Source organism: Lissotriton helveticus, chromosome 6 (assembly GCF_964261635.1).
Source record: "Lissotriton helveticus chromosome 6, aLisHel1.1, whole genome shotgun sequence".
NCBI lineage: Eukaryota > Metazoa > Chordata > Amphibia > Caudata > Salamandridae > Lissotriton > Lissotriton helveticus.
In genome coordinates, this window is record NC_136067.1 from 230,913,754 (window position 1) to 231,057,932 (window position 144,179).

At 44.9% G+C, this 144,179-nt stretch overlaps 1 protein-coding gene across 1 annotated transcript; it reads left to right on the forward strand.

Moving 5' to 3' along the window:
• The first annotated feature begins 10,785 nt into the window (after positions 1-10,785).
• LOC144762464 (meprin A subunit alpha-like) lies at positions 10,786-119,488 on the forward strand. Its single transcript, XM_078647675.1, has 14 exons — positions 10,786-10,940; positions 11,026-11,050; positions 11,139-11,192; positions 14,339-14,379; positions 14,463-14,538; positions 17,528-17,645; positions 28,347-28,522; positions 39,092-39,313; positions 42,243-42,392; positions 52,180-52,395; positions 69,456-69,929; positions 95,741-95,914; positions 104,733-104,937; positions 119,251-119,488. Exons 1-14 carry the CDS (start codon positions 10,872-10,874, stop codon positions 119,396-119,398), a joined length of 2,148 nt encoding a protein of 715 aa, XP_078503801.1. The 5' UTR covers positions 10,786-10,871; the 3' UTR covers positions 119,399-119,488.
• Positions 119,489-144,179: the final 24,691 nt, after the last annotated feature.

Sequence of the window (144,179 nt, forward strand, 5' to 3'; positions counted from 1 at the left end):
TACCCAAGCATTTTCACCACTATTTCAGGCCTTAACAGCTATTTATAAATCCCAAAATACTATAAGAAAGTGAAATTAAAAGTCCTACTAGCAGCCTGCAGGGGATGGTATCAAATAAGAGTTTCACCACATATCCCCTATTATAGTTCTTTGCCCCCAATTTGGAACTCACCGGGAACCCCAATTTGTTTACAAGATTCCCTAGCCAGAGCAATTCAATACAATGGAATAGAAAGGTGGGGGGAGCTTTTGGAGGACGATGAATTAATATCATGGCCAAGTCTTCTAGTTGCAACGAGGGGGGACATCTCCAAATTTAAGTATCTTCAATTACTAAGCTGGGCTAAATCACTTAAAAAAACTGGAATTGGAAACGGGTGTCTTGAACGGAAGGCAGCGACTTTTCCAGTGGGACGGAAGGAAGGTGCCATATGGTACTGGAATATGATCCAATCCCATGAAGAATTGCAGCAGTGGCCTGGATCTATTTGGAGGAAAGAGCTGCCGAGCTACGATCGGGATACCCTATGGCAAGTATCTCTATCTCTTCTATGGCAAAGTGTTAAAGCTGCTCCATTAAGGAAAAAACATTTATTTACAGTTCACAAGGCTTATTGGACCCCGAGAAGACTATCCAAGTTTGGTTCCGGGAGAGTGAAATGTCAAAAGTGCGGGTAAATAGAGGCTGATGAAGTACATATGTTTTGGAGATGCCCTGCAATTCAATCATTTTGGGAGAAGGTTGGTGAGACGATTTTCAGCATCATGGGGGTTGAAGGTTAGGTGAGTCTCCCACAGGTAATTTTTGGGGTATTCCCAGGGGAGGATACTTTAACTAGTTTGTCGAAGAAGAGTAAAAGCTTAATGTTTGTGCTTATTTTACTGGCACGAAGGGAACTATGCATTAAATGGGTTTTACCTGTTCCTCCGTCAGAGAGTGAATGGATCAACTCAGTCCAAAGGGTTGCCAAAATAAATAGGGCAATACGCAAAACAACAAAAAATCGTTTTTGGGGTATTTGGGACAACTATTGTAAAACCAGATAGTAGTAGTTGAAGGGCCACATTAGGTATAGTGCAGTAAACATCTTTTCAATGACCTATTTTTTCCCCTCCCCACCAATACCTTGGTAGACACAGTTTTTCTCTTTCTTTTTTCGTTTTTTAGTAAGAGTTAGGGGACTTCAGTCCGATGATTATGTTTAGCCGTACAGGTTAGGGATAGTCCATTGGATATGGACTGAAAATCCCAGAGCAGAACCCTCTGTGGGACCTGTTATACTCGAGAGCGAACCTGGGGGACAGAGTGATGGAATATGAGGATAATGGTTGTGGCCAGGTGTGAACCCGAAGTGTTGTGAACACGCCTTCAGTGAATGAAGTGATCGGGAGTCCCTAAAATCTGGTGATCTAAGGCCATTAGATTTCGGGCCTCTTCCTCAGTGGGTTTTGTCTCTGTCTCTACATTTGACCTCTGAAATATATATCGGCTATGTACAAATGAGGACAAAAAAAAAATAAGAAATACCCATGGGGTAGGCCAGTGCCAAACACAAATTAATTGCAACTAGGCCTTTTGGTGGGAGGACGTGCGTCGAGCACCCTCCCCTTATTTTCTACTGCCCCCAGGGGCCGATATCTCACCGGGGGCCCGTGCACCAGAAATGACAGTGATGTGGGTCCCGGAACCTCATCCCTAGGAACCCGAACTGAAACAAGGAGTGAGGAGGTCCAGCCACACATTGCTGGTCCCGCTGCAAGCAGGAGTAGGAGACAAGTTGATCCTGCTGCAGGAGCAGCCAAAGGACTGCCTGCTCCTGCGCGCCGCACTCGAGGTGAGTTTCTGAGTGGGGAGCCAGCAGGGCAGCCGTGAGTGGGCTGCCTGTGCTGCCCCACCACCTTACCTGCAACAGTGGCCACGGGCACCCAGGGCTTTAAAAAGAAAAGCCAAAAGAACCTACACAACAGTGAAAGAAACTTCTGTTTTAATATTCACTGCTGAAGGGGTTGGGAGAGTCCCTTAATGCCCTGCAAGGGCTTGTTTTCTGTATTTCTCTCTCCTGTAGTGCCCCAAGGAAGAGTAAGTGCACCACCAACGTATGTTACGGTTTTGGGAGTGGCATTGAGTGCAGCAGCCCCTTTGGGAAGCAGTCTAAAAACTGCCGATTAGTCTCTCGGGTCACTGAATTCATGACCCCAGGAGAGTTTTCCATTGTTTTTAAAGCACTCCAGAGCTGGAGGTTTTGCTTTACAGCTTGGCAGTGCAGGGAATTTTAAGTAATTTAATGTGGCCTGAATGATGTAGCTGCTCAACTTTAATTCCTTATTACAGTTGGGTATTACTGTGTCTTTGACTTGTATCAAACTGATACTAATAACTTTTGCAACAAATATCTAAAAGCTCTTTTTAATTGTTTAATTTCTATTTAGATTCTATTTTTCGTCTTTATGTTTGCAAACATGCTTTCCCTTTCATGTGAAAGAGCTACACCACCAGGATATATGACGGTACAACGCGTACCGTCACAACGCATACCTTTACAACGCGGCCGTGACAACGCAAGTCGTTACCACGACTTGCGTTGGGGGGGCGCGGATTTCGAATAGTTTAATTTACTATTCTAACACCAGTCCCCGTGGACCCTAGGGAAGGTGTTAGGATAGTAAATTAACTATTTTTAGACCTTGAGCGCCCTCCAGCGCAAGTCGTGGTAACGACTTGCGTTGTCACAGCCGCGGTGTAAAGGTACCGCGTTGTGAAAACATCGTTGTAAACGATGTTTACCACACCACCAAGTATTTAAGTGGTTTGTCTGAAAGGTCATGATGAGACCATGTATTATAATTATAAAGTATCCTTTGCCGTGTACGATAAGGTTATTACAAGCTGCCTATAAGTTCTATAACCTTATAAAGGAACTCGGTGATAGGCCTTGTTCTTCCATATGGTCAGTGACTCGCATTATACTTATAATGTAACCCAGGGGGTACCTTAGCCCAAATATAATGTGGCGACTTTTTAACAAAGCCAATAGCCTTGCCTTATATTATAATGTGGTGGCCCAAGGCAAATCCAATAGGCTTGTCTCATGTTATAATGTGGTGACCCCTTTGACCAAGTCATAGGCTCGACCTATATATTGATGTTGTAACCCCATGACAAAGCCAATAGTCCTGTTTTATTTAAATGTATACCCCCCTATATGAGGATGTTCCATCCGGTATATATTAGGGGTACTGTGATTTTGGAGGTCATGTAATAAATGGACATTTCCTTTTTAAAATAAAATTCACTGAGTGGACAATCATTTATTGAGTGTTAATATTGTGTACCAGTGAATCGAAATTTCTCACCAACACCACTTCCCATGAGTAGGCCTTGAACTGCTCTGTTTCGCTCTCCTGAAAGTCGTGGTGCCCCATGACAAAGCCAATAGGCCTGATTTATTTAAAATGATAACCTCCTATATTGTGATGGTCTATCTAGTATACATTGGAGGGGTACTGGGATTTTGGGGGTCATGTAATAAATGTACATTTCATTTTTAAAATAAAATTCACTGAGTGGAAAATCATTTATTGAGTGTTAATATATGTCTCAGGCCAGCCAGTCCAGAGCCTGTGTTTGCAGCTTACGCCATCGGAACTAACACACTCGGAACCGACGCTTCACTCAACGGAGCCTACACATCGCCATCACTGCGTGAAGAAAATCGACGCATCACCTCGACTGCAGGCTCGACATCGACGCATCGCTCGTCTGCACCCTACCTCTTGCTTTTTCGGCCAGGATCAAGGTACTCTGCTCATCGTGCCTGCGTGGCTCCTGTCTCCGACCTGCGCTCCATCATGGTCGGCTTGAAATGCAGACTGCCCCAGTTCAGCATGACCAGATAACCCACATAGGCGCTTATTTCTTTTAAGCGCTAGAACACTTTTTATTCTTTAAAAATTCATATCTTTGCTTCTACCCATTAGATTTTTGTTGTTTTAGGCTTGATTTATCTATAAAAGTATTGCCTATTTTGCTAAACCAGTGTGCAGTCATTTAGTGGTGTTTTCATTGTGTTACTGTGTGTGTGTGTGTTGCACAAATATGTCACACAATGCCTCTTAGGATAAGCATGACTGCTCAGTGCCAAGCTACCAGAGGGTGAGTACGGGTTATCTTTCAGTATGTATCTGGCCTACCCTGACGAGAGTGGTGGTCCCTGCTTGGACAGGATACATACATCTGCCAACTAGAAACCCCTCTTGTTACGATATCCCACTAGGTAAAAACACACATCTACTCCATTTACCTCTATGAAATGCCATGTCAAATGGACGCATGGCAAAATACTGATGCTTCAGCATTCTATGTTGCTTTCCTCACCACAACCAATAACTCATACTTTAAATTTTCTTTTACAAAAAATAGTGCTGCCTGCATCTCTTTCTCGTGGATGAGGTGCCATTCCTGTGGGGTCATAATACATCTGAGAGGTTTATGGGCTGTGAAGTACATGAGCATATACCTAGGTTAAAGGTGTATACACTTTACCAATATAACCACTGCACACAGGTCTGAGGTTTTCTCCATGGTAGCTAAGTAGACTACGTTGGTCATTGAGAGCAAGCGCTGTACTACATCTGCATGCTTCCAACATGTTTATGTGAACAAGACCATGGGATCTGATGGCCTACATGTAACACCTTCAGAGGTAAATCTAATGTAAACAGTGTATGGGTGTGTACCAGCTGGGCTGTGAGTAGGACAGGGATGGAGAACTGGAGGAGTGACCAAGTGAATAGAATGGATCTGGGGTCATCACAGTGCGAGACAGTTAAAAGAGTGAAGAATGGGAATTACAATCAACAGGGCAGTCAGTTTGTGTGTGGCTTGGGGATTCATGTAGCATGATATTGAACAGAGCAGGCCCAATGATAGGGTTTATCAAACATACCAGGTGGTTCTCCTAGTATCACAATAAGTAGGGAAGATCTTGGAAGATGGGATGAGTGTGGAAATAATTGTAGCAGAGCTGGGGGATTTGGGTAACTCAAAAGTGAAAAAAGTTGGGCTTTGGATTTGGGAGCTAGATAGTAAGCACAGTGAGACCATACCTAGTGAGGCATAATGAGGACAAATATCTTTATTTCTTCTGGTTATTCCCTCTTACACTTGTGCTGTATTCTGCATCACACATTCAAAGAGGGAAATACATCTATGGATAAGATTTGTGCAGGAAGGTATCCCTTCCTGCACAAAAACAATCCTGCCTGTTACACTGGCGCCCTTCCACGGTGCCTGCCTTTATAGGCAGCAAAGAGTGTGTCATGCTCGTTCCCTTTCACACAACGCAATGCAGCAACTTTGCTTGCTGCTCTTCTGTGCATGAAAGATTGGTAAATATGCCCCTCAGTAGTTCAGACACTCACTGTCAAACCTTAAGAACTGGCATCGCCAGCTGGAATTTAAGAAATCAAGGAAGTCTTCTCCAGCACCAAACTGAGAATCTGGGAATGCAGCCCCATTAACTACACCAGTTCCTATCTACTTGTAATTCAAAAAGTAATTGAAAACCAGCTCTTCAAAGAGCACTACCATACATGCTGTATCAGCGCGGGGATACACAGTGTTGTGCAGCCAGGCGCTCTATAAATGTTTTATTATTATTATTATTATTTAGTGGCGATGAAACCTACCTATTCTATTAACGAGGTAAAAAGCATCTTTGGATTGTTTTTGTGCAGAAAGTTGCCCCTTCCTGCACAAAAACAATCCTGGTACCATCACAGGCACCCTTGCACCATGGTGCCCGTGTGCCTCTGTTGGTGCTGGTTGCCAAAACGATGCCAGCCCAAGAGGAAAGGACAGGAATGCACCGTTTTGGATAAATAAGGTGCATTCCTGCCCTGCGCCACCAATCTCATAAATATGCCCATAAATATATATGGAGATTAACCTTCATTTAAGTTTAAAACCTTCTTCCACTTTCTCTGAGAGCACTCCAAGATCTGTTCCATGTAAGGAAAGCATTAAAATCCTAGCTTCTCCCTGAATAATGGTTTACATGTCTTACATGTTTTCTGCATGTCGAACAGGTTTTCTAGGAGGCAAGCATCAGGATACCTTTGAGGTCACAGTAGTGCTCTAAAGTATGTGTTCATTCATTCATTCATTCACTCTTTTAAGTTTAACACATTAGGTCAATGGGGAGGAGGAGCTAAAAATATTGTGCATTTTAAAGGGCCAGCACATTTCTGTTTTTAGGATATTGACTCAACCATGCGAAGTAGGACTTTGAGGAACAGAAAGGAAGTGACACTAATGTGTCGTCCTTCATTTCCAATTTTGCATCAATAAATATATAAAGTTAACCACCTCAACCATGAAAGGCATCTACTCAGGGGCCCCCACGACACCTGCCCTCCACACATCTACCACAGAGCCGCCACCGCCATCGCACCCGAACTACAACGCACCATCAACAGCAGCTGACCACCAGGCACCTTCCCAGATGACTGGAAGCTCGCAGAGGTCTGGCCCCTGCTCAAGAAGCCCTGGAAGGGTATACTCAGATGTGAGTCCCTTGCTCATTGCACCATCAGGATTCAAGCAAGCCGGGCCGACGACGCCTGAAATGGCAGAAACTGGTCCCCGGAAGCTAGTTTCCTTCCCAGTACAAGAATTGGCTTGGTAGTTTGGTTTGCCCTGTTCCCATCATGCACTGGGACTGGAACAGACAAATTTGCATATAGCCAAGTTCTGAGCTGGGATGGTGCAGTGAGCTAAAAAACGGTGATGGATCAAGCCCTGATCTTTGGACTGGGTAAGAGTGGTCTGCTTAATTCAGGCACTCTGTTCATCACCACCCCCTTTTCTGAATCATTTTGTCCACCATAAGCGTGGAAGGGTATACTCAGATGTGAGTCCCTTGCTCATTGCACCATCAGGATTCAAGCAAGCCGGGCCGACGATGCCTGAAATGGCAGAAACCGGTCCCCGGAAGCTAGTTTCCTTCCCAGTACAAGAATTGGCTTGGTAGTTTGGTTTGCCCTGTTCCCATCATGCACTGGGACAGGAACAGACTAATTTGCATATAGCCAAGTTCTGAGCTGGGATGGTGCAGTGAGCTAAAAAACGGTGATGGATCAAGCCCTGATCCTTGGACTGGGTAAGAGTGGTCTGCTTAATTCAGGCACTCTGTTCATCACCACCCCCTTTTCTGAATCATTTTGTCCACCATAAGCGTGGAAGGGTATACTCAGATGTGAGTCCCTTGCTCATTGCACCATCAGGATTCAAGCAAGCCGGGCCGACGACGCCTGAAATGGCAGAAACCGGTCCCCGGAAGCTTGTTTCCTTCCCAGTACAAGAATTGGCTTGGTAGTTTGGTTTGCCCTGTTCCCATCATGCACTGGGACAGGAACAGACTAATTTGCATATGGCCAAGTTCTGAGCTGGGATGGTGCAGTGAGCTAAAAAATGGTGATGGATCGAGCCCTGATCTTTGGACTGGGTAAGAGTGGTCTGCTTAATTCAGGCACTCTTTTCATCACCACCCCCTTTTCTGAATCATTTTGTCCACCATAAGCGTGGAAGGGTATACTCAGATGTGAGTCCCTTGCTCATTGCACCATCAGGATTCAAGCAAGCCGGGCCGACGACGCCTGAAATGGCAGAAACCGGTCCCCGGAAGCTTGTTTCCTTCCCAGTACAAGAATTGGCTTGGTAGTTTGGTTTGCCCTGTTCCCATCATGCACTGGGACAGGAACAGACTAATTTGCATATAGCCAAGTTCTGAGCTGGGATGGTGCAGTGAGCTAAAAAACGGTGATGGATCGAGCCCTGATCTTTGGACTGGGTAAGAGTGGTCTGCTTAATTCAGGCACTCTGTTCATCACCACCCCCTTTTCTGAATCATTTTGTCCACCATAAGCGTGGAAGGGTATACTCAGATGTGAGTCCCTTGCTCATTGCACCATCAGGATTCAAGCAAGCCGGGCCGACGACGCCTGAAATGGCAGAAACCGGTCCCCGGAAGCTTGTTTCCTTCCCAGTACCAGAATTGGCTTGGTAGTTTGGTTTGCCCTGTTCCCATCATGCACTGGGACAGGAACAGACTAATTTGCATATAGCCAAGTTCTGAGCTGGGATGGTGCAGTGAGCTAAAAAACGGTGATGGATCAAGCCCTGATCTTTGGACTGGGTAAGAGTGGTCTGCTTAATTCAGGCACTCTGTTCATCACCACCCCCTTTTCTGAATCATTTTGTCCACCATAAGCGTGGAAGGGTATACTCAGATGTGAGTCCCTTGCTCATTGCACCATCAGGATTCAAGCAAGCCGGGCCGACGACGCCTGAAATGGCAGAAACCGGTCCCCGGAAGCTTGTTTCCTTCCCAGTACAAGAATTGGCTTGGTAGTTTGGTTTGCCCTGTTCCCAACATGCACTGGGACAGGAACAGACTAATTTGCATATAGCCAAGTTCTGAGCTGGGATGGTGCAGTGAGCTAAAAAACGGTGATGGATCAAGCCCTGATCTTTGGACTGGGTAAGAGTGGTCTGCTTAATTCAGGCACTCTGTTCATCACCACCCCCTTTTCTGAATCATTTTGTCCACCATAAGCGTGGAAGGGTATACTCAGATGTGAGCCCCTTGCTCATTGCACCATCAGGATTCAAGCAAGCCGGGCCGACGCCGCCTGAAATGGCAGAAACCGGTCCCCGGAAGCTTGTTTCCTTCCCAGTACAAGAATTGGCTTGGTAGTTTGGTTTGCCCTGTTCCCATCATGCACTGGGACAGGAACAGACTAATTTGCATATAGCCAAGTTCTGAGCTGGGATGGTGCAGTGAGCTAAAAAACGGTGATGGATCAAGCCCTGATCTTTGGACTGGGTAAGAGTGGTCTGCTTAATTCAGGCACTCTGTTCATCACCACCCCCTTTTCTGAATCAAGAAGCCCTCAGCTGACCTCACAGACCTCAAGAACTATGGGCCATCTCGCTCCTTCCCTTCGCGGCCAAAGTTGCGGAAATAACAGTCAATGGGGAACTGACAAGATTCATTGAAGACAACACCATCCTCGACCTGTCCCAATACGGGTTCGGAAGCAACCACAGTACAGAGAATGCCCTACTCTCCGCCACAGACAACAGCCGCACCCTCCTGGACCAAGGCCACTCCACAGCCCTGATACTACTCGACCTATCAGCAGCCTTCGACACCGTCTCCCACAGCACACTCGTCGCCAGACTACATGACGCCAGCATACAAGGAACCGCCCTAGACTGGATCTGATCATTCCTCACTGGAAGTTGCCAAATGATTTGACTACCACCCTTCCCCTCCGATCCCACGGAAATCACCTGCGTAGTCCCACAGGGGTCATCACTAAGCCAGACCCTCTTCAACATCTACATGGCCCCCCTCGCCGCCATTGTCCTACAACAAGGCTGTAACATTGTCTCTTATGCTGATGACTCCCAGCTCATCCTCTCCCTCACCAAACACCCCACCTCCGCGAGACTCAAATTTCAGAAAGGAAGACAGGATGTCGCAGTTTGGATGACCAACAGCTGCCTAAATCTCAACCCTGAGAAGAAAGAAGTCCTCATCCTCTGAACCTCCCCTTCAGCATGGGACAACACTTGGTGGCCCAACACCTTCCTCGGACCACGTCAGAAACCTCGGCATCATACTCGACTCATCCCTCACCATGAACCGACAGGTCAACACCGTCGCCACCAGCTGTTTCAACACCCGCCGTGTCCTCCAAAAGACATTCAAATGGATCCCCCCAGAGTCAAGGAAGACAGTCACCCACTCACTCATCGCCAGCAGACTGGAGTATGGAAACGGACTCTAGGCCGGCATAAACAAGTCCCTACTCCGCAAACTCCAGATGATACAGAACACCGCCGCCAGACTCGTCCTCGGCATCCCTCGGCACAAGCACATCAGCCAACACCTTTGAAAGTTCCACTGGCTCCCCAAGGAGAAAAGAGTCACTTTCAAAATCCTCACCCACATCTACAAATACCTACACGACACCGGACCCAAATTCCTCAACGTCAGAATCACCTTCCGCGTACCCAAAAAAACCTCCGATCAGCCAACCTTGCACTGGCCGAAACACCGTGCATCCAGAGAGCCAGAGCAGGCGGATGGTCATTCTCTTACATCGCAGGCAAAACCTGGAACGAGCTCCTGGCAGACATCAGGCGCTCCCCCTCCCTGACTAAAAACCTTCAGGAAGATTCTCAAGACCTGGCTCTTCAGCTTAGCAGATCTACTGCCCCGCCCCCCGCCCCCTCCCCCAGCACCTTGAGACCCTCACTGGTGAGTAGCGCGTTTACAATTCCCTGATTGATTGATTGAATTTCTAAACAGCAGCCCTTTAACAAATATAAAGGTGTAAGGTCCAAAGAATGTGTTTAGTGTACATGTAGTGCTGAACGATCTGTCATAATTCGGAAAACTTTCTATTATCTAGAGCCGTCAGGGTTTCAGGAAAATTTTACACAGGGACGTAGCTACCATTGGTGCAGCAGGTACAGTGGCACCTGGGCCCAGCGGCCGGAGGGACCCAGTTAACTCTGAATATTGCTCTATTTTACGATTAAAGCAGCAGCTTGGGGTCACTTTCCTTGCACTAGGGCCTATGGCTCACTGGCTACAGATAGTGATTTCATAAGCAATGGACTTGGGTTACCGATAAGGTAGTGCCTCTGCAGTTTAACACACCTTTTCCTTGTCAAAAATTGCAGATAATAACTTGTCTCAGTTTATTGGCCTCATTCTGGAAAACAGTTCAAAGTTTAAAGTATACATATAAAAAGGCATGTAACAACAGAGCCCTGCGGTTCTGTCCCAGCAGCAGCCATGGTCTCGTCTGGGGTTTTAACATACATTTTTCTAATTGTAATATTTGTAAAATCTGAAGCATTTTCGGTAAGCATTTCCTCAGTGATGTTTTGGCGTGAGTAATTTTGTCTTAATAATTCAAACTATTAAAACATATATTGATTTGTTTCAGGTTAAACGAGACACCACATTAAACGGTAAGCAGCGAATGATCGACTCCCCCTCTTACCCGTCATTTATGTCTATTTAACGCGATATTAAACTTTCTTTTTCTATTTTATTAAGAACATGAAGTAGATGCGGGTGAATTACGAGAAGATATCCCTGAAATAAATAGCGGTAAGTTTCATTAGGGGCCGATAACATAGTTTTCACTGTGGGATAGACAAATATAAGTGCTAGTTATGAAAATGATTAGACACATATACTCACTGATCTACTATTGATTATATATGATGTACATTCAATGGACGTTATTTTCCTTGGCTGCCCTAAACACCGAACAGCATCTTATGCTGTTCGTTATTCGCTCGGTCAATATGTGAAGTTCCCCTGATTGGCTGCTGAGTCTGGGGGCTTTGCTGTATCTTTTATTTGTGCAGTTTTACATAGCGCGAACTCAACCCGAAGGTATTGGAGGGCTTTACGTGAGCACCAGTTACTTTGCACAAGGACACATTCATTTGTGGTAGCACAGAGTGAGTTGCCAAGAATCACAGGATGTTGAGCCGATGGCGAGATTCGAACCTTGTTCCCCAGCCCCAAGGTCGGCAGCTCTGACCTTTACGCCACATCCTCTACCTCCCATCAGGAGAAAATGCGAACAAAAGGAATTTTCGACACGAGTCATGTACAGCATTAGGGGTGGGGGCGGGGGATAGCGTGCATCCCCATACCTTCATGCCTGCTGGTGCCCTTGCATGGCAGAGCACATACACACTGAAAGTGCAAGGCACTTAAAACTGCACGGGCACTCAGGTGAGACGTTTCACTGCCACTAAGCGCAGGGCATGGTCCGGGCATGGAAACAGCTGCCAGAACCGGCGGTTCCGGCTCTATGGCACCACAATAAATAACACATGTACGCATGTCTTGCTATCTCTGGGAATTAGTGGGCATTAGTTACATTCAGTCTTTTCCATTATATAATATTTGATTATGCATTTCACACTTCGGCGTTATCTTTCAGTATATGAAATTACCAATTGGCGTTAAATACTCAATTAAAGAGGCAACCGCCTCTATTATGTTCGAGTAGTTGCTAATTACAACCTAACCCAGTGGCACTTTTTATCAACTGCAGAAGCAGAAAAGTTAAACCTGAAAAGATGTAAATGTATGCCTTGCAGGTTATTTGTAGATGTTTGAAACAGGTGCATGATTTACCAAGCTATTTCGTCAGGATTGCCACTGTGACAGCGACCTTTGATTGCCACAGTTGTACAGCGACCTTTGCAACAAGCGCATTATTACACTGAGCTGTCCGACTGGGATGGAATGTTAGGAACTTCCGCCTATGCTCAGTACGCCACGCAGGCGCCATATTTACTCTATAAACAGTGTTATGATGAGTCAAAGTTGCGACCAGCAGATTGAACAAAGATCTCTACAGCAAGCGCATTAACCACTTCGGCTGTCTCACTAGTGCAATACTCTGGTTTTGGGTAGATACGGTTGCAGCAAGTGTCTTAACTACCTAAGCCTTACTATCCTCTTTGGCACGAGAGTTTATAAAATAATGGATATTTACGGACATAGCATAGGTTATCGTGGACCCCACCCCTCATACTCTGCCCTATTCTCCACTTCCTTTCCTTTCGCTGTCTCCATTTTGGGATTGTAATAGCTAGTCAAAAGTACAGAGTTCCTCTGATTGAGTGAGATCAAGGGGGTACTGAACACGGTCTGGTAGTGACACCCAGGAAGGATCACCAATGTGTGTGTGAAGGAGGAGTTCTCCTTGTTGGAACTAGGGCTCTCACACACCTAGAAAGCTAGGTGTCATGCTTCATCATATGAGCCTGCCCCTCATCAGGTCGGCGCTGCAATACCCGACGGGCACCCGAAATCCGGGCTCCTTATCTGGGATCTTTTGTTCCTGCTGGTGAGTGCAGTGGGGGTGAGAGGTCAAGAGAGTGTAGTAGGGGTAATGGAATTCAAATAGGTCAGTTAGTCCTAAACAAACTTTATTATGGAGGTAAACTGTTCAGTACCCCCTTGATCTCACTCAATCAGAGGAACGCTGTACTTTTGTCTAGCTATTCCAGTCTTCCTGGCCTGTACACTGCACCTCTTTAAACTAGCCCTCAGTCCCCCTCTTTGGTCTCGCATTTTGGGATTTCCAGAGTAAATGTTTTCCATCTCCAGCACTATCTGATTTCTAGTGAAATGCATGATTTGATAAATGTATTTGGGGCAAAAGACTCCATGTGGAAATGTGCCCCGAAAGGCAAGGTGTACCTTCTTTCTCGTTGACAAAAAAAATCCATAAGCTTCTTGCACAAGGCGTACATTCAGCAGGATTCAAACAAAAGTGTTCGTTAATTAACAAAAATGCGCATTTGATGCATTCAGGCCTCAGAAACGTTTTACACATGGACAACCTGTGGAAAATGAGCTACTCTGATCAGAACCGCTGGCTTGGCAGACCGATAATGCTGTACTGGGGATTGTTTGACCTTTTACAATAAAATAATTGTGCAAAACTATTATAAATGTGTCAGTTTCCGACAGTCGCTTTGAATGGCTCGTATATGTCCTCCGTATTGTCATGGATTCAGTTTTCAAGATGTAAAAAGAGATATAAAGTAATAAGAGGCAGGTACAGCTAGTATTTCCAAATGTTCGACAACCCAACTATGGATGTCACAACTGGGCTGTAAAAAGGGAATTTGAGGTGCATTCTACACACTGCAATGCATTGCAATTATTAATTTAATGACAAAGTCTGAAGGCAGTGCCATTTCTCTCTTCCTTTTCAAAAGAACCGGAGTACCAGTACAGTAACCTGTTATAAGCATTCAGTGCAAGGGTTACACCAAAAATAACAACTGTTTCCATTGTCAAAAAATTATTTGCTTCAGGCTAGACTGCCACAGACCAGTACTTAATTTGTAAAAAAAAAAGTAAGTGCCAGGGCCCTCGTCAGGAGGCCAATTGCAGCTAAGCTCAAATTAAGCACTGCCACAGAGGTCCTTCCTCCAATAAGAGGAGAAATTGGGATTCGTTGAAAGAAAGACTAGACTGTCAGTCACTTCTCTAAGTTTCGCTGACTCTGCCAAACATAACAGTGAAACAGACTTTAACTGTGAAGCTTAGGTGTTTAGGGATAAAACAGTGTTAAGAGCAGGATGTACCACAAAGACAGACCTCATGGCCGATATCAGAAACATCAGGGCATGTGATCTTGCAAGAGCCAGAGTTTCATTGTTTTTAATACATAATGCAGGATTTTTTACAGCCATATTTCTATTTTTGTGTTACAGCCTTCGGACAGCGTCTGTTTCAAGGGGATATCGTAATGCCAGTAAGTAAAGGCTTCTCTAAGAGTGACTTGAGTGTTTTATTACATTGGCCGTAGTGTGGTAACACCTCCCTTCTCTTGAACAGCCCGAGCGCAACGGTCTGAGGAACGAGAGCTACAGATGGACTTTCCCCATCCCGTACATCCTGACCGACAGTCTGGGTAAGGCGAACATTCTTTAGGCTTCCTGGAAATTGATGTTCCTAAAAAGAATGTTCAACAATAGTCAGTGCTTAAACTTTGGAGGTAAAATGAAAAGTGGGCACAATCCCCAAAACGGTGTTCTTTTATTGCCTCAATAATTGTCATTTTAATTAAGTGATTGCACTACCATTCGTGAGAAACCTTTTGAAAATTGATAACTTTAGAAATGTAAAATTTAAAGCCCTATTGAATAGAATCTGGCTCTGCTTGAAAGTTAAAATACTGCCTTCTTGTACCACTCTCCAGTGTGAGCTGTCTTGAGAAATTGTCTGCATTAAGAGAAGAGTGCCTCCGAGGACTGTGCCCCAGGTGGCACTAACTTGTGATATGTTCCAGATAAAAAAAGTGAAGCCTGTAGAGGCGTTTGGACCATTGTAGCCAGAATCAGTAGCTAAGTTGATCTCAGAGGTTCACTGGTAACATGTCTGATGTAAGTCCAAAATAGGGCCAGGAGGGCGGGATCTATGCCCTATCTCTAACATACCCAAATAAACTATATTTGTGTATATTTCATCTGAATGAAGGCCCTTGGCAAAGCCGTTGTCCTTGGCAATGTGGCCTGGATCCAGCTCCCCTGGACCTTTGATGGACACCCCTGCCATATGTCAATGTTTCATTCTATCCTACTTTGTTTGCTGCAAAATAGTGCCCGTGGCCATTTGAGCTAAATGTTTTCTACATTGAGCAGCTTATTATTTACTTAGATGTCATCTGGTAAGAACCACCAAGGTGCGGTTATACAACGAGCGAGTGGTGCAGAAGCATGAGGTGGTCATTGACATCCATACTTTGCTCACAGTCAGAGAAGAAGGATAACATGAAAATTATTTCTTGGCTAAAACCTCCAAAACCCATATCCCAATGGGATTTTGATGACTGTTCATAAATTGGAAGCTGGGGCACCTAACCTGCCCCACAGGGCAATGTAAGAGCCACTGTGGATTTTGGCAAGGGAGCAATTTAGTTCCCATTTATAGAAAGAGGCTAAGGGCCGATCCTAATAAATGCTGTCTACTAGCATTATTGGGCTGTGAGGGGAGACTCTTTGTAACACCCCTTAATGAACTTAGAGGATTGGGTGGCCACAACAGGCTGATACTGCTTGAGCAACCAGGGGTTCCAGCGACCTCAAGCACAATCAATGCTATTATGGTTTTATGTACTAGGTTTTACTGCTGCTGCGTTGGCTGTTCCATAACGTTTCACAAAAGTTTATCGTGTGGATGATAACCTGAAGTTAGTTATGCATGAATACATTTTTGTAATCATTGATTAGGACATTGCACTCAAATGCTTGGGTGAGAATAAACAGTCTTAGTCTGTTCTTGGTCTGAAACTAGTCTGCGCTCTCTCTCTGGTGCTAACTGCCCTCTGTTTGCAACATTTAGCTTTGGAGTTTAATGGTGTGCACTGCCAACTCTCTAATCTTGGCGTCAAACCACATGTCTGTTAATTTCATTTTTAAGAATCGTATTATTTTGATCTTACAGTGAGCAAATACATTAACATACTGAAATCACAATCGCCTGTTAATTTACGTAGATCACATTCTCGGTGATTGATTAGATCCCAGTTGGTGTGCCTCATTTAAGTGTACCCGTACAGCGGTAAAACTAAACTTTCATTGATAGAGGTTCCATGTGTGACCTGTCATCCATGGTGTGGTCTTCTCTCCCAATCTGTTTGCCTTAACCCCTCTAGCTTTCGGAATTTCGTGTTTATTGGCATTAGGACTCTGTGCACTTTACCACTGCTAACCGGTGCTAAAGTGCTTGGGCTTTCTCCAAACCTGATACAGTAAGATTAAGGCACAGACTTTACAGGGTAGTAACACACTGTGCTAGGAAGAATGGGGGGAGCATTAGCAGTGGATCCAAATTGTAGAGATCATGGAGCTGCAAATGTTGATGCCGTTGTCAATTCTTCCATAGTACAGTGAAGGCTTGCTTGCAGAAAGAAGATGGATGACGTGTTGTCAGGCCACAGTGCTGACACACATCAAAAAAGGAAGGGTGTAGGCAGGGACGGATTACTTTTATTCACTTCCATGTGCCTTTCAAATACTATCGAGTAGGGGCTAGAAATATACTACAAATGCGGATGAATGAAACAACGCGGTCCTTCATTTGTGATGCACCGCAAGCACATGTGATCAACCCATCTCTACCAATCTGCACAAACATACACAAGAGCACTGTTAAGGCATGATAAAACAGATCTAGCCTCAAATACACTGGTTAATGTATGTAGCAGGCAACCTATCAATACCACCCCCAGAGCTTGTTTTCTGTTGAAGGTGTGCCCCTAAATAGCATGCAGTTATATTTTTGGTGAACAACTGTGAGCCAGCAGATGCTACACATCCACACCCTTGTAGCTGTAAGAGGTGTAAGTATTCCATAGGGAACACGGTTCCACAGGTTTACGCTCTTGCATGAATTTTTGTTCATTCAAAATAATTTTGTTCATGTAAAAGGCTAAGATACACAGCTTAGATAAGTGTTATGAAACGTTTATATATATTTAATGAAGAGGATGTACATTTGTAGGTCCGGCTGACAGCAGCTGGCCATAAGACATATTGTTACCAATGAGTTAAGATATATATAGAATGGGTTTTGGCCCCACCCAGACACATATTATACTCACACCTCATGCTGTAGAATCATTCCACCTCAGATGGAGTACCTGCATTGCAATACATGGTGGGCTATTTGACATTCTGAAGGACACGGAATCATACGACATTAAGATATGTATCTCATAAGTGCATTGTATATAGAAATACATGACTTAGGTTTGACAGGAATGTAATAAATAATTAATTTAACCATATGATGTTTTATGAGGGACATTCTATTTTGTAAGAAAGTTCCCCTTTGTCTTATTTTCAAAGCAGTGCACAGGTTATTTGGGATACTTAAAACAGATATGTTGTGTTTTACAGATCTTAATGCTAAAGGGGTCATCCTTAAAGCCTTCGAAATGTACCGCCTGAAGTCATGTGTAGATTTTAAACCCTACGAAGGAGAGCCAACATACATCACTTTTCAGAAGCAGAGTGGGTAAGTTTTAAAATGACATTAGACAAGCTTTTTCTACTAATGTCTATATCATTTGCTATGGTATGCTATGCTTTGTTCCAGGCTCTCTAGACACAGAGGGCCTGAGTCACAAAAGTAAACTTACACTTTTGTGTAGGTTTAAGATATTTTGCAATTCACAAAGAAAACAGCGGATGGGCGCACAGGAAAAGTGGCTTTTGGGCAGGGTTGGGGGGTCAAGGCACTAATGCCACACACAACAGAGCCTCAATTGGGGGGGGGGGCAGCGAGGGCACCAGCCAACCCACACTCCTTTCCCCTGCATAAACTCTCTGGGACCACAGTTGGTTTTTGGTCCATTGTTTGTGTTCACTGCTGTTCACTGCTGCTGTGAGCCGTTGGTCAGGCGTCGCCGCTGATCGGTCGTGCAAGCGAGCCGGGAGCCGGGAGGATTGTTGCCGAGACGCTGTTGTTGAGACACCGCGGGCATTACTGCCGAAAATCCCGCTTGCTGCTGCTCATTATTTCTCTGGTGCGGTGCGGGAACGTGCTGCCCGGGAGCTGTTTGGAAGCCGGGACCAGGGCCGGACTGGGAACCAAAACCGGCCCTGGCAAAGTGCTCGGCCGGCCCCCCGCCCCCCGGGCGGGAGGGGGGCGAGCGCTTTGCCAGGGCCGCTTTTCAGCCGATTTTGTTACAGGGCCGATTTTGCAGCTATGCTGCAAAAACGGCTCTGCAACAAAAACGGCCCCCAGAGCCCGAAACCGGCCCCCACCCTTGCGGCCGACCGGGGGATTGCCCGGTGCCCACAACGGCCAGTCCGGGCCTGGCCGGGACTACCGGGGAGGAATCGGAGTGGGCTGCGGACTGCGACTACGGGACCCCGCCCCGACCTCTGCTCCACATCGCATTAGAGCTGTATCAGCCGCACCGGAGCCGCATGGAAGAGAGACTGAGCGGCTGAGCGGCTTGAGCAGTTTGAGCAGCTAGTGAGTGACTGAGAGAGGAGGGAGACCTGCTCGCTGCCTATATTTGCCGAGCTTGCATCGCACTACCGATCTGCCGGTCAGTTGGCCGCTCGGACAGCAATTCGCTAACCGGAGCTGAGCCCTTAGCATCGTAGTACATAGTACACAGTACACAGTACAATTGATTTGGCGCAGCTACTATTGTGACTTTTTGGATTCTCTGTTCCTATAGAAACTGCTAGCTAATTGACCTCCACTCAGTCCATTGCCCATTGTTCGTTGCCCATCGCCCGTCCGCTTGTCATCACACCTGATTGCAGAGTTGTTCGCCTCACAGATTGTCCCAAATCTAGCGCCACTCTCTGCAGTCTCTGCAGCGGCGGCGGGTGGCTGCTAGTTAAGTAGGGCAAGGTACGGCAGGGCGGGGAGGGCAGTCTGGGTTGCTCGGGAGCTGGAGTACAGTAATTTTCTGCAGCGAGCATTTGGTCTCAAGTGGAGCTTGGACTTTACTGGCTTCACTGGCTATTCAACTGGCTATTCAACAACTTCAGCCCCAGTTCACTGCCGGGGTGCCTTCTGGGGGCCTGTTTGCGCTTGATTGAGCTGACAGTCACACGGGGGTTATAGCTGGAACAGTCTGGAAAATACCAGCGAAAACAGTACCAACAGGGCACATAAGGAGATCTGCCCATCTGGCCTCGCTTGACACCCTTCAACTACCCTTCAACTACCAACTACCAACCAACTCGTAATCAAGGGACCGAGTCTACAAAAGGAGATCAGGAAGGGTTCGAGGAGGCCCAACGAGTAAAGGAGGAGCAAAAAAGCGTAAACAATAAATTAAGACACCCGAGGAAATCAAAGGGTCTCCGCCAGCTAAACTTAAGCCGACGTCACAGAGCTCCTTAATAGATATAACATCGGACAAGCCTGCTTCTAAAAACTCAAAAAGTGACACCATGGTCAATGCAGAAAGGAGAAAAAAAATCAATCAATCTTCGTTCCAGCCCAAAATTTACACAAAATTCTGCTTTTTAAAAAACGCAGGGGACACCCTATTCTCAAAGATCAACGAAGAATCAGGATTACAATCGCCCCTGGAACCAATTCAGCTACCTCTACCTTTTCAGTTTAGTGGAACACAGCCCCTACAGGACAAGGACAAGGATAAGAGCATAGGAAAAGACAGTACAATGCCTATATCCTCACCTCAAATAACATCAACACCCCAGCCTACTAATTGTGAGTCAAAGCGAAAGACCGGTTCTGTGGGAGCCATAATAGGGAGGAAACTGACCATAGATACCAACCTAATCCAAATACATTGGTCAAATAAAGCAAAGGATAGGTCACCAAGAACACTAGATAATAGCGGACTCAGCATCAGCGACAATGCCGAGGGCAACGGTAGGAGGAACACAAAAAGCCCAGAGGTCACAAGCCGCCTCGAGGAACTTATAAATAAGGAGGAAACTGGAATTAATCGTGAGGAAGAGAAGGACTTATCTTTGATAGTCCTGGACACTTCTTACAAAAAACAAGAGGCTGGTGACAAGAAGATGGAAAGGACTCACAGTGAAGAAGAAAGTCAAGTGAGCCTAGCGTCAGAGGTGATAGAAATATCCTCTTACTTGGGGAAGGAAGAGTGGGAAGAACTTACAGCTGCATATCCTCAAGACCAGAATAGCAGCAGAACAGCCTCAGACACACGGCCCATGAGAACTGAAGGCAAGCAGGAAAATCAGGCGGAATCAGGCACGCCAGAAGGAGCAGTAAACTTTAAGGGGCCACCTGGAAGCCAAGAAAATTTCTTAAAACATTCTGGGCAGGAAAGCGCCTGGCCCAGCCTCCTAAATACAGTACAACTCTTGGTGGATGCACTACACTACCAATCGGAGAAAATGGATGCCCAACTAACGTTACTAGACACTTTAGCTGTGTTTGTGGTCGCCATAGATGGGAAGCTGGGCACATTAAATATGCTTCTTCAGAGCAAATTGGGCCACCTACAAGACACAAATAGAAGCACCAGTAGTGGATGCAGATGCGACCCAATTATTGATAAGCTATCCATCCTGCCAACACTATTGACAGACCTGTGCACAAAGCTCAAAAGACCTGCCCAGCAAAACATTACGCTGGAAAATGAGATACAGGGTCACACAACAACAAAAGCCACTAAAATTGCTCTTCCCACACAAACAGAATTGGTTGAAAAAGGAAAAACTGGTGAAGATTCAGAAGCTGTAAGAAAGATAGAACTGATAAGCACAGGCACACAAGCACAAGCTAAAAAGAATGATCCAAATAAAAGCATAGCGGGCAAAGACATGGGATCAATGAGCCCTCTACCAACGGACAACATAGACGAAGATGACATCGATATAAAACCTAACGCGAAACAGAGGCGAGCTAAAAAGCGCAAAGGCAGGAAACATAAGCTCTTCTCAAAACGCGAAGGATTTACACAACTCTTTGGCCGACCTACCATCACAGAGCAAAACAAATCACAATCTGGGGAAGAAAAAATCTTAAGTCAAAACCCCAATGAAATGTGCCAAACACCTGATAACCTGTCGAAAGCAAACACCAGAACAGATGAACAAAATGCCCATTCTCAATACGGCCAATTAGTATCCGCACAACCAACTAGGAATAGCCCAACACTTGTTGACTCTGCCCTGCCAAACGTACTAAAAAACAACATAAAGACCAGCCCCAACCTCACGCAAAATACAAAACAAGGTCTTACTCTGGACATAATCGACAAAAGAGTAGAAAGCCAAGGCATAGGTATAGGTTTGACGGATAGCCAATTATACGCCATCAATCAAGCAACTGCGACAATACACACACGGGGAGACCGCACAACAACAGAACCGGCACCTGTACATCTGACAGGCAATGTGCATTGGCTGCGCGGAAGGGGGAGACACAATGATCCCGAAACCCTTGCACCTCACCAATGCGCCAATGATCAAGCGTCAGGAGGAGCGACCAAAACCGACACCTATCTGGTAAAAGCAAGACCAACAGAATACGCAGTCCCGAAAACACCTATAAACATCTACAATGGAGGGCGGAGTATAAACGATCAAGGGAATACCCCTGACGCTATATGGTTTAACCCAGATTACATCTCCAAAGGAAGACATGACATCCTCAATAGAAGCAATATATTACGGCTATTATCACACATCCCTTCACTGGCAAACGTATCGAGCACAGATTTGCTGTCTATTGAATTTATAGACTTAGAAGGCACAGGAAGGGAAGCGACAAAGGCGATTTGGGCCTCGGGTGAAATAGCGCAGAAAATTCTATCAGAAGCCGAGGTATTAAAAAAGTGGGGTATCACGATAAAACCACATATAAAGTCAAGATACCCGGACATATTATACCCAGAAGTAAAGCTGGACCCTAGAGAAAATGCTGCCAGCTCCAGAACCTCGGTTCTTAGAGGCGCGGCTGGGCCATGTGGAACAAGTAGCAATGAGCACATTGAAATTACCTGCTGGAAAGGAGCAGACCGTGTCGCTAAAACTGAGTTGAAAGATCAAAGATGGATTGTGAGATCCACAAAAAATAACAACTGACAAATCGACCAAAATCCACGGGAGCATAAGCCAAACAAACTGCGCATATGCTCCTGGAATATCAACGGTTTAGCCACTAAAATGCTGGATTCAGAATTCGTAGCTTATATAAGATCTTTCGACATAGTGGCTCTACAGGAAACATGGCTCGCCGAACCCCCACATCTCCAGGGATATCTACGTTATTTCACAGGCACTAATAGGTCAGCTAAGTATGGGCATCTCAAAGGTGGTCTAGCGACTTATGTAGCAGCCACTAGCTTTGTCAGGACAGAAGAAATTGGTCCTTCTTCAGCAGCTAATCTTGCAATTAAGCTGGCTTTAGCACCCCAAGGTTTTGGTAAAGCCAATACTGACTGCATTCTTATCAATGCTTATATCCACCCTAAAGAAAAAAAAAGCAGCAAAGGAACTATACAACTTCTTGGAGGAATGCATCATGGGAAGATCAACAACTAACATTGTGCTCACAGGGGATTTCAACCTCAACCTTATGGGTACGCCACAAGAAGAGGCAATTTTAGCTCAAAATACATCTTGGGACCTTCCACTGCAAGAAAAACTTCAAACAACTAAACAAACAAAATTGGGTATACAGACACTCGAAGAACTGGAACATTTCAATATCAGAGCTCTAAATGGCAGATTTGTGGGAGATAATCCGCCAGCCCCAATTTATTACTCTACAAGGGCAAACAGCATATTAGATTACACCTTTATCTCATTACCTCTTTTTCACTATACAACCTCGTTCCGGATAGGGAAAAAAGCTGATAGTGACCACTGCCCTCAGGAAATAGTCTTGGATATTGCGAGACCTACATTCGAGCGATCAAGTGCCCCAAAAGAGACCATCCATACTGTTAACTTCAAAAAAATTAAGTACTCGGCAGCGATGGGTGAATTCTTATCAGGAAGGGCACAACAACATTTTATGGAGTGCACTGGTCCAAATGAAGTTACAAAATGGGAACAATTTGCAACCACCATGTCGAACTATGCAACGCAGCCCAAAGCATATGCAAAGTACAGCACTATGGACAATCTATCTCGAGAGCATAGAGTAAAAATTAAGGAAGTAAAAAACATGATTTATCGTTCAATGAGGGAAATACAGCTGGACCCCAATGAAAAAACAAAGCAAAATCTTCTCCGGACACTGAAACTCAAACTAAAAAAACTGAAATGGGAGGCAACTAAAACAACGGAGGAAAACTTGTGGGCGAAACTTCACTCAGATATTAAACAGAATGATGGGGCAAGGTTTTGGAAAACCATTAACTCGCTAACATGTCCGGCAAACCTGGGGGTCTCATCTAACATTACAGAGGAAACATGGGCACTCTATCTTGGCAAGCACTTTAATCAAGATTCACCAAAAAACCAGGACTCATACAATTTTAATATCAGTAAAGACCACAATGTTGACAATGCACAACAAACACAATTGAGCACAAACACTAAAGACAAACATGAATTAATCAATCTTTCAAATCTACAAAATAACATCACACGCCAAATCAAAAAAGGCAGAAGGGAAGGAGCTCCGGGACCAAATGGGATCCCGCCAGTCCTCTTCAAGCAAGACGTGGGTTACTGGGCAGCAGCTCTTGAACCCCTTTTTTTTTGGAAATCAGGTGCTCGAACATCTTGCCAGACTCTTGGAAGGGCTCCATTATTACTCCAATACATAAAGCAGGGGATAGGGCTCTCCCTCAAAACTACCGACTAGTGGCCCTAATCGATAATGAGGCAAAGTATTTTGCAGGTCTACTGCTGGAGGAACTAAGGGTATGGGCTACAAAGAAATCCCTGATACCGGTTTATCAGACAGGCTTTGTTAAAACAGTGGGCACGACGACCAATATTCTAACTATGGGCCTACTAATAGACAAGGCAGATACGAAAAAACTGCCCCTACATCTCTGCTACATAGACTATAAAGCGGCTTTTGATAACATTAACCGGAATCTTCTGTGGTCAAAATTAAAGGGCTGGGGTATCTCAAAACCGCTGTTGGACCTGTTAATAAACCTGCATATGGAGACCTGGATACAGATAAAGGTGGGGGACGGCTCACTGCTGTCTAGGCGCATACCGACAAACAATGGCCTCAAGCAGGGCTGTGTCTTGGCCCCAACATTGTTTAATCTGTTTTTGGGCGAACTGGCGCCAACTCTGACCAATTGCAACTCACATGCCCCTAAATTAGGAGGGCTTAACCTACCATTGCCTCTTATATGCGGACAACATTGTTTTAATAAGCCACACCAAAGTAGGGCTTCAAAATTATTATTATTATTATTATTATTAATCGGGTTTTGTAAAGCGCAAACAACCCGGAGGCCTCGTAGCGCTGTGTATAGTCATACTAATGTAAGGGGAAGAAGATACGTTTTCAGATCCTTCCGGAATTTTAGAAGGCTGGGTTCACTACGAAGGAGAGTGGGCAGAGAGTTCCATGCCTTCGCGGCATTCCAAGAGAAGGAACGCCCACCCCATCTGGAGCGTCTGATCTTATTGACAGTAGCCAGGAAAGCAGTACTAGATCGCAACGATCTGTGAGGAAGGTAGGGGTTTGCAAGGGAGCAAATCATGGTAGGGGCAGTCTTCCACATGGATTTGTGCATGATACACAACGATTTGAACAACACTCTGGCCTTAATGGGAAGCCAGTGCAGTTTCCTCATGGCCATTGTGCCTGATTCCCGTTTGTTGAGGCCTAGTAAAAGGCGAGCTGCAGCATTTTGTGTCACCTGCAACTTCCTTATTGTGGAGGTGGGAGCCCCTAAATATAGGGAGTTCCCATAGTCCAAACGGGACAAAATAATGGCTTGCACCATTATTCTACGGGCTTCGAAGGGGAGAAGTGGTAGCACCTTTCTCAGCATACGCATGAGCCCAAAGCATGTGGCGGACAGAGTAGTAGCTTGTTGCAAAAAGCTGAGGTTAGTGTCCAGCCAGATGCCTAGACTTTTTATATGGGACTTTGGTTGGGGTGGAGGACCCATACACAGGGGCCAGTCCGACATAGGACTGGGGATGGTTGAGTTGCCTAGCATCATGAGCTCCGTTTTCTCGCCGTTTAGTTTTAAATGCGAGGTAGCCATCCACTGAGCGACCGCTACCAAACAATTACTTAGATTCGAGGGGGAAGAGTCAAGCTGGTTCATAGATACAACTAATTGTGTATCATCGGCGTAAGTAACTATGTCAAGGCCGAACGAGTGCACTATATCAGCAAGAGGCTGCATATAAATATTAAAAAGGGTAGGGCTCAGAGCAGAGCCCTGGGGCACACCTTGGTCCAGGGGCCAAATTTTTGAATGGGTAGTGCCCTCAACAACCTCAAAGGAGCGGTTCTCCAAAAAAGACTGGAGCCAGTGCATGGCCTTCACAGAAATTCCCATTTGATAGAGGCGGTGGAGGAGAATGCTGGTGTTGACAGTGTCGAAGGCGGCACTAAGGCCGAGCAGCATAATTGCTGTAGTGCCGCCTTGATCCATTTGTTTCCTAGCCAGCTCAGTTACCGCCAAAAGAGCCGCCTCAGTTCCCAATTTGGGACGGAAGCCAGCTTGGGAATCATGAAGTAGATGATGATTTTCTAAGAATTGGGTAATGGACGTGTTGATGTGTTTTTCCAAAACCTCCTGAACAGCACACAGAGTTATTCTGAGGCAAATGATCTAAAAGTAAATCTCGAGAAAACTCAAACTATGACTATCAGTAAAAGAAAAAGGAAAATCTTCTTGTGGTTTTGGAACAAATCTCGCATTAAAGACACGCCAACATATAAATATTTAGGCGTGAAGATTGACAACGGCGGTCGATTTAGTGTACAAAGGTCTAGCAATAAAGCTAAGGGGCTTGCTCTGGCAATCGCTTTAAAAACACTGAATAATAAGTTATCTGGTCCATCACTAACACCTTTGGCAGAAGTTATCCGAGCGAAATTACTCCCCACAATAACTTATGGAAGTGAGGCGCTACGAGGCAGGGATTCAACAATACTTGACAGCACAATCATAGAATTATCTTTAGCCTTCCCAAGCAGACTTCCCCACCACAGATTAGGCTGGAGTTTGGCATTCAACAACAGCTCCTGGCACGTCAGGGGGCTTACATCTGTGTTTGGGACAAAGTGAGGAAATCTGCACAAGGAACACTGAATGAATATCTGTGGAGGGAGCTAGAGCAGACTCCGACTTCGCCTGCAGCTAAATATTTAGCAAAAAGCCTTGTAAATACCGGGCTGGAACAGCTTTGGGCTTCCTCCTTAGATCACAAAACCTTCAACAAATTGGTAAAGAAATCTATCAAGCATCAGTCGTGGGTACAAGATAAAACAGACTTCTCAAAAAGAACGCACGCTTGGATGATTTTGAACTCATATGTGGCAAAAGCTCCTCAGAACTATTTTGGATTGGGCTTTGCTGAACAGACCAAAATGTGCTTTTTAAGATACAGGCTAGGGTTGCTGCCCTGCATTCAACATCTCCCACACTGGCTAAAAAAGAAAGCAGGTTTGCTATGCCGGCTATGTGGGAATATACAAGAAGATATGCTCCACCTGCTATGCTCTTGTGAGAAAATGCATGAGGAGAGGAAACTTTTTTTGAAACCCCATTTTATTCGATTTGGAACACGAACACGAAGGAGTGCAGTACTTACCTGTTTTTCATCTCAGGATCCTCAACTGAGTTGCAGCCTTGTAAAATTTTTAAAGGCTGTGGAGGAAAAAATGCCAGGACTAGAATATTGAAGCGACCTGATCTTAACCTGTTTTATAATATAAACTTTGCCTACTGTTTAAATATTGGGTGACAAATGAAAGGCCAATATGATTTTATAATTATGACGAACAGAACATTAATGTTCACACTATGATGGTTTTAAAACATATGTGATTTTATATTGTGTTTAATTTTAACGCATATTTTGTATAGTATTGCATTGGTTTTAATTAACTGTGCAAATAAAATTATCTTATCTTAAAATTATCTTATCACTCCTTTGCTCTACTCACCTCTGGTCACACCGTCCAGGATGCTCCAGAACTCATGCGCAGGGTGACCCCAACTTCCATGTCCTTATCGCATTACCAGCAGGAAAGAGAGAGGGAGATTATGCCGAGGGGCATGTATATAGCACATATACCTGGACCCTACCCCTCCTTTATGCAGAACATGATTCGGCTTTAGTGTGCCGCATGGGTGGACCCCGTGTCTCCCCCACTCCACTTAACTCAAGGTGAGTGCATGGCCTCAAGGGAAGAAAGAGGGCTGGAGCGGTGCCCCTCAATGCAACATCAAAGGGTCAGCCCCTGATGTTATCGCGCTTCGCGTGCAGCTGGCAACCACATTCTTCATAGGAGACAACTGCGTTGTGCAGCCAGCAGGACTCTGTGCCTCAATCAAGCTGACATAGGGAGGGCACAAGTTACAAGAACCATCACTACTTGGGTCTGGGACACTTTGACACATTGGGGTAGATTTACTAATATTTTATGCAATGGAGTAGAGCAACAAATGCTGTGTGAGAGAGGGTGCAGAACAGCTCCAGTTCTATGCTGTTTCTTTCTCCCCCTGCACCAGCGGGGTTTGAATCAACCTTGCTTCACGCACACACCATTACTCCTAGTGTAAGAGTGTGTGTGTAATGTCTAGCATAGCATTTCATACTGGAAGGATACTCTTCCAGTGCAAAGCACTATGCTTAGACATGTTTAAAACCTTTCCCACTTTGAATATGTGCTATCCAGAACAGTACACATGCTGGAAGGGTTAGGAGAAATAAAAACATGCTTTAAAGAGGCATTATTGTTTAGCACAAAGACCTGTCTACAATTTTTAGTAGACCAGGCTTTCCATCAAAACCTATGGGGGGTTGCATCGGAACACTCAACCCAAGAATAACCAGTTTCAGGGGGTGCAACACTCCATACAACCCCTTTTGAAAATACTCCCTTCAACCAGATAAGAAAAGGCAATTTCTGATTTTGGGTTTCTGTTCAAAATCCTGATTGTCAATAGTATGTTGTGTCTAAGGTATTCCACTTTTTGCAGTTACTACGATGAATGGCTGGATTAAAATATCAATGTCAACTTTTAAATTGCCTTTGAGACCCTTGGTTAAAACGTACTGCCCTTCTCTTTTAAAGATGCTGGTCCTATGTTGGAGATTTTGGGACAGGGCAAGTCCTTTCCATTGGTGAAAGATGTGACACTAAGTCAGTTGTGGAGCATGAGCTCTTGCACGCTTTGGGATTTTATCATGAACAATCACGGACTGACCGCGATGACTATGTGCAGATCTGGTGGAATGAAATTGAGCCAGGTTAGTTAACATTTGCTCTGATTCTAAATTCTTCACAATGAAGTCATTATGGCACAGGCTATTTCTTTCAATATATCCTGGATTAGCTATTATACATTTGCAAATCACAACTAAACAAATACTTTACATGTGGTCTTTTTTGTTATTATAACATATTTTTTTCGTGTCATTTAAGGGTAAAACAGTAGCAAGAGACATTAAGAAAATAACTTTATAACTAGTTCTGGTGTGACAATAAAATTAAATTATCCTGTTGCTTATTGTAATAAAACATGAATTGTGTCTGTTTATTATGCTCCTATCTATTCACATTTCGAAAAATGCACATTTATTTTATATAGCAAATACTTGACGTGTGCATGTTTTGATGTGCTGTAATTCACATAAAATACAGAAGACAACATACAAGTAATAAGAGTTAACATTGGCAACATATTGTATATGTTTTCATAATAACTGAGGCGAGAACAGCATAAGAAATAAGCTATGTAAGAAAGTGCAACTTTTTCCTTGACTTCTACCTTTTTTCTAAATAGATGTACTGTCATATTTGACTCTGAGCTCGTGAGGCTGCTAAACACCACCCAGTGCACATGCGCTCTTTCCGTGAAACATGGTAAAAATAAAAAAAAGAATTGCCATATCTGACTCTTAAGTTAAACCAAAGAAAATACTGTGCAGAAAGCGCACCAGTAGCCTAAAAACGAAATGGTCACTTCTGGCTGAACTGTAGTCTTACGACAGTTACATGAGTGAGTCCACAAGCATGGCATAAGGGTTGCCCCTGCCGCCTTGAGCTGTTGTGAGCTGAATCTGTAGTCAACACGTCACAGTAAACCTAGAAATGATGAAACACCTAATTTTAACATGAGCTAAGTCATGCCTAAGCAGTGCCTTGGGACCCACAAGGCCTGGGTGCATGTAATGTAATAGAGAGACATACCGAGTAAGGAATTGGCCTGTCTCTGGAGTAGCTGATTTTAAAAGTAGCATTTTCTAAATGTGTGTGAAGTGGCCTTTCCATTTTGTCGAGGCGTACTTTGAGTACTAAAGTAATATTTACCAAATATGGCTTGGGAAAACCTAGAAAAATAATCATTATAAAACTGTGAAATGTATCAGCAATTACATTCACCTAGATGATTCCTATAAATCTGGGAGCCTGCCACCCCCTCGAGTGATCATATAATTACCCAGAAAAAGTAAAAGACACCCATCAAGGGAAGAAAGGTATTTTAGGGCAGTTGCCTGATGGATGATTCCTGGTAGCAATGCTGGCGTTCTCATAGACAGGCTGGATCCTTTTACCGCAGGAGGTGATCTGGGCTGAGAGGCAGTCTGGATACATTTCTCTGCTTTTGGACAGAGGGAGTGTCTTATTTTGATAGACCCCACCCTGGGCGGGATGATGGGTCACCAACAAGAAAAGTGGGGACCAGCCATCTTGAAAACTCCCCGGAAAAGAGGCTTTTGGGAGTGCTGTAGCTGAACTTAGAAAGCTCCAGAAAAAGTAGGGAAGGGTTCACTGTGGGAACTGAGCAAGTGTAGGTTTAGAGATGATAAGGTAAAGGCGGCTAGACTTCTTCACTCGCTGGCCAGAGCCAGTGCCAAACCAGCAGAGAGTGCTTTTTAATTTAAGCTGTTTTTAGACCTACACTTTGCTGCTAGCATTTTTTGCACAGCGCGAGTGCGCTTTTTAAATCTTTTTTAAAATTGTTTATTGTGTCACATTTATTGTCACTCCAGTGTTCTGGTACCTGGAAAAACTCATTTTGGGGCGGAATTACTCGCAAGTGACTCCCCGGTCCACCTCAGTTCTTCGAGCTGATTGATGTGGAGGGAGGTTCACTCTTTAATCTCTCGACTTCCGGGTTGCCAGCAATAACGGCCATCTTGAAGTCGGCGGTCTAGTTGATGACCGCATTAGGGGGCAGACAGTATATAAGATGGGCATGACGCGCACGCTCAGATGATAAGGTAAAGGCGGCTAGACTTCATCACTCGCTGGCCAGAGCCAGTGCCAAACCAGCAGAGAGTGCTTTTTAAGGTGTTTTTAGACCTACATTTTGCTGCTAGCGTTTTTTGCACAGCGCGAGTGCGCTTTTTAAATCTTTTTTTAAATTGTTTATTGTGTCACATTTATTGTCACTCCAGTGTTCTGGTACCTGGAAAAACTCATTTTGGGGCGGAATTACTCGCAAGTGACTCCCCGGTCCACCGCAGTTCTTAGAGCTGATTGATGTGGAGGGAGGTTCACTCTTTAATCTCTCTACTTCCGGGTTGCCAGCAATAACGGCCATCTTGAAGTCGGCGGTCTAGTTGATGATCGCATTAGGGGGCAGACAGTATATAAGATGGCCATGACGAGGACGCGTGCCAAAGGCAGGCCCGTCTGCGCCCGTCCGCGCCCTTCCGGGACCAGGGACCGGGACCCCTGCCCAGTCCACTTCATACCCAGGTAATCTGCATACTTATACTAGGGAGGACCTCCTATCTCTAAATATAGCGGCTCAATCACCATGTAAACACATACTGAACCCCGACCGACCACTACACTGCACAGCTTGCAGGTATATGGGAATAATAAGTTCACATTACAATCAGAATCTAAACCCACAATCGCCTCATAGTGAAGTCGTGAAAATGGGGCTGATTTACTGCCGGTCTCTACCCAAGCACATGGTTGAAAATAAACTGCTTATAGAAAATGAAGATCTAAGTGTTTTGTTTCTTACTGAGAGCTGGCATAAAGAAAGTTCGGCACCTGAAATAGTAGCGGCCCTACCCCCGGGATATGAAATTTCCCGCTTGGACAGAGTAGGAGCAGTGGGGCGAGGGTTAGCCATCATCTACAAGGCATCATTCGATTGTATAATATGCCCAGAGAATATTGCAAAAGCGGAGGCCTTCAGCTTCCGAATCTCCATCTCGGCGTCAAACTCCTTTGCAGGAGGACTAATCTACAGACCCCCAGGGCCTTGTGGCCAGTTCCTGGAGGCAGTCCCGGACCTAATAGCAAGTATGCTTCTCGAGAAAATTGCAATTACAATGCTAGGCGACCTTAACATACATCTGGATGACGCCAATGACCCAAATGCTAGGAGATGCCTAGCAGACATGGAGACTCTACAATTAGAACAAAGGGTAAGCTCTGGCACACATGAGAAAGGCCATCTTTTGGACCCTATTTTTTCAAATGATTCTAGACTAAGGGTATTAGACCCTGTAAGAATGCCTTGGACTGATCATGCCCTCATCCCAATGCACCTCTGAATAAATGGGGGAGAAGAACAAAAGAAAGACCCCTCAATAGTAGGAAGAAAATGGCCTAGAACTGTGTCAGAAACCTGGGTTAGCGATTTGGAGTTCTCGGTGCCCCCAGACACTCAGGATCCAGAAGTTGCATATAGGAATTGGCTGGAATGGTTAAACACCTCTATAGAAAAAAAATTCAGGAAACCAGGACCCTTATCAAATAAAAACCGGAATAGATCATCTTGGTTCTCACCCGCGCTAGTCACCCAAAAAAAACAAAAGCTGCAAAAAAATGGAAAGAGATTGGAGGAAGTCATAAGACCCAGAATTAAAAAGAGCCTATAAAGTGGCAATACAGCTCTACCATAAGAGCATTAGGTTAGCTCAGGCGGCTTTTTTTGAAGAAAAAATTACCAAAGCCTCCAATTCCTCTAAGGAACTTTTTAAAATTGTGAAGGGACTGACAACGGTAAAAGAGGGAATTGTCAGACCACAATATTCTAAGGAAAGGTGTGATGAACTGGCTATGTTCTTTAAAACTAAAGTAGGAAACATGTACAACTTCCTACTCCCCAATTCAATGCCAGCATCCAGAGGAATGAACCAAAGAAATGCACAAGGTGAACAAAGGGACTTAGAGATAAGGACCCACCCTGTTCTCAGTTCCATTTCCCCGGTCAATATAGATCTCATCTCTGGTCTACTCCAAGAAATAAAGTGAGGCTCACCAAGGGACCCAGCCCCCTGCATATTCTCGCACAAGGAGGAAGCTCAATGCTTATCCAACTATGGAATGTTATAAACCTCTCCCTTGAAAAGGGTGTTGTTCCAAGAGATTGGAAATATGCATCAGTGAAGCCTTTGTTGAAAAAAACAGATTTGGACCCTGCTAACCTATCCAACTATCGCCCAATATCACTACTACCGATAGTGAGAAAAATTGCAGAAAGGCAGGTTAACACCGTAATCTCATCATTCCTGGAAAACAACAATGTCATCCACCAGTCCCAGGTGGGGTTCAGGCCCAAACATAGCACTGAATCAGCACTGTTGGTGGTCACCGAAAAACTGAAGTAGATTTTGACCAAGGTAAAACAGCAGCGGTGGTACTTCTGGATTTAAGTGCCGCTTTTGATACGGTAGACCACACAGTGCTGATTCAGAGGCTGGAAGAGCTGGGAATAGTAGGAATGGCAAAGAAATGGGTCTCATCATTTCTGAGCAATAGGCATTTCCAATGTGTGGAGGCAGGTTTCCAGTCTGACCCCCTGGAATCCCCTTGGGGAGTGCCACAGGGCTCTTCTCTGAGCCCGACGTTATTTAACGTATACCTCAGCCCATTGGCTCAGTTAATACAGGAATTTGGTATTGTCATCGTGTCATATGCCGATGGCACGCAATTGGTGTTTGCAATCTCGGATTCACTTAACTCGGATCACCACCATCTTGTCCCTTGTCTCAAAAAATTGGAATTTGGAAGGCAGATTGTAAGCTCAAGTTAAATGGAGATAAAACGGAGTTAATGATTCTGGGCAAAAAAGCTAACCCAAAATTGGAAATCCCCTGGCCGTCAAGCTGGGGTCCCTCACCCTCCCCCAAGGCTGCAATCAAAAATCTAGGCGTATGGCTGGACCAGGACCTAACAATGGAGACCCAGACCAATAAACTGGCCGGGACATGTTACGGAATCATGCGTATGATCAGGAAAATCATGTCCTTGCTCCCTGAGGGAGCGAGAAGAACCATAGTCCAGGCGCTAGTTACATCGCGACTGGACTATGGGAATTCCCTCTTTCTGGGATCACCCAAATATGTTGTAAGGCGACTGCAAGTGGTGCAGAATGCCGCAGCTCAAATGCTGCTGAGCATTCCAAGACGTCAATCAGCCAGGGAAGGACTACGCACATTGCACTGGCTTCCGATACACGCTAGAATTAAATTCAAGTCGCTGAGTATTGCCCATAGGGCCATGCAGGGGAGAGGCCCAGTGCTTATTCAAAAATTAATTACGCATTACGTACCGGATCGGCACCTCAGATCTAGCTCAACATTTCTGATGAAAACAGCTCCAGCCAGAAAGGCTAGATGGGGGGGGAAGATCCTCTGCCCATCTGGTTCCAAGGCTTTGGAACAGTTTAGACCCAGAGATTCGTATCATTGAAAATGAACTCTCCTTTAAAAAAAGACTTAAGACCTGGCTTTTCCCGATGGATTAAGTGTTGGCGGTCTTTCTCCTTATCTGGTAGCGCTGAGATGCCCAAGGGTGGTCACGGGCTTTATAAATCCCACAAACATAAATATAAACATAGAACACTACACCAGTCACTGCTGAGGTGGTACTTTAACCTGGTGTGCCCCTGTTAATTTGCTACTTTTACATGGTACTCCCACCACCAGAGACTTAGAACACATCTAACCTTGGAAGAAAACAGAAGAGGAAGCCATCTGTTGTCTCTGGCTGCTTAGAAAAGGACTGTGGTCTAGATCCTGCTTTTTGTACCTCAATTTTTGAAGTGCTTCTTAAGTATCATATCTGCTGGATCACATTAATCCCAAGGAGGTAAACCGGCTGACCAGTTGGAACTTGACTTTGACAGTGTCTTAGCCAAAGAGAGTGATTGTAGGTAGTTTAAGTATTACTAGTAGGAAAAAATTCAGCATCTTGACAAAGTGGGACTTCAAACTATTTTTACTTGAAAGGGACTAGGATAAATTGCTGAGATTATGCATAAAAGATGTGACCTCAGTGGGCGAGATGTCCTGGTTCTCCCCACTCCTGGCTTTTTGCTGTGAAGTTCACAGCTCCGGCAAAATCATGGAAACCAGGTTATCCAACCTTGTGGAACCCTACCTTGCTGTGCCTCAGATTTGTCCCACTTGAGATTTTGAGAATCAAAAAAGTGACAAATTCAGAATGTACAGTGTCAGCAGAAAAAAGCAGCATGCGAAATCAGTAGCAAAGCGACCTCAGAGCTATTGGCACCCAAACTGAATTGATAGTGGGAGCCTGGATTAAGTGTACCCGACTTCGTGGAGCTTTTGTCAGTTTGAGTGCCCTACTTTGCCCGGCTGGAGGATTTTGACTTCCATCTAAGAAACTAAAAGCCTGATTTCGAGTTGTGGATAGGTTACTCCATGACAAATGTGACAGATGTGTTGTTCGCCTCTCAATTTATAGCTATAGGATATAATGCAGTTGTAATAAGGCAGATGGGATATCTGGCACTTTGGTGACAGACTAACCTGCCTTCCAGATGCTAAATCAAGCCTTACGTTTTGAAGTAAAACTGTTTGCCGGGTGAACAGCCATAATCTGTGCTCCCTCGTTGTTGGCCTGAAAAGGTATCATTCACACCTCCTAGACTTACAGTGACAATAACCTTCCCATAGTGTCCTATGGTCGGGTTTTGACATTATTTTAAAAATACATTCCTGATCCCGTCATGCAATTTTTGTCATTTTGATCTTGTGTCATTCATTACATTAGTCTTCTTTTTAATTAATTGGTTTGAGACATTTACTTTTTGATTTATTGACTTTAACATTGTTTTCGTGCTCATTTAGTATTTTGCTCACATTTCTCTGAGGAAAGCCTGTCGCGTTTGGTCTATAGCTACAAAGAGGTATAACGGATGTATGATGGTACGACGCGGGCTATTACCATGCGTACCGTTACAACGCGTGTTTTACAACGCAAGTCGTTACCACGACTTGCGCTGTAGGGTGCGGACTTAGGAATAGTTTAATTTACTATTCCAACACCAGTCCCCGTGGATAGTAGGGAAGGTGTTGGAATAGTAAATTAACTATTCCTTGTCCTTGAGCATCCTCCAGCGCAAGTCGTGGTTACGACTTGCGTTGTAAGAGAAGCATCGTAATGGTAGCGCGGGGTAACATCCGCGTCGTAAAGGATGTTCCCCAGGTATAACATCTAGGAACAGGATTTATTAATGTAGCCCTATTTATCAATTTACTAACTTTGCGGAAGTGCATACTTTACTCTCCCTACAGTAAATAATCTAGGATCTCAAAATCTTGATTAAGAAAGACTTTGTGAAAACATAACGTACAATTGGAATATGTGTTGAAATATGTAGAAGTATCAAAACACTTCAGTGTGCAATACAAAATGCGTCTTCCGTTTAGATATCAGCTAGTCAGATTCCCTCATTCACACATTCCAAAAGGATCTGCCCTAACTTTTGTTACATTCCAGGTGTATTTTGAGTTTGCATACGCCCATTAACAAGGCTGGGTAACCAGTGGGCTGTACCTGAATCAGACTGTAGAGAAGTAGATGGTGTAGTCCTAAGGAAGTGAGAAGCAAGATAGTCATCAGCACTATTTAGTATCAGGGACATCACTCCCAACAGAGGAACCTACTTCTCTCTCTGGATGTGATTAGCATGAAGAGATTTAATGATGACGAGGATGAATGGCAGCCCATGATTATCAGTATAAATAATGAGCATAATACAATAAGTAATGATGGATCGAGTGAATCTATAATACCTGTGTTCTGCGTACTGGGTCATTTGTGCCGAGCCTTGATTCGGACACTGTCCATATCCTAGAATGTGAGTTTATTTCTTGCGATGGCAGGTAATGTGAGGAAACCACAGTGCTAACAGACCTGGAATAAATATCAGTTATGTTACCTATGTAATAAGCACAAGACCTGCTATGTTTTCGGCCAGCTGTGTCATGGCCTCGTAGCAGGTGACACATTTATTGCCATCAATACCACAGGTAACTAGGAAGAGATAAATGAGTGGACTTAGGGATCTCCCCATGAGGATGCTTTGACCACCAGAGCAGATGGGACATCCCTGGGGTATAAACTGGACTATTACAAAGCGAGCATGGCAATGTCTAGTATAACAGCTAGTGCCACTGTTAATGTGATCTGTTCATCCTGTCATATCTAGTGAGGATGCCAGGATGGACTTGCTGTACTTTGTAGTTAAAAATGATTCTTCTTGCATTGTCACACCCCATTTTTTGCTAATTGGTATTGATGGTTTTTGAAACCTGCATTCGGGGGTACAGCTGTCTAGTACCCATGTGGTCTGACTAAAACATGGTACAATTGGCTAGTCCCCAATTAGCATATGAACTTTTCCAGTAAGGCCATTCTACGTAGTAGAGTACATGTGCCATCAACTAGGTTGATAAGGAAAAACATGGCTTGGCCTGGCTGCAGCAGCTTTTTAACCTGCAGGTGAACCTGTCAAAATAACCCTTTTGTTACTCAAAGTAACCCTAAGTTTAAATATTAAGTAAGTCACCCCCAAGTAGAATATGTATTCCACAAGGGAGGGTGCCTAGTATTTAAAAGTGGAAAATGTAAACATTTAATGTTGCCAGATTCCTCCAGTGACTAGCCGCTAAAAGTAAATGTCACTGTGTAGGGCTGTGGACGTTCCTATGAGAAAATCTGAAGTGCAATAAAAAAACATTGTTTGCTAATGTTGCTTTGGAACAAGCGACAAAATTCATCAACCACTTTTTAAAATAGTTATAACCAATCAAATTCAATTGTGAAGCTGCATTGTTGATAAATATACAGGAAAAGTAACTTTTCAAACATTAGCTCTAGTAGGCATATTTTGCATTAGCTTGCCAGCAGCTGCCCCCTGGCAGTGATGTGCGAAAACTATTCTGAGAATAGACATAATGACTTGGGCCTTTTGGCCAGAAGACCTGATAGGGCATTTGGGGTTCAAGAACTTAATTATTTTAAAAGGGACCAGGGTGAAGCTAACCCATTGTAGTTAAGTGTAAATTTGAGCATAAAGTGAGAACTAGCAAGGAGGGGGGTTTTGATCCCATGGCACGCTGTAGCCTCCCTGGTAGCAACCAAGTGGGATAAGGAGATGGTCCCAGAACTAGTTTAGAGTGGTTGAGGAGGAGGGGCTGCTCATTTCACCAGACACATCCTTCCCTAAGAATCAATGCAGTAAGGTAAACAGAATGTGGTGCACAAGTCAAATATTTTTGACTCAGAGTCTATCTTCTTGGTTACCTTCACAGTGGTTCTCTAGCAAAACGTGCCCAGAGCTCTAGGATATCTTTTTGTCAATGATAGTCTTAATATTCTTGGCCAGTGCTGCCTCCCATTTAGTTTTGTTTAGCTTATGCTAAATGTTGTATTGTAGCTCCATTGATCAAGTTGTAGCTTTATCAACTGCAGAGTTTTAAATATTTGGCAACTGGAGCAGGTTAGTGGAATGCTTTGTATCAAGTATACAGGTCATTAGGGGACAGTTTTTCAACATATGGGGCTATCTGTGCAGGAAAGTGTCATTTCATAGTTGTTTGATACTCTATGTACATAGAGATGATAATTTCAATTCAGATGCTCCAGGTCAAGTTTCCGCCTTTAATACATCCTTCCTGGCTCAGCAAATGTCTCACAAGTGACCTAAATAAGTGATCCATAAATGCCCTGTATACTTATCCAGAGAATAGGGAGCTGAAAGATGACTAAAAGAGAAAGATCCATTCACATGCGTGCACTGGCCTCTACATTTTACAGAAGTAACTGTATCCTAGTGGAAGTTTCATGCAGCCTGTAATGGCAGCCAGCATACTATCCACTCAATTAAATAAAGCTAGACCTGATCAATACAGTTACAATAAAAGAATGAAAAGAATGAAACAATCTATAATGTTGCTAGTGGGAATTGCTTGTATGGCTGACACAAAGAGCTAGTAGGTTTACCTATGGTTGCAGTAGAGTCACAACCTGTTAGTGAATTACAGTTTTTGTAGATTCACAAACATCCCCTGGAACACTTCTGCAATTCTGTAGCAGCTGTAGATTTACATGGAGTACTCCTTTCTGCAAAATATCCTCAAACTGGTTTTCCACAGGGTACAACATTGGAATGATAACGTCAGATTGGAATGTAAAGGTGCACATGTTTCTACAATTTGAACATGTTTTTATCTGATAAAAAATATCTTTGCCTGCACTACCCCCAAGGATGAATGGTGTTCTGTACGCATTATTTCACTATAAATGCATTTTCTTTAACTTAATTTTGGAATAACTGTGTAAGTGTTTACAGGACTGGAAATGGCCATGCAAATTGTTTGGTAATAGCCACAAACCTATGGGTCTGTGAGTGTTCCATACATGTAGCAGAGCTATGCCCTTGCCACGTCCTATTTCCTGCTGTAAAAAAATTTACAGCGATGGAAAATCTAATATATTATGGGGTTGCTTGCCATACGTTGTCATAAGAGAATATTGTTGGCACATTTTAAACAATTTAAAAAAATTCCTATTACAAATTTGAATTTCCACAGGAAAGGAACACAATTTCAACACGTACAACGATGATTTCATCACTGACTTGAACACTCCCTATGATTACGAATCGGTCATGCACTATGGGCCTTTCTCCTTCAACAAGAATGCCAGTGCCCCCACCATCACTGCCAAAATAAAAGAGTTTGATGACATCATTGGGCAGCGCTTGGATTTCAGTGCTCTAGACATAGAGCGCCTTAACCGCATGTATAAATGCCGTAAGTACTTTATATACACCTAAATTTAAATCACAAAGACATGAATTTGTTAGTTGAATGAATGGGAATGATGTGATTGGACAGTCATTCAAAGAGTGAGTAGCTATACTGCTGACGTCTTTTCAAAGGGTAGACATTTGATGAATGGAAACGTCTCAACATTCGGCCCTGTAAGAAGCATATATGTGGACTTATAAGATATTGTTCTTTGTAAATTATTTTAAATCTAATCTCATGCATAATTGTTTTATGTGAACATACTACAAAAGACTCCTCTTTTATTTGAATGTCACCATATAACATGTGATAATACTGACATACAATAATATTGCATCTAATATTTTGCTCACCAATATATCACAAGGTGAGTATATATTTACTCTTCATAACCCCACCTATACTGACCTCAAGAGGTTTATGTACCTTGCAATGAAGCGGGAAATTCTATATGGAATAGCATTGTCATGCGAAATATGGCATTTGACATAGTGCTCTCACCCAAAATGTGCTATAAATAGAAATCTAAAGTAATGCAGTGGCTATATAGTTATCTGTATTGCTCTACAATATTTCATAACAGCCAGTTTTACATGGTATCTTATGGTAGAAGTCTGAATCTCTAAGTTGATATTAGAAAATACTAATTTTAGTGACATAAGAGTAATATTGCCCCACCCCACTGTCTTAACCGGCAGACTCGAGGGCAGGAACTTGCACTAAGGGAATCATTGATTTCCATGTACCCAATTCCTAGGGTACATGGGCCCTTACTAAAAATTCAACAGTAGAGATTATTAACTGGTCTGATAGAAATGTCTTATGTTGAGGCAAAGACCCTCATAATTGGTTGGTGGGACCTCTTTGCTATGCAATTGTGGGGCATATTACCAACCAATAGAGATAATTTTTGTCTCTAACTTGTTTAGAGACAAAAATTATCGACGCAAATCGGCGATTTTTATCGCAGATAAACCTTGCTATTATCGAGGTTTATCGCAAATGCGATAAAAAACGGCCGCAATGCATGAATATCGCTGAAAAGTCAGCGATATTCATGCATTATCGAGCAAATGCTCTTAGCCATGTTATCCACCTCCCATTGGATAACATGCCTAAGAACTGCTCAGGGCAGGTGTTAGCTTTTGGAGATATTCGTGCTTAGCGCGAATATCTCCAAAAGTTGGTAATAGGAGATAGCGATGTTAGCGACTGTTTCCAGTCGCTAACATCTTGGCACGCCCACTTTGCATGTCATTAGTGATAAATATCACTGACATGCAAAGCGGGGCCCAAGATGGTCGCTATCTCCTATTAGCTGTCGCTAACTGGTGTTAGCGACAGCTTGGTAATAGGGAGATAATTTTATCTCCGCTTTCTTGGCTTTTAAAGCCAAAAAAGCGGAGATAAACCCCCTTGATAATATGCCCCTGTGTTTTTTGGGAAAGGATGTAGTTTGAAGAAAGACACCTTAAATAAAATAAGAGTGTAAAATAATGTACAACAAAATGCAAGTTACGAAACACCTTAATATTGATGGTCCTTCGTGCACAAATCCCCTCTCTATTTCCCTGCTACAAATAGAAAATAAGCTAGTGGAACATTGCCTAGCACCCGAATAGGAAGAGTTTGCACTGCCATGTCACTGTGTGCCAGACGAAGAGCATCAGTGGCATTGCTGTAGTAAGGCAAACACATGGGCAGGGGAAAATAGAAAAATAATGTCACATTAAGAGAAAGGGGGAGCAAAGAATGAAACTTGGTCGAAAACAAAAACAATTTCATTTTTATCTGAATTGGGAGTGAAAATTCTGAAATAGCCAAATGAAAACACAGTTAATCATTGGCGAAATGATAATTTCAGATGCATGTTTAATGACATTGTGGGGCAGATTTACTTAGCCTTTGCATCGCCCTTGTGTCACGCAGGGTGACCCATGGCAAAACAAATACTTATTTGGGATATATAAACCCATGCACGGGCTGATTCGCATGAACTAATGTGGCTTGTAAAGAAATGTAACGCATTACATTTTTTAGTGGTAGGGGTTCCATAAGTGGAGCAAGGGTATGCCTGGGCTTCCACCCGTGGATTGCACACAGTTCCAGATTTACTAAGGTTTGTAAAGCTGGAATTGCATGAAACTGGTACGCCTACCACAGAAAGGTGTAACAAGGAGAAATATGTTTATATCTTCCTTTTCACGCAATGCAGCACAGCAACTTGCCCAGCTGTGTTGCGTTGCGGGAATTCTTAGTAAATCTGACCCTAGATGTATGAAGCAAAAGAGTGATCTGGTCAACATTTGTTCATTATATGAAGCTCTGACATCTCATTTTTTGTTCACCTAAATCACATTTTCAGCATTAGTTGCCGATGCAGGGAGGGAATTGAGACAGGAAGTGTGCACAATAGCTATCTATCCACAAACAAATTAACCAAGTCAAATGTGAAAAACTGATGATTAGTGGAGACATTATTTTATGGTAAATTTCTAAAGGTTACCTACCTGTGAAGTTTTCAACTCATTTCCCAAAATTCTAAAATGAAAATAGTTTCTCAGCATTTAATTGTGGATACTTTCAAAGCAAAGCAATATCTATTGCAAATGATATGCTTAGATAGCTCATTTGTCCAAAGTATAACGATCCTGGTGCCTATGACCAGGCAGATATCCTGTCTAGTGGCCATCATTTTTTAACTTTGTGTCACATTGTTCTAGCATTACCATTGGTGGAAGTTTAACATTTTTAATGGAATAACAACCAAGCCGAATCCATAGCTTACTTGCTAGCATCAAACTTAAGATCCTTTGGAAACTCAGCATGAATATACTGTTCCGCCATTTTGTTTAATCTTATGAGAAGAATCCCTTTTTGTATGTGTATCTTACTTGCCCAGCTAATTTTGTGTGTCTGCCATTTTTTCCAGCTGAAACCCTCACTCTTCTTGACCAGTGCTCTTTCGAATATATAAACATTTGTGGCATGATTCAAGGGACCAGTGACAACGGGGACTGGTTGCACGAGAAAAGCACCCCAGGTGGCTTAGACGATCACACGTTACTGGGGCAATGTGCAGGTAAACGACACAGACCACCACACTGATAACTTGTGTAATGCTCTCTGTGCATTGTAAACACCAATGGCCTGATGAACTGAACCTTCAAATACAAGGGCATAGGCCATTCACCATGGTTGAACTGATGTTAATGAATATAGTACAGAAATGGGACAAGGTCTCAACAAATGTGCCTAGGGCTGGGTGCTCTTGTTAATTATAAAGCTTTGCTGCTTTGATAAGAAGGACCTTGGAAGGATAAGCCATTCTTCCCGCATGCCTGTAACAGCTCCTTGACCTCGGCCAGCCATTCATTAATGTGTCTAGATTAGCTGAACCTATTTTGTCCCTTTAGATTACCTTATTGCAAAATATTCTTTATCTTGTATTTATTTATTTATTTATTTTGAAAGTTTTATATAGCGCGAACAAGATCTTTGCAGATATCAGAGCGCTTTACAAAGCCGTGAATACCAACAGGAGAGTGAAATTAAACATAATAAGTGGGAAGGGTAGGTACGTGAGGGAGCAAATTAATACAGGTACATCAATAATATACATATTACAGATAAATGTGTGCATAGATAGTCAGTAACGTCAATAATACAGGTGGAATACATAGTCATAGAGTTCGAGCAGAATAAAACAGATCGGTGTAGAGTCTTTACAGATCCACGCTAATAGGTCAAGTGTATTTGGCCATAAAGATAGCTTTTACTTCTTTCTTAAAAAGTGTGGTGGAGGAGATGAGCCTGGTTTCAGGAGGGAGTGAGTTCCAAATCCTGGGTGCCATTCCTGAAAAAGAGCGTTTATAGGTTTTTTCCTTCCGGAATCTTCGAGGTTTTAACAAAAGATTGTTTGTGCCTCTAGTGTTTCTAGAGCCGCCAGAAATTGACAGTTTCTGAGTGAGGTATCGGGGAGAGCCCAGGTGTAGAGCCTTGTGTGTCATGCAGGCGATTTTCAGATGTATTCTGGCTTCAAAAGGCAACCAGTCCAGTGATTTCAAGTCAGGGGAGATATGCGAGTATTTTTTTGATCCAGTGATGAGTCTCGCTGCAGCGTTTAGAGAGGCTCTTAGGGGTGCAGTAGTGGTTAACGGGAGACCGCAGAGGGCGGTGCTGCCGTATTCAATTCGCGGGATTACTAGTGCTTGTACTGCAGTTTGGAAGTCTTTGGCTGGTAGGAAGGGTTTAAGTTTCCTCAGGGTATTGATTTGGAAGTTCCCTCCCTTAGTCGCCTTGCTGATATGATGCTGCATGTTGAGATTGGAGTCGAGAGTTATACCTAGGGATTTCGCTGAATCCACTATGGTGGGTTGGACATTGAGTGCAGTTAGCTGTTTAAGCCAGATTTGAGTGGTAGAGATCTTCGCGGGAGGCGAGATCAACAGGAATTCTGTTTTCAGAGCATTGAGTTTGAGGTGATTGTCAGCAAGCCAGGATTGGGTGCTTCTGATCGTTGAGTTCAGGAGTAAGATGTCATTGGGGGATTGTATTTTAAGATATAGTTGAGTGTCATCTGCGTACATGTGAAAAAGTACATTGTAATGCTCATTTCATATTTTCTAATATTTTGGGCGTACTACTTGAGTTGAACCAGCGTTGAGCACTATTTTTTTGGTGAGTTTTGCACCATCATGTGTAAAACACGACTGTAAGAACAACTACATTTTCACCGAATGACCAGTGAAAAATGTAAAATTTTTTCTTGTGCGTCAATTCAAATCTAATTTTTGCATCAGACTGTCAGTGCTATAATTTCTGTCCCGAAAGTTATAATATTTCTTTTGTTTATATATATTTTCTGAATACATTTCTGTTTTCCCCATGCTTATACATTTGAGAGCTGTTTGGAACTCTCTGCCAAAACTCTGACGTGTTGACTCATAATTGGGGCTCTCTTCATCCACCCTGCCTTTTAGAAAAGGATTAGGAGCCCAATTGGTAAAGTGCTTGTGCTTCCCTGTCTGAACCTGTTGTAATTGGTGTCCACTTGAATAGCACATTCGTTTACATGCAAACCTAGTATAAGGTATTACATGTAACAAGGTGTTATGAAGTAAACATTCCTGATCCCGGTAATAGAAAAAGTGATTATTGTAACTGAAGAGCAATGGTGAACACTCCCCACTCCAGAGTGGCCCTCCTCCAACAGAACTTTACAATCCAATGGATACATCCAACCCTTATACCTAACATTCTGTATAAATAGGCAACACAACACATATATGTGAACAATAAAATTAATAATGAATTTCCCAGAACTGCTATATGTACACTAAGGCACATAGCGGAAAAATTAACCACTGTCTAGACTAACATCTGTGTTGGTTTTTATAAGTAAATACACAAAACATATTTAATATGAACGATGTAGTCTTTTAACCAACCAGGAGCCTACTTCTTTTAGAACTGCGGTCAGAGTTAGGGTCATCTACCTCCTTGAGATCTTCATTGGAAGAAAAGCAGCAGCCTCATCCAATGTGACAGGTGTGCTCGCCACATCACCTTACACCACACCTTCCTCAGCAATAGTCGCATCAGCTACAGCTCTCTGCGTCGAACTCCAGTGCGCACCTGGCACATTTGCTCTTGGTACACTTCCACACATAGGCTTTGCCCGCCCGCCATCCTCGTGCTGAAAGGGACCGCCCGCCTTAAGGGCGGGGGTCCCGTCCCCAGCATTAGGATGCACCCGCCACAGTGGAGGGTGCATCCTGCATTCCTACCATTGTGGCGGGCGGTGCACTCAGCACCGCCCGCCACAATGGCAGGAAAGCATGCTGTACACTTCCGTGCACAGCATGGCAGGCACCGCGCGGTGCCTGCCATGCTGTGCATGGAACTGCTGGGATGTACCATAGGTACCCCCCATGTGCACCCCCCACGCCCCCGGAGTCCCTGGGGGCCCGCAATGGGCCCCTGCAGGGCTTCTCCACATGCCTTTCCGTGGCGGCATTGCCACCACGGAAAGGCATTCCCAAATGCCCATCATAATATGGCTGGCGGTGTCTGATAGACACCGCCACCATATTAATCTATTACCGCCACGGTCGCAAGGTGACCACAGTGGTAAAGCGGCGGACGGTCTTTCCGTCTGCCGCTGTCCCCTCCACCATCCTAATCTGGCGAAGGGGAAACAGAGAGTGGTTGTCGGGCGGATTGCCTCCGCCAGGGTGGCGGTGGCCACCGCCACCCTGGCGGAGGCAATCCGCCCGACATCCTAATGGACCCCCTAGAATTATTCACATATTTTCTTCTTGAACCAGTCAAACTCATCTTCCACCCACATTCCACCCTCTTCCCTGCAACCAACCCTCCTTCCAACAGTAATCCTGTTAAGATTCTGCACCTTCCCATTCCTCAGTTTCACTGCATTGTGTAACACCTCCACCACCTCTTCTGGGTCATAGAATTGACTCTCCCTTACACACCAACCCAGGTTTCTTTACACACACCCAATCTCCCACTTCAATCCTTATAGGCCTCCCACCATGCTTAGTATCATGATAGTCCTTACTCTTATTATGCATATGTACTATCCTGTCCTGAACTTATTCCTTCGAAGAATACTCCGGTCTGGCATAACCAGATACTTATGATGGTGATTTATGCTTTTTAAGCACCGTTTTCATGTAAATCTTTAAATTAGCATATTTCTGGTTTCACTGGTTGGATTTTTGTCTCAAATAATTCATTAACGTTTACTCTATTTTACTAAATGGGTTTGGGATGTTCCTTGTGTCCTTTTCCCCTTTATTACATTTTGATGTGCTGCAAAAACACTTTACACTACTACTAACTACTTTTGTGCCAAGCTACCTGAGGATTGAACACAGGTTAATTTGGGGTCTGCTTGTGTTTTACCCTGGAAAGAATTGTCGTTGCTACTTGGATAAGATTTCACCCCCGCACCCCCAGCCAGAAATCCAATTAACATTCTCCCCAAAGTTGTTTTCACTGTGGCAGACAGGCTCTCCCATAGGCTAATACTGGTTTACACTATTACATTTAAAAAGTGATACATTTAGCTTGAGGGCAGCTAGAAATTTGTTTCAAATTTAAAATCTAACTTACTGGACAAGTCATGTTTTAATAAACTATTTTAGATATGACACTTTTAGAAAGTTGTAATTTTCCTGCTTAAAACTAAAAGGCTTTCCTGCCAGTGTCCTCGTGCTACCTGGTCCCTTAGGGCTCCCCTTTGGTGAGATGGGTATTGCTTCCAGACAGTGGACAAAGGGCCTCCTCCCTTGACAGGATGGCCTAGAGGGTTGTGCTTAGCCTCTTCCTCAGCTTCAAATGATGCCTATCTTGTCACTGGCAGGTGAAGCTCACACATAGACCTGCCCCGCCTTGTCTCTCTAAACAGACTGGTACAAACCCAGTGGGGTCTGAGGAAATTATCTAGGAGGTGGCCCTGGGCAGAAAAATGAAATCCTCAGACCTCCCTTCAGAACACTCCTGAACCTGTGAAGAACCATCAGTAAAGCACTGCTCTGCTTTCTGAAAAACCTGAAAGAAGATTTTGATGTGCTTGCCTTGAACCCAGGACCCCAGAAGTGACTCTAAGAGTCAGTTGGTTGACCTGTTGAGATAAAGGGACACAACAAGCTACTAGAGGCCCTTTCCCTATAACTGCCCAGTTAACCAGTACCAGATGGACCTGCTCTGGACCCTGCTGCTGGCCTCTGTTGAAGTGAATCCTAACCCCCAAGTGGTGATCTCCTGGACCACTAGCCGATGTTAGAGCATACTCCTTATGTCCCCAAATTGCAAAAAGTGGGACTTAGAAAATATCTGCCTGAAGAACCATCGGAGACTGGGTCATGCCATCGAAGCCGCAGCCATCGTTGTCAAATAGTCCTCAGCTTACTAGTTTGCCCCACTGAAAGAGATCTGACTTCCAGAAAGGTTTCTAAGTCCGAAGGTATAGGGCTTCATCAAGACCAATGCCAAGCAGCCTCCAATTAATGTCGAGGGCTTCCCATGCATGGATTTCAGACGTTGCCTGCTAGGAGCTTTCCCACCTATGTTGATGACTGCACCACCTCCCCACTCTACAACAACCAAACACCATTGAGTCCCACTTCAGATCTAGCTTGCGCCTTTTAAAAAATGTCAATTCAAATTTGGCATTGTATATAATTTGATTTTGATGCATTACAAACATTGTCAGTAGTGTTTAGATACATGAATAGTGAGTATGAAACGCAGGTAATGATTAAAATGTGTGAGTATCATTCGTTAACCAATAACAGGTTCTTGTATATATTATACAGATTTGTTGTATTGTCTGCCACAATATAAGTGAGTAATTATGCATTGGTACATAGTGAAGATTACATGGGGATAAAGGACAATTCAGAACAAGAGAAAAGAGAACAAACAACGGAGTGAGGTGAGCTGGGTAGGACTTGCAATAAGTGTTAACCAGATCTAATGGAGGAAGGCATCAGTGGTTGCTGTTGGTCACAGGCAGTGCTTAATTTGTGAAAGAAAGAGTGCTGGTGTCCGAAGCTGTGCTCAGAAGCCTGTGGCCGGTGTAATTAAATGTCGGCGCGCTGAATATCAATGCTGAGTAGTCCTAAATCCAGTACCAGTCCACTGGATCAAATTAAGCACTGGTCACAGGGGTCATCTTGTAGGGGACATTGCAGAGGTATATGCACGACAGTTTGTGAGTTCAGCTTTATGGTGGCTGACTGTCATTAGTTTAAAAAAGGTTTGTCAGATCATCCCATTTCAAAGACAAGAGGTATTTTTAAAGGTCTTCTCGTTGAAGGGATGCACACCATGACCTGGGCCATGTAATTAAACCCTTTAGTAATCCTGGATCCACCTTGCCTAGTCAACCACTCTTCCATGACCACTTTTCCTCTTTAAAAAGTTTCCATGTAAATATGTACATTTTCCACTAGGACAAACCTAGTCTCGATATCTTCACGGTCTGCCTTAACTTTTGATTTTGTCGCAGCCTAGCACAAACAGATAACTGCGGTTGGTGCTTTGTGCATTTTGTCACTATTTGTAATTCAAATTATATTCTACTTATTGAATCTTTATTGTTTTGGTGTCATTTTGTTCATTACAACTTACTCCAATATTCTAAATTGGTATAGGATTTTTCTTGTGTTGTGTTTAGACTTTACTACTGTTTGAGTGATGCATAAATATTTTACACAAGCCAAGCCTGACTGCTTTGTGCCAACCTACCAGAGGGCTATGCACATGTTTATTTAGTGAACTTAGTGGTCACCCTGACAAGGATTGCAATTATTATTTAAAGTTGGTTCTCACCCCCTTCAATTAATACTCCATTTCCTTACATTAGTGTTCAACGGTGGGATTCAGTAAGTGTGTTGTTATAGTGTTGCTCAGTGATTGATTTGTGTTAAACCAAAAAAACCTTGTTATGGTCTAACTTCAAAATCGATTTCTGATTTTTAAATCCTTCTATGTGTCTATTTGGGAAATTATTTCATTTTTCCTAAATTTCACTCATATTTTGCACCTGTGAGTTTTGCAAGAATGGAGGGGAACCTCAGTACTGGAGTACTACTCATGGCCTCAAGCACAATGTAAATGCTTGTCTTAGTGGCCAACCTACAACCTTGTGCTCTAACAGCCAAATGCACCCTAGCAACGACTTACAAAAGACATCAAGGGCAACAAACCAGTAGTATACAGTCTGCATCAAACTCTATATGCAAATGTGCAAGGGCGTTTAAGCTTGTACTAGACCAGAAACTCATCCTCTTATACAAGCTACTGCTTGCATCAAATCTCAACAAGAAATATTGTGGATTTGGCTACAAGCCACACCAGTGGTTGGGTTCAAATCCAAAGTTGCCCACGTGAAGAAACTGTCTAAATCTGAAAATTATGCAGACTCCTTAGAATATTACATGTGTTTGGATTCGTCCAGTTGGGGGAAATGATTAGGAATTTGCAACAGTCAAAGTAACGGATGGCAAGAATCTGGATTAAGACTTCATGAGAATGAAAGCAATAACAATACATCTGTGTGTGTGTTGTGGCACAGACTGACAAGGCGGGGGAACCAACTGGTCTCTGACAATGAAACCTCAGCTGACACCTCCAGCAGAAACCCCTTACCCTCACAGGGTCATTGTGTTGGTCACTTTATTTGGGGCAGGGCTACCACCATTGATTTTTGTATTGCATGGGTCCACATGGGAGGCACTGCAGACACAGTCAGCCCCCCCCCCCAAAAATTGCTAATTGCTCATCAGGGCTATTGTTTTTTTTTCCACACAGCAAGTTCCATTTTGGGGGGGGTGGGTGTTTTATGAAAAACACAAAAGGCCTCTGCACCAGCAGAGGGTCTTTTAGAAAAGAGATTCTTGCAATGCAGATGGGGATCTCTAACTATATGGTGGGTGGTCCTCTGCCTGGGGAAGAGAACAAACCCTGCTCTTTCTCAGCTGTCTGGTGTGCTGCACATCAATAATTGAATGATGCCCAAAGTGTATTCCTCGGTACTAAAAATTGTAGAGAAGTATGGCAGTGAAGAAGTGAGGTAGTAGGCAGTGACTGCCAAGCAAATTAGGTTGGGGTTGGAAAAAGTATTATCATTGAAGGTTTGCAGTGTGACCTTCCACTGATGTGGAACGTTGTGATTCAGGCGCTATTACTGACTTCTCGGTATGGCGGACACAGGATCCCATATCCTGTACGTTAATGACAGTGCCAGTTGGTGAGACCTGTTGAGGAATTTGCAAATTGCATGGAAATTTTCTTTTTCTGCTAGTAATCTCTGAGAATCATAATATGCCTCAATATTGTCTCACTTACTTTCTGGAAACTTCAAAGATCTTGAAACTGCAGCAAGCAGATATTGCTTCAAATTCAACCCCATCATATGCTTGTGAAAAACATCTGTTATGTTATAATATTATTCTGGTGGCAATAATAGAACGCGAATGCCAATGATTCATATGCTACATTCTGTCCAAATCATGATGATTTACTGCAGGTGTTCTAGATTAAAAAGTCATGTTTGCAAACCCCCATGGAAAGGCAGAAGGGGCTTCTCCAAGTACTAATTAAGGAGCAGAAAGCAGTCCAAAAACCCTTCCGTCTAACCTGAGATATCATGTGGACAAAAGAATGAACAAGACACGATGAAGAGATATGAGACGGAATGTCAGTGATTCTTATGAATTTGGGTGCAAGGAAGGGAGGGACGTTTCTAAATATACCTTTGGGACCAACGCCTCGCATTTAATTCAGTGAATCTGAAGCAGAGTGGATCAAATATAATCATATTTTCCCCGGCCTGCAAGCAGCCCAATCTGCCTTTGTAGACAAAAATCAACCATATGCAAATCAGTATTTGTCATATTTTAATAAGAACAATCAAGTTCGAACCGCCAGTCCACATCCCCTTGAGAGAGGCTCACAAGCAACACCTGAACTTTTTGTTTTTCTCAGTATGATGCCCTAAGTGCAACAGGCATGCCCAGGTGTGGGTGCCGTTTTCTCCTTCCATAGGAATCAAGTTGCACTTCACTCAAGAGGCCCAATAGGCTGAAACGTTAATTATAGCTTACCACGAAAAGTATTCCCCGCAGAGAATTACAACGCGGTTATTACAACAGCCGCGTTGAAACCACGCATACCATTACACCGCAAGTCGGAACAACAACTTGCGGGGGGAGCAAAAGGTGTTGGATTTAAAATCCAACACCTTCCCTACTTTTGCACATACTGGAGTTGGAATAGTAAATTATACTATTCCAACATCCAGCGCCCCCACTCGTTGTTATGACTTTTGGGGTAATGGTATGCGTAGTTACAACGCGGTCGTTGTAACGACCGTGTTGTAATTCCCTGCGGGGAAAAAGCATGCGTTAAAAAGAGGTATATTCAGCTGGAACTGATCTGGGGTTGCCTATGTTCCATTTACTGGGGACCTGGCTGGCAGTTTGGGCTGAACTGTTTCAACTTGAACAGAACTAAGTCTGATGTGTGTGAGGGTGGGTCTTTTCTGGAGTGGCATAGTGGGCATAAAATTGGTGAACTGGAATGAATCTCAAAGGAATTTACAGGTGACTGGAAATAATTCAAGCATTCCACTGACCACAATTTTGTTTTCCTCGGTTTCCATAAGACAGCCATGTGTGAGTGAACAGCCACCTGAAAACAAGATTCTAGGAATGATAGGGTCCAACAGAGTGACCTCAAATGGTACATTCGAGGAGACCTCACTTTAGAAACCTGTTTTTCAATAGAGCGATCATTATCCTGGATAAAAGTCAGATTTTTCAATTTGTAATGGGTGCATCAAGGACACTTGGAGCACACCAGACGGGACAGCGTTCCACTGTTTGATATACTGGTGCAACGCATGAATATTTCGGAAAAACTTTTTAAAAAATGGTATTCCATAGTGGTTGCATGGTGGGGAGGGTTTGTTGAGGTAGATGGGAGTGATTTTTAGAACGATTAAATGTAAACCCATCAACCCGAGTGCTGGAGCTGAGAGGATCAAATACAAATTTACTGTAATCATTTATATTCTTATACACAGCAATACAGCAGGTCTTTGAGCCAAGATAGAGCTAACTAAATGACGCAATTCATGTACATTTTTGGAATTGAGTGTTTCAGGTTTGTTGACTTACACGATCATCCTCAGAGGCTGATAAAAAAGTGTTATAGTAATTATGGCCATAGTATCACGCACTTTAAAGATCCAAAATTCCACAGTTGTCATTTCAAGACCTGCACTAAAATTATGTCAAAATGTCGATTCAAAGTGTTGCATTGCATTTTTCCTACAGATGCTGGATATTTCATGAGTTTTAACACCAACTCAGGAACTGCGGGTAACAGTGCTCTTTTGGAATCCCGCATCCTGTACCCCAAGAGATCAGAGCAGTGCCTGCAGTTTTTCTACAGGATGACTGGAAACCCCACAGATAAGCTTGTGATCTGGGTTAGAAAGGACGATGGTGCTGGAAACGTTCGCAAGTTGCAAAAAGTGCACACTTTTACAGGTATTTATGAATTATATTAAATTGATAGTTTGGAATATGAATAAGACTAAGAATGTTGGTATGTGCCGTTAATTTATCTTCCCAGCATCAAGGTAGAGTATGCATTTTTTGCACATTTACAACTCGATTTAATTAACTTGATGAAGACCATGGTTTCCATTAATTTTAATCTATTAATTGTCTTATGAAACTTTGATAACTAAAGAAGCTTAACTAGAGTCTTTTAAGTTCTTGTGAGTGGAGGGTCTTGCGGTAGTTCGCGCGGGGGGTTAATTTAAAAATAAAATTAACTTACCTTCCTGGGTCCCGCGTCATCTCTGCTCCTGACCTGCTCTCCTGCTTTCCTGCCTCTGGCAGGAACAGAAAGCAGCTTACATGGAGAAAGGCCAGAGTGCGCATGACTGGATTGGTCGGCCTCAGGGGGCTGACCAAACAGTCAGCGCCGTTAGCAGTGGGCAAGGCACTCCTCTCCTGCCCTGAAGCACACCTGCCCACCCCCAACCAAACACTTCTGCTTTCTGGCAGTGCAAGAAGCAGAAGCATAAAATGGTAGTTTTAGCATTTTGTGTTTCTGCTTCTCGCACTGTGAGAAAGCACTGGGGCGATGCTCCTCCGCCCTATTGGTAGTTGGTAACATCACAAGTAGTGACATCACAGAAAGTGAAATCGCTGGACTATTGATCTTATTTGTCATTACTGAAGAGACCTAACGTGGATATCAGTAACATGGACAAAAAGATAAATATACAAATTAAATAAGTCCATATATTTTAAAACTGTATTAAATGGATTACATTTGTCACATTGGATGGAATAGCTAGGTGCAGATTTCACAAAGATGTATATTATTTACTCCTTGTTAACTGATTATTTACAGATGAATGCATGATACAGTTTCCAGTTCTACTTCATAAAGGGGGGAGATGCTGTTGAGGTAATGAGGGGTGGGATCATTCAAAATATAAAATGACACAAGAGAAAACCACTCACATCGTGGATATAATTGCAAATCTCAAAAGGCTCCCTTATCTTTCTGTGCCGTTATTGTGCTACCTTAGGATGACATTAATTCTTTGTCATTTGTTTTAACGTAAATCCTCTCACGAGTATCCCACACACATGCTAAGAGACGTAGTACAATCTTTTTTGTGTGTGGGCTCTTTACTCGCCAGAATTATGTTAAGTGCAAAAACACAACACATATAGTACAAAATTACAAGACACCATTGCAAACAAAGATTGTACATCAATAAAAAAAGACTTAGAACAACCAAGACCACTGCTAAATCATACATTGACTTGAAGGTATGCTTCAGATTCAAGGGGTTTTCAAATCAACGTTTTTGATTTGGCGTTAAAACTGTAGGAAGTAGAAGTGGCTGCCTTTAGCACTGGTGGAACCCTGTGCGACAATGTTGGTGCCCCCCAATGACTCGCTCTGCCACAGATTCCCTCATTACCACCCTTTAACAGTGCCCCTCAAGTCTCCATAACCACATTCTCGCTCAGATGTATTTATTTTGATTTACAGCTTCACTGATACCAGTGTAGGGTGTCAGAGAACTTTATATCACACATTACACAGAGACATACAATCATACATGTGTAAATCACAAAAGGTAATGTTACATAAGACAAAGGACTAGGAGTCACATGACAATCATACTAGTAGGCAGTATAGCTTAATAGTGATTGATCTAGTGAAACACAAACTCTGAATTTAGAACGTAATACCATGGTTGGGGGATCTCTTTAATAACCAGAATTGATTTCTGTCCAAGTGAACCCTTTTTGCAACATTAGGGTAATCAAAGACTGGAGAAAAAACATAACCCTGTAATTTATATCTTGCAGTTTGCATGCAGCTCTTAGATGACAGGTGATAGCTCATTGTTCTATGTTAGGATTTTGACTTATAAACTGCAAGTAACAATAGGATCTCTCTGACAAAAGCAGTAACCCACTGGCCTATTTACGTTATGTGGACTTAGTGATCTGCATGGTACAGTTCTTTTCAGTAGGCAAATTAACCCCCTGTGCTACCTTTCCACAAGTCAAAACTTCTACTTGACAAAACTCCATCTCTCTCTAGGAAGAACATCGACCACCAGAGTTATCATGACATTTTTATTGTTGCCGGAAATTGCTGGAGGCCAGGAAGGAGGCAAAAAGTGCTTTCAGAAACATAATATACTCGCAAACATGACGTCCCCACCTGAAATCAGCGCTCAGTGCGATCTCATCGGTCGCACCTCCCTAGAGCCTTCCTGCTCAAGGGTCCTGTGACCTTAATGACAGAGTCACTGTTGCTCTAGGGTGTACTGCTTCGTAGGCCTGCCCAAAAGTCTCGAGGTGAGCTTCAATAGGGGTTGTGGTGGACAGGCCTTCAAGGTTAACCCATACTTGCCACCACTATGGTCCACCTGCTGGTGCTCAGACACCATTCTTCTAAGGTCTAGCATGGAAATGTGCTCTCTTAGGAGAGTGGTCGGGTGGCTGTTCATGAAGGCTACACCTGGTTCCCCAGTTCCAAATTCGGCAGCTCTGACCATAGTGCCACATCCTCTCTCCCCACTGAACACCATTCTGCCTAAATGAGAGAAACTCGTGCTGCCTTCAACTACAACCCAATGGTGCCCCGCTATGAACATTCAAATTAGGCACTAGACAAGAGCAATATGCTGCCTTAAAAAAAGTGACATCATCCTGTAAAAACCAAACACTCATAAAGAATGTTAGATTAAGTAAACGCATGTGAAATGTAAGCAGGAACAACATAGTTACCTTAACGCTTTTCCACTTATTATTCAGAAATCATGAGTTATTTTGCATGAAAAGTTAAGGCATGACTACAGGGCCGGAAGGGATCAGTTTCAATGTCCATTGCTTATGTCCTAACAAAACATAAGCAATATGGTTTAAAAAAAACACATTTTTGAATACAGAGCCGCAATATGCATTTTGTTTTCCAATCCGCCCATCAAGCAGGTTTTTTTTAACATACTTTATTGATGACTGTAACATCACATCCAATGCAATGAATATTATAAAGAGACAGTCTTTTTTGTACTTTTGATAGGTACAACATATACGTTACATGAATCTACCATATGTTTTTCATACTATTCGACAGGAAATGAATAACAAATTATTCCTGATGCCAACGTGAGTACCAGGTCATTGCAGCTATGGCAGATAAAATTACAGCATAAAGCATTTACATTTCCAATTAACGAGAAAATCAGATTCAACCATGTCCCCTCCCACCCTAACCCTCCCAACCCACACTCCTGGTCAGTCGATTTGTAGCTTCCATAGTAACCGGAAGGGGATGTTAGTAGCGTAGCGTGACTCTGAGGAATCTGCAGCGCCCACAGGTTATGATGTATGGGTCTGAGTCTCGGAACCTAATGTTAAAGAGTCCCAGCATGAAACTATGTGTTATGGGGGTGGGGCACCCTGTGGGGGCAGTAAGTCAAGTGATTCGAACTCATGTAGCATGATCTCCCACTCCATCGAAATGAGTTGCTTTCGTAACCCCCTCTCTTCTTCCCTCACTGGATCATGTCGACCTGCCAGCTAGATACCGTTGGACATCTGGGGGATTTCCAGCTCATGGTGAGGCCTCTTACTGCCAATATGAGGGTCAAGTCTAAGAACCTCAGTCGTACCTTCTGCACCTTTGTGCATCTACTGGGCCTATGAGGTAGTTCAGGGCGTCATCCGAGACAGGGATTTGCGTGACTTCGCTCAGAGATTGGCGAACTCCCTCCCAGTAGTCCCAAAGGCAAGGGCAGGACCACAGCATGTGAAGGAAGTCCACCTCGTCCCCTTTACAACGGGGGCAACAATGAGAGGCGTCCGGGAACATGCGATGAATCCTCTTGGGGGTGAGATACAACCGATGAATGACCATCGTCTGAATAAATTTTAGTTTAGCATTACGGGTCACTCTTTTTGGGTGTTCTAGCATGCTCTTCCAAGCCTTGTCAGTGATTTCCGTAGTAGAATCCTCGGACCATTGTGTTCTAAGGGATGTAAGTGTAGTTGCGGCGTGTGCCCGAATACCCGTGTACAGCCAATGGACCAGGTGTCTGCCATTCCCCATGTAGTGTAAGAGATGTACCAAATTATGTTGTGAAGGTTCACTGCGTTGTGGGGCCCTTGTGTTCTTTATGTAATGGGATACAGCAGCATGTAGTAAGTACAAACGTGTTGGTGCGCCCGTAGCCTGAAGAAAGGAGTTGTGATCAAGCAAGCTACTGTCTCCGAAGAACGCCCCGACGTCCTCCACATCCGCCTCCACCAAATCATGTATTCTGGCCTTCGGAGCCTACCTTGCAGTGTGGGGATGCCCCAGAGGGGGATGTTCGCCGTCAAGCAGGTATTGCAGTGCATCCTGGAATGGTGCTGATCGGTCTTGAACATTTCCATCGGGCCTCCCCAATTGCGTATTCACACCACAACCCTTGACCTCTTGGAACTTCCACACCCGCATGGATTGCCGATTCCGGTCTCCGCTGATTCACACGCCATCCCTTATCCCTTGCGAACTGCTTGTCCGCTATCACTCTGGACGCTCACCTGCACTGATCCCATATCAGCACTGCCACCAACCCAGTCCTGATGAAGATCCCGATTAAGGTGGATCGAAACGCCGTCGACCGTTCATCGCGATCATAGGCGCTCCATACAAAGTGGTTCACGAATAATACAATCAAATAGAAACAAACTCCTCAAGCTACCTGGAACCACATTGTGTCATTCCTTCACTGTATATATCTATGCACAAGTCACTTTGCGCCGTCCACGGTGATCACATTGTCACTTGCGCCGCTACCGTGTTTGTCACTCACACACTCTGAGCACCAAGTACAATTTGGGTTGTTATCATTTGTTTTATTTGTATATCGCAGTGCTGTCACAACTGCCAGTTGCCTTGTGTTCCTTTTTCCATAAATTTTCTACATAAATGATGCCATGAGCACATGCAATAACCAAATAGAGCCTCCTTACTTCCTTTCGATAATGTTGTATTCATATCCTTTCTAATTGCCTTTTAATAATACCAGTTGGGATATCATATGTTTTTATCATACTCTCTACTCCAATCCCAACTCAGTTGACGGGTTCTTGCTCCTGTTGTGCCGCACCACTGGATGCGAATTGCGCACTTACATCCCCACCAGGCAGGCATGCTGCACTACTGGACGCGCATCGTACAATGACATCCCCATCAGGCTGGCACGCTGCACTACTGGATGCACATTGTGCAATGACATCCCCACCAGGCAGGCACGCTGCACTACTGGACGCACATCGTACAATGACATCCCCACCAGACAGGCATGCTGCGCTACTGGATGTGCATTGTGCAATGACATCCCCACCAGGCAGGCATGCTGCACTACCGGATGTGCATTGTGCAATGACATCCTCACCAGGCAAGCACACTGCACCACTGGATGCACATTGTGCACTTACATCCCCACCAGGCATCCACCCTGCACCACTGGATGCACATTGTGCACTTACATCCCCACCAGGCAGGCACGCAGCACCACTGGATGCACATTGTGCAGTTACATCCTGTTAGAAATGGGATTTCTGGTTGGCTGAGGCTTGCGCCACAGCCAGGCAGAAACCACCACTCTAGTCAGGGTGAGGGGGAAACACACACTGTTGATAACCTTTGCTCACCCCCTTGGTAGCTTGGCACGAGCAGACAGGCTTATCCCCAAGGCAATGTGTAAAGTATTTGCACCAACACCCACAATAACACTGTAAAACACCACAAATGGACACTACATCAGTTATTATAAAAATATAAATATCTTTATATAGCTTAGGTCAGATAAAAACGCCCAAAAATGCACATACATAAATTACTCCTTCATCAGAAATAGTCTTTTGAAAAATGCTCACTTTGGCAATGTTCTTTTAGTATTCTTTATGCCTCTTAAATCAGTTCCTTGTTATGTTTCTAGCCAAAAGCAAGGCTCACTTCAGTAATGTTCCCTTGGGCTCACAGTGCACCCTTATAACACAGTTCACCTTTGTGACCTTTGAGCTCACACAGTTCACGCTAAAATGGGGAAAAAAAAGATGTCTCCTGGTCAGCAGTACCCCGGCTCTGTTAAGCGAGGCAATGTTCTCAAGAATGCCCACACTGCTGTCTACTTTCCCCTCCTACAGCACGAGCAGGCTCTAATTATCACCAAAGATATGAACGTATCAATTGTCGCCGCCGTAGCGCGGGAGGTGCTGACTCCAGAAATTACCCCCTACTAAGAAATGCGGCCGGCAACAGCTTTAAATCACCTCGTGGCGCCAACACACACATTACCTTAGTTGCGGCGGAACGGAGAGGGTTTGGCAGTCCGTGTGACTGCAGAGGCAATTTCCTTTGTGAGAGGCTCCCCTGCTTCCGAGGCCGTCCTTCCAACGTCAGGGGAGCGGGGAAGCCTCGTTGCTAGGAGACGCCCCGCGCCTCCTCCAGTGCCTACACAGCTCTTCGCAGTCGAGCCCCTTGGTTGCTAGGGGACACCCAACGCTGTGGCCAATCCCAGCCCGGCGATCCCCTGACGTCAACATCGGTGGGGGGGGAAAGTGGCACTCACGAAGCTCCCGGGCCACTGGCAGTGATTCCTGATGCTGTGATCTCGTGCCTCCCGGGCACCGGCGGTGAACGTAGCCCCCACAATGCAGTAACGCTGAAGGGCGGGGCCGCTTCAGAGCTCCCGGCTCAGCGGCAAACTTGGTCACGACACCTCAAACCAGACGGGGGATGGCAAGGACAAAGTGCCAGTCCTCCGATGATCACATAATTACCGTGCATGTCAGTCAGGCGGCTCGAAGAACCTCAGCAGCATTTCGGGGGCACACAGGTCAGCCCAGAGTCAGCAGGGATAGCGGAGCACGATGTAGGGCGAGCTTGAGGGAAGTCCATAGGGTAACTTTTATGTTCCTGAGTTAAAACAGGAGGCCAGCTCTCTTCTGGTCCTTGGAGACTCTCAGGACACGGCACACAGCAAAGTCCCTTGTCCTCACCCTTGGTAGATTCAGCAAACTGCAGGTCAGCCCCAGAACACACAGCAAGGGCAGTCTTCCTTTCCAGTCTCTTCAGCTGATCTTCTTGGGCAGAGATTCCTCTTGATTGCAGAAGTAGTCTAATTTACAGGGGTCTCAGGTCTTACTCTTATACCCCAAAAGTATTTGTTCTTCATGTGTGAGGGGTCCAGGATCCAGTCCCAACCAGTTCTAGGTGCCCTCTGCCAGGGCAGGTCTTCTTCCTTTGTGAGTGTGGGCCAGGGCCATTAGATGCACCGCAGGAGGTGGAGCCAGCATTGTGGAAGGCAGGCCTAGTCCTATTCAGGGCCAGGTGCAACTCCTCCCACCACTCTAAGTGTATATAGGTCTATTCAGCCTAGGGGTGACCCCCCAGCCTCCTGCAGCCACCATCTAGCCCCTGTCACTCACAAACCAGACAGTCAATACAAAAACAGGCAGAGGCACACAGAAAGGTTGAACAGGAAAATAGCCACTTTCTAAAGTGCTATTTTCAAACACGGAATTTAAAAACCATCTTTCCTAAAAGATGGGTTATCGGGGGGGCGCTAGAGGGCGCACTGCGGAATGGCTGGCTAATTAGGCAGCTCCGCCGGACGGCTCCTTTTATTTGCTAAAACATCGGGTATAAAGTCGCGGACTCAGATGCCAAACTAAACATTAAAGTGGCGGAAGGTATCCAGCACAAGATGGAGTGATTATTATCGTCGAAAAAGCTACTGAGCGGCAGAATTTCGACTCGTAAGGACAGCCGATGGTCGCGACTGGAACGGGCAAGATGGCGGCTGCCCGGGAACTGTCGGAACAGTAGACGACTCGTACTCCTGGTCAACTCACTGCAGAGACGCGCCGATACCCAGAAGCGAACCTGTGAGTAAATATGGCAATGAACGTGTGTTGATGAATGCCACGTTAGACAGAACAGACTCTGATACACCGAGAACGCTGCTTGGTCTCATGCTGGGATTCGTTGATAGCTTTCTGACGATTTTGGAGCGCATACATCGTTTCTGCACGAACATGCCAGCACTCGCTTAAATCTACAAAGCGCAATAACATACAACACCACAACGTTTGTGGGACATTGTTATACCGCCGGTAAGGCAGACGTAGGATAATTCTGATTCAACGCGGCAGTGTGCATATAAAGGCGCGAAAAACGAACACTAAGATGGCGGCGCCCGAATCGGTGCAATACTTTGCTGACGTCATATCACTACTTATGGAATCTAACTGTGAGTAAAACCCGCAGGTACGTGTAAAAACGCCTCAGAAGTGTATATTAGACATGTGTGCTGTGCTATGACACCTGTGGACACTGATTTGTACTGGAGATCAATCGCTTGCCGTGTATAACTGTGGACTACACACCAGGTGTTGTTGTAATGTCGGACTGCGCACTGGGCATGTCACTGCTGGTTAAGGATACGTGCTGAGGAACCGGAGGTGGTGTTGGCCTCACAGCCCTTTCCACCATAGGTGTCGATACCGGATTGTGACCACACAGTACCACGCGCAACTTGTAAATGCAGAGGACCACAGTGATATCCACCGTTCAACGCCACAAACGCAAGGAACGCTGTGCCACATACGGTACATAGACTGTGTCTAAAGAAGTGTTGCAATGTGGCATAATGTACTGATCGATGTCGTCAGGTGCTATCACTATACCGAATAGCGCTATGGTGACTCGCGTTTTTCACAACGATAACGTGGTGTCGGCCACTTTAGGTAGTGTGAATCATGCATGTTGCGAAATTAAGGACACGGCATAAGCAACGGTCACCATCTATCGAAAACGTAATAGTTTTAATATAGCACAGCGTGTGACAGCGTCAACAAGTGCTTTCCACACCGACTCATCAGCGCAACATATGCCGGCTCTATGAGGCGATAACTATAGAACACACTTACCGAATACCTTCCAGGACTAGACTGCATAGATCAATCAATATTACAGATACCAACAACGATACAGAGATCACAGCGTCGACCGCAGCTCTACGAGCCAGTGCAGCACCATAGACGACCACGCCGGAACTGCAAGACGGGAGCAATAGAGAACACCGCCGTCACAGCACTCCAAGAGGCGAAAGCCCCACAAAATGGGGAAACCAGACAAGCAACAACCAAAACTCAACTTCGAGCAACGACGAACTGTTAGAGGATCGCAACCGCATTCAGATACGGAGACTGAATCAGAACGCACACCACCCAAAGGCATGGAGGCTATGCTGAAGGCAATACAGGACAGTCTACAGGACATGCATGGCAAAATGGACCATTTAACGACACGAATGGACACCATGGCTGTCAAAGTGGATCGACATGGCGAGCGGTTGGATGAAGCGGAAACCAGGATATCTGCAGTAGAAGATGAATCACGTGCAAGCACCTCCAAATGCACGGGTTTCGAGAAGATTTTGGAAGTTATTAAGTCTAAGTCCGAGGATTTGGAAGCGAGATCACGCCGAAACAACATACGCATAGCGGGCGTACCGGAATCGACAAACATAGGTAACATGGAGACGTATGTGGAGGAAATGTGCCTTTCCATGTTTGGCAAGGACAAACTATCCCATGTTTTCATTGTGGAAAGGGAACATAGAACACTGGCGCCACGGCCACCTCCGGGAACACCACTGAGACCAATAGTGGCCCGTATACTAAACTACCGCGACAGAGATGCAATTCTACGAATGGCGCGGAACAGAAGGATCTTCAATACCAATCCAACAAGCTTCAATTCTACCCTGACTACACGCAGGCAGTCCAACAAGCTCGTAGGGAATTCAACGGAGCAAAGACGAAATTGCGAGAACTTCAAGTGGAATACGCCATGCTCTACCCTGCGAGACTGAAAGTGACCTGGGAAGGTAAATCAACACTTCTCACTTCTCCTAAGGCGGCGAACGAATTCATAAAGAAAATCACAAACCACCACAAAAACGACCAGCGTCAACAGCAGGCTCAAGTTGAAGACTGAAAGTAGATGGTATATTCAAGTTTCTCTATCGCGTCTACTGAGTTAAGGAAGGCATGACTTGGTAATGTCGACGTCTCTTTCCGATGTCAATGAAAAGACACGATCACAACACCGGTGGGTAAGACTTAACTATATGTCATTATTGACTATTGATGAGTGGACTGACCTCCCCACTATGTACAATGGAATGTATGTACTGCTTTATACTTACAACACGCTATGGAGAGTGCGTAGGGTAAGATACAGTCGTAATGGCAGGTATTTGCAAATGTAATGTTACACTGTCCACGCACAATATAGCAGATTTATCTGATGTGGGATGCAAACAGTCAATATCTAGAGCAATGATGCTCGCCTACGTCACAAAGCGTTGCTTAGACCTGAAGCTCACTGCTTGATGATGAAGGGAAAGAAACATTCATTGTCTGCCTGTGATACGCAACTATACAAACTACTAACTGTTTCTACACAAGGCACCCAGATGATAGTTCATAATTCAATACTGTGCCCTCATTCCTGCTCTGTAACCAAGTTACAGTAAGACAGGCATTCCATATTTCTGTTACTGTGAGGGCACACTCCTCCTGTTTTTGTAAATGTATCTGCTTCACGAATTACATGTTAGTAGCACGGTGCGGCACTACACATACCACACACTATCAGTGACACACTAGCTGTCTGCAAGGTGTATACATATTGTACTTAAGTTGTAATTGTGTGCTTGCTCGCACTTACAAGTGATTATGGACAACTGTTATTATAACAGCATGAATTCACTGTTGTTGGGTGTTCTATATACATGGCAAGAGTCCAGTGACTATTTGAGATAGCATAACCGTCCACATCCGCTAGTTCGGATGGTGTTGTGCAGTCCGGGCAGACCCCCGATTGGGTGTTCCCCGACACAGTTAAATACAAATGGGATGTTCATCGAGGGTATGGCATCAGCAGGATTGGGCTGCTGTTGTGGGGCGGGGGGAGGAGGGGGGGATTGTTATGGTTATTTATAATTATTTATAGATCAGACTACTTGAGATGCATTGCCTGCAACCGGCTGTACCACTTACATCATTATATACACAGAAACCGCCTGCACTGTTACTACGATGTACTGTGGCTCCTCCTCGGCAGGGGTGGAGAGACAGTTATACTTGCTTACAACTCTTACTATGGCTAGTCCTGTACATCCGACCAGAGCATTAAATGTCCTGTCATGGAATGTTAGAGGTTACACTAACCCCAAGAAAATTCGTCACATATTCGCTTGCTTAGACAGGTGGCACATTGACATTGTTATGTTTCAGGAGACGCATGAATCTCCACACTCGCATGCACAGGTGGGGAGACGATGGGCTGAATCAATGCACTGTTCCAAATACTCGTCCTATGCTAGGGGTGTATCTATACTGGTAAAAAAAGGCACGAATTTCAGAGTGAACACAACAACACTGGACACAAATGGGAGGTATGTAATAGTGAAGGGCAGCATACGAGGCAGGCAGATAACACTAGTAAACACATACGACCCGAATACGGATACACCGGACTTCTTCCGGGACGTTTGGCAATACCTAAGCACTGATGCTGGTCAACTACTGTTGTGGGGAGGCGATTTTAATATTGCACTAGACGATACACTCGACAGATCAGGGAGCACGACGGAACATCACACACGCGCTAGGACCGAATTACTAGACGTTATGATCGACTTATCCCTGAAAGATATCTGGAGGGTGCGACATCCCGGGATCAAAGAAGCGACACATACATCCGTGCAGCACACCAGCTGGTCGAGAATAGATTACTGGTTGGGAATGGCCGACATTTTATTATGGACCCACGCCATAACACACATGCCCAAAACACTATCAGATCACAACCCCGTCAAACTGTCGTTACACATCCCGAATTATATACCCCCACCGTACAGTTGGCGCTTCAATACCAACGCACTCACAGACCCCCTATATGTGGACACCATTGGTAAGGCTATCAAAGAATACTTCCTACTCAATGCAGACACCACGGAAGACACTGGACTCCTATGGGAAGCGTTCAAATCAACAATACGGGGGGTCTGTATAAGCACGACCGCTGGTATACTAAAAGATATCAGAACACAGATTTCACGGTGCGAAACCTCACTATGTGCTCTAGAACGTCAATATGAATTGACCCCAACTCCAATCATACTGAGAGACATTAGAAATATGCTTATGGAACATCAAAAATTCACCGCAGACGAAATTAAATATCTGAGCAAACGCCATGTTGCTAGATCGTACGGGGAAGGCGGTAGACCGGGTAGAGCTCTAGCTACTAAAATATGCACTGGACACAAACAACACATAATCACAAAGACTATTGAGGCGGATGGAATAACACACACAGACCAGGCGGGCATACTACAAAGTTTTGTACGCACATACCAGGACTTATATACATCACGGCCAGTTGCCACTCAACGAGAAACACTGCAATATCTTGATGATATTGCTATTGCTTGGCTGTCTGATAACCAGAGACAGTATCTAGCCCAGCCATTAACGAGGGAGGAAATAACCGAAGTCATAGCGACATTGCCAAACGGACAAGCACCAGGACCAGATGGATTCACTTGTGAATTCTAGAAAACGTTCAGTGACTTGTTAGCTCCTTATCTAGTTGATATGTTCGGGGAGGCACTTGAAGCGAAGATTCTTCCAGCCACAATACGAGAGGCAATGATAATAGCATTACTAAAACCAGGTAAAGACCCCGAAACTTGCAACTCCTATCATCCCCTATCCCTGCTAAATGTGGATTCCAAAATATTAGCTAAAGTTCTGGATGCCCGATTGCAACCACTTATGTTGGCACTAGTTCTCCCGGATCAATCGGGATTCATCCCCTCTAGGAACACCACGCACAACACCAGAATGCTATTTGCCACCGCACATTACCTTACACCGTCCGCCAAGGCAGCAGCGATCATGTTGGACGCTGCTAAAGCTTTCGACTCCATTGAATGGTCATATCTGATAACGATACTACATCGGATGGGCTTTCCTCGGATATTCATTCAATGGATACAATTACTTTACACCAAGCCATTGGCTAGGGTTAAAATAAATGGCTATGTATCAGAGACCATCAATATAGAGAGAGGGACGAGACAGGGCTGCCCCCTGTCCCCTCTACTGTTCGCACTAGCACTGGAACCGCTAGCCTGCATAGTGAGACAGAAACATCACCACCTAGCAATTCAAATCCCAAATAGACCATTGCACATCTCCTTATATGCAGACGACATGTTATTGTACGTCAAGGACACGGCCGTCAATCTGGACCCGCTCCTGAGAGTATACATTAGATTCGGGGGATGTTCGGGCCTACAAATCAATTGGGACAAATCCTCCATATTTCCACTGACTGACTCCACCCAACGACATATGCCAGAATACCCGCTAGAGTGGCAGACAGACCCTATAAGATACCTGGGAATTTGGTTTCACCGGGATCCTGAGGTGGTTATCAGAACCAATTATGGCAAAGCGATTGACACACTCGAAGACAAAGTCACGAGATGGATCCAACTCCCACTGTCACTGGCCGACAGGATGGCAATTGTGAAGATGGTAGTCCTCCCTAAACTGCTCTATCTGTTCAATAACATTCCGATCCAGCCCCCAAAAGAGGGATTCAAACGCAATTGCGACACTGATACTTAAGCTCATATGGGCAGGCAAAAAAGCGCGCATAAAGCTAGACACGTTAACACTACCTATTTACAAGGGAGGTTGGGGGGTACCAGACTTCTGGTTATATTACCTGTGCGCTCAGGCCCAATTTGCCACACACTGGTACCACACAACACCATATCTAACCCATGTTGCGGTGGAGGAAGGAGATGCAGCCCCGATTCCATTAGATGCAATAATAACGCATACCAGACCTCCGCTCCATAATAACGACATAAACACAATCGACACCACGAACTCAGCTTGGAGAGCTCTAGGCCGCATGATGCGTAAACTCCCGCTATATGCTCCAGCACTGCCTCTGCATCACCACCCAAATCTGTCTGTCACTAGTGAAGAAGTGGGTGTGAACTTATTAAAACAAGTGGGTTTATGTACAATGGGCGACATCTATAAAGATGGTGCATTTATTACAGAACAGGACTTAGCCTTTATTCAGAACCCGACAATGCTCTTCCATTTCACATTCCACAGACTCAAAGGGGTGTTGAAACAGCCCTTTCCGACCTTCCCGAACGAACCGCCGACAATGGACACCCTACAGCTGTTGATTACCTCTACGAACACATCACATTTGGTCTCACGACTTTACACTCAAGCGCAGGCAGAATTAGACCGTAGAGCAACCAAAGCACTGGATAAGTGGAATAATCTGCTAGACACACCTCTTACAGACAAAGAATGGGAAACTACATGCACACTCACGAAAATGCTCACGCCAAATGGTAATCTGCGAATAATCCATTTCAAATACCTGCACCAGGTATATTACACTCCAGCCCAATTATATAGGTACGGATTACGTGAGGAAGCAAGGTGTAAAAGATGTGGACATGACCAAGCAGATTTTATACACTTGGCCTGGAACTGTGTGAAGATACAGGCCTTTTGGATGGCAGTAGTGGAAAAGCTGACCGAAATGATAGGAGTGGCGATTGCATGCACAGTCCCGTGCTGCCTCTTGGGGCTACTATATAACGTAAAGGCGACAAAACGTAAATTTTGCGTAATAGCATTATTATTAGCCAAACGCAGAATTTTTATGTGCTGGGACAGCCCAAACACACCCCAGATACAACAATGGATGAAGGACATGTCATATTGTCAGGATACTCTTCAGACATACGAGGAGTCCCTACCTCCGAGATCTAGACCCAGAGACTACTGGACATACTTCACGACATATCTAAACACACAAGTAGAGGATTAAGAGACACACGACCTAAACTGATATCTAGCATACAGATTACTGGACAGGGGTTTCATATATACCAAGACATTGATTTGTGGAGCTGGGGTTGGAATGCGGTAGTGGGCTGATCTGGTTAGGTTATATATATGTTATTTAAATAAAACTGTAAAACTGAGACCAACTGATATTGTAAACGCGGCTGGCCCACAGTGGTTGTAGGCGGCTTGCTGTGTATTTAAACAACTGTTGCTCATAATACTTGCTCACTATTCCTTGATTCGCAAGCACGCTGGCGGCCTATTTGGCTTGTGGGCACTAAGCTGTGTATATTATGTGCATACCAACAATAAAGGTCTTGGAACAAAAAAAAAAAAAAAAAAAAAAGATGGGTTATCAAATTCTGAGTTCAGGGATACCAGACTTCAGCCTCCCATCTTCCTCCTATGGGGAGACATACAGATACACATGGGACACAGCATTTCCCATTCAATCCTATGGGCAAGATGGCCGTTCAATAGTGAAACACGAAATTGGCAGTATTTCACTATCAGGACATGTCACCCACACTAGTACATGTCCTACCTTTCACATACACTGCACCCTGCCCACGGTGGTACCTTGGGCCTACCATAGGGGTGTCCAGTTTGTAAGAAAAGGGAAGGGTCAGGCCTGGTCAGTGTGTACACTGGCCAGGACAACATGGCAGTTCACAGACTGCGCACAGGCACTGCGGTGGCAGGCCTGAGACACCATTTTAGGGCTACTCATGTGAGTGACACAATCAGTGCTGCAGGCCCACTAGTAGCATTTGAATTAGCAGCCCTGGCACACTCAGTGCCCTTTACTAGGGACTTTACAGGTAAAACAAATATGCCAATCATTAATAACCAATCACAGTAATAATTTACAGGGAGAACATATGCACGTTAGCACTGATTAGCAGTGGTAAAGTGCTCAGGGTCCAATTGCCAACAACCACAGGTCAGGAAAAACAAGGGAGGAATAAGCAAAAAGTTTGGGGATAACCCTGCAAAAAGGGCCATTTTCAACACATCCCCACCAGGCAGGAACGCTGCACCACTGGATGCACATTGTGCACTTACATCCCTACCAGGCAGGCATGCTGCACCACTGGGCGCTCATCGTGCAGTGATATCCCCATCAGACAGGGACACATGAGGTGTAGAGGAAGAAATCAGGTGATTATTCGAGGGAAGGAGAGGTTGATGGTAAGTCAGTCAGCAATAGCAGGTCTGTTGTGGATGTTCCGGAACCCCGAGTTAGGAGGAGGCATGCGTGGCACAATGATTATGTGTGCGATTTATTGTGCATACTTCCATTGGATCCTCATTGTGATTATAGTGTATTATTTGAACTGATGTTTAGTTATTTTTGTGTTCGTTTTTTTCATATGTACTGTTACTGTTGTTTTGTATTCCTTCATTTTTGTTATATTATTAGAAATGGAGATGTGTTGTATCCTGGCAACCTGTTCTAGGTAACCTAGTGATGTCTGAGTCTTCCATTGTTCTGGAAGCTTGGAGAGAGCTGGGTCAGTTGCTGCCAGGAAAGGAGATTTCAGGGGTTGTTTCAGTTATCATAATAAACATTTCCTCAACCTTACAAGTGTGTCACCCTTTTTAAAAGTTAACTGATCTAAATGAACACAAATAGAGCAATTAAAATGGAAAGCCCACGTATTGTAATCTGGTGCTCATGTAAAGTGCCATAGGGCCTTTGGGCCAAGTTCGCGCTATACAAAAACAGAAAATAAATACAGTACTTTTCCGAGTAAATAGTATAAATTCAGGCATAATGAAAAATAGAATCGCATACAAGTCACCTAAAAATAAATCCATTAAAGAATGAAGGGCCGCAAGTTTGACTCGGTTGCTGCAAGTGAATCATCCTCTTCTGCAGCAGTTGTGTCTCTTGTAGGGATTTACTTCTCATGAAAAATTACTCACGTATTGGAGCCTTAACTGGCAACTACACTGAGCGTTTCTAGCATAAATAAATGTTATTTTGGCCAGAAATATATGTTTAACAAAGTTCTCTGTTTTTTCTTCTTCAGGTGACAACGATCACAGCTGGAAAATTGCCCACGTCACCCTGAACGTGAACGCAAAGTTCCGGTACGTCTTTCAAGCCATAGAGGCCTCACCCGGAAGCGCTACTGCAAAGATACTGGTGGATGACATCACCCTGACGGAAACCCCGTGCCCGGGTGCTGTCTGGCAGATTCGGAATTACACTCACATTCTTCAAACCACCAAGAAAGGAGACCTCATGAAGAGTGCTTGCTTCTCCAGCCCGGAAGGCTACGGCTTCGGGGTCAACCTCTACCCCCATGGCCAGAACTATTCTTCCTACACTGGGTACACTGGCATCTCTTTCCACCTATGCAGCGGGGAGAACGACGGGATCCTGGAATGGCCGGCTCTGAACAGGCAGGCGATTCTGACAGTGCTCGACCAGGACCCAGACGTCAAGCTCCGGATGTCTTCCAGCAGGAGCTTCACAACTAGCAAGGACCACATTTTAAATGGTAAGTAATGAGGCTGCAAGCAGTGGGCAACAAAGGCTTGAATCCACAAAACTATGGTGTATCTTTTAGTGACTATTACTCCATTTACTTTGTATCTAATTTTGTCAAAGTAACTTTGTATGCAGTCACCATTTCATCCTTAGCCAAAGGTGGTGGAAATATAAACCTACCAGCAGCAATGATTCAGCATGTCAAACTTTCACATTTGTGTAAATAAGTTCCCACTAACTGCTTCAACATAGGCTTATTACGCCTCTGTTTATTGTTCCCATTTTAAATGTATTGGGAATCTGGCCTGCCTTTCATAGTCCAGGCTTGCCATTGTACCCTACATACGCTATAGTTACATAATACAAGTAGAAGCTGAAGTTGACGATGGACTTAATGAACAGCTACACGCAAACTAATCTGAAGTATAATCTGTCTATCTATCTATTTATCTATCTATCTCAGTTATGTTAAATTACGTAGTACGTTTTGATATGTAGATTTGTAAAGGGCACTCTCACTTGGGAGGATATCCTGGCTGTGAGCAGATGTATTTCTAGACAATACTAGAGGCTAATATAATTAGTGGAAAAGTCAAGTTTTCAACTTCTTGCGGAATTAAATCAGTGAGGTTTAGGAGTGATGTAGGATATATATGTACATGTACACACACACATACATATATTACGGGACACAAGACCTGTAATGGCTTATGCTTCCTCTCATCTCCCCTGCCACAGAATATGAACAATTTGCAGATTTCAACAAGAAATTTTGTTTCTAGCTCAAATCAATGAAAATATTACTGCCAGAGTATATGCCACCTAATTTGTCATTTTTTAGTCATAATTTAAATAACCTTGCTGCATATTTTGGTTCTCCATTTTCTCCATTGCTATTGTCGTTAGCCCTGCAGAGGCTATGGTACTGTCATAATCATTGTGCAACCCATATTTATGCTTTAATCATTCTTATAAAAGCACCCAAACATTTATATGGAAATAAATATCTATTTTGTAAAACTCAACGTACACAAATGCAAAGGAACTAGATCTGTCAACAAGATAAGATAATTGCATGTTCAGTAATCTAGATCACTGGCAGAATCTGAAGTAAATCAGCTTGTCTCTGCTATGTTAGTATGTGTGTCTCTGTACCAATACCACTGTCTGTGTTTCAATGAAATATAATAGCAGCTGACCTTACGGGAGCGCACAAGAATGCACTTTACCACTGTTAACCACTGCTTAATCCCTAAAACATGGTAGGATTGACTTACACCTGATTGGCATATTAATGTATTTATAGGTCCATAGTAAAGTGGTATACTATACATCCAGGGCCCGTAAATTAAATACTACTAGTTGGCCTTCATCCCTTATTGTGCCACCACTTAAGTAGCTCCTTAAAACACCTGAATTCTGCCATTGCAGTCTGAAGGCAGTTTAAATTACCAATTTAACTTTGCAATATAACTACCCTTGCAAAGCCTTAAACTCCCCTTTTATTGCCTATGTCACCCCTAAGGTAGGCCTAGGTAGCCCCTTGGGCAGTGTGCATTGTAATTAAAAGGTTGGATATATAATTTTACGTTTTACATGCACTGGTAGTGAAAAATTCTTAAATTAGTTTTTTACTACTATGAGGCTTACCTCTCCCATAGGATAACATTGGGTTGCCTTAAGAATTAACATTTGATTGGGAACAGGTAAACGTTTCATGTTTGGTGTCAGAGAAATTGTAATAATAAATCCTCTATTGGCAAAGTCAGATTTTAAGTTACAATATTGAGACTGCCAATTTAAGATATTTGCCATTTTTTTGGTGCCTTCAGCCTGTTCTTTATACAAAGAGAAATGCTGGCCCTGCGATTTTTGATAGCTATATTTTGAGCAACAAACCAAATCCTTGTTATGATTTGTATGGTCGAATTTATTTAAACCATTTACTTTTTCATATAAATCTCATTAAGTTAAAGCATTGATTGCATGAGAAAAACACTACGTACATACAATTTATACAAAAACATTTGACAAAGAATTTTAACAAAAATACATAAATACATATGACAAAATGACATCCAATCATTAAGTGTACATAAATATACAAATACGGTCATACGAGAAGCATCAGTCGTTATGTAGTATTAAGCAATGAAGCTATTTGCAGTAAGGAAAAGAAAACAAAATGAATTGTAACAAATGCAAATTTTCAATTGTCTGATAAATAAACTTGAATTCTTTCTGCTATTGCCAATTCCTTTCTGCTATTGCCGACGCGTTTCGAACTCGCTCTGGCATTTGGCAAGTTCTCATCAGGGCTTTCTCGTATTATTCTTCTGAAAATTATGTACAAAGAAAATGAGTGAGATTTTGCAATCCTCATTTTCGTCCCCTATATACATTGCCCCCTACCAAGACTTTCTAGAAAACGTGTACCTTTATTTTCAAGTTGGCAGCGGGTTTTCAATTTTCAAGAGATCCTATTCAATCAATGTAGATTCGGTTCTAGAAAATTACAACGAACCAAATTACAATATAGTAATGGTCAGGACAGCCTGCGCCTAGATGGCCAGAGGACAATCTTGGAAAATTACCTTCAAACCAGTAGTCTGCACTTCTGTTTGGTAAATATTTGAAACAGCCGTGCGTGGGACAAAAATCAGCTCCCACCCGCCAGCCGGCGGTGGACACATCTTATTGCACCTACAAGGAGAGTTTAAAGTCACTCAACTATTCCAATCGGTTTTACAAACAGCGGTTTGGAACGAGTAGAACGGGTAACAGAACCGGGTGCCTACCTTATTGTTGGCGCTTGGGCTGTTTAAATGCAGTTCCCCTGTTTTTCTAACTTCTAGCCGGTTTCAGTTCGTTTTTATGTTCGTTTTTATGTTCTAAAATGACAAACACGGACAGTGTGAGCCCGCTCCTGTGTCATGCGCGGTATCACTAAGCGTTACCTATCTTTGTGCTTACCTAAATGTTGGTGATCTTGAAGAAACACACGCTCCCAAGTGCACTCCAAACCAATCCAGGGAGTCACTCGTTTGACTAAGTCGCCATCTTAAAAAGCAGACATGTGATCGTCAATGCGTGTCACATGACTGTCACATGACTGTCAGGGCTATCCGGGCTTTATGGGAGTTGGAGTCCCATTTTGCATTCTGATATTTTCCTAAGTAAAAGTCTACATAAAAGGTTCCACTTGAGCACTGTAATATATCAAAGCGGATTACAATCGTGAAATCTCAGACATCGAATTTAGTCCAGTTTGTAAACTATTGAAGCGCAGGATTAAATACGCTTCTTTCCTCAATAAGACATCGTCCACATCCTTAATACATTGGGTTCGAGTCACTGTGTACAAAACCGTCCACGTGAAATCTGTTTCAGTGTGTCCAGTGTCAACAAAATGTTGTACCATTGGAGCGGTTAGCACTTTTGTTTTTATTCGTGACCTATGCTGTGTTATTCGGGTATTAACCTGCTGGTTAGTCTTTCCTATATACAATTTTCCGCATCTGCAGACAATTGCATACACGACATTCCGTGTCTATTACAAAGTAAAGTGAAACCCGAAATGGACAAATTGGTTTGTGTAACAACATTTGGTCCACATACCCATAAAATTCGACAGACCATACTTAAAAATTGGCATCTGCTGGAGGGCTTAGAATGCCCCTTTCCCAAACCGATTTTTGCTTTTAAAAAAAACCGCAGCATTGGACAGCAACTGGTGACGTCACCATTGAAAAACCTAAACATGACTTATTGTCAATGTGGGGATTCAAGCCGGTCGAGGGACACCATAGATGCGGCAACTGTGTCTCTTGTGACACAACAATCGAGGGAAGTGAATTCACACACAAAAATGTCAGGTGGAAGAACCAAGGGTTTTCAAACTGCAAAACACGGAATGTCGTGTATGCAATTGTCTGCGGATGCGGAAAATTGTATATAGGAAAGACTAACCAGCAGGTTAATACCCGAATAACACAGCATAGGTCACGAATAAAAACAAAAGTGCTAACCGCTCCAATGGTACAACATTTTGTTGACACTGGACACACTGAAACAGATTTCACGTGGACGGTTTTGTACACAGTGACTCGAGCCCAATGTATTAAGGATGTGGACGATGTCTTATTGAGGAAAGAAGCGTATTTAATCCTGCGCTTCAATAGTTTACAAACTGGACTAAATTCGATGTCTGAGATTTCACGATTGTAATCCGCTTTGATATATTACAGTGCTCAAGTGGAACCTTTTATGTAGACTTTTACTTAGGAAAATATCAGAATGCAAAATGGGACTCCAACTCCCATAAAGCCCGGATAGCCCTGACAGTCATGTGACAGTCATGTGACACGCATTGACGATCACATGTCTGCTTTTTAAGATGGCGACTTAGTCAAACGAGTGACTCCCTGGATTGGTTTGGAGTGCACTTGGGAGCGTGTGTTTCTTCAAGATCACCAACATTTAGGTAAGCACAAAGATAGGTAACGCTTAATGATACCGCGCATGACACAGGAGCGGGCTCACACTGTCCGTGTTTGTCATTTTAGAACATAAAAACGAACATAAAAACGAACTGAAACCGGCTAGAAGTTAGAAAAACAGGGGAACTGCATTTAAACAGCCCAAGCGCCAACAATAAGGTAGGCACCCGGTTCTGTTACCCGTTCTACTCGTTCCAAACCGCTGTTTGTAAAACCGATTGGAATAGTTGAGTGACTTTAAACTCTCCTTGTAGGTGCAATAAGACGTGTCCACCGCCGGCTGGCGGGTGGGAGCTGATTTTTGTCCCACGCACGGCTGTTTCAAATATTTACCAAACAGAAGTGCAGACTACTGGTTTGAAGGTAATTTTCCAAGATTGTCCTCTGGCCATCTAGGCGCAGGCTGTCCTGACCATTACTATATTGTAATTTGGTTCGTTGTAATTTTCTAGAACCGAATCTACATTGATTGAATAGGATCTCTTGAAAATTGAAAACCCGCTGCCAACTTGAAAATAAAGGTACACGTTTTCTAGAAAGTCTTGGTAGGGGGCAATGTATATAGGGGACGAAAATGAGGATTGCAAAATCTCACTCATTTTCTTTGTACATAATTTTCAGAAAAATAATACGAGAAAGCCCTGATGAGAACTTGCCAAATGCCAGAGCGAGTTCGAAACGCGTCGGCAATAGCAGAAAGGAATTGGCAATAGCAGAAAGAATTCAAGTTTATTTATCAGACAATTGAAAATTTGTATTTGTTACAATTCATTTTGTTTTCTTTTCCTTACTGCAAATAGCTTCATTGCTTAATACTACATAACGACTGATGCTTCTCGTATGACCGTATTTGTATATTTATGTACACTTAATGATTGGATGTCATTTTGTCATATGTATTTATGTATTTTTGTTAAAATTCTTTGTCAAATGTTTTTGTATAAATTGTATGTACGTAGTGTTTTTCTCATGCAATCAATGCTTTAACTTAATGAGATTTATATGAAAAAGTAAATGGTTTAAATAAATTCGACCATACAAATCATAACAAGGATTTGGTTTGTTGCTCAAAATATAGCTATCAAAAATCGCAGGGCCAGCATTTCTCTTTGTATAAATTATTCTATGGTCCAGCTGACCCTGTGTCCCGGGACCTAACTCCTTATTTTCTGCAAATTCAGCCTGTTCTTGGCACACATGACTGGGTGTAGTAGTCAGACTTTCTTTATTTCTTCCAGACAGTCACACAATAATGGGGTTAGGGGTGACTGGACGGGCCACCATTGGCAGGATGGTGGGGTGGTGCTAGGCACATCCCCACTTGCAACTGAATAGACTGTGATCTGGCAAAGGTCTTGTCACTCCTGCAATATTCATGCAGCAAGTTTGGAGCCAGTGCAGGGACATGGATATCATTTGAGGCTATCAGGGGACGAAGCTGCAGCCTCTAACTTGCTGCATGCTACTCCTGGCACTTCCTTTATGCTACTGGCCTCAGAGGATGCAACAGTTTGCACCCTTTGAGGCCAGGGGTCGCATAGGAAGTGACAGGAGTAGCAGGGATGAGTTAGAGGTCGCAGCTGTGACCCCTACTATCCTGAAATTACATCTATGGGCAGGGGAAGGAAGAAACTTCAAGTGCTTCAAAAGAAAATCTCTAGAAATATCTCCTATTTCAAAGAAGGCACCAGATAATAAAAGAAGGACACTCCAATAGAGTATGAAGTTCCTCTTAAAGAAAGTAGATACAGTTATCAGATGTGGAATATGCTCCAATAGAAGCAAGTGCCCTCACACACCTAAATGGGTGTCATGCTTTGTCATCGGTCGAGCTCTTCGTCGGGCCGGCGCTGCAATGCCCGACGGGCACCCACGAGGGGGCACTATAACAGAGATCTTTTTATAGAACTGCTGTTTGATGAAGTGAGGGTGTGTGGGCTGAATATGTAGATTGGTTGGAAGTGGTGTGAAAAAGGAACAAGTGTGTTAAAATAGACTAAGTGATGCCCCATGTCTGATTAAAATGGCTATTGGTATTGAAGGATATAATGGTCCTAGATGGCTTAGTGGGTCTTAATGGGTCAACATATTTTTTGGTAGAAATAATGAGAGGTACCCCTTTAAATTAAAATCAAGGGAAGTGGGTTAACCAACCAATAAACAAAGGATATTCCCTTGAAAAATATACAGTGAAACAATTTGAAACTCCAAGCAAGTAGTTCAATACATAAAATCAACAACAATTATGCAAAAAAAAATTTTGTATTACAATTTATTAAATTACACAATTTATTTAAAATACCAAGTGGACAATAGCACCACTTACACAAATAAAAACAGTTAAAAAAATTAATAAGACAAATGATCAAAATACATGGGATTCAAGATTGACCTGCAAAATTGAAACAAATTACAAGGACAGACAACAGTGAGACATTCAATTGTGCAATACTGAGTGTATATTCAAACTCTATTCGACCCCCATATGTTATGCACAGTCTATTAATGTGTCAACACAGGTGTCCGAGTTAAAGAATTATACTATGAAATGCGTCGACGCGTTTCGGTGGTACATATGATTCTGGGCCACCTTTGTCAAGACACTACGTTCTGTCTGTCGTGTTTCTGGGGTCAGTTAGATCACCCTTAAAACTGTTTTTGTGGGACCAGGGGTGCTTTCGTCATGTCCTCCCGGTAGAAACAATCATTTTACTCTTTTACCGTGGAGAACTACCTGCTTCTCTGGTCCTGTTCTACATGACGAAAGCACCCCTGGTCCCACAAAAAGCTTTTAAAGAGAAAACCTGCCATCAGACAAGGAAATAGTGTTTGAAGACACAGCACGCCTACTATTTCAGGACACCTAACAAACTACAGACTGCTCAAATTTAGGAGAGTAAACTAAAAATGAAGCAAATCACTACGCCGTAATAGACCCCCACATGATAATATCCAACGGATAGTTTTAAGGGTGATCTAACTGACCCCGGAAACTCGACAGACAGAACGTAGTGTCTTGACAAAGGTGGCCCAGAATCATATGTACCACCGAAACGCGTCGACGCATTTCATAGTATAATTCTTCAACTCGGACACCTGTGTTGACACATTAATAGACTGTGCATAACATATGGGGGTCGAATAGAGTTTGAATATACACTCAGTATTGCACAATTGAATGTCTCACTGTTGTCTGTCCTTGTAATTTGTTTCAATTTTGCAGGTCAACATATTTTTTGCCATTTGGTGTCAAATATGAACATGTGGGAATCCTTCAACCTAGACATACCCTAATCTACACAGTGTTAGGAATCTCTGGGTTTTCATTCTCAAGAGGAGATCACCAATCACTAAACCAAATTATGGTAAACCTAGTACCTCTGATTAGTAAACAAACTGTCCGAAAACACCAAAGAAACAGACATATCAATACAGAGTAGTGATTCACAATTAATTGTATTTTTGGTAAGGCATGTAATGCAATGTCAGAACATGCCCCTTGAAAGGCGTTTGTGCAGCAAGCACTTTGAGACATATATTTTAAAACAGTAACACCTTCACATAAACATGTAACAATTGTGAAGTCACAACATTAAAATCACTTGCACTGTGAAGAGTTCTATATATTGAATGCTATCATGGACCCACCCACTTTCATGAAAAGATGTGCCCAAAGAGCAATTTATTGACATTCTTACCACAGTACGCTACTTAGCGTTTCCTCTGCCGTCACTTCCAGGGGCATTATTAATACCAAAATTAGGTGAATCCATGATGCCCATGTTTGATTAATTTTGTCTTTCATTTTGCACAAATTACAGTTGGGGGAAGCAGTGTGTCCTCGTCAATTCCAAACAAAAACATTGGATGAATGCAAACATATTTTTCTGTCTCAAAAAGCACACATTGAATAATAGTCCCTGGCACACAAGGGAACTATTCTGTGTGTGAGTATACTCTTTGTGAAAGAAAATTCCACCAGTGCACATCCCTGTTTGTGAATTCTCTCCAATTATGTCGTAATTCGATCACTTTAGTAGAACAATTTCTTTCAAAGTCCTCAGATATTCAAATAGTACACAGTCCATCGATCTTTCAAAATCCTGTTTATTGATTTATGATTTTTTCTTGCCACATCGTCACAGCCGACGCGCGTTTCGCCCTCCACGGGCTTTTTCAAGGCTGCAAATCAGTATACAAATACATACAATCAGTAAAATCTTACAATCTAGGCCACCTTTGCCCATCAGTGTTTGACCAAACACTCTAAATCATATTTGGCAGAATTCCAATTTCCAGTATGTATCATACATCAATGATCTTTGTTCTAGTATGATAAATGAAATCTGAGTCCCTACACATTACCAGAAAGGCAATAGCGAGCATACAATTGTTGAAAAAATCACTTGCATATCTTATTTAGTGGTCAGCCTCCTTCACACCATTATTTCATCATGTCTATTTAAATTATAATTATCAATCCTTTTGCTCCTGATGACCACCACTTAAGCCTCAGTTACTTCATATGCAATAAGTAGCAATTCAGTGTGCCCATGATCACCACAATCTGTCCAAAATGAAAATTGATCATATTACTCCTGCCCAGTCAGACTCTAAGTGCAAACATGTAGCCAACTAATGTTTAAAACAATCCACTTACCAAAAACAAAGTAGAATGGTGAGTGGCGTAATCTTGTACAAATCAATAAAAGATAAAAAGTCCTTCCCTTATTTCTCCTGTAAAACCAAAACGCCGGTATTAAGAATATATCATCATCCAAGCAGTTTCACCAGGCCCCATCCCATGTTCAACGGCTTACCTTAGAGCCTTTCAATAGTCGAAGTGAACGTTATCCCTTAGAGTAGTCATGCTTCTATTGTCATTCCTCATTTAGTAGTCCATACATTTGTCTAGAGTTCAAGGAGCCTTGATAAGTCCCATCTGGAAAAAGAGGTTCATATCCCAGTTCAAATATTCCCAAGGGCCAAAGCTTGAAATATATGTCTCTAAAGTGTCATAAATATCACCAAACAATAAATTTCTTATGATTATTCCCAATTTCCATGCAAGCTGTCCGTTACACAGCCTGACCAAATACCGGTCTCACGCGCCCATAAAAACACCAATGTGCCCCACAGCTCATTCTTGTATTTCACGTATAATACCAACCCTAATAAATTGCCCCTCATCATGCTCTGACTGTCATTCTGCCTGAAGTACGCCCGTTTTTCCTGGCCATCACCGCTTCAAATGGACAGTCAATGCCAAAAACGTTACTTAGTGTACGTCAAGCCGTAAGGCATAAGACAGATGTAATCGCGGCTCCAGTGCCCAAGTGCCTTTATTAATGAGGACTGAGCCGCGACCTTCACGCAAATAATTAAAACATTATTAAGCCCGGGTTTTCAAGATTTAAGGCTCGGCCCGGTATTGCTGCAACGCGGGGACCACGTCTTCCTCACACATGACTGCATCGACTGAGTGCCTCATAAATCAGTTTTAAACTAACCGCCACCTTAACGCAAATAATTGAAGCATTACTCAGCCCGGGTCTACAAAAGTAAAGGCTACGCCCGGTATTACTATACCGCGGACCGCGTCTTCCTCATTATGAACCGCATTGACTAAATGAAACAAAAAACCAGTTTTAAACTTACCGCCATGCAGAGCCGATCGCGTCTCAGCAAGGCGTCTCCCTTCCGCGTTCGTCTGGCAGAAAGTGGCTGAATGAACCTGGCCCACCCTTTATGTTGGACACTAAGAAAGGACTAAAATGAAAAGTTACTTCGAACTGAGGTGAAAATCGTGGCCATCTTGGAACCATTTCTCAAGCCTTATACCATATATATAACGGGCATATTCTTCTTGATCAAAAGGCAAAATCACACAATAAATGCAATGTAAGGACACAAAAACAACAGCAAATCCTTTACATCTCTTCTGATCTGTTATTAATCAAATCAAAGTACACACATATATTTTCATTGGACATGAATGTGCAAATATTTATGGGCAAATTAGGTTGTTCACATCTCATTCCTCTTTACCCAATTGTGATGAACCTAACATCTTCGGTATTTACAAAAACTCACACATCTCTTTGTCCATATTTGCTCCCTTCTCCACCGCTCTCAGAGAAATAATCCATTTACTTTCCAATCTTCGCAATTGCTGCTCACGATTCCCACCCCTGTTACCTGCCATCACAACATCTATTCCATGGAACCTTATTTTATGCAAATCATTAGGTTGGTGTTCCAAGTTGAAATGTGACGCCAGGGGATATTGTGCATTGTTGTTGCGCATGGCCCTGATATGTTCCTGGATTCTTTCTTTTAATGGCCTTATCGTGCTGCCCACATAAATCCAATCACATATGCATTTTATGCAATACACTGTATAGGTGGTATTACAGTTGATAAAATTACGTATTGTATGCAGTTTTGGGCTATTATACCTGAACTGCAATGTTTTATGTGACGCAAAGCAGCATATGCAGCAATTACCACATCTGTAGAACCCTTTGGGAGAGGTAGGCATCCAATTTTTTGCCCTTGGTGGAGGGATAAAACTCGGACATAGCTCTTGTCTCAGAGTTCTTCCTCTACTCCAAGTGATTGAGGGTTTAGTTCCCACTTTGTCATGCAAACTGGGATCTTCCAATAGCAAGTGCCAGTTTCTGTTTAAAATCTTGTACACATCAGTACTTACAGTGCTATATGGAGTAATAAACCTTATCTTTTTCTTTTTTCTCTCAGGTTTACGTGTTTTTTTTACAAGCAGTGAGTTTCTGTTGATTTTATCAATTCTATTTCGGGCCTTTGTCACTATTTCAGTACTGTAACCCCTAGACAGAAACCTCTTCTCCACTGATTTCAGTTCTATGTCCAATCTTTCATGATCACTACAATTTCTTTTAGTTCTTAGCATTTCCCCATAAGGGATTGCATTGATTTGTGAACTTGGATGTGCACTCTGTGCGTGCAACAAGGAATTACAGGCTGTGTCCTTTCTATAGGGAACAGCATGCAATTTGTCCTTCTTGACCACAATCGTGACATCCAAGAAATTAATCCTAGAAACGCTTTGCTCCTTTGTAAATTTTAGGTTAAAAGGATTGTCGTTTAGGAAATCAAAGAACAAGTCCAAATCCTCCTTGCTGCCCGACCAAAACATCAGTAGGTCATCAATATAGCGACCAAGGTACAGTATACTTTCTGTTAATTCACTTGGGCATTTGCGCCATATATGGATTAATTCAAAATAGCCCATATAAAGGTTTGCCAGCGAGGGGGAAAATTTGGCCCCCATGGCTACCCCCCTAATCTGGCGATACCATGCCTCGTTATGCAAGAAAACATTATTGGCTAGGACCAATTCGATCATCGCCATCAGCATATTTGAATGGGCAAAAGTCTCGATGGGTCTGCTCTCTAAGAAATGGCGTACCGCTAGTAGTCCCCTGTCACAGGGAATGCTCGTATAAAGAGAGCACACATCCAGTGTGACAAGCATGTGACCCTCTACCCAATCCACATCTCCAATTTTATTCAGAACATCCCTGGTATCTCTGATATATGTCGGCAGGTTGACAACTAATGGTTGAAGGAACAGATCTATATACTCAGAGATTTTTTCAGTTGGAGATCCAATTCCTGCTATGATAGGCCTACCTGGGGGGAAGTCAGATTTTTTGTGTACCTTTGGCAGGCAATATATGCAAGGATAGGTTGGACTTTCATTGTACAAGTATTTAAGTTCTGTTTCAGAAATCAAACACTCATCTTTCCAGATTTTGAGATGATCGTGCACTTTTACATTAATCTCTTTGATGGGGTTACATCTCAACTTTACATATGTGCTCGTGTCGCCTAGTTGTTTATCAATTTCTCCAATGTATTCATTGCGGTTCATCAGGACGATATTCCCTCCCTTGTCCGCCTCACGGATGACAAGGGAGTCCTTCCTTTTCAGGTCCATCACTGCCTTACGTTCCCTCTCGTTGATGTTCTGTGTTTTGTGTCTAAATGTACTTGAGTATTGATCCTCCAACGCGTATAGTTCCTGGGTCACATTATGTTGAAACCTGTCTAGATTATTATTGCCCTGTGATTGTGGTGTAAATCTGGATTTGACCTTAAGACCACTGTTGATTTCAGTGTATGTATCCAGACACAAACTGGTTGCTACAGATTCCACACTTTCCATACCATCCTCTGCATTAATGCTGACTAACAAGTGTGTATCTCTGATGTCCCTGATCGAAGGGTTTGAGCTATTCATATGTATACTAGATACTCCTTGTACCCTCTGTGGTCTGTCAGCAAAATATTTCAACAGTTTAATGTTTCTAATAAACTTAAAACAGCTTATATGAAACAAAGTGAAGTCTGGAATATTACTTGGACAGAAACCCAATCCTTTGCTCAGTATGTTTATTTCTGGTTGCAACAATTCATGGTCAGACAAATTTACAATGGCAATTTCATTACAGGTTACAATTGGTTCAATTACATCTTTTGGTTGCGAGTCACTGATCTGGTTGCTACCCCCGCTCTTCCTCTTTCTTCCTGATCTCTTGTTCCCCCTCCTTGTCCTTTTGTGTTTGTATCCTTCTTGAATGTTTCCTTGTTTCCCTGTCTGAAACGCTGTAACTCTAAAAAAAAGGGATCTTGTACAGGACCTTGGGCACCTCCCTCTGCCCCTATGGAATCAATGCTTGTTAGGCTGCCAAGACTTGTAATGTCAGACATGCTACTGCTACCCGCTGTCTGCGAAGTTGCCTCAGAGCCAGTTCGATTATCTGGTGGTTTAATGTGATCGAACTTTCTCGCAAAGGTATATACCCTTCCACACTTATAGTCTCTTTCATCCCTTTTTATTTTTTGGTATTTTTTATCTCTTAGGTAGATCTGATGTTTCTGGAGTTGTTCTTTCATAACGACCCAATTTTTATCTGCCACTTCTGGCAAACCTCTTTGTGAAAGGGCAGAATGCCATCACTCACAGTGAAGTCAACCATTGGCGGAAGTGGCCTGACCATTGTCCCATGCTGTATGTTGTAGTGGTCAAAAGAAAAATGTCAGTGACACAATAACATGCCAATGGATGAAGAGGGCTGGCTGAAAGCCCTTATAGGAAACATAATTTGATTGAAATTTATTTATTTATTTATACCATTTATAAAGCGCGCTATTACCGAGCGGTGTCCTGGCGCTGAAATGATAGCTCCCCTAAGTGTCAAGCCCCTTCTAATGACTAAAAAGCCAAGTTTTAATATTTTTTCGGAAGGCTAAGAGGTTTGCACTTTGTTTCAAGGCCAGGGGCAGGGAATTCCAAGCGGTGGCAGCCCCTTTAACGAAGCTTCTACCCCCCCCATCGTGCCTGCCTGATCCTGCTTGTCTTGATCAACCCTTTATTGGCAGATCTCAGTTGTCTGCCTGGCGTATACAGTTGGAGGTGCTGCTGAAGAAAAGATGGACCCAGTCCATTACTGCTTTATAAACGATACACAGTGATTTGAACATTATGCGTTTGCGCACCGGGAGCCAGTGCAATTTCCTAAGTTTCTGTGCGACCGGCGCAAACTTAGGCAGGCCCTCAATTATGCGCACGGCAGCGTTTTGCAGCACTTGAAGTTTATTAAGCAGCCCTTGTTGGGCCTCAAGGCGAAGACTGTTGCAGTAGTCTAGGCGGGAGAGCACAAGTGCCGTCACCACCGTTTTTCTGCTACTGTCTGGCAGGAACGGGAAAATCTTCCTGATGATTTTCAAGGTACAGTAGGTGGAGAAAATCAAACTGTTTTGACTAACACTAGTCCTAATTAAAGATGAGGTTTAATACAATGTGGGAGAAGCACCTTATTGCGGATAACATTTCATCTGGTGAGAAGGCGACCGCCTATCAACGGCCAGATTGTGGAAAATGCCAGGAGGCTCAGCCAGGTTACCATGCTCAGTCAGGCTACCCTTCCATGATGTCATAGAGATTTGTGAACATTCTAACATCCAAAATACAACATTTACTCATTAGATGCAAATTACACAAAACATGCACATTCCCATTCAAACATACAACTGGCAAGCTGTTCTGATCATTAGTGTATGCAGTTTTATTTACGTTACCTAGAAAAATGCAATATCAAACAAAATAAAAAGAGCCCAAATAAGAAAAAAAGACATTTATAGCAATGTACTGAAACTAGCTCTAGAACACCTCAATAAGTAAAGATAGGGATGCATCACATAAAGTAAGCAAGGGAATGTTAAAGTAAGACAGGTATCAGCCACCCTTTGTGGCTCACTTTTGTCTTAAAGTTGGTTCTTTGCCACTTGACTGTTAAATGAATCTGTTGCTTTGGCTTGAAATGATTACCATATTTAGACATCTTAAAAGTAAATAAAAGAAGAACATAAGTCAACTACATCACACAAAGCATTAGCTTCATATACACAGCAGAACACTTCCATCTTTGGTTGCAAATTCAGTACTAAGCTCACCTTTCTAGGGACGCAGCAATCTAGATATAATTACTCATCTATATATTAGAAAAGGGTCTTAATTAACCCTGGGTGTCCGATTCGGCTACGCCCACGGAGTAGGCGTAGTGTTGCCTTCTACGCATTTTGCGTACACAGCGTAGCCGACAACACTACGCCCACTCCGTGAGCGTAGCCGAGTCGGCCGCCACCCGCCTCCCTCCTGCCCTCCACTAGATACTTTATTTAAGCAATTACAGTGATTAAAACAATTTTAAAGCACTTACCTTGTCCGGGGCTCGTCCGGGGCTCCCTCTTTGAATAGCGTCCTTTTCCTGGATACCAATGCGCATGCGCGGCCGCCCGCGCATGCGCATTTCTCTAGGAAAATATTAACATCTTCTACACTACATTTTTGACCTGCAGGTTCACCCCCAATCTTTTTTGCCTTTCCCCTTCTGTAAATCCAGAAGTTTATTCCACTTCAAATTTGGCACCAAATATAAAACATAGGATCCTTAGACTCACTCTTCAGGACAGTCTGGGACCTTTGGATACTACAGAAGAAGGACTGACCAGTTGACCAGCTGCACTGCAACAGCTTGGACCTGCAACTGGACCTTCCTAAGGGCTGCCCTGCTGTCGTAAGAGGAAGAGTGAACCTGCACCCTTCATTTTGGGCTGAAATGACTCCAAGTGTCAGCTGACTGACTTACAGAGCTACAGGGACAGAACAAGCACCAAAAGCCTCTGTGCAACTGCCCAGCTGAACCTGCTGCACTTGACCTTCAAATGATTTTGCAGGAGCCTTGCTGGCCTCTGCTGGAGTGAGTTCCTGACCCCCAAGAAGTGCCACCTAGGTCCTGGACCCTTTGTGTGGCATTAATTAAGCTCCTCCCTGGAAAAAAAAGAGAAATATGGAAGAGCCCTGAGATAGCAGAGTAGAATCTTATGATCCACCATATGAAAGGCTGCTGACAGGTCAAGCAGTATTAAGGGCACGACCTTTGCTTTGTCCAGTTTTTTCCTTAAATCGTCAATCACTGATGGTAATACTCATGGTGTTCGGCCAGAAGCAGGCTTGCTGTGGGTAAACATGTACATAATTCCTGTGTTTAATGTGATTCCAGAATAGCCGTGAAGAAAAGCAGCAAGGATATTGGTCCATAATTTTTCAATGTATCTGGGTCATCCATAGTTTTTTTTTAAATAATGGAACAACTGCAGCGTTCTAAAACATATTGAGAACACTCCATAACTGTAAAGACATATTTAACAGGGAGGTAAGGTACTTTATCATGGCTGGGGCTAAGATCACCATAATTCTATGGGGACAAGGATCAAAAGGTGATCCTGATTTTATTTTGATCATCAATTGTAATAGTCAGTCTTCCTTCAAAAGGGGAACTTTCTCTAATGTAGACATTATCGCCATCTCCATGCTCATGTCCGTGTGTCAGACTTGGCTACTCTCTTCCTGCACAGGGGGGAGCATTTTTTCTGGCTTCCTTGCAATATCCATTTGTCTAGCTTGTGGAACATCCGTGACAGATTCTGTAATCAGACGGATCTTGTCAATGAAAAACACAGTTAACTCATTACAGTGGGCTTGCAAGATAGTTACCCCATGTCTAACCTTGTCTATTGAGGAGAGTTCTCCCATGATTTTAATAATCTTCCTTTGGGTGTTGTGAGATTAACAAATTCAATTGGAGAACAATGGCAATGTGAGACCTGAATTTTGTGTGACACCTTCAACAGCTCGCTGTGACCGCCAACATGAATCTTGAGCAACGAACCTCTGCGATGCCCGACAGCGATGACTGTATGTGACCCCCGGCCTGCTCTTAGCGCTCCAGCGGTCTGTTCTTTGCGCTACAGTGATGACCATCCATGACACCCTCCCTGCTCCTCGTGACCTCCTCCCCAGTGAACGCAACTCTTAGTGCTGCACTTTAGAAGGTAGCTTTTTCAGCTGAACTAACCTGGTACCTGCATCCGGGCCGTGCTCCATCGCAGTCGGCCTGAGTTTTCGATTTTCACCCTGTCTTGCATGACCAGATAATCATAAGTAGCGCTTTGTGCTTTTAGGTGCTATACTTACCGTACATTTTTGAAATTGCATCTCTGGTTTGACTGGTTGGACTTTTGTGGTTTAGGTGTAAAATGATTTATTATATGTTACTCTAGTTTGCTAAATTGTAGTGGGATTTTTCTTGTGTCGTGTTTTCATTGTATTGTGGTTTGTGTACTGCATAAATACAATTGGCTCTAAGTTAAGCCTGACTGCTTTTGTGCCAAACTACCATAGGGTTAAGCCCAGGTCAGTTTAGTGACTTTCTTTGGTTCATTCTGACAAGAATTGTAGCTGTTTATGTTTATATGTTTATAGAGCTCTCGATTGCCGTGGCGTCTTGGCGCTAGAGTATGTGGACAGGATCTGTGCCCTGCATTAACCGGGGACCTATGTGGAGGTGAACAGCCATGTTTTCAGGTCCTTCCTAAAGAGCTGCCAATTTGGTTGAAGTTTCATGGCCGTAGGCATTTTATTCCATAATTTTGCTGTGCAATTCAATAGAGCCCTGCCCCGCCACCTTGCCCGTCTAGTCTTAGTGATTTTAATAAGGCCCAGACTGGTAGATCTAAGGATGCGTGGGGTGTGTAGGGTAGGAACATTCTTTGGATGTCCTGAGCACCGCCACCGTACAGTGCCTTATGCACAAGGCATAAGGCCTTAAATTCCACCCGCTGCTGGACAGGTAGCCAGTGTAGTAATTTAATTCCCGTCGAAGTTGAGTGTCCTCTTTGTATGCCTAAAAGTAGTCTTGCTGCGGCATTCCGTAGGGATTGCAATTTTCTCATCTGGGACTTGTCAATGCCCATAAAAAGGGCATTGCAATAGTCCAGCTTGGACAAGAAGAGTGCCACCATCACCGTCTTTTGCAACTCCCGTGAAATGAATGGAAAGAGCTTTCTCAGGGTTTTTAGTAGAAAGAAGCAAGATGAAGTGAGACTATTTACCTGAGCAGAAAAATGTATTTGGTTGTCAAAGATGACCCAGAGTTTCCCGACTTTGGGGACCGGGTGCGGGCATTCCCTGGCCTCAGTCAGCCACCAGGAATCATTCCACAGGGGCCGGACGGACAGAACTCCATCACCTCCATTTTGTCTGTGTTAATTTTCAGGAAGCTACTCTTCATCCAGATCATGATCTCTTTTTTTTTTTTTTTTTTTTTTTGGGAGAATTGACCTAATATAAAAACAGAGATCAAAATACATATGTGATACATCAATAACAAATCAGAAAATTCATATCCTAAATCATCCCATTAATTCGTCAATGCAGCATTTAGATTTAAAATTGTTATTACCTGAATTTACAAAAAAAGTATGTAAAACAATCAATCCATATGAAAAAATCAGTTTATAGCTATGTACATATATACCCTTGTTTAAAGTGGTTGACAAAGTTCAAACTAAATAGTAATAAGTTACATAAAAGCACCGTTAGCAGACGTACCCTCCCTCCATAACTTCACTGGTGCCCACATTTCAAGGCCAAAATCCCGCAATTTTTTACCTTTATGAGAATACAGAGAGGATTCTATGTTATGTATAGTGAGGAATCTGGCCATCCACATAGAGAAAGTGGGGGGAGAGGAGTCCTTCCAAGCAGCTGATATCAAGATTCGTAAAACGGCTGCTGCTAGGAAAATTAAGGCCTCTGCCTCTCTCCTTCCACTCAACCCTAGTTTGCCATCAATCCCGAGTTTCATAACTGTTGGGGATAGGCAGATCATGATCTCAGTGAGACAAACATGAAACCTGGTGGCTGTGGCCTCAGGCTGATTAGTAATGGAGATGACAAGCTGGGAATCATCAGTATATGCGACCAGGGCGAAGCCATTCCTCCTGATAAGTCTGACCAACAGGGTGACGTAGATGTTAAACATTGTCAGGGACAGAGCTGATCCCAGCGGGACACCTCATGGAAGTTGGAAACTATCCGATTGCAGACCATCCCAGAACAGCCTCTGCTCCCTCGCCTCCAAAAAGGAGGATAGGAGGGCCAGGGCACAGTTCTCCACCTCCACATGCTTCAGCTGCTGCACTAACACCGTGTGATTCACGGTGTCAAATGCAGCCAACAGATCTAGGAGTGCGAAGACAGCTCTCTCTCCCCCATCCACTACTCTGTGGATCTCTTCGGTTGCAGAGATCCGGGCTGATTCGGTGGAGTGGCTGGACCGGAAACCATGCTGTTTGGTCTCCAGTAGATTATTGGAATCTAGATAGTCAGTCAACGCTTTGTTTACTGACTTTTCCAGAGTGTTTGCTACTATCGGCTGGACAGCGATAGGGCAATAGTTTTTTGGTTTGGTTGGGTCCAAGTTCGGTTTTTTACGAATAGGTCTGATGGATACTTTTTTCCAGGTTTCTGGATAGTTGCCTGATTCCAGAACTTGGAAGAGGTGTGAGATTGTCGCAGATCTTCTCGGCGGCCAAATGCATGATGGCAGGTGGGCAGGGATTTGTTAGTGAGCCAGATTTTATGGAAAGGAGGAGTGTTTGTACCTCATCGTTTGTGATTGTCTGGAAACAGGATAGTCTACAGTGAGTTGAAAGTACCGCTTGCAGTTGATCTTGTCTATCCTGAATCCCCAGAGTACTCAGAAGGTTGTCATTGACTGTTGCTTGGGTAGGGGTTCACCACCCTTAACCAATAACACTATTTCTCACACTACACAAGTAAAGACCTTCACTGAAGGTAGTAGAAAAGTGATGAAATAAAAGTCACATCAACTATCATGCCCAGTCATTTTTGTGGCTGACAGGGGATATGTCTGACACCACATAATGCATCCAGTAAGTCATATAAGGTGCTCTAAAGACCCAAATCACTTCTGATATATCCCACCCACTGGCTCTCCATACAGCCAGGACAGGGGCAGCATGCACATTACCCTGCAGGTTGAGCACAGACTTTCTTTAATTTTCATTGTTGCTTGGCAAATAGAAGAAGGGCTGCAACTGTATTGTCTGTCCTGCTGTTGTACCTAAGGCAGCTGCAGACTGTGACTGGGGCAGTGAGTGAGGCAGCAAAGTGCCCCTGTCATCTGAAATAATTGTTAATAGTGCCCAACAACTACCACAGCCACAATTTTTATACTACAAATGTATTTTGTGGAAAGGAAAGGGCAAAGTAAAAACAGCCATAACTTTCAGTTTTGCAAAATTGATAGGGATTAACTCCTATCTATAATTGTAAATTCCGCAGGCTAACTACTGAATGTCACCCCACCCTCACTAGTCCGGATTTTTGTACCTGATTGCTTCAAATAATACTTTTCAGCGAGAAGGGACATTTCCAAACATGGCTCATAAAGCACAATCTCACCCCAGCTAAAATCAGGATTCACCCTAAAAACTAAAGTAATTGTAGACTAGTTACCTATATTCTAATTTTAGCAGAACTACTTCAAAAAGTTGTTGTCAATCAATTACATGGGCACCCAGTTAAGGAAGGTATGCGTGTAATGACGCATTGAGTTTTGTCAACAATGCACAGAAGATAATGTAAGTGCTCCCTGCCTTATCTAGCACTTTCTTTCCTATCTTCTTCGTGATTTACCAAAATAAACATGAAATAGTCATACCATGCACTTCCTCACTTGAGGCGCTAATCAATGTTTCCAGTTTACTCGAGTGTCTCCATTTCAACAATATGACATATGGTAAAATTATGGTATAGGAGACTGTGGCTCTTTTTCTGATTAGATCAACTTAAAGCACTTCTGACAGACTGGGGGTGGTGTTAACCCCCCAAGGGGTTTATTGCGCCTGAACTGAATCTAGTCAATGCATTTATAATGCAAACCGGGAGCACATTAAGTTTTACAATGAAGACAGACTTAACATTATAATAAAACCATACAGGTTTATTTAGGGTTAAAATCATTATAGAAGGCAAAAACACTTGCTAGAAGTCAGTCAATAATCATTTATATCAAGCAATAGCATGCAGCTCAGGACAAAATGCAGGAAATAGATAAGCAGAACGAGATAAAGTTTGTCTAAATTGATGTGTGGTGATGCCTCCTAAGAGTCCAGGGACAATGACACAACTACCCCCAAGAAGGGGCTTCTTTTATAATGCATTACACAATGAAAATAATACATTCAATCGTTCAATCGAATTGTACAATAGTTACATGGTTTGAACCAATCACGTTAGTCAGTCAGGCGAGGACGAGGCCCTTGTTAGTATCGGAGGAATAGTGCTTCAGTTTCTTCCTCCTGACACTGATGATTATTTAATGGGAAAGACCGACAACTGTCTTTCCTTCAGCCCTGCATCTCCGCGAACAGATTCTCCATTAAGATGACTGGAATGTGAGTAGGATTGCTTGCTCCCACTCCTGCAGAAAGGATCCACTTTTATGGGCCTTCAGTAAGCTCATTTATAGACAGTCTATGACCTATAGCCAGGACTCCATTCGGGCTAAGAATTACTAATTCACTTTTGTGGTATTACTTGGCGAAAGTCAAGATGCCAATAAGACTATTTCCCAACTTTCTTGCTTAATTGCTTTTTATTAATGAATGAATATTGGTTTTGTAAAGCGCAAACTTAGCCCAAGGGCGTGTAGGCGCTAAATGCAAAGCATCAAGAAACAGTGAGAGAGGGAACATGCTCAGGCTGACGTATCTTGAAAAAGCCAGGTCTTTAAAACTTTACAAAAAAGCAGAAGGGACACCTGACTAGAAAGTTCTTCTAGAATTCCACAGTTTGGGCGCAGCCGTAGAGAAGGCTCTACTACCCCATTTAGCCTTCTTAAACCTGGGAACTATCAATACGTTTTTATCCGAGGACCCGAGCGATCTGATAGGAGCATAATGATCGACTTGATGCCCTCTGAGCCAGACTCATAATAGGCTTCATGAGTCAGGCATAGAGTCTTATAAAGAATCCTACGGTCCATCGGCAGCCAGTGCAGTAACTTGATCGAGGCCGAGACTGAATGATGTCTAGGAAGTTTCAAAACCAGCCTGGCCGCAGCATTTTGCACCATCTGCAGGTGACAAACAAGGCCTTTATTAATGCCCAGATAAAGGGCATTGCAATAGTCCAATCTAGACGTTACTAAGGCAATGACGGCCTGCTTGCGTGCTTTGAAAGAGAGGTAGTGAGAGATTTTTCTGAGGATCCTGATGATCCTGAAACAGGTGGAGACAGTCCTATTGACCTGAAGGTCAAGAGAGAGAGCATTGTCCACGATCACCCCTAAGTTCTTCCCATGAGATACTGGGCAGTGGGCAGGGACACACACCAAGCGTGTCCGGCCACCAGTAACTGGACCAGATTTCCTGATTATTCCCAAAAATCAGGACCTCGGTCTTCTCTTCATTCAGTTTCAGAAAATTCTCCACCATCCAAGAGGAGACTGCCTCCATACAGCTCCTAAAATTGAGGGCAGAATCTATTACACTATGTGATATAGAAACCATTATTTAGGTGTCGGCCGCATAGGACACCACCTCAAGCTCAAAAGATCTCACCACTTTTGCATGAAGAGCCACATAGATATTGAAAAGTTGTTGGGCTCAAGGAAGAGCCCTGAGGAACACTGCACAGCAAAGGTTTAGGGGCTGAATAGAACTGGCCCATCTTCACCATCTGCGTTCGCTCACTAAGAAAGAAGGCTATGAGACCAAAGCAGTGCCCCCAACACCTATCTCTCTAAGACAAGCCTCCAGCCTGTGAGGGGATAGAGTATCAAAGGATGCGGTGAGGTTCAATAGCACAAGAAGAGTTGTATGGCCTACAGCAACTTGAGTCCGGATGTTGTTAAAGACCGCCGTCAAGGCTATCTCTGTACTGTGGTGTCTCCTAAAACCATGTTGAGAACCATCAAGGAGGTGGTGGTCTTTTAGATATGTGCTGAGATGGAGATTTAAATAGGCCTCCAATATCTTGGCAGGGGCGGGAAGCTAAGAGATTGGCCGGAAATGTTTCGAATCCCCAGGATCCAAGGAGGGTTTCTTCAAAAGAGGTTTCACTACCGCCATCTTCCACAAAGAGGGATACAATCCCTCCGAGATGGCGGCATTCATAACTTCAATGAGGGGGGGAACCAGGATCTCTCGGCAGGTTTTTAACACCTTTAGGGTACAGGGATCCAAAGGGGAGCCTGAATTAACACGGTCCAGGAGCCTACCCGTCACCTCCAAGGACGTAAGAGGGAAGGTGAGGAGCCTGTAAGTCTCCCCCATGAGCCTAGTCCCACCGGGGGGAATAGAAGTTTGAATTCCTGACCTAATAATGGAATTAGCTGTTTCCAACAGGGCTTGGATATCGGAAAATTTGGCTTGGAAGAAATCCAATATTTTATCACAGAGTTCCTGCGAGACATCTGAGGGATCAGTGACATGTGGAGAAATAAGAGAATTAATGATCTTAAAGAGATACCTTGAAGATTTCATAGATGTAGCAACTCTGGAAAAGTATAATCTCTTTTCCTCCATAATGGCCAATTTATATATTAATGAATCTTTCTTATGGTTCCCTTTCTTATGCCACCCCTACAGGTTCCCTAAGTAAGTACCCTATTTAATTTCACGGCATTTGGTGTCACTCATGGTCTATTTCCTACTGGAGATTTTTAGCTTGATATCCACAGCTACACTATAAGGTAGGATTTTGTTCATTCGGATACTGCCTGATTCTAATTCTATTATATGTATTTCTTTAAGAGCCCCCTTTATTGGTTTGTCCTGATGAGACCCTATATCTAATGCATGGTTGAAACATTGTCGACACCATGCTTACAAACACACGTAATAAACCTAATTCAGGCACAGTCTTTGGATTGTTGCATTCAATAGGTCCTTTATTTATGGATGTCACTTTTTGTTTTCATTATGTGTATTTGGCTGCTAATCTCTGTTTATATGCCCACTGCACTGACTGCGTAAAGTAGTTTTAAACATTGTACTTGGGATTGATAGTCTCATTTTATTTCTTCAAATAAACATTAATTGGGGCCAGCAATTGTTGGTGACTGAATTATTATTGTGATGTATAATGATGCTAAGGGAGAGGAAGTATGTAATAAGTATGACATTATATTAATAAGTGCACTCTAAATTATTTGCATTGCACTTACCAGCAATGTAGGCCACATGGGATTGTAGCTACAGAGCAGGGTACGGTTCACAACAACCCAGTGTTTAGGGGGACTACCATTACACACTTCCTCTTTGTAAACCAGTGCTGGCCACTGAACTTAATTTGAAATCTGTAAATTAGAGAAAAGGAGATACCTGCCTTTCCTTAAGATCAAAGATTCCATGCTGTGCCCTATGGAACAAGTAGGAGAGGAACTGGCCTACCCCACATCTGAATCTCTACCTGCAAGGACTTCCAGAACTGCGAGGACTTCCAGAACTGTGGTTGACAATTGCCTGAACAGAGCAAAATAATTAAGATGATTTGCTTTTGGAATACTGTCGTTTGTTGTGGAGCCTGCTTTCTGAACTTTAATGTTCCTGGCACTGAAAGGTCCTGGAATATAAAAAGCCTGTTGATCACTGGAAGCAGCCTCAGTTAACTACTGGAGTGCTCTGGTGGGTTTTGTGGCTCTGTTGCTGAGTAATGCAGCATACCTTGATTGCTAATATATATATATATATATATATATATATATATATATATATATATATGTATATGTATATATATATATATATATATATATATATATATATATATATATATATATATATATATATATATATATATATATATATATATATATATATATATTCAACAGCAATCGTTTTCACGTTGTGTTACAAAAACAATGTCCAGGCCACTTTGCAATTTCTCAGCCTGGATTTATTCCAGTATAGCTCACTGAGCTATACCGGAATAAATACACGCTGGGAAATTGCAAAGTGGCCTTGACATTGTTTTTGTAACACGACATGAAAACGATTGCTGTTGAATTGTTGGGAGTCGCGACCCCATCTTGGCCCGCCGCTGCAAGTGGCTGGGGTTTGTTGCGAAAAACAAGGTGAAAAAAAAAATAAATATATATATATATATATATATATATATATATATATATATAAATATATATATATTATATACATATATATATATATATATATATATATATATTCACTGGAATGTGTACTGAAGTAAACAGAAAAAAACTACCTGGTAAAACAGAACTAGCTTAACTTAATTTTTGAAGCTGCATAGACCTCAATCTGAGGACCAAGGAAAATGGTTTGACTCACACCCATTAAACCAGTTCTAAGACACAGCCTATAACAGATAACTTCATCTGCTTTGGCCTGATCATTGCTTCTGCACTCAATTCACTGTGGTTTGGAACCATGAGTACCCAAACTGAGTTTTCATTGATCCATACACTTATATCTTGGACTTTCAAGTCCTTTAATTCCATACCTGGATATCTGTTTGGCCAGATTATTTACACATATTACATGGCATTCATTTCTCTCAAGGCTTATCTTACTGTTCAGTTCCATCTAACGAAGGTGGCTTGAATACTCATAGGGAAATAAATCCTGGGTTACACTTGTGGGTCCTTTAGTTTGGGCAGTGTAAAATCCTAGTCACAATTCACAATACACCTATTAACTCTCTGTCCTGTAGTTTGCTAGAGATATTCAATACATAAACATGCAATAAATTTCCAATTCTAATGATGCCTCAAGAAGTGTTTAGATATACCCATGAATATTAGTGCATTAATATAGGTGGCACAAAGGATCAAAAGCTTTTAATGAAGTAATTTATTTTGTCTTTTCATAGATGGGAAAAATACATCTGTTTGGGATAAGCCATCTTTAGCTGGAAAGCACGATCCGGACTGTAATTGTTTTCGAAGTGAGGAACGTGGGTGGACAACCTTCATATCCCACAATCAGCTGCGTCGTAGGAGCTTCCTGAAAAATGATGACTTCATCATATTTGCAAATTTTGAAGGTACAGAACAAATTCATTACAGACAGAATTTTATTGAATATCAACATACAACAAAGTATGACGTCACTAGCACACTTTTATTAATAGTCATTTTACAACTGTGTAAACTCAGTGGTCGGGGCTCCTCACATAAAAAGTTTCCTTTTGTGAATCAGGCCCAAAGATGGGATCAGCCTTATCCTATGTATTTGACTCACTTAGTTGGGCTTGTGATACTGTATCCTTACTCTCCCTCTTTCACAACTGTATATGAATAACTTGAGAAATGCATCTTGAGAAAATCCTCTCCCTTCAATATTTTTAGACACTCCAGCAAGAGTACCCAAATCTCCTTTAGAGGACCTTGTGATCATGTATTCCACCATGATCTAATTTTCTTCTCTGTCCTCTATGCATTTGTATAATATTTACATCTGCTTATCATATCATCTCATATCAGATAAAGGATGGGGCTATGTAGATCCTTACTACTTGCAGCTGTGCTCTGGCATGTTAAAGGAAGAACAGGTGAAGTTCCCCCACCCGTCTAAAAGTAAGAGCATCTCCTGGGGCATCCTTTCATGCTCCCAGAAAGAATGCAAATTGTTGACACCATTGATTGTCCTCAAACACAGAAGAATCAGAGGAAATTGACACTTGCAGTGCAATGAATGATCCAACAAATCATCTGCAATCTGTGAGGAGCACAGCACAGCACAGCCTGTCCATGGTGTGTACCTGGATTTACCTCTTTGGCCTGCAGGTGGATCACCAAAAGCTAAGCCACACATGATAAAAGACTACAACCTTGCCTGCTTGTTCGAACGGCATTTGAAAGAATGCAAACACTTTTACACTGTCCGAGTGAAAAAAATTACTTCCTCTTTTAAATGAAGACATTTTGCGTGGAGTATCAGATTTTGGGTGAATATGCTGTGGCCTTTACATTGTGATTCTGGGCTGAGCAGATGTTATGTGGATTATCAGGTCTTGGTATGACCATAATCAGGAGGTCTCCAGATTTTACATCTGGGCTTCCCATTTCGCTCCCAGACTGTACAGAGAGTAATAGAATTGATGGCTGATTGAATGAACCTTTGAAGACCCCTGATTCCAGAAGCCACCAGATGAGCCCTTAGAACTTTTTCTGAGATTAGTGTTTTCTTTAATTGATCTTTCGTAGTTATTACCCCAATAAAAGCCAGGCCATGTTACAAAGTTCTTATATAAATATTTTGGTAGTGGGATCCTATGGAAAATCAGGTGGGATCCTATGGAAAATCAGGACTCTCTCTCTTCTCTTACGCTGATGACTCTCAAATCATTTTCTCCTTGTCCTCTCACAAAACAAATGACCCTTCGATGCTTAAAACTGGTTTAAACAATATAGCTCTCTGGATGCAGCAAAATCTTCTCAAACTAAATGGCGAAAAAACGGATGTCTGGTTTTAGGAAAGGATAAAGAACTATGGAACCCCATACACTGGCCCAACGAAATGGGCAATCTTCCTTTTCCCTCCTCCCAAGTAAAAAATATGGGCATCATAACTGATGACTCTCTTAGCATGCACCTACTATCCATCAAAGTTGCAGCTATCTGTTTCACCATTTTGAAATGGTTAAGAAAAATGTGTTGGATTCTGCCGGAATCCACCAGGAAAACTGTAGTTAATGCTCTAATAACATCTAGACTTGATGGTAACATCCTATACCTGGGATCAAACAAATCAGTAGTCCATAGGCTACAGATGGTACAAAATGCTGCGGTTAGACTTTTGTGTAAAGTTCCAATAGCCACCTCTGTCTCGGCTCACAGACGTAAGCTACACTGGCTTAAAATTGAGAACAGAATTAAATTCAAGGCACTGAGTTATATGCACAAAATTAAAGCCAACTGCGCTCCCTGTTATCTTCAATCCCTGGTCAGCCCGTACCGCCCCTCTCGTAATCTCCGCTCTGCCACCCAATGGAGATTCATCGTACCAATATTCAAACGAGCACGGATTGGTGGCAAAGCCTTTTCCTATCTTGGTCCCGCAACTTGGAACTCTCTACCTACAACTCTCCGAAATGAACTCAATTATACACAGTTCCGAAAGTCTTTAAAAACTTGGCTTTTCGACAATTAACCACCACGACCACCTGTGCTCTCCGTCTTCTCCGTCTTTTGGTCCGGGGAACCCTTTTGGGTATCTGTTGCGCATTACAAATTGAATAACTAACTAACTAACTAACTATGGAGGTAGGATTCTGTGAGGCCTTGCAATCTGAGACAAAAAGCCCTTTTCTTTAGAAATTAATTCTGACATTGTCACATACTGGTTTGACCTCAATTTTTCTGCGATACCCAAAACATTTCCTCAAATAGAAGGAAGTCATCAATATTTCCGCAGAATATAACTCCATTTGATCATCAACCCTAGAGAGTTCCACATCAGCTGCAAGCAGGAGCACATGTCCAAAGGACAATATTACCATCATTTTGTTTGAACAGGTTGCCGAATACTGTGTGAGGCATATCTAACAACAGGTAACATTGGTACCTGGAGACACTCTCAGATATGTCAATTGGAAGGTTGACCTCTCAAATGGGTAACTGAAGACTCCTGAACAAAGAAGATGCCCCACATAGCACTTCCAACAGACAATGAGTGGTACTCCTAGAACCAGATCGTTCTTCCCCAATTTTAACACTGGGTAGATTCTATGCTCATCAGTGGTGCAAATCTTGCCTGAACTCACTGATCGAAAACGTCCCAGCAGAACACTTGGGCCTTGTAGGAGAAGTGGCTTACTGCGTAGAGATGCTGACTTTAGAACATAGGGAACAAGGCTGATCGAATTCGGGCCACAGCTTATTTCTGCTTATTTGTTTGCTTTTAATTCCTGCCCACTCCTACCTGTTTCTGGGGCTCTGCTCTTTCTCCTGACCCCTGCGCAGCCGAGGTGAACGCCGCTGCGGGTACAGGCTCTCCCCACTCGCCGCCATCAGCGAGCCTCCCCTCAGGCCACGCCCACCTGTACGAGGCCACGCCCTGTACATCGTCACAAAAACATGTGCTTTCCACGTTCGCGCAGCGGACGGGCGCAGCGGGCGCGCCATTTGCGCGCCAAAGGCGCGCCTAAGGCAAGCCCGTCTGCGCCCGTCCGCGACGGGCCGGGACCAGGGGCCACAGACTCTGCCCATCCGCTGGTCTACTCTTCAGTCCAACTCTCTGCACATCCTGCCGCCTCTCCTCCCTCCCCTTCCTTGTTGCAACACCTCGATTCCTTTGGTATTTTTGCCCCCCACCCTCTTTGTTCTCTCCCACCCCCTCACAGCTCCACCCTTCCTTCCTCGGATCCGCTGCTCGTCCCTCGTTCCTCACCTGCCCCTCCTGCAGCTACCGCTTGTTTGCTTAACACCCGTTCTGCAGTCAAGCATCAGATGGAACTCTTCAACCTCCTGAACACTGACTCTCCAGACTACTTATTTCGTACCGAAACTTGGTTCTCCACTGACTCTCTCCCGGATCTTCTGGCCATTCTCCCTGATACCTATTATGCTCTCCGAGCTGATCGCCCGGCTGGTAAGGCGGGGGGCAGTGTGGCGATGATCATTCGCTCCACCTTGAAATTTCAACTTCTTGCCTACCCCCCCATACCCAGCGTGGACTACCTGGTGGCGCGATCTCTCAACCTCCCCATTCACCTCACTGTTGTCCCTATGTACCGTCCCCCCCAAGCCATGCCTTTATTTGTCGCCGCCTTACAGGATCTCCTCGCCACCCTGGCGGTTAACAATTCCTCAGTTGTTCTGCTTGGTGATTTTAACTACTGGCCAGGTGACCCGAGGGAAGATCTTTCTTCTAAAGACTTTTCTGCTACCCTTCAGTGCCTGAACTTTCTGCCCCACATCTCGGCCCCCACCCATGCCCAGGGTCACATCCTGGACCAAATCTGGTCATTGCGCCGTGATGTTTCACCCCCTTCTATACTCCCTTGCATTTGGTCTGATCATTCCATTATTTCATTTTCTATTCTTTTGGCTTCGACTGACAAGCTGCCTCTACCCAAAAACATATTAGTTCGCAGCTGGAACCAAACGGACCTTAACTCCCTTTCGATCTCCCTGGCCTCCTCAGCGCCTGATCTTACTGATCTTTCCTTGGATTCGCAGTCAGAAGTCATCAACACCTGGCTCTCCTCCTCCTGCGACCAGGTCGCCCCGCTCAAGAAGGTCAAATCCGTCCGCCCCCACGATGCTCATAAATGGTTCACCAGGGAGCTCAAAGACCTAAAACTCGATCTTAGGCGATCGGAACGCCACTGGAGACGGCACTATTGCCCCACTCTCCGTGCTAAATATAGACTTCTTCTCAATGATTACAAAAAAGCAATCCTTGCGGCCAAAACTAAATACTTCACTGAGAGAGTTGCTCACTCTGCTAATAAACCCCGAGAAATGTTCTCCCTGGTCCATAACCTTGCCACCTCTGATCGCACCAGCACTAGCCTTGTTCCATCTCAGACCCTCTGCTCTTCACTCAATGATTACTTCTTTGACAAGATTGCCAACATAAAGGCTAATATTCCTATGGGGCATCAATCTGGTGTCTCCTGCCCCCTCTTCCTACCTTCCTTCTCTCTGGACCACTTTCCCCCCATTTCCATGGACCGTTTCCTCAATCTGCTAACAAAAATCAAGTCCGGCTCTCCGGTGGACTGCGCTCCGGCTCGGATTCTCAAAACTCTTTTCTCCAGTTGCCCTGCTCCTCCTCTTGCCCTTCTCAACGCTTCCCTGGCTCTGGGTTCTGTTCCTTCCTCCTTCAAAACCGCCATAGTTTTACCTATTCTTAAAACACCTGGTCTTGACCCCTCTCTTCTCTCTAATTTCAGACCCATCTCTCTTCTCCCTTACCTGGGTAAGATCCTTGAAAGCTACGTTACTACCTGCCTGTCCACTTATGTCGAGGAGAACCACCTCTTGGCCTCCCATCAGGCGGGTTTTCGCCCAGGACACTCCACGGAGACAGTGGTCATCGCGGTCCTGGACGAACTTAAGGGGAAAGCTGACATCAATCTTCCCCAAGCCCTGGTCCTCCTCGATTTGTCCGCTGCGTTTGACACGGTTGATCATTCCATCCTTCTCGACCGTGTCAGCGCAGCGGGCGTTCGGGGCGCAGCCTTTTCCTGGTTGGCGTCCTTTCTCCAGGGCAGGTCCCAAGCGGTCCATCTCTCGGGTTACTCTGCTCCCCCCCGTTTGGTTTCCTGTGGGGTCCCCCAAGGTTCCTCCCTCTCCCCTCTTCTTTTCAATCTCTATATTCACCCTCTTATTATTTCTCTTCACGAGCTGGGGGTCTCTGTGTACAATTACGCTGACGACCTCCAGCTCGTCTTCGATCTTTCTTCCCTCTTCTGACTCTCTTCCCAAGTTCTGTTCTACCTTAGTCTTTATTTCTGAATGGATGAGCATCAACCACTTGAAGCTCAATCCGGACAAGACGGAGCTTGTCCTCACGGGTGGCCCCTTAAATCCATGGTCCCCAGTCCACTGGCCCCCTTCCTTTGGCTCCCCCCCTTCACCGGTCTCCTCCGTTCGGACCCTGGGCATCAAGGTCAGTCATGACCTATCTATGCATGCCCAAGTCAGTTCCGTTGTATCTTCTTGCTTTCTATCCCTTCGCCTCATTCGAAAGATCTCCCGGTATTTCTCTGCGGATGCCCTCAAATCCATAGTCATGGCTCTTATCACCTTCCGCCTTGACTATGGGAACGGCCTGTACGTGGGCATACCCGCTTATGAAACCCGCCGTCTCCAGGACATTCAAAATCAGGCAGCCCGCCTTATTCTTCATCTCCCCAAATCTTCTGACATTACCCCCGCACTTAAGTCACTCCATTGGCTCCCAGTACACTTTAGATCTTTTTTCAAATTGGCCTGCCTGGTATTTCGGGCGCACACCCACTCAGCTCCCCTTTTTATCAGTTCTCTCATCACTCCTTACGCCCCTAGCCGCACTCTCCGCTCCTCCTCCCTGTCCCTTCTGCACGTCCCCCGTTTCCGTAAATTGAGAACGGGGGGCACCCGTTTTTCAGTTCTGGCCCCTCGGTTCTGGAACAGTCTTCCTCTTTCCATTCGCTCCATTCCCATCTACACCCACTTCTGTAAAGCCCTTAAAACATTCCTGTTTTCTCAGGCATTCCCCTGCTAGTTTCCTCGGATCCCCTCGCTGAGTCTGGTCTAGTCCCCAGCGCCAGGAAGCCGCTTGGCCGCAGCGCGCTTTATAAAATTTTCTTTTTCATTTCATTTCATTTCACAGCTCAATATCCTTCGATTCAGGGTAAATCGCTTAATCTACGGATACAAAAGAACAAAATAGAAACGTGTACTGTGGATTGGTTCTGTTGTAAAGTACTTCAATGCCCTGGGCCATATTTGGGCTATAGAAAACTGAGGGAATAAAACCACAGTCACTAAAAAGTGAAAGTGCAGACTATGTATTTGACTGAAGCTGGACTTAAGGCCATATGCAGAAGCCTTGGCCAACAATGTTTATGTGCACAATCCAAATGGAAAAAACATAAACTGAAGAAACACATCTTCCTGGAAGAGGCTCTGGCAAATATGGAGAGCACCCTAGAAAGTGGAGCATCAGGAGGAGCCCTTCCATGCCTTTTCCCATAAGGAGTAAGCAGAAGAATTATGATGGCACAATTGGTGATGCATTGACAGATGGGGCTACTCAAAAAATAAAAATGGCAGAAACTGTTGGAGAAGCTTTAATCATGTTCTGCTTACAGTGCAGACATCATACCCTGTTGAGAATGTATAGGAGCAGGGTGACTAACTGACATACTGTTCTAACATACCAAGACATAAGACAATTTAAGTTGGCAAAACATTGTCCCAAATGTTTTCCCCTCAAAATTGCCTCTCCCTCACTGGATATGACAGGATTAAAAAGAGTTTGCTTGTGTATAGACATCTCTGCAACACAGCTCTTTCTAACACTACTCTCTTCCTTCTGCTACTGTGCCCTCAAAACTACTACCTCAGTCATAGCTTTTTGAAACGAATCTCTTTCACTGTTATGCAGCTCACCCATTAGCTTCTTCTTTCTTCCTCATAAGCCCCAATCCTTTTTTCCATCTTCCTTTCACCCTTTTTTTTCAATCATTGCTACCTCTTACCTTAATCCAGAATATATGGTATGTTTAATTTGATTGATACAACTGCTTGTTTAGAGAACAGAAGGAATGTGGGAAATACCAAGGTGCCAGCATAAAGGCAGCTGCAGGTGCTGTACTCATTCTGTACATTGCCTCCTTAAGCCACTGTGCTTTCCATTGATGATGGTGTGGTGTTGTGGTATGATTGTGTTGGATGGTGCAGGGGATGTTACATGATTGCTATCAGCATCTTTTTAGCGGTTGGCAGGGAGTACCATGGGAAAAGCTGGAGAGGCAGCATCACTCACCACTAAAACGCTGCATCTTGCATTCTGTAGTTTGCCGCTGGGCCCATGGCAGGAATGGAACATGGAGGGCCGGGAATCCAATTTTAGGTCCAGAACACCATTTTGTCAGGCATTCTGCTCCCCTGTTTAGCCCTTCTGAACTGAGTGGGAGTTGTAGAGATGTAAACCTTTGCATCACAGACTGAGGTCTTGATAGACTAAGAGGAGCAGTCAGAGCGCTACCCTCACAGTGGCAAAGGGCTTATGCCCTTACCAAGAGTTAAGTAGCACAAGCACAGTGGTGACAACATCCCGTTGTATGATGCCCCCATATTCCAGGTGGGAGCCATGGTAAATATTAAGGGCCGTCTCCCTGGCGCATCACTGTGACTGAAGAGGGCCATCTTCATGTTCAGTGTTGTAACCCCAAGGCGTTGTTACTCTGTTGTTCACAGCCCCCCTATGCCGGGGGAGGGGGCTGCGCTGGAGATTTAGGTCTGTTGCCCTGTTGCATCGCTGTCACTGTAGAAGGCCATCACTCTATGCATCGCTGTAACTTGAAAGGGCCGTCACCTGGAGTGCTGTTGTTTTAAACCCTGTATTTCAGGTGGGAGCCGTGGTTAGGAGAAAGGTCCATTGCCTTTGAGCAGTGTGCGAAAGTGAAATTTTGCAGGTTGCGACTTTTATAAGCAGAGTCGCGACTCAACCATTGGAACCTAGAAGCCATCAGAGCCCTACAGCAGAAGACAGGAGGACTTACCCCACGACTGTAGGAGTTTGAGGATGCTTACTGCCCCACCTGCCCACCCGCAGCATCCAGACTACTGCGCATCACTGTCTCACAGACATGTCCAGGCCTTCCAGATCGTAATATCAGCAGGTGCAGGAAAGACTAATCACTGGGCTGCATAACCTGTGGGGGAACTTGCTCTGACTGTCGCGCTATGGCGCTGAGAACCTTTGACTAAACAAAAAGCTATAGTTGAAATTCTGAGACTCAAATTCACTAGCGGTTCCTAGCCTGAGTGTTGCCTTAAGTAAAAGAGCATCCAGAGTGCTCCAAGAAGAATGGCAGACACCACAAAATGGAGTACAAGTGTCCAAAAGTAGCTATGATTATACTAATCCATTTTTTGTACTCTTCAGGTGCAACAGTCCCAGGGCAGTATTTGAGGGACAGGGGTAAAGATATTTAATCCAGCAAATACCACAGAAATGGGAAAATTTAATTGTTTACAATTCATGTCGTGTTAATCTTTGAGTCGTTAAACATGTTATAGATACCTCACATTTTATCAGTGTTATCTATTTTATCATTTCAGCACCTTCTACAGGTATATGTCAATTATTATTTAGAAAACAATTTACATGGTTTCAATATATTTTTTTTATTGTGCAAGATCTCACACATCTTATCAAGTCCGAGGTTCCAGTCATGCAAAGTCAGCCCAGCAGCAAGGAAGTTGTTCACGAAAGACATGCGCGATCAGCTGTGGACGCTCTGGAATCCTTCAACCAGCCTCGTTATTCCAATTCTCCCTGTGACCCGAACCCCTGTCAGAATGATGGCGTCTGCGTGATTGAGAATGGGAAGGCAAGCTGCAGGTACAGTATGCCATTTCCTACTGCAAACAGCTTTATAGTTGAGTTGTGTCATCAAAAATGAATCAAAACCTCAACTGGTAACAATATTTAAACTGATTGTCAGGGCCTGACAGGGAACACAATGCAGCCCTGGCAAATTTAGTCAGACTAGCCACTGTGCGGTGCTTTGAGAGCCCAGTGAGTGAGCCTGACCACTACAAAGGAGGTTTTTGAGAAGGGTGCCCCCCCCCCAAAACAATTGGTGAAAAATGGTGCATCCTACAACACATTTGTCATTATATGTTTAATTGTATTCGCTTTTAAAGCTAAGTCAATGTTGGCCTTACTGTACCCCATGATATGACAATCTTTGTAAGGGATCTTCAATTATTCCCTTACTATCACCCTCCAACAGTGCCCTCTCATGTCTCCATAGCTCCTCTCTTGCATGTATTTGATTTGTTTAATAGCACCTCTCATAACACTGAATGGTGTCGGGGCACTTTACATCACACAAACATACAGAGACAAAGAATCATATGTATGAAAATCAGTTCTTAGAAAATGTCACAGAAGTCAAAAGGGACTATGAGGTGTAGTATTCACATGTCACAGTCCTTGGTCTGGGAAGGACAAACTGATAATTCAGAACATAAAACATTAGTTAGAGTTGACTTTGGTAATAATAATTCAGTTCTACCCAAACAACCCTTAATACCCTGATCAGTGTAATGAAAGACTGGCAAAAAAACATACATTGGTAACTTGTACCATGCAGCTATTTGATGGCAGTCCATAGCTTGCTGTGCTAGATTATGATTGGAATTTATAAACTGCACACTAACAAAAGAATCTCTGTGACAAAAGCAGTAACCATTGAGCTATGAACATAAAATATTGTTCTTTGATATGCATGGTACACGTTCTTTGCAGCAGGCATACTCCCGTCTCTCTCCAGCAGGTCCCTTAATTATCAGAGTTATCTTGATACTTTTATTGTTTCCAGAAAACTGCTGAATATACAAGGAACTTTGCAGTGGTTTTAAAACTGCTTCACTGCTACAAAACCAGCCCCCACTAACAAAACCGGCCCCCACCCTACCAGCCTCCTGGGGAAACACCCAATGCCCAGGACAGCGCGTCTGGCCTTGCTGATTGTGTTTTACTGCCTTTATCTACTTTCACACGGAAAAGGTGAATGTTATTTATTCTTGAAAAAAGAAACCTTTGCACCTAGCCCTGGCTTGACTTTTGCTATCCTTGCATCCTCGAACAAGAGGATGTTGAGAGGGTAGGCTGGGACAAGACGTCAGCCCTGCACGGTAATCAATAGTCGAAGGTCGCCTGATGTCACTTCTGTTACACTACATTAATGAGGGGGAACCCTAAATATTGCGAGTGTGTTTATTCCAACCCAAGCGGGTGGGCAGAAAGCACCCAGGTAAATTAGTGCCTGCACCACATTTGCTGGAGTATATGTCTTGTTTCTAATATGAATGGGTCTGTCTGCTAACAAATCCCTATGTTGTATATACACATATAAACACACATGTGTGTATACACACACACACACACACACATATATATTTAATAGAGTCCTCACCCACAGGTACCACCTGTGGCTTGCTTCATCATTGGGCCCTCACTCAACCATCTAATGCAGAGTTATAACAGATCTTGAAGAAAGACAATTGACCGTATACGGGCAGACAAACAGCTGAACATGTTGACCCTATAGATGTCCTGGAGCACTATATCCAAATGACATCTAACTGTTTTTAATCTTGCCCGTGGCCCTATAGAATAAAACCTTTCATCATTAGAGTATCAAGAGGTAATTTTAATCCACGCTCCCTCCCTGCACACTTATAAGAGCTCCTCTTTCAAACGCTCTGAACCCACTTGTGCACCTTCACTGCATGAGTGATGGTCCGATGATGAAGCAAGCCAGAGGTGGTACATGAGGGTGAGGACCGTATTAAATTTATATATATATATATATTCACTGAAAAAACCATAGGTTATAGACCATATATAGTTAGGAATTAGCATTTAAAAAACCTTATTTTACTCACACAAAACCATTGAAATTCCATATATAGTTAGTTGCACTAACTATATATCGCGCACCCGCAATCCACTGCTGATGATGTCACATATTACATCATTCATGACATGGTCAGTGACATCACTGATGACATCTCAAATGACATCACTGATGACATCACTGATGACATCATCCAGTGACTGTGTGTTTCTGTAAAGTTTAAATATGTTTTACATATTGAAGAATGAGTAGATGTATAAGTGTCTGGACGAAGGATTTAGTAGGTGCATGACTGAATGTATGAGTGAGTGATTAAATGTGTCTCACTGAGTGCATGGGTTAGTGACTAAACTGTCTTAATTTGTGCATCATTATGTCTGTTGTTCTGTAAACTGCTGCATGTGTTGATCAGTAGCTATATGATTAACTATATGGGTTATTGATTGATTGTCCAAGTATTTGTATGGGAGACTGAGTGTGTGTGTGGCTGGCTGGGAGGTGTGTGACTCTCTGCAGATCAATGTGTACTTGTATCAATGATTGTATAAGAAAGTAAGTATGTGTTAGTATATGTTTGAAAATGTAAGGTGCTCTATGTTTAACTGTATAGACAAGAAAATGGAAGTGTGATTGATTCTTTACAGGACTGACTAGGTGTGTGAGTAACTCCATGGATGAGTGGCAGAGTGTGAGTGTCTGTATAGGTGTATGAGTGCATATGATAGTGTTGTAAAGATGAGTGATTGTATGTATGAATGATTGTATGGGTGAATGAGTGAATGTGTGTGTAGACGTAGGAATCAGTGAGTGCGTATGTAGTAACTAGTATTGGTGTGTCAATGGTTTCAAAAATTATACTCTGTATTTAACACTGGGTGAAACAGAGGTTATATTAAAATGTGAGGAGATGCATTGTATTGTCACATGAATGATATCATCAGTGATGTGGTCATTGATGTCAAATGAGATGTCATCAGTGATGTCATCAGTGATGTCATTTGAGATGTCATCAGTGATGTCATCAGTGATGTCACTGACCATGTCATGAATGATGTAATATGTGACATCATCAGCAGTGGATTGCGGGTGCGCGATATATAGTTAGTGCAACTAACTATATATGGAATTTCAATGGTTTTGTGTGAGTAAAATAAGGTTTTTTAAATGCTAATTCCTAACTATATATGGTCTATAACCTATGATTTTTTCAGTGAATTTTCAAGGTTTTGTAAATGCTAATTCCTAACTATATATGGTCTATAACCTATGGTTTTTTCAGTGAATTTCAATGGTTTTTTAATAGCAAATATCATAAGCTGTCGAATGTCAAGTACGTGGTAAGTGAAAACATTTTCGTGTTTATGCACACTGATCTGCTTTGAATGGTGCCCCCCCCCCCTCATTTCTATTAGGAGTACTCTCTCTTTGCAGATAGTGAAAGGTAGTTAACGCAGGCCTTTGCCCCCGTTGTAATACGTCGTGCCTGCTTCTCTCTCCATTTGATTGATTGTTATCCAAGCATTTACTGTTTTAGAATTGGTTCTCTTTGGTTCATTCTCTATTTACAAACAGACACAGAGTCGCAATACTCTGTTTAGTCTTTGCAGATAACGAAAAATCGTGTAAAAAAAAAGAAAAGGAATCGAGCAAAATCAGTAGGCCACTAATGGGATCTCTTTTTGACCTCGCTAAAATAGAAACATTAGGAACAACCCCTCATGACAAATACAAAACTAGTGAGATGAACTGAACTCCACACAATGATGGCTGCAAAACAGCTCGGCTCCGCCACCCACCCCGCCCAAAATAACGATAAAGAGCGGCTGCCATGATTGGTTGCGGAATGGCCACGACGGAGCTACGAAATGGTGGTGCTCTCATGCTAACCCCAGCTTCAGTCTGAAACATCCAGAAACACTGTAGACTACCAATTCGATCAGTTCCGGTAGCGCCCCAATGTAACCCGGTAGAGAAGAACTAGCCCTCCCCTCTTTGACTGATGGTTCTTGTTGCCTGTCCCTTCTGTTGTCATTTAACAGAACTATTTAGCCTGCTGAAAGGGGTTGTGTTCCGACCGCTGGTTGGTGGAGACATTTTGACTATATTCTGGACCTGCGTTGTCGCGTAATGCGTCATATGACGCGCCGCGTTAGCGCATCCGGAAGTCATCCGGGGCGCGACGCGCAGCGCGTAACGTAAGCATAACAAGTCATGTGACTTGTTAATAAAACTTTTCATTGGTTCATTTTACTTTTCTTATTCTAATGATGAAAGGCTTGGTCATATGACCTAAAAATTACGCTTTTTATTACTTCCGAACATTATTTTTTCTTAAATATATTTTATAATGTTCCAGGCTAATGTACTTTCCCGGAAAATTTACAACTGTCCTGCAAGTAAAATATATTCTTTTTTCGAGAAAAAGAGCGTTTCTTCGTCCCATGACGGAGCCGTTGAGCAAAAGAGGGTCGACCTGCTGTCTTAGTCGCCGATACGCCTGAATATGAGATTCTTATCGATCACTTTATGTTGCAGGAGTAGAAAACACAACAGCCCTTGACCATTTATCTTTACTGCGTTCCTGCGTATTATACCTTTTACCCTTCATGTAATTGGTCTGCTTTATTTCACTTGCCTTTTAATGATTCTAAAACAGTGACTATTATTAAAAACTTTACCAATGTATATACTACTACCATGTTTTCTTTTAAAAACCTTTATTGTGAAAATTTCATTATACAAATACGAGCCTATAACCACGTGGGCCGGCCACGGAGCAAACTGTAATCGTATATGATGAGTAGACATTTACACTGTAGAGGAACGTAACGGGCGGGCCATTAGGTTGCAAGAACTAAGTTGTCTAACAGTTGCGGAATCGGTGGACGTACATTTTATAATTAAAATACGACAGGGCCAGTTACAATAAAATTATCTAGATATACATTTGCGGGCAAGTACCATGGGTGACGTTAATTCGAACTTTCAATAGTACAGTAATCAATAACACATCAGAACTTAATATCAATATGGATGTCGAAATATTCAATCAATTCTCGTCCCCGCCCGCCATATGCTTCAAAACTGCATACGTATCTCGTGATTTCAAGGTTCTGCAACCAGTACACAACAAGGAGTTACGAGTCCCATTTATTCCGGCGCCATTTTGGGCGAGGACGGGCAGGTCCAGGATATAGTCAAAATGTCTCTACCAACCATCGACTATGATGATGTTCATATGCTGTATTTATTAGAGTAACACTCATCTGTCCACATGAAATTAATTTGCCACAATCTAAACATGTCATTTTAATCTTTCCAAAGTTCTAAATATTTGGAACCATTTCCCTTGCCTCTGATGCTGTCAGTGCCACTTCTTTGATGAATGTACTGGCAGGTCGGGGGTTCTCCTCCAAATCTCTCTTTTATGCAGCACTATAATTAATTGGTGCCACCTCTCCATATGACGATGCATGGTATAGTTACCATAACTATATTTTTTTTCGGTTCCTCTGGAGAGTACATCGTGGCAGATGAAGCGTGTAACGTACCGGGCATTTACCTTTTTTTGCATGTACAGGAAAAAAAAAAAAAAAAAACGAGCGTCCGAGTTCTAAAGTGTCCCAGGGCCATTTTAGTAGACCAGGCCCAAATCCAAAGAACAAGCCGCCATTTTGAGAGTCCTGTTGCAGCCGCCTGTCGCTGTAGCATCAAGAGCAGCCGAAACTCAGCTGAATGGCAACTGAAACGGTAAAGGGGCGCCCCACTACAGCAGACGAGCCTCCACCTAGGAAGGCCCATTCACGCCGCCTCCCTCCCCCCTTCGGGCACCCCACGCCGTTATTCGGAGCAGTATTGTAGGATGGCCACACCAGTGCGGCAACTTGCTAGACATCACCTCGGTGGTAACCGAATCTCAGCGCCTTGTGGTGTCTTCTATTCAGAAAACATTGTTGTGCTGCCTTCGACCTATTCGCCGCAAGTGCGCACGCAACTCAGCTGCATAGCTTGCTAGACACCACCTCGGTGCCATCCGGATCTTGGAATCTCAGTGCCTTTTGGTGTCTTCTCTTCAGAAAATATTGTTGCGCTGCCTTTGGCCCCATTCGCACATCGGTCCGCTACTGACGCCATCTCACAGGCTAATGGGGCGCCCCACGCCGAGTTTCAGCATTGTAGGATGACCACACCAGTACAGACACTTGCTAGACATCACCTCGGTGCCATCCGGATCTTCGCATCTCAACGCCTAGTGGTGTCTTCCATACAGAAAATATTGTTGCGCTGCCTTTGGCCCCATTCGCACATCGGTCCGCTACTGACACCATCTCACAGGCCAACAGGGCGCCCCACGCCGACTTTCAGCATTGTAGGATAGCCACACCAGTGCACCTTACTAGACACCACCTCGGTGCCATCCGGATCTTGGCATCTCAGCGCCTTGTGGTGTCTTCTATTCAGAAAATATTGTTGCGCTGCCTTTGGCCCCATTCGCACATCGGTCCGCTACTGACGCCATCTCACAGGCCAACGGGGCGCCCCACGCCGACTTTCAACATTGTAGGATGGCCACACCAGTGCGGCAACTTGCTAGACACCACCTCGGTGCCATCCGGATCTTGGCATCTCAGCGCCTTGTGGTGTCTTCTAGTCAGAAAATATTGTTGCGCTGCCTTTGGCCCCATTCGCACATCGGTCCGCTACTGACGCCATCTCACAGGCCAACAGGGCGCCCCACGCCGACTTTTACCATTGTAGGATGGCCACACCAGTGCCACAACTTGCTAGACACCACCTCGGTGCCATCCGGATCTTGGCATCTCAGCGCCTTGTGGTGTCTTCTATTCAGAAAATATTGTTGCGCTGCCTTTGGCCCCATTCGCACATCGGTCCGCTACTGACGCCATCTCACAGGCTAATGGGGCGCCCCACGCCGACTTTCAGCATTGTAGGATGGCCACACCAGTACAGCAACTTGCTAGACATCACCTCGGTGCCATCCGGATCTCGGCGCCCCACTGCAGATGAAGTGCCTCTCAACTATGAAACCACCACGGTGCCATCCGGATCTTGGCGCCTTGTGCTGGTTCCGGCCTATTCACACATCGGTCCGCTACTGACGCCATCTCACAGGCTAATGGGGCGCCCCACGCCGAGTTTCAGCATTGTAGGATGACCACACCAGTACAGAAACTTGCTAGACATCACCTCGGTGCCATCCGGATCTTCGCATCTCAACGCCTAGTGGTATCTTCCATACAGAAAATATTGTTGCGCTGCCTTTGGCCCCATTCGCACATCGGTCCGCTACTGACACCATCTCACAGGCCAACAGGGCGCCCCACGCCGACTTTTACCATTGTAGGATGGCCACACCAGTGCCACAACTTGCTAGACACCACCTCGGTGCCATCCGGATCTTGGCATCTCAGCGCCTTGTGGTGTCTTCTATTCAGAAAATATTGTTGCGCTGCCTTTGGCCCCATTCGCACATCGGTCCGCTACTGACGCCATCTCACAGGCCAACGGGGCGCCCCACGCCGACTTTCAACATTGTAGGATGGCCACACCAGTGCGACAACTTGCTAGACACCACCTCGGTGCCATCCGGATCTTGGCGCGTTGTGCTGCCTTCGGCCTATTCGCACATCGGTCCGCTACTGACGCGAACTCACAGGCCAACAGGGCGCCCCACGCCGACTTTCAGCATTGTAGGATGGCCACACCAGTGCTGCAACTTGCTGGACACCACCTCGGTGCCATCCGGATCTTGGCGCGTTGTGTTGCCTTCGGCCTATTCGCACATCGGTCCGCTACTGACGCCGCCTCACGTGCCAACGTATTTTCTCCGCATTTTATACCCTATGCCGCATAACAGGTCATGTGACTTGTTTATAAAACTTTTCATTGGTTCATTTTACTTTTGGTTTCCTAATGATGGAAGGCTTGATCATATGACCTAAAAACAACACTTTTCATTGGATGAAAACTTTTTTTTTTCCCCAAACGATGAAAGCCCCACCTTGTTTCTGGATGTTTCAGACTGAAGCTGGCGTCACCATGAAAGCACCACCATCTCGTGGCTCCGTCGTAGTCATTCCGCGACCAATCATGGCAGCCGCTCCCCACCAGAAGCCTGCAGGAGTCGGGGGCCCCCAAAACTTTTGATGAATCCTCAAGGCGGAGGGGACGCTTTCGAGAATGGGGTCCAAGACCTAGCAGACAAGCGTCCGATTTCCAAGGTGTCCCAGGGCCATTTCAGTGGACCAGGCCCAAAAAGGAAACAGCCTGCCGCCATTTTGAGAGTCCTGTGACAGCCGCCTATCGCTGCACCGCAAGAGTGGGCGCAACTCAGCTGAATTGCGGCTTTTGACACAGTGGACCAAAAGCGGACGGAATGGCAACTGAAACGGTAAAGGGGCGCCCCACTAGAACAGACGAGACTCCACCTGGAGAGGCCCGTTCACGCCGCCTCCCCCGGGGCGCCCCACGCCGTTATTCGGAGCAGCATTGTAGGATACCAAAACCAGTGCGGCAACTTACTGGACATCACCTTGGTGCCATCGTTCTGCTGCCTTGGAACTATTCGCACAACAGTTTGCTACTGATGACCCACCCCCCGCGACGCCCCACGCCGGATGCGGAAATCAGTGAAATCTGGACGTTGTGCTGCGTTGGGACTATTCGCACAGCCGACCGCTACTTCGTTGTTTTTCCCTAAAAATGTTTATATGTTATTACTGTTTTTGTTTTCTTGTATATATTTATAAGTTATTAAAGTTTTATAATCTTACTACTTTGTTGGAGTGCTATATATTTTTAATGTGACACATAATTGTAAAAACTTTGATGTACAAAGAGTCATCCCTGGAATCTTCCGCTTCAGGCTCGGTCCCCTCCCCAATCACAATACAGGATGGTTTTCAGATAATAGGAACGCGTCTGCTGTGACGGATCTCATCGAGTGTGGGCCTTGATCTACTATAACTCCTTTGAAGAGGGGTGATTCTTTACAGCTGGGGCCATAAACTACATCTGCAGGGCTAGCTGATACCCTAGGACCGGCCTGGACAATCGGACACAGAGGAAAAGGAGTGTCAGAGGGTGCGGTAGTGAATAGGGCGAAAGGGAGGTGTCGGGCGGGCACAGGGTGTGATTCTCAGTGAAGAGCAGCGCAGATGGGGGGTGGTTTATTACCCATGCATAAGACAGAGAGCGGGGGTGACCACTGCCTGGGGGAGATGCTTGCGAGGGTGGGGAGCCATGCTAAGGATCGACAGCGTGCAGAGAGTGGGTCTGGTCAAGGCATCTAAAATGACTGCTGTGCACGACAAAAGTGTGGCATTTGAAAAAAGGCAAGATGGCGCAGACAATGTTTTTCAACACTTCCTGATTTCCTTCGAATCGAACGTTAACAGACGTTGGGGCATATTACCAAAGTTAAGCGATATTTATCCCTAACGATGCTTAGCAACGAATTTTTTACCGCTAAGCATCTTCAGAAATTATCGCAGATAAACCTTGCTATTATCAAGGTTTATTGCAAATACGATAAAAAACGACCGCAATGCATTAATATCGCTGTAAACTCAGCGATATTCATGCATTACCGAGCTAATGCTCTTAGCCATGTTATCCACCTCCCATTGGATAACATGGCTAAGAACTGCTCAGGGCAGGTGGTAGCTTTTGGAGATATTCGCGCTTATCGCGAATATTTCCAAAAGTTGGTAATAGGAGATAGCGATGTTAGCGACTGTTTCCAGTCGCTAACATCTTGGCATGCCCACTTTGCATGTCATTAGTGATAAATATCACTCACATGCAAAGTGGGGCCCAAGATGGTCGCTATCTCCTACTAGCCGTCGCTAACTGGTGTTAGCAACAGCTAGGTAATACAGAGATAATTTTATCTCCGCGAAGCGGAGCGCTGTTACAGATATATATCTTGTTTTTGAACGTTAATTTCTCAAAATCCACTGAAGCACATATATTGAGACCTAGCAAAGGCACATCGAGCTACCAGTCCCTACAATTTTGCCAAGTTTCGTGCAAATCCATTCAGCCGTTCGATTATTATTATTATTATTTCTTTTGCCCCGCGGGGCCCTTTTAAAACCTCCACATCAAACCTAAGAGGTCAAGGAGGATCTACTATGCCCCCTTATGGTCACTTGCCCCTTCGCTTTGGCCTCCTCTTGTCTCTCGATCCTACCGAGAGACAAGATGGCGGCCGCTACGGACTGTTTGCAATGTTTACAGACGCCGGAGAACCAATCAGCTTCGCAAACCTCCGTTACGCGAAGCGGAGCGCTGTTACAGATATATATCTTTTTTTGAACGTTAATTTCTCAAAATCCACTGGAGCACATATATTGAGACCTAGCAAAGGCACATCGGGCTACCAGTCCCTAATATTTTACCAAGTTTCGTGCAAATCCATTCAGCCGTTCGATTATTATTATTATTATTTTTTTTTGCCCCGCGGGGCCCTTTTAAAACCTCCACATCAAACCTAGGGGGTCAGCGAGGATCTACTATGCCCCCTTATGGTCATTTGCCCCTTCGCTTTGGCCTCCTCTTGTCTCTCGATCCTACCGAGAGACAAGATGGCGGCCGCTACGGACTGTTTGGAATGTTCACAGACGCCGGAGAACCAATCAGCTTCGCTTCACAAAGCTCCGTACCGCGAAAAGTCCGCGAACCGGAGCGCTGCCCGGTCCGCTGTTACAGATATATATCTTTTTTTGAACGTTAATTTCTCAAAATCCACTGAAGCACATATATTGAGACCTAGCAAAGGCACATCGGGCTACCAGTCCCTACAATTTTGCCAAGTTTCGTGCAAATCCATTCAGCCGTTCGGGCTAAAAGTGAGGCCAACCGCCCTATGGAAAACTCAATGTTAAAAACACGTTTTGGGACCCCCCTTTTTTCTCGGCCCCCCCTTGACGAACCCCCCCAAATTTTCAAGGGCTGCTCAGAAACAAAATGTGCCATTTTCCTGAAAATTTCAGCCAATTCCGTCCACAAACGCCAAAGTTATTAGACATAGAATTTTCAAAAATCCCATAGAGAAAAAATCCTAACTATATATACCTACTGGCGACCGCCAGTAGGTAATATATATATATATATATATATACTAGAAGCCCGTCCCGACGTTGTCCGGGTATGAAATAGAATGTGTGTAATGTGTGTATTTGGCAAGGGCAATTTATTTTAAAATTTCGCGGTAGACATTTTTTGTTTCATTAGAATAGGGACGGAGAAGGCCCAGCTGCAGCCCTGGTTGATGTTAGCAGGCACGTGTAATTGGTGTAGTGACCTGCCGCCTGAGCCCGCCTACAGCCCTGGTTGATGTTAGCAGGCACGTGTAATGTCGTTGAATGAGAGAGTTATCAGCCGTGGGTAAATCCGTTTAATGAGAGAGTTGAGTGACAGCGAGTAAGAGAGGCTGCAGTAATTGTCCACGCAGACAGCCTCATTTTCCTGTTCCCCCGCTTGAGGCCCAGCTGCAGCCCTGGTAAAGAGAGAGCCCAAACCTTTGAGGCGGGTAATCTTAGTAACCACAGCACCAATCACAACACCCAATACAGCGTTGGAAAGGGCAGTTGCAGCAGAAGGACATAGGCTATGCAGACGGCCACCATATTTTTTTATTTTTTAAATTTTATTTTGCAGAGTTTTATATAGCGCGAACATGACCTAAACTGAATCAGGTATCAGAGCGCTTTACATAGCACCAGTTACGTTACATGAGGACACACATTAATTTTTGTTAGGCACAGGGAGATTAAGTGATTTGCCCAGAATCACAGGATGTTTGGCGTCGTTACCAAGACTCAAACCCAGATCCCCAGGTCCGAGGTCGAGCGCCTTATCCGTTAGGCCAACTCCTCTATACATTTAAAAGGTAAAAGAACCGTATATATATATATATATATATATATATATATATATATATATATATATATATATATATATATATATATATATATATATATATATATATATATATATATATATATATATATATATATATATATATATATATATATATATATATATATATATATATATATATATATATATATATATATATATATATATATATATATATATATATATATATATATATATATATATATATTGTTTCCAAGTTTGCCCTGCTGTAAGGACGTACTCTCCAGCAGCAAAGTTCATAGCCTTTTATTAACAAATGAAAGCGGAATTTCACCTCGATTTTTGCAGTCCTGTTACCTACGCGTTTCAAAGCTTCATGCTTCTTCTTCCAGGGTAATTCGTAAAAGTGCAGCAGTGCTTGGTGAACACAGTCCTCTGTGTGCTCATTCATTTATAGGCCTCCGGTGTGCCTTCCATAATGGTTTGTCTCTCCATGCACACTGGGACATGTAGTTCACTTCCCAAATACTTATTCACCCTTCAGTGGGTTCTGCATTCTTCACGTTGTTTAAGGACAAAATAAAACCCTCCAGTGGGCCTCTGAGTGAAGCTCCGCTTTCATAAATCATTGCACTGCTATACCATCGTGGGAAAGGAAAGTTTTCCTTCCCCGAGGTCTCACATATTCCTTGAGTGGTGCAATCCTCCACGGCCGGAACCGCCTTAATTTGTTAGCAGACATACCCTTACATATCAGAAACAAGACACAGACTCCAGCACATGTCGTGCAGGCACTAATTTACCCAGGTTCTTTCTGCCCGCCCACCCGCTGGGGTTAGAATAAACATACACGCAACATTTAGGGTTCCCCCTCTTTAATGTAGCATTGCAATTTCTAGGGAAACTGACGCCTTAGCCTTCAAGGTCCTCACTCCTCTCAAGTTTAAAGGTCACTACTGCTATGCCTGGCCTATTTATGAAATGAAATATGTGTGTATTAGGAGTTTATCCGTATTCAGGTCATGCCCAGGGCATATGCCGACCCATTTCTGATGTTCCCTACATATTTGATTTTCTCAGTTCTTCTGTGCTACGCGTGCCAACACCTGGTTTTGAACCCAAATCCACAGGTACCAAAACTATCAATTTAGCCACTCTCCTATCTTCAAAGGATTGTGTCCTTTCCATTTGTGCTGAAATGCCCAGCTTCACAGTAGCTGCACTCATGGTGGAGTGCCCTGACAGTATGGTCACACATATCATCCGGCCATTCATTTATTCAATATATGTTGTTTGTTAAGATTAGTTTAAAACACATGAATGATTTATAACGTGTATAGGTGTCCTTACGGCAGGTGCTATGGCAGAATCACACACCTGTACGCCTTGAGTCACATCGCAGCAGACGTTTGAAAGTATATCATCAACAGAAAAAGAGGCACTACAGAGAGAGGTGCTATGGCACATGCTGATTTTTCTCCCTAATGGGTTTGATTGGGCATACGTCGTACGCTTCTGCTGAAAAAGAGCACTTGTATTGCACATATTATGCCCAATGCCGTAGACTGGGTTGGTTATGGTGGCTAGCCAATGATCAGGGTTGTAGGTGTAATTGGGTCAGTTTGACAGCTTATATCAGTTACCATAGGTCTGGTCTGTGTTTTTATGAAACATTATAACAAGGGCAGTAAGCCTGAGTTATTTATTGTTGTAAAAGCAAATGTGAAAGCTAACTGACCTTCATGGAACTGCTTGCCAAAAACCTAAATGAAGTCCGGTTATATTCTGGACTCAGTGAAAAATAGAATAGGAAGCTATCTTACTTTATAAACTCCTTTGCCAAATACCATGAGCAGGGGCTTTCCACAGTGGACATTCTGACAAATGCAATAAGAAGCAGATTTATATTGTGAACTCTGAAAATGCAATAGGAAGGGGATTCTTTAGGTACTCTGAATGTAGTCAATAGGAGGGTATTGCACATTGTAAACATGATGGGAGGAGGCTTTACATTTTGAACTATTTGACAAATCCAATAGGAATGGGGTTTTCATTGTAAATCCAGACAAATAAATTAGGCAGTGGTTTAGTTTTAGTACATATATCTCCTTTTAGGTCCAGCCACAGTAAAATTATGGTGTTTATAGAAGGAGAGTTAATGTGTATGTAAACATGTACTTTGGGCTTGCCTAAATTATTTGAACTACTAGTTTAATATCAGACATTGTGATACTGCGCAACCATTTTCCAGGGTGAAAATTGTTTCTTTGACTGTTTAAGTGATTTAATGGGTAGGCAACTGCCAACCTTGCTACACTGTAAGTATTTTACATTACCTGTGATAATCTCTGATTAATCCCTAATTCTCTTTGCATTTTTAGGTGTGCCTCTGGGCAGACCATGTTCTACACTGGTGAGCAATGCCAGACAACACAAATCCATGGGAATATTCTTGGTATTATCACTGGTGGCATTGCTGGAACAATAATGATGACCATTGTTATACTTGTTGTGCTGAAAAGAAGATAAACATTGAATTTGAGAAGCTTAAAAAAGTTAAAATGTTTGGCCTCCAGTCCTTTTCCGAGTAATAAAAAATAAAGAAATATAAAACATAAAGGGCAATATTGTTATTGGTAATGGTGAACACTATGAAGGACTTCCTTTATTTGTTTTCTATTGCACTTTTATATAACTGGGTTATTAATGTTGGTAGAGGTGAGTCAAACACAAAAAAAGGCCACAAACTTGTAAGGTTAAAGCACACTTTCAGTCATTTGAACCTTGGCTGATACCACTGGTGGCTGTGGCCCAGAGCACAAAGGCTTAATTTAGGAATATGTTCAAAGCATTTAACAGTAACATAACAGTTGCAAAGCCAAAACTCAGCAACATTAAGTTCCCACAGCCAATTTGTAAAAGTAGAGAAAAATATAATTAGCAAAATGACACCAAAATGACAAATGCCAAATAAAGGGAACTATATATTTGCATTTTTAAAGATTTAAGTAAAAAAGCACCAAGAAAAAATTAAGCGCCAATCAGTGGTCATTGTTCACAGTTGGCTAGGGACTAGGCGCAATTAAAGGCCAACCATGATGGATTGCAGGTTTGATACACCAAATGGGTTGCTACAATCAAAGATTTTATCTCCTGACTTAGGGCCTGATTTTGGCAGATCAGGTCCCGCCGCTGCTTTTTTGACAGTCTTCTCGCCCGCCGACTTGGAGGTCTGTTGGCCGTATTTAGATGTTGGCTGGCCCATAGTAAAAGACTGCCAGAGTCCCGCCGACTCCGCCAGGAATTCTGAGCGGTATAGGCAGATGCGTCTGTCGGCATGACTGCAGCTCAGATCCCCGCCTTCCCAATTACAATGTGCCTTTCCACTGTGGCAACTGTGGCGGGAATCCCTCTACTTCGAGTTGGCGGAATCAAAGCAAATGAGGTAAAAAGTTACCTTTTTTTCTTCTTCCTGCTTCCCTCTTCCGTTTCCGTCTTGTCCCCTATCATCTAGGTCCCTCCTTTGCTGCACTGACTCCACTACTACACCAAACAACTCCGTTGTCACTGAGATCTACGATAGGCTACTTGTAAATTGTCCTATGTATCGTGTATTGACAATTGCTGAAGGCTCTTGTACTTCTGCACTTCTCTTACATGCAGCATTTTTCTTAGGTGTAATGCAGTAGTGTTCATTTTCCTACTCATCAAGGTAAAATGGACACACATATATTGACACCTAAAAAAAATATTGTTATTGTGGTGCTTGGGGGTGTTGTGCTTGTGGTGCTTGTGGGTGTGCATTCAAAGTTTGTGTATGTTGTTTTTTTTGTTTGTAAAACATTTTTATTGGCCTTTATTTAATAGTACATACAACACATCTGATAATGCAGTTGATATTGACTGACATGCAAGATCGCACAATTGTGCTCTTTGTTGACATTAGAGTGTAAAGTCCTAAAGTATGAAGGCCCTTACTCAGTCTTTTAGCCGGCAACAGTCCCAAGAGGTCTGTGTCTAATTATAGCTAACAAGCTTAAAGGGTTGCCGCAGCTCCTTGCTGGGGTTGTGGGGTGTGTCTGTTCCCCCCTTGCACTGTATCATAGGGGTATGGGATGTCAGCCGTGTGTTAACCTTGAAAAAACTGGGGATATCTAAAACTGGGGTGCACTGTGTCTCATACAATAGTTATGTGTAGTAATTCGCCTGAGAGCTGTACCATTGCGGGGTATCATACTGGAGCTACGCCGGTGCGGGGGAGAGGGTGGATGGGATCACTGATCGCTGCCCGCATGAGGGCGTGATGATAAGTCAGTCGTGGCCGGCAATTTTGACCTGTCTTGTATCTGGGCCCCTTGTACGCCCCCCTGGGTAGTCTCATGGGCCATGGGAGCCCCGGGGGAACCGATCGTCCGTGGTCCTGCCACTGTTATTGTTTCTTGCGCAAAGGAATGAAGTAACATTGCCCAGGGCATGGAAATTGGATGTTTGTGGATTCCCTGGACTTCCTCTGCTCGGAAAAGTCCTTCTTCCGCCGTACCACACTTTTTGACCACGCCCACCTGTGCCGCCAGGGGAGGTTCCTCCGGTGCCTTCCATGGCATAGTGATGCACCGTCTGGCCAGAAGGAGCACCAAGGAGGCAAATCGTCTCTCTACTTTCATGTGCTTGTGTCGCTTATGAATACCCAGGGCGCTAGCCTCCCATGTGTATAGATCCCGTAGCCCTGTGACCATTCGAAGGGCAGTGTGGATCGTATGCCAGTAACTGTGAAGTGATGGACAATCCCATAACATGTTTAAAAATGAGGCATTGGGCTCCAGGCATCAGGCGAAGGAGCTGCCTGGGAAATACTTCTGTAGTTTTGTGGGAGTGAGGTAAGCCCTATGCAGAACGTGCAATTGTATGTTTTTGAATCGGTAGTTGCGGGATACTTTTTTGGTATGTTCAAGTGCCCTAGTCCATTCCCTGTCATGCAGTGGTCTGCGAAAGTCGGTTTCCCATTTTTCTCTGAGGGGTGCAAGTATAGGTTGTTTAAGGGTTCGTATGGCTTTATATATCCAGGTGGACCCATCTGCAGGATTGCATGAATTACTGGATGTGTGGGGAGTTCCGCGTCAATCGCGTGCCACTGCTTGTGGCAGTCTTCTAGGAGCTGTCTATGCAATAGGAACTGTCCCCTGTGGAGTCCGAAGTTGTTCACAAGCTCCTCGATTGTCTGTAAGAGTCCATTAAAATACAGCGCCCCTACGTCGGTCAGGGCATAGTCAGTCCATATGTGTAGCATTCTCTCTGTGTAGTGTACCCGGCCTTTGGGGAACCCTACTAGTGGCAGAAGCGGGGAGTATGGAGGTGCAGCCCGATGCATTCTGTGAATGCGTGTTAGACAGGCGCGTGCAGTCATCACCTGGAGCGGCTTAGTCGCGGTGGCGCAGCCCCTGGTAGTAGCATGCGGTAGATAGTAGGGGTTTAAATGTGCCTGGTCGTGGTGATCAGATCCGTTTGTGCCCTGCCCGCCATCCAACGGGACACCCATTGCAACTGGGCAGCCAAGAAGTACACCTCAAAGAATGGGGCCACTAGCCCTCCTTGGTCAAGGGGCAGTTGCAGTTTTGCAAGGGCAATATGCGGGCGTCTGGAGCCCCAGATGAGAACCCCCAGCAGGGTGTCGAGCTCGCGAAAAAGGGATCGTGGGGGAACCACCAGGAGATTGGAAAAAAATATAGCAGTCACGGAACGAGAATAATTTTTGCGACCGCTATCTTCCCTGTGACTGCCAGTGGGAGATCTTTCCAAAAATAGAGGGAGTACCTAATGCCAGCCATCAGTTTGTGGTAGTTGCCCTTGTATATGTCCTGCGGCGTATGATATAGCCTAACTCCTAGGTATCTGACCGCTTGGGGGCTCCATGAGATGTCCGCGTTACCTAGTCGTAACTAACATTGGTTCAGGGCCTGCATCAAGGGAAATACAGTGTATTTGGGCCACTTGACTTTGAGTCCCGCCACTTCCTCGAAGTCTTGCAAAATCCGAAGTATAGGGATAGGTCTGCTGTAATATCCTGGACATAAATGAGCACATCATCAGCGTGTAGTGACACTGCATGGGTGGAATTGGCGATTGGGATGCCCCACTCTTCACCCACGGCACGGAGGTGAATTGCCAAGGGCTCCATTGCCATGGCAAAAAATAGGGGGGAGAGTGAACAACCTTGCCTGGTGCCCGGTGGACTGGAAAGGAGGCAGAAATAAGGGGCCAAGCCTCGCTCTGGAGCTAGGAGCGTAGTACATGAGCTTAGTGTAGGCTAGTAGAAGGGGTCCTATGCCCATTCGCTGCAGGACCTGAAATAAGTAAGCCCACGAGACGGTGTCGAAAGCTTTTTAGAGATCCAACACCAGACACTCTGCCCAGGAGAATCGATCTCGTATCTGATCCTGCACGTGAAACAGCTGCCGGATGTTGTACGAGGTATTTCTGCCCTGAACGAATCCATTCTGATCCCGGTGGATCAGCTGCGGGAGGACCGTGGCATACCTATCCGGCAGAATTTTTCCTTAAATGTTATAGTCCGCAGGCAGTATGGCTTTGGGCCGATAGGAGCCCAGTTGGTGGGGGTCTCTATCTGGCTTAAGAAGGGACACTATGACTGATTCGGACATGGATTGGGGTAAAGCACCCTCACCTACTCCAGCTGGGGGACCAATTGGGATGCGAAGGCGTGGTAAAATTCTAGTGGAAGGCCGTCTAAACCAGGGGCCTTGCGGGTAGCTAACGCCTTCATTGCATGTCTGATTTCCGTCGCCTTGATGGGCCCGTCGAGTCTTGGCGGGTGTCACGGTCTATGTGGGGTAGCTGGAATCGATCTAGAAAATAGGAAAGGGTTTCCTCAGGTGCCTGGATGGGACTGGCATATAATAGTGTGTAGTGCTCTTGAAAGGCTTGTAGGATCAAGTCCTGCGAGTATAAAAGAGTGTCTTGAGCGTTACGGATGGCGGTGATGGGCGGAAGGGTCGAGTCCTGCTTAACGAGCCATGCCAATAATGTGCCCGCCCTGTCTCCCTCGTTATGGATGCGAGCCGCATACGCTGCAAAGTTGTATTGGCGCACACTTGCCAGCGCCTCCTCATAGGCAGTTTTAGCGCTAGCAATCTGGGCCGGCGTGGCGTTATCCGGGTTGACCTCTTTGGTAAGATTGGCCAGCGCTCGTTCTGCACTTTGGATATCACGCTCTAGGACCCGTCGACTCCCCTAATGTGACGAATGCAGTTGCCAGGCATTACAACTTTAAAGGCATCCCACTCCTGCGCGCCTGTAGTGGCAGTGTTTGCGTTTTCTTGGAAGTAATGGCATATGTGGTCCGCTTGAGTTTGTTTAAAAACCGGGTCGTCAAGACAGTCCCTAGGGAGGCTCCAAGTAGGGACAGGGGGATGCGGCGGGCGCCATCTAACAGTTATTGTGTGGGCGTCGTGATCCGATATGGTTCTGCCTAGATAGTCCGCATCTGAAATAATAGGTAGGAAAGGGTTAGCAGAGGAAACAGTCCAGGCGCACCCTAAGGTCATGAGGCCTCGAATGGAACGAGTAGAGTCTGATAGTGGGCCAGGCATCTGCAAGGGACCAGTGTTGTGTCCATGCTACAAATCGTTTTGCCTGCACTACAATAGGGGATGCCGGATGGGGGGATTGGTTCTATCCAGTGTTATATTTTGCACGCAGCTGTAGTCCCCACCTAGGATCCAGGGAATTTGTGTGTATGTGCTTAAGGGGGTGGAGAGCGTGTCCCAGAATTTATTTTGGTCTACGTTAGGCCCATAGATACTCCCGAGCAGCACTACCTGACCGTCCAACCGTCCCTGCAACAGAACGTATTGACCGGCTGGATCAATGGTGTGAGACTGCTCCTGAAATGGAACACCGGGACGTACCCATATGAGGGCGCCCTGAGCGAAGGCCAAATATGTAGTGGCACATATGATACCCCTCCACCACCTGCGCAGTTGTGCCACCTCTGCTGTAAGGTGAGTCTCCTGCATGAACGCAATTTGTGCACGGTGGCGTTTGATGTAAGCATATATTGAGTATCTCTTGGGCGTGGTGTGCATACCGTGCACATTCAGTGTAAGGATGGTGATGCTACCAGTGTGTGCCATCGGTACATGCATAAGCTTTATAGGGCAGGATGGGCGAGTGGGCTCCCCGGAAGTCCTGAGCTCTAACACATTCCCTCAATGCCCGCACTACTAGGGCGTCAGCGCAGCTGCTCAGCGGCTTGTGGGCAGGGACACAGTGCGAAGTAGGTATGTTCGGGGGAAGGGGAAACTGGGGTAGGGCAAAAGGAACCCGCCCTAATATGGGGGACCTATCGTCAAGGGCGATACGTTCAAACTAGCTCTCAATTAGTGCGAGCGCATCAACATATTGTAGGGGCGACGGCCTGTGTCCGCGAGGGATCTCAACATGTGGGCTATGCGCGCAATCTATGGCTGTCTGCTGGTCTGCCTATATGCATATGGGCAGATGAAGCTCAGGGTGGCGGGAAGGTGTATGCGTTATGAGGGCTATCTGTTTCAGTACGCGGAGGGCATCGCCCCTCGCCCTAAATCCTCAGCATGTTGCCAGGGTCCAGTCATATCAAGTCGTCTGCCGTTCGTGGGGTAACCGAGGGCAGAGCCACAGAGTCCACTCCGGATTGCGTCGTTTCACTGTCCACTTCCTCCTCCGATGTAAATATGTGGGGAGCCTGTTCAATGTCTGTTCCAGGGGAGGCGGGACAGAGGCCCGCCACTGCCTTCAGGGCTTTACGTCTCTCCTGAACTATTTGTTCCAGATCCGGGGACCCCACGATGCGTGGAAGCTATGCGGAGGCAACCGGTCGGTTGCATCGCTGTGAGCGTTGTCTTTCTGGGACCTGTTGCTCTCACGTGTTGCTCCTGGATCCGTTCTGCCCGATGGCCCGTAGCACAGTGCTGGTCCGCCCAATCAGTTGCCTCCTCTGGGGTCGCGAAGAAGTGAGTAGTGCCATCGTGTATGACTTTAAGGCGGGCAGGGAAAAGCAGGGAGTGTTGTATTTTTTCTGCCCGTAGACACCGCTTCACTTCCAGAAAGGATGACCTTTGGCGCTTGACCGCTCGGGAGTAGTCAGGGAAGATCATGATGGTTTTGTTCTCGACTCGGAGCAGTCCCGTCTGCGGGCTACCCGGAGCACCGCATCATGGTACCTGAAGTGTAGGAATTTTGCCAGCATTGGGCGTGGCAAGGCTCCTGGCTGGGGACGACGCGCCGGAGCACAGTGCGCCCTTTTGATGGAGAAGAATGTTGTCCGTTAAGTACCGTGGGTGAATGACTTGATCCAGGTCTCCATATACTCCATTTCGTCAGATCCTTCAATTCCCTCCGGCAGGCCAAGAACGCGGATATTGCAGTGCCGCGATCACCCTTCCAGATCATCGATGCGTTCTTCCATGGTGGACACGGGGCCCACCAGAGTTCGTATCGCGTCCTGGTGTGTCTGCACCATGGGTTGGATGTCAGTGACTGCTCTCGCATTGTCTGAGACCTTGTCAGATAATTTTCGGTGGTCATCACGGAGGAGGCTAACGTCCATTGTGAGGGTGACCAATTGTTGTTCCATGGAGAGCCTGGACTGCTCTATTGCCAAAAGTACCTTGTCCAGCTTGGCCGATAGGGAGCTGTCCGCTGACGGTCCATCGGCTTTGGGGGCACCACTGGAATGATTGGTAGAAGCTTCTGATGCTACACCTGGGGCCGGCGCCATTGCTGTGGGTTTGCCCATGTTGTCTGTAGGGGACCGCGCGAGCGTAGAGGGTATTATTACCAGGGTAAGGTGCTGTCTTAGCCGATGGCGGGTCTCTTGGCATTGTGTCTAGCTGTTACGCAGTGTACCGTGCGGATGGAAATGGCTCTGGGGGGAGGCAGAACTTAGATTTGATTGTGGGTTTCGGGTGCCCCAGAAGGCGAGTGTTGTCCGTTGGGCAGTTGGGGTTCCTTCGCCGCAGGCCGCCGGAAGGGAGGGAATCTCCCAGACCCACCCAACGTAACTTTCTGGAATTGGCGTCAGTCTATGGTCTTCCTTGTCCTGATCGGTTGGTGCGTGCGCAGTGCCCCTTAGCTAGTCACCGCGCAACCTGGACACTTCCTGCTGCTGGTAATGGGTGGTGGGGGAGGTTCCTCCGGTTGATGGTATCTCTTCGCCCAGCTGGGGGCCCAGCAGGTGATACTATCTGGGTGCGTGGGCTGGCGTGATGCAGACACCCGTGAGCCAAGCACCCACTGCGGCAAACTGCGTGGCTTATCCGGCATCTGCGGTTGCTGGTGCCTCGCAGCCGCAGGTGCACAATCGGCCTGTCCTGGAGGTAGGGGCCCCACTACTATCTCAGTCACCGGAGGCCCCGTTGTGTCCCTTCACAGGGATTGGCAGTATCTTGGTCGAGGGGCCGCCCCGCTCCAGTGCTCGGCAGTGAGGGGTGGTATCAGAGTTGGCGCATCGTTTGTCTTCCGCGGGCCCCACCAGCCCATAGAGAGGCTGGGCGAGCCTCTGTTTTAAGGTCTTGTATTGGGGCAGAGCCTCTGGGCCCCCATCGGTGGTCATCGCAGTCCCTAGGGGTCACCGTTTATTAATGCAGGCTGTTAGGCGGGGGCGCGATAGGCCGCCATATTAGCATCATGCAGGCGGCGTTATGGCCGCGACCTCCAGCTATAGTTGCGAGGTGTGCAAAGTCTTTCACCAGGTCACCGCCACCGTCGCACGGGCTCACCTGGGCTTGGGCGGCAGTCCGGGGTCCCTGAAGGCATGCCACAGAGCTCCCCAGGTAAGTGGCAGACTGGCCCCGCGTGCCTGGTGCAGTCGGGGGCAGGTGGTAGCTGCGCTCCATGGCAATGCGCGTCTCCCGATTTCCGCTGTTGCATGCAGCCTGCTACTTCTCCACGATGGGCCCCAGGCAAGGGGAGGCCTCCGCCGCTCGTCGGGCGCGTCAGAGGTAGGGTGGTGGCGTTTATGAGCAGCCGCGCCAGGGCTCCCGCTGCTCCCGGGAGGGAGTAAAGTAGCGCCCTCAGTGTCGGAGGGCCGATGTTAATTCTTCCTATGCGCCGTCTCTATCCACATCTTCTTTATGGTATCAGGAGCCCAATGCGGCGCAGCCGGGGATCTGCAAGCCCATGACGAGTCAACCGTCAAGGCGGGAAGCCACGGTTCAGGCGGGCGCCATCTTATGCTCGGTGCCACTTCCTCACTGCAAAATCTATATTTCAGCCCCTACATGGCCGAGTCTGCGGCGTGGACGTTGGCACTGGATGCCTGATGCTGTCAGGAACCACTGGATGTGGGCCAGCACCAGCTAGACTCCATGGGACTAGGCGAGGTGGGAGCCCAGTTACGGAGCCTCACCGAGACACGTCCGTCTTGGTGGCCATCCTAGCCACGCCCCCCTTGTGTATGTTGTTTGTGTGTGGCATGCAATATGCACCAAAAAGGCGCATAGCACATTCCCTACATATAAATAATGACAAATTCACAACCTATATGTGTAGTAAGATAATGATGAGTAGCACTTACCTATCTCCACGCCACAATGGCCTCACTCCGTCAGGACCCAACTGCCAAGAAACAGCCAGCACAATAGGAATTGACGCAAAACCACCTGCATGACAGCAACAGAGTACTGTTAGACAACAGAGAAGACGGGGCTGACCTCCGTCAGCTTGGCAGAGTGCTTGGGACTGCCACCACAGCGGGATGGCGGTTATACAACCAAGATCTAAATCAGGCCCCATGTCTCTGAATTGGAAATGGTAATCCTCCAACAGGACACGGTTACAGCCTGTATCCGGCAAACTGCTCTCAAAGCCGGATAGCCAGTGACTGATGTCCAGCTTAGGCAGTTGGTTTTGGCAGGAAAAGATCAGAGTGAGAGAAATTCAAATTTCACGGCTGCCAAAATCCTTGTATTAGGCAGATACTTTTTGCGCCTTCGCCTATTCAAGTATTCTACCTTGGGACCTAGTCTTTTTTATGGAGCTCACAATCCTCCAGTGGGGTACTCGGTAAGCTGATACAAATCTGACACCTTTGTCATGAGGTCCCTCTGATGCTCAGGAGGTTGTGGGAGTCCAGGAGAGGATCAGAAGAGTTGTAAGTACAAGGTCTGCTTGCAGATTATTTCTTGCTGGAGATATGTGGTTGTGCATGGTCCCCTAAGAGTTTGTTGCCGATTATAAGACCTGAGCATACATGTTTCATTAAATCCACATACAAAGTTTAACACTGAGCTCCGATGTTTCACTCAATAGGCACTTCCTTGACAGACTAGCTAGCATGTCGGAGCACTTCAGCAGTAGTAGGTAAAGTCGTGGTCAATAGTCTCTTCTTACAATGATCAGTTCACTCTTCAGGACAACAGTTTTGGAACAGGCAGAGGTATGACCTAGCATCTGGAAAAGACAAAAACAGAGCATTTTCAAACTTTTATTAAAGTGCATGTAACTTTCACTAAGCAGACTTAGATGTGCTTTCTTTTAAGTTATGCTAGGGGCACTGAAACAGACATTAGAAGATGGGTCTGAAGGAAGACCGTTTCTTTTGCATTGCTCTATCTCCAGGCACTTACACTTGGTAATCAAAGATTTACATACGTTCACTCATGTGTACCCTCTTTCAGTGTCAAACATATCGATTTGGGTTGAATACTCATTCTCCATGAGTCCAGGAATTCTGATATTTTTAATACTCAAATAATGCTGTTTTACTGGACATTCTAGGATGACCGGAAGGATGCACTTCTAGAACACTAACCTTAAACTTGGCTTCTGGTTGGACCATGGAAATTCCAAAAGCGAGGTGGAATAAAAGTGATCTGATTTCATATTTCTCCTCATATTGCAAAAAAGGTTTAACATGTGAAGGGTCACTTTAGCAGAGAAGAAAAGTAAACACAATGAAGATCTAATTTGAAAACTATTTTTGTTAGTGCCCTGCCAAAACCTAGAGTTTTTGTCCTGAAACACACTTTTTCTGCAATGACTAAGGGAGCTGATGTGAGCCCAGCAATCATAGATTCAACACAGCTACCAGTACAAACAGCAGCTGCCCAAATGATGTTGCAAAATATGATGTGTTACCATTAAGTTAAACCTGAATTGATTATTATGGTGCTTTCACATACCAGAAATCTAATTGCGAAATTATTTGCAAGGAATATCCTGAGAAGTTGAGGGTAGTGTCAGGATCTGTCAGACTGTGAAACACCACTGACCTTCAGGAACCAACCAGCGGAGACGATGGTCCGATGATTAAGTCCCCCCATTCCCCCATGCGTAAACCCCCAAAGAGCATATAACACCACTGCTTTGGTAGACAATGCATAAGGGAAAAAGGGAATGGACAAAATAAACAAAGAGGCTGCAAGGACTGGTGTCTTCTCACATATCACTGGACAAGTAGATAGGCCCCACGTCAGAAAGAACACCACCCAGAGGGAACGGTCTGTATGCAAGAAAGGAGAAAGAAACATAAAGAAAATCAACTTTTAGTCATACCCCAACTGAAAGCAGAAAGCGGCTTTAACCCATAAGCATACTCACTCTCATTCAAGCAGCAATAAGGACTTATCCAAAAGTGTTCCGCACTAGGTTTTCCAAGGGGGGGATATACAAATGGTATGGGGGAGCATGCCTCACCCAAAGTACAATATGTTATGTTATGTTAATTGAACTTTTAAAGCGCACGGTTACCCTGGGGTGTCCTGGCACTAAGCACTTACTGCTGGATATCATGATAGAGGGTACTACTCAGTAAAAAGCAATGTTTTCAACCCCTTTCTGAATGAAGAGGTCTGTAGGATTCCTCAGGTGAAATGGGAGATCATTCCAATCCCTTGAGGTGCAGGTGATAAAACTCCTACCTCCCCAAATAACTTTATTGACTGAAGGAACTAGGACTTGTTTTGCTCCTGCGGAGCGAAGAGTCCTTCTATTGACATACCACTGGAATTTTCACCTCAGGAAGTCAGATCCTACTCCATTGAGGGCTTTAAAAACAGTGCAAAGTGCTTTAAAACACACCCTTTGTGTTATGGGGTGCCAATGGAGTTGTTTTAATTCTTCCTTCACAGAAATTAATTTTGGAGTCCCTGACAGGGGTCTGACCGCTGCATTTTCTGTAATTTGAAGTCTGTTGATGTGTTGTTTGTGGGCATTCATATATGGACTGTTACAATAGTCTAGCCTTGACATAATGAGTCCTGTGACCACTGTCTTGAGACAATTGTCGGAAGAAAAACTTTCTTTTTCTTATAATTCTGAGTGCCAAAAAACAGGCTGAGACCACCGTACTGATGTTATCAACCCCAGATGTTTTGCTTTCCTAGTGGGTGCAGGACAGGTTCCCAGATCATCAGGCCACCAGTCAGGTGTCCACATGTTTGGATTGTTCCCAAACATGATGACGTGTTAGACCTGTCTGGCTTTTTGGCGAAGTCCCTCCTAATTTTTATTTATTTTGTCCCCTTTTCGCCCCTCATACCCTTATTAATTTTTTGTGTCTACTGACTTTTTGTAGGTGTTGGCCAGGGGGATAGGTGTTCTCTCTCCCCCTCATAATCTTTTACCTCAGGCCCAGAGGCCTGTTCTGACAGGAAAGTTGGCACCACCTAAAATGGTGGCCACCAACTGCCCCAACTGTCACCAACAGAACTTGGCCATAGCCTAACATAGGGCATTCCAGAACCTTCTGGTCCATTCTGGACCACTGAAGGGCAGCCTATATAAGGCGGAATGCGGGGCAGCCATTTTGTCTACCTGTGGAAGTCAGCTGGAGGACAGGTGGTAGCTAAGGGTGGGAAAAGGTTGGACTTTGGATTGATCTCCTGGACTTGGAAGCTGTCTATTTGGTCCAGCCCACAACTCCCCTTTTAGTTATTTGTCTTGGCCCCGCTGTGGGAAGTTTCTGGAGACCCTGGGCGCCTAGCTTGCCCCTTGTTTAAAATTATACAGGGGAAGCCTGTAGGAGAAGGAGACTGTAGTGCTGCGGTGCACAGTCCTCTGCCCAGCAGAGAGAGAGGCTCTTCGTGAGCAGTGGTCAGTATAGGTAGGGGTAGATTCTGTGACCCCCCCCCCCTCCCCCCAGTAGCAGTGGCCAATTGTAGTCTGCCGCAAGCTGCAGTGACTTTCCTCGCTGACAGAGCCTTGACCCCCCCCTTCTAAGTACTTCACTTACTGGCAGAAGCGGAGACTTGCTGCGAGGAGGAGCCCTCCCTTGAAGGGGCAGAAGTAGGGTGAGGCGACCCCCAGGCCAGCGCTGGTGAAGTGGCGCCGGTTCATTGCCTGGGTCGCTAGAACTTGTTGAAGACATAGTGAGGCTGACGCTGGACGCCGGAGCCGTCTTGTGGTGATTTCCCTGGCCCCAGTGTGAGGAGAGCGAGGGGAGGCGCTGTTACAAGTGCGCGATCGCTGGGCTGGAGACTCTGCTCCCTTGCGCATGCCCTGTGAGATCGCCGGTTTCTGGGAGGCGGCGCCGGCTGGAGCTGAGGAAAGGAGCGGAAGCGCGGTCTCTGTCCGTGAGACGCTCGCTTCCCGCGCATGCTCGACGGAGCCCCAGGCTTCGTGAGGCGGAGCTGTCCATGCCAGTGTTCTTGCCGCTCGGCGCTGAGAGGAGGCGCCGGCGACTTCTGCGAGTTGCGGTGAGAGCTGACCGTTCCTCCTGCCTGAGCGCCACACGGAGAAGCTGGCCCAGGCAGGGGGGGAAAGATTCGAGACCCGGTAGGAGTCTGGGGCCTCGTGGTGTCTGCCCTGGTGGTTCTACCTTTGCGCGAGGGCCACAGCAAGGAGTCCTCCTGAGCTGGGGGAAGCCCCGAGGTGTCTATTGAGGCGTGAGAGCCTCTTCAGCCTCGGTTCCTCGAGCCGCCCTCCGCTATCGCTATTCCCTCTGCCACGGACCCAGGAAAGAACAGATCAACAGTGTGGTGACAAGTAAGGAGATAGTTAAATGGGGGAAGAGCCTTCTACATAAGAAACTGGGGTTCTGGCTAGATACCTCACCAGTGTGTTCACTGAGACACTGTCCCCAGGAGTACAGGGTCCACAAGGAAGCCCAGGCAGGGCTCATTTAACTGTTGGTTTAATTGGTGCTTAATCAATTGCTTCTACATAGGTTCAGTAGGAAAACTGTACTGTTATCCATGTAATGAAAAGTGTTGCTCTGATCGGATTCAAGTGCTGTTCTTGTTAAATTTTAAAAGTGATGACATAGAGTAACTAATTGATAACCTGTGCAGCAGTTTAGCAGTGTTATTGGAAGATATAGAACCAAGTGTAGAGTACAGGCTATATTTCAACTGGCCTTTGGAAGAGTAAGTGTTACCTACCAGTCAGGGTTATGGTGTGACTAAACATAAAGTACAATATATACTGTATGCAAAAGTGTAATAGAAGCTCAAGAATATAGTAACTGCTTTGAAGACAAAGTGATAATCTGCTAGTAATTTAAAAAGTGAAATTGCTGATCCTAAAAAGTGACTTGAAATGTTTTGAGCTATTTAAATGTGAGCTACTAATATTTGACAACAAAGAGAATATTATTTTTATATAAAGCAGTACGTATTTTCATGTAATTTTGGTGTAGTGTTTTCTTTTTGAGTGCTATTGCGTGGAATTACTTTTGGGTGGTCTGCAACCTTTACACTGTGCCTCTGATATGCTAGTCTTGCCCTAGGCCAGGCTACCTAATTCCAACATTTGGTGCCTAGCGGTGGGATTGCGGTCTTGGTTGCAGCTACTTACTAGTAATTTGACGTAATACACCCAACCTACACCAGGAGTTTTCTCCTTGCGGCCCTCCCAATTAGTCTTTTTGTTTTTTCTAAATTTATTTCTGGTGGTGGGTGGAGGTTAACCTCAGATCACTTCGTGGTTTTCTCCTGCGAGTAATTACATTCCATGGCAAAGATGGAGGTGAATCTTAAGGAGCTGGAAGCCAATACTGTGGCCCAACTCAGGGATTGGTGTCAGCAGAAAGGGGTATTTTTTAACAAAGGTGCCAAGAAAGGAGAATTGCTGACAAGCATAAGGGCATGGGTGGAAGCTCGTTTGAGGGAAGAACCAGAAACTGAAGTGGGTGAAGGGGACACTGTTACTGAGGCTGCATCGCTGAACCAAGTGGGGAGAGGGAATCTTCTGACAGGTCCCAGGATACCTTCAAGGGCAAGCAGCAGCGTCTCAGACAGGGGTTTAACCGAAGCCGAGCTAGAAGATAGAAGGGAGGAGAGGAGAATGAGGCTGGAGTTAGCTAGGATGGATATGCAAAGGGAGGAAAGGAGGTTAGCTCATGAGCGAACCCTCAAGGAGATGGACCTACAGGTCCTAATACAAAGGCCTCCCACTCCAGATAATGGTGGCAGCGAAAAGAAAGTAGACACCAGGGAATTTAGACCCTACCTACCCAAAGATGTCATTGCTAGTTACACCCCAGGTGATGACATTGCCAAATGGTTGGCCGCTTATGAGGTTTCTTTAAGGGCTCACGGGATCCTGGAAACTCATTGGGGGGGTGGGCTGTATAAATACATGCCACCTGCTGGCAGAGACACCTTGTTGGCTCTGGAGCAGGATGAGCAAACCCACTACCCTGTCATGAAGGTGGCACTGGTGAAAAAGTTTGGACTTACCCCTGAACGGTACCGACAAAAATTCAGGGGAAGTCACAAAATGAGTAACCAGAATTGGGTAGACTTTCTAGACTACGCCAAGAAAGCTTTAGAGGGTTGGGTCAAGGGCAGCGAGGTAAAAGATTATGAGGGGCTGTACAATCTATTTTTGAAAGAACACCTCCTCGAGAAATGCTTTCCCGAGTTGCGCCAACACCTGGTGGACAGCAAGCTGACCGATCCCCGGAAGCTTGCAGAGGAGGCGGACACTTGGGCAAGTACCCGGGTGTCCTCCAAGGGGACTGGAGGGGATTCTCAAAAAGCCGGACAGGGCGCCCCCCAGAAGAAAGAGGGAGGAGATAAAAAGAAGGAGTTCTCCAAAGGTCCCCAAAATAATTTCCAAGGTAAGGGAGCAGGTTTCACCCCGAGGGCAAACCCGCCCAAAAACCCTAATCCTGGCCAAAGCCAGCAGCCAAGGGTTCTCCACTGTTTTGAATGCGGTGGTGTTGGACATTATAAAGGAGATGTCAAATGCCCAAAGAGACCACCCCCTCCCACCGGAGGAAAGTCACCGGGAGTAGCTAGTGTAGCGCTCGGGGAGGAGTTGCCCTTAGATAAGGGGGGTGAGTGGTCGGGTGTCACCTTAGTGTCCCTGGGAGAGCGGGAGATGGTGCCAAAGATCCAGGTGCCCCCAAATACTATCAAGTATGGGCAATGGGTTACCATCAATGGCCAAAGAGGGGAGGCTCTGAGAGATACAGGAGCCAGTATGACTATGGTGAGAAGTCAACTGGTGTCTCCAGAGCAGGTTGTTCCTAATGTACTCCACCCCGCCGCGATGGCTGACGGCAGAATGGGCCACTATCCAGTGGCTGAGGTTCCCTTTGAGTGGGAAGGGGTTGCAGGTTCACTTCGAGTTGCCGTAAGCCCTGCCGTGCCAGTTGATTGTCTGTTGGGGAATGACATGGAGCACAACACTTGGAGAGAGGTGGAATACCGGACGCATTCTGCGATGCTGGGTACACCTGACTGGGCCTGTGTAAGCACACGGTCTGCGACTGCCCAGAGAGGGAGTTCGCCTGGGTTGGAGCCTGGAACAATGGCCCAACCCGCTGCCAAAAAGGGACAGAAGCGGAGACAGGGACAGCCTGCTTCGGCTTCCACGCCCCATGTGACAGATCGGCCACCTGCGGTGGTAGGCCAGGAGTCCGTGGAGGGGGGAGTAGACTCTCTGGAGGATTTACCCATTCCTGCTGAATGGCATGTGGAGGGAGGTCCTACCAGAGAGGAATTCTGTAGGGGGCAGAGGGAGTGCCCTACCCTTGAGGGACTGAGGCGTCAGGCTGAAGCCCAGGCAGCAGGTGATGTTACGGGACACTACCATCTTTACTGGGAGGATGGACTCCTCTACAGTGAACCCAAGGTACCTCTACCTGGCTCATCAAGGGCCTTGGTGGTCCCGCAGCAGTACCGAGCCTTTCTGCTGGAATTGGCTCATGCGATACCACTGGCAGGACACTTAGGCCAGGACAAGACCTTTGCACGGCTTGTTCTCCACTTTTACTGGCCTCAGATGAAAGCGGCGTCCAACACATACTGTAGGACATGTGTATCCTGCCAGGCCAGTGGGAAGACAGGGGTGAAGCTAAAGGCTCCCCTGGAACCACTTCCTGTCGTTAGCACCCCCTTTGAAAGGGTGGGCATCGACATTGTAGGGCCATTGGATCCACCAACAACAGCTGGTCACAGGTTCATCCTGGTTCTGGTGGATCATGCCACACGGTACCCAGAGGCCATCCCTCTGAGGACTGTTACTGCACCTGTGGTGGCTAGGGCCCTGATGGGAATCTTTACTAGGGTAGGATTCCCGAAGGAGGTTGTGTCTGACAGGGGGACTAACTTCCTGTCTGCTTACATGCGGACCATGTGGAAGGAGTGTGGGGTGACCTACCGGTTCACCACTCCTTATCACCCCCAGTCCAATGGACTGGTTGAGAGGTTCAATAAGACCCTGAAGGGCATGATAAGAAGTCTGCCAGAGAGTTTACGGAGGAAGTGGGACATCCTCCTACCTTGCTTACTGTTCTCCTACAGAGAGGTGCCACAGAAAGGAGTGGGCTTCAGCCCATTCGAATTGTTGTATGGGCACCCGGTGCGTGGGCCTCTCAGCCTGGTGAAGGAAGGATGGGAGAAGTCTCCCAGAAAACCTCCCCAGGATGTGGTGAGCTACATGTTGGCCTTCAGAAGCCAGATGGCCAAGTTGTGGAAGCAGGCTGCTGACAACTTGGAGGCCAGTCAGGCAGTCATGAAGGAATGGTATGATCAGAATGCTCACCCGGTGGAGTTGGAGCCTGGCCAGAAAGTCTGGGTGATGGAACCTGGAGAGCTAAGTGCCCTTCAGGATCGTTGGACAGGCCCCTTTGAGGTGTTGGAGAAAAAGGGTAAGGCCACTTACTTGGTGGATCTTAAGACCCCGAGGCAGCCCCTCCGGGTGCTGCATGCCAATCGCCTCAAACCCCACCATGAGAGGCCAGAGGTCATCCTGATGATGGTGACTGATGGTGCTGAGGAGGCAGAAAGCGAACCTCTCCCAGACCTCTTTTCATGTCAAGAGAAGGATGGGTCGGTGGAGGGAGTGATTCTCTCCCCGTCTCTCACTCCTGAGCAACGAGAGGACTGCCGACAGGTATTGGGGCAGTACTCTTCACTGTTTTCCCTTGTCCCAGGAAGAACCCACCTGTGTACCCATGATGTGGACACAGGAGACAGCCCCCCAGTGAAATCCAAGACCTATAGGCTGTCGGACAAGGTGAAGGCTAGCATCCATGGCGAAGTTGCCAAGATGTTGGAGCTAGGAGTGATAGAACCGTCCAGCAGCCCTTGGTCCAGTCCGGTGGTGCTAGTCCCAAAAGCCGCCCCACCGGGCACCACACCAGAACTGAGGTTCTGTGTGGATTACCGAGGACTGAACTCAGTTACCAAAACTGATGCTCATCCAATCCCCAGGGCGGATGAGTTAATTGACCGGCTAGGAGCTGCCCAATACCTCAGTACCTTTGACCTCACCTCAGGGTACTGGCAGATCTCCTTGACAGATGGAGCAAGGGAAAGGTCAGCCTTTTCCACGCCCGAGGGACACTTCCAGTTCTGTGTGATGCCCTTTGGTCTCAAGAACGCCCCTGCCACATTTCAGCGACTGGTGAACCAGGTCCTCTCTGGAATGGAGGGTTTCTCGGCTGCTTACCTGGATGACATTGCTGTCTTCAGTAGCAGTTGGGAGGACCACTTGCAACATTTGCAAGCAGTTCTCCAGGCGCTGAAACAAGCTGGATTGACCATCAAAGCCAGCAAATGCCAGATTGGGCAGGGGTCGGTTGTGTACCTTGGACACTTGGTGGGTAGGGGGTCCGTGCAACCCCTACAGGCGAAGATTGAGGCAATCATGGCCTGGGAACCCCCCAAGACACAGACTGAGGTCCGAGCTTTCCTGGGCCTCACAGGTTACTACCGTCGCTTTGTGAAGGGGTATGGCACTATTGTAGCGCCCCTCACAGAGCTCACCTCTAGGAAACAACCTCGACGGGTAGTTTGGACAAAGGCTTGTCAGCAAGCCTTTGAAAAGTTGAAGCAGGCAATGTGCGAAGCACCGGTCCTGAAGGCTCCCAATTTCTCCAAGGAGTTTATTGTGCAAACAGATGCATCCGAACATGGCATTGGGGCAGTGTTATCGCAACTCAATGAAGAGGGCCTGGATCAACCTGTAGTCTTCTTATCCAGGAGACTGCTTCCCCGGGAACAGAAGTGGAGTGCCATTGAGAGGGAAGCTTTTGCGGTGGTGTGGGCTCTGAAGAAGCTGCGGCCATACCTCTTTGGCTCGCACTTCCTGGTTCAGACTGACCACCGACCCCTTCGTTGGCTGATGCAGATGAAGGGGGAAAATCCCAAGTTGTTGAGGTGGTCCATCTCCCTACAGGGAATGGACTTCCGGGTGGAACATCGGCCTGGAGTGGACCACGCCAATGCAGACGGTCTCTCCAGGTATTTCCGCCTTAGTGATGAGGACTCCCAAAGGGTTGGGTAGTTCTCCCCACTTTCAGCTGGGGGGGACGCGTGTTAGACCTGTCTGGCTTTTTGGCGAAGTCCCTCCTAATTTTTATTTATTTTGTCCCCTTTTCGCCCCTCATACCCTTATTAATTTTTTGTGTCTACTGACTTTTTGTAGGTGTTGGCCAGGGGGATAGGTGTTCTCTCTCCCCCTCATAATCTTTTACCTCAGGCCCAGAGGCCTGTTCTGACAGGAAAGTTGGCACCACCTAAAATGGTGGCCACCAACTGCCCCAACTGTCACCAACAGAACTTGGCCATAGCCTAACATAGGGCATTCCAGAACCTTCTGGTCCATTCTGGACCACTGAAGGGCAGCCTATATAAGGCGGAATGCGGGGCAGCCATTTTGTCTACCTGTGGAAGTCAGCTGGAGGACAGGTGGTAGCTAAGGGTGGGAAAAGGTTGGACTTTGGATTGATCTCCTGGACTTGGAAGCTGTCTATTTGGTCCAGCCCACAACTCCCCTTTTAGTTATTTGTCTTGGCCCCGCTGTGGGAAGTTTCTGGAGACCCTGGGCGCCTAGCTTGCCCCTTGTTTAAAATTATACAGGGGAAGCCTGTAGGAGAAGGAGACTGTAGTGCTGCGGTGCACAGTCCTCTGCCCAGCAGAGAGAGAGGCTCTTCGTGAGCAGTGGTCAGTATAGGTAGGGGTAGATTCTGTGACCCCCCCCCCCTCCCCCCAGTAGCAGTGGCCAATTGTAGTCTGCCGCAAGCTGCAGTGACTTTCCTCGCTGACAGAGCCTTGACCCCCCCCTTCTAAGTACTTCACTTACTGGCAGAAGCGGAGACTTGCTGCGAGGAGGAGCCCTCCCTTGAAGGGGCAGAAGTAGGGTGAGGCGACCCCCAGGCCAGCGCTGGTGAAGTGGCGCCGGTTCATTGCCTGGGTCGCTAGAACTTGTTGAAGACATAGTGAGGCTGACGCTGGACGCCGGAGCCGTCTTGTGGTGATTTCCCTGGCCCCAGTGTGAGGAGAGCGAGGGGAGGCGCTGTTACAAGTGCGCGATCGCTGGGCTGGAGACTCTGCTCCCTTGCGCATGCCCTGTGAGATCGCCGGTTTCTGGGAGGCGGCGCCGGCTGGAGCTGAGGAAAGGAGCGGAAGCGCGGTCTCTGTCCGTGAGACGCTCGCTTCCCGCGCATGCTCGACGGAGCCCCAGGCTTCGTGAGGCGGAGCTGTCCGTGCCAGTGTTCTTGCCGCTCGGCGCTGAGAGGAGGCGCCGGCGACTTCTGCGAGTTGCGGTGAGAGCTGACCGTTCCTCCTGCCTGAGCGCCACACGGAGAAGCTGGCCCAGGCAGGGGGGGAAAGATTCGAGACCCGGTAGGAGTCTGGGGCCTCGTGGTGTCTGCCCTGGTGGTTCTACCTTTGCGCGAGGGCCACAGCAAGGAGTCCTCCTGAGCTGGGGGAAGCCCCGAGGTGTCTATTGAGGCGTGAGAGCCTCTTCAGCCTCGGTTCCTCGAGCCGCCCTCCGCTATCGCTATTCCCTCTGCCACGGACCCAGGAAAGAACAGATCAACAGTGTGGTGACAAGTAAGGAGATAGTTAAATGGGGGAAGAGCCTTCTACATAAGAAACTGGGGTTCTGGCTAGATACCTCACCAGTGTGTTCACTGAGACACTGTCCCCAGGAGTACAGGGTCCACAAGGAAGCCCAGGCAGGGCTCATTTAACTGTTGGTTTAATTGGTGCTTAATCAATTGCTTCTACATAGGTTCAGTAGGAAAACTGTACTGTTATCCATGTAATGAAAAGTGTTGCTCTGATCGGATTCAAGTGCTGTTCTTGTTAAATTTTAAAAGTGATGACATAGAGTAACTAATTGATAACCTGTGCAGCAGTTTAGCAGTGTTATTGGAAGATATAGAACCAAGTGTAGAGTACAGGCTATATTTCAACTGGCCTTTGGAAGAGTAAGTGTTACCTACCAGTCAGGGTTATGGTGTGACTAAACATAAAGTACAATATATACTGTATGCAAAAGTGTAATAGAAGCTCAAGAATATAGTAACTGCTTTGAAGACAAAGTGATAATCTGCTAGTAATTTAAAAAGTGAAATTGCTGATCCTAAAAAGTGACTTGAAATGTTTTGAGCTATTTAAATGTGAGCTACTAATATTTGACAACAAAGAGAATATTATTTTTATATAAAGCAGTACGTATTTTCATGTAATTTTGGTGTAGTGTTTTCTTTTTGAGTGCTATTGCGTGGAATTACTTTTGGGTGGTCTGCAACCTTTACACTGTGCCTCTGATATGCTAGTCTTGCCCTAGGCCAGGCTACCTAATTCCAACACCTCCGTTTTACTAAAGTTTATTTTAAACAATTAGAGGACATCCACCCTGAGATGGCTTTCAGGCAAACATGAAAGCGTGCCCCTGTTTCCTTCTCAGCCATATCCCTTATTGACAGCACTATTTGAGTGTCGTCCACATAGGAGGTGAGTTGGAAACCAAAGGATCTTATCACGCCTACCAGGGTTGTCACATACACATTAAAGAGCGTTGGGCTGACAATAGCATGGAGAACCAAAACCTTGTTATAAAAATAAGCAAAAGAAAAAAAATTGCCTCAACCCTACGAGAACAACCGAATGTCGTGTGCCTTCAACACTTTGGCACCTGTATCCTGTAGATAAATTCTCGGCAAGGTAATCTCCACACAATCCTGAACTGGCTCACCTTTGCATGCTCACAGCAAGGCGTGTGACAGGAGACGCAATCCTTTGCTCTCCCACCATCCATGAAGGCACAAAACCAAATGATCCAGAACTCGCTTACTGCTGCCAATTCACAGCGAGGCGAGTGCAAAATTACAGTAGATGCGATCCTTTGTTCTCCAGCCAACCGTGATGGTGAAAAACTGAACAGTACTGTGATTGTTCACTGTTGCTAAGTCACAGCGAAACGAGTGCAAGTTATGGGAGACACAATCCATCACTGTCCGGCCTTAGTGGAGGTGATTACCTCTGTTCTCCCAGAACTCTCTCGTAACCGGCAAGGAGAGCCGGAACAGAACTATAGCTTCGGTATCCACAGGGAATGGACGGAAGAGCCGCCCTCCGGTGTATTGCACAATGACTCCATCCAGGATCAAAACAGGAAGTAGATTGTCAAGTCCTGACCTCTTGAAAAGGAGGGGCTTATATATATGGCAACTAGCCTTGGCATGTCAGGTTTTTCTGTCCTCCAGGTGTCCCAGGGGCTTTTGGGACTTTTAGTTTTATATTCTACGCCCAGAGATCAGGTTTTCTGGCATCAGTCTCTCCCCAGTCACACAATGATAGAAAAAGGGAAGAAAATCCCTATGTGTCTGTACCTACGTACTATTTACCCCTAGCCTATGCTGGATAATCATGACAGTACCCCCTCTCAAGGAGCAACGCATCAGCGGTTGCTCAAGCTTTGCGGAGTTCTGCACTTGGAAGCGTTCCACCAGAATGGGGCATTGGAGATAGTTCAGGTTTTCCCTCTACTTCAATGGAGAGTGGTCATGCCAGCAGCCTAGTGTGTAGAGGACAGGGACGGAGCAAGGACACATTGAACACAAGATGTATGTGCCAGGAACGGGGCAAGGATAGTCTCATGGCTACCGGGTTCACTACCTTTTCACTACTGTAAGGGCCTTTATACTTAGGTTTCAGTTTGTTGACCCCTTTTAGATGTACATTTTTTGTAGCTAGCCACATATTGTCCCCCACCTGATATGCCGGTTTTTGGGATCTTTTTCTGTATGCAAATTGTTTCCCTGTTTCTTGTGCTTTAATTAAGTGGTGTTTGGCATCTGAAAGCACTGCATGGAGATTGCATGATGTTCTTTTATTGAGAGGTGGCTAGAGGTGATTGGCCATTCAAAAAGAAGCTTATTAGAGTTATGCCCATATAAGCAATAGAAAGAGAGCATCTCAGCGTAGTGTTCAGTGTTGTTGTAGGTGAGCTCAGCCATCCAAAGCAAGGCATACCATTCCATGGCATATTGCACTGTGAAACATCGTAGGTATTGTTCCAAGGTCTGGTTTAAATGTTCGGTTTTCCCATCTGTTTGTGGGTGATAACTGGTAGGCAATCGGGCTTCCACCTTCATGGATTCACATAAGGCTCTCCAGAAGCGTGAGGTGAACTGAGATCCTCGATCGGTTATAAGAACACAGGATATTCCATCGTCACACACTTTATGCTCTAGCAAGATATTGGCCAGTCCAGAAGATGTGGGTAACTTCTTCAAAGGAATGAAATGTCCCATTTTTGTTAGGTGATCGATCACAACCAGGATTGTAGTGTAACCTTCACTAGGAGGCATTTCAACAATGAAATACATTGACACAGTGTGCCTAGGGCTAGGATGCATAGGAGTAGGACACAAAAGCCCCATAGGTTTAGTATGACTGACTTTCCCCTGTGCACAGACCGCGCAGTTCTTCACCTATTCTTTTGCATCATGTCGCAAAGTAGGCCACCAGAAGGAACGTTCCACTGTTGCGATGGTCTTATACTCCCCTATGTGTCCACCTAATGGCGAATCATGTGCCCAAGTAAACACTTGAAGTTGTAGAGGTTTTTCTGGTACATATAATGCATGATAATGGTATAGCAAGTTATCCCTCTCAGACCTATGTTTGGGGTTTTTGTGTTTCCAGGCCTGTCTGTCGATGCTTTCCAGAGATACCTCCAGGTCCCCCAGGAAGTCAGTGGTAGTGATTAAGGCTATGTCACTGTTCTCAAACGAGGCCATTGGGTGGACACAAAGAGGGTTGATAGCTGGTTTGTTGATGATTTCCCCTGTGGTTTCAGTTCTGGAAAGTTCATCTGCTTTGCCTTTTTGAGGGCCGGGTCGATACTTAATGACAAAGTCATAATCTGAAAAGAAGAGGGACCATCTAAATTGTTGCGGCATGAGAGCTCGGGCAGTTTTCAGAAATAACAAATTCTTATGATCTGTATACATTTCGATTGTATGATTGGCTCCTAAAAGATAATGCCTCCATTATTCACATGATCTGTTAATGGCCAACATCTCTTTGTCCGTGATGTTGTAGTTTATCTTACACAGTGTGAGTTTCCTGGAATAGTAGGCAACAGGATGTAGTTGACCAGTTTCAGGATGTCTTTGGGATAGCACTCCCCCAAAGCGTCCTGAGACACGTCTGTTTCAACCACAAACTGTAAATGGACATCAGGATGTCGTAACAGAGGAGTGTGTGTGAAGTGACTCTTCAAAGTTTGGAAGGCCTGTTCTGCTTCTTCGTTACACACTTACGGAATGTTCTTCTTCAGTAATCGGGTTATGGGTTGAATGATTTTAGAGAAATCCTTAATGAAACGCCAGTAAAAAGTTAGTAAACCTTAAAAAGCTCTGCAAGGCCTTCACATTGCATGGGGACTTCCACTGAATTTTAGCTGTAACTTTCCCCGGTCCATTTTGAACCCATTTGCATTGATCACATAACCCAAGAAGTGGATCTCCTCTGCATGGAATAGGAATTTTTCCAGTTTGGCCTACAGGGTATGTTTCTGGAGTCAATCCAACTCAACTTTTACACGAGAGACATGTTCCTGC

Excerpts from the sequence above, each read along its gene's own strand:
- LOC144762464 (XM_078647675.1), top strand. The coding sequence starts at position 10,872 with ATGGTCTCGTCTGGGGTTTTAACATACATTTTTCTAATTGTAATATTT. Across the intron at positions 17,646-28,346 it reads ACTTTTCAGAAGCAGAGTGG|ATGCTGGTCCTATGTTGGAG; the intron begins GTAAGTTTTAAA and ends TCTCTTTTAAAG. Across the intron at positions 39,314-42,242 it reads TAACCGCATGTATAAATGCC|CTGAAACCCTCACTCTTCTT; the intron begins GTAAGTACTTTA and ends CATTTTTTCCAG.